The following is a 144,179-nucleotide window of genomic DNA, read 5'->3' as shown; positions in this document are numbered from 1 at the left end:
CGGGTGAACTGACCCAAGAACCAACGTGTCGAAAATAGAGAAATAAATAATAAAAAAAAAAACAAAGCAAGCATTACCTTGCTGCTAAAAAAAAAACCAGGGTTCCATGCTCAAGCAAGGCTGGTCACGTCGTGACCAAGCCCAGATCGTTGCTGCAATACCAGTCCCAGCACGTGGGGACTTGATTGAGCCCAAACACCACTAAAAGAAACATCCAAAAGAAAATAAAAGAATGTTGATGGCCGATATGCACCAACCGGCGTCCCAGCATTCCAAGATAATGCCAAACGGAATGGGGGTGGGCTGGACAAGCCCAGCTCGGTCCAGCACACCCGAAGAAATTGCTATAGCTATGAACCCACCATGAATACAGCTGGAAAGAAAAACGTAACAACCTCTTCTTCTTTTTTTGAGAAGGAAGACCACAACAAGCATAGAAGGTGATTAAAACTGAAATGAAATCGAGAGGAAGAACAAAGCAAAGATTGTAAATGCATGCTACAAAATGATAATGTACATCCATGGTGATTCAAGATAGCAACTACAAATCTTGGAGCTAATCCACCGTATGGACTTGCATGCAAAGCCCCACCGGCTTCCTTTTCATACGAAATCGTAAACAAGAAGGGTGAATCTTCACCTTAGCTAGTGGAAGAAGAGGAAGGTGATGTTGCAGCTACACGTTAAGAGGTTCCCACGGTTGGAGAGGGGAAACAAGTGAGAGGGAAAGAGAGAGAGAGAGAGTCTTTGGAAAAAAAATCGCCCAACAAGAGAGAGAAAGGGGCCCGTTTTTTTCTAAGAGTTTTTATAGGATGTTCTCTAGGTTGGATGGCTAGGATTTACCCCTCCAAGATGGAGGGCTGGGGTGCTCCACGCCCCCCCATAGCCAATGCATGTCAAGCTTTTTAAACTTTTTAGAAAGACTTACAAAAATACCATTTTGAAAATCCATTAATGTTTTGAAAATTTTCAAGGGCTGCCCAAGGCTAGCCGCTCCTTAGGCCCAACCGGTTTTGGGTATTTTAAAACTTTTAGTTTTGTTTCAAAATTGCCATGGGGCGCCAGCCCCATGCTCTCTTTTTTGAAAAGACACCCCTCATGATGGGCTTTGGGCTCCATCATGAGGTTTTTGAAAAGATACATGGCCAATAGAGGCCCTCTTTTTTTTTCTTTTTCTTTTTTTTAAAACCATGCAACCTTCTTGCAAAAATGCCACCCATCTGGTCAACCATGGCTATGGATGTCCACTGATAGGGTCGCCCATGGGTCTTGGATCCACTAAGTGTTCTGGGTCAAAACCCAAAACCCGGCAAAATGTAGGTCATAAGAAAACATATTTTTACTGAAACAAAGTAATAATTTAATCCCAACAAGTCATTTCATTCTCTTAATAACCTTAATTAATGTAGAATGGTCGAAGCCTCTTAAGGAAATCACCACTCGTTCGTTAAAATTAAGCATTCTAAGATTCGGGTCCAAACTTAAGTCAATACTTGTAATTCACATGCACTGACAAGGTTTCCTCGTTGTTCGAGTCTAAATTTCGGGGTGTATTACCACCACCCTATTTCAAACTTATCCTAAAGGATTCAGATGTTGATCCATTCTAGATTTCCCAAAATTGCTTTATCTATATAATATTACGTGATTTACCCAGTTCTCAAAATAAGCAAATCCTCAAAAATTGCCAAGACATAAAAAATCATTGATTTCCATATAATTACACCATAATCATCAAAATTAGAATCATGGATCTTACATCCTCCCCTCCTAAAAAAAGGATTTCATCCGCAAAATCTCTCTTAGGAGGTTACAAAAAGTTCTGGATAAGTCTCCCTCATGCTCGCTTCTGGTTCCCATGTGCATTCTTCGATGCCATGGTGCTGCCACCGTACTTTGACTAACGGAATAGTCTTGGTACATAAGACTTGATCTCGTCGTTCAATAATCTCTATGGGCCTTTCTGTCAAGGTCAGATCTTCCTGCACGTCCACATCTTCGTAACAAATGACATGTGATGGGTCAGGAATATACTTCCTGAGCATCGATACGTGGAAAACACTATGAATGTGGGCATATTGTGGGGGCAACTTGACACAATATGTCACTTCACCAATCCTCGCCATGATCTTAAACGGTCCAATATACCTCGGACTCAACTTCCCTTTCTTTCCAAATCGAAACACGCTCTTCGTCGGCGAAACTCTGACAAAAACCATGTCTCCAACATCAAAAGACAATTCGCGACGTCTCTTATCGGCGTAACTCTTCTGCCTATCTTGCGCTGCCTTCAATCGTTCACGAATCTTCTGCACTTGCTGCGTGTAGTGCTGAAGAACAATCGGCGCTTCGCTTGCTGTATCACTAATGTCGTCCCAAAAAGATGGCGATCGACAAGGTCTACCATACAATGCTTCGTACGGGGCCATCCCAATACTAGCGTGGTAACTGTTGTTATACGCAAACTCTACCAAACATAGGTGTGAATCCCATTCACCTCTCCAATCAAGCATACAAGCTCGCAACATATCTTCCAATGTTTGGATCGTCCGCTCAGACTGCCCATTTGTCTGAGGATGAAAGGCTATACTAAACTTCAATCTCGTCCCTAGAGCAGATTGCAACTGACCCCACAGTCGCGAAGTAAATTGGGGATCACGATCAGAAATGATAGATCTCGGCACACCATGCAACCGAACGATCTCTCTAACGTACAAATCGGCCAGGCTCTCAAGCGACTGGCTGATTCTGATCGGCAAGAAGTGGGCAGACTTGGTGAGTCTGTCCACAACTACCCAAATCGCATCGTGTTTACGCCTAGACAGTGGTAAACCTACCACGAAATCCATCGTGACATCCTCCCATTTCCATTGAGGAATCTCAATCTTCTGCAAGGTACCACCTGGACGCTGATGTTCAGCTTTGACTTGCTGACAAGTCAAACACTTTGCAACGTAAGCCGCTGTCTCTCGTTTCATACCTTGCCACCAATACTTCCGTTGTAAGTCCTTGAACATCTCCGTTCCTCCCGGATGAATCGTGTACTTTGACATATGAGCTTCGTCAAGAATATCTCTCTTCAGCTCAGGGTCGCCAGGTACCCAAAGATGATCTTTCATACGAATGCTGCCATCTTCAGACACTCTAAAAGAAGAATCTGCTTGCTCTGTCAAGGCTAGGAACTTGGTGTACTGACCGTCAAGCTTTTGAGCTTCTACTATCCTTGGCATAAACTCGGATCGAATGGTTAGACCAAACAACCTGATCGAACCACCACCAACAGAAAAAGGTTTCCAGGCTATAAAGTCTTCAATAAGCTTCTGGCTCCACGCCAGACTAGCCAGAACACTACTCGATTTGCGACTAAGTGCATCCGCCAAGACGTTTGCCTTCCCAGGGTGGTAAGACAACGTGAAATCGTAGTCTTTGATAAACTCAAGCCATCGTCGCTGCCTCATATTCAGCTCCTTCTGAGAGAACAAATACTTGAGGCTCTTGTGGTCTGAAAAGACCTCAAACGATTCCCCATACAGATGATGTCGCCATGATTTCAAAGCGAACACAACTGCTGCCAATTCTTGATCGTGCGTCGAATAATTCCGCTCGTGAGTCTTCAACTGTCTGGAAGCATAGGCAATCACTCGTCCATGCTGCATAAGCACGCAACCTAAACCGGTGCCAGAGGCGTCTCTGTATACCACAAAGCCACCTCTGCCAGAGGGTAAAGCCAACACCGGCGAGGTCGTCAACTTTGTCTTTAGGATCCGGAAACTGTCCTCACAGGCACTGCTCCACACGTAGTCAAAGGTAATGCGATCCTCGAAAAGTCTTGGATAAAACGTCGATAATAACTGGCCAATCCAAGGAAACTACGGATTTCAAACACATTCTGAGGCTGCTTCCAGCCCAAAACTGCTTCGACTTTCGCTGGATCGACTGATACTCCCTCTTTCGATATCACGTGGCCAAGAAACATGACACACTCGAGCCAAAACTCACACTTAGAGAACTTGGCGAACAACTGATGCTCACAGAGAGTACTTAAAACAATTCGTAAATGCTCTCGATGTTGCTCCGGACTTTCCAAATAGACTAAGATGTCGTCGATAAATACTATCACGAACGAGTCTACAAATGGACGAAAGATCCGGTTCATCAAATCCATGAACGCTGCTGGAGCATTTGTGAGGCCAAAAGGCATCACCACGAACTCATACAACCCATAATGCGTCCTGAAAGTCGTCTTTACAATGTCATCCTCTCAGATACAAAGCTGATGGTAGCCTGATCTGAGATCAATCTTCGAGAAAACCTTCGCTTTCTGCAACTGATCGAAGAGATCTTCGATCCTGGGCAACGGGTACTTGTTCTTAATTATCGCTTGGTTGAGCATCCGATAATCGATGCACAACCTCAGGGATCCATCCTTCTTCCGTACAAACAGCACTCATGCTCCCCATGGTGAAGCACTAGGTCGAATAAAACCCTGATCGAGAAGTTCTTCCAACTGACGCTTCAACTCTTCCAGTTTCGCTGGGGCCATACGATATGGTGCCTTGGAAATTGGTGTCGTTTCAGGCATCAACTCGATACCAAATTCGATCTCTCGCCTCGGTGGTAACCCAGGTAGTTCCTCCGGAAAGACATCAGCAAATTCTCGGACCACGTCCAAGTCGTAGATCAGAACCATCTCAGGTTCCACGGGGGAAATACTGACTAAGAAAGCAGTACCCCCATTCCGTAGATACTTTTGAGCCTTAAAAGAAGAAATCATGCGGCTCTCGCGTAGAGATTGAGGGAGCTTGATCTCCAGAACAGGACGATCAGGCTGAGAAAGAACGATCTTGCCTTCTCGACAAAAGACTTGAGCATGGTACTTGAAAAGCCAATCCATGCCCAAAATCACGTCATACTCTGTCATATCTAGCAGGATAACGTCAGCTGACAGGTTTTGTCCTGCCACTAACACCACGATGTTCGGGATATATGAGTCACAAAAAGACTGCTCTCCAGTTGGAGTGCGAACCTCCAATGGATAATTCAAAGACTCGACAGACAAAGGCAAGGTACGAGCAAATCTAGCTGCTATAAATGAATGAGTAGCTCCACAATCAAACAAAGTAAATGCTTCATGTCCGGCTACCGAGATTGTACCTTGGACCAACTCTGCTTTGGCTACTTGGTCAACCGTCGCCGCGTATGCTCGTCCGGCAATGACTTTCTGGTTTGTTGGCTTCGGTGGGTACGGCGGCTGCTACTGCATAGCAGTCTGTCGCTGTTGCGTCGGCTGTGAAGTGCTTGGCGTATTCCTGCGCTGGTCGTCCGCTTGTTTCTTTTTGCAATCCCGGATATAGTGACCCATCTTTCCGCAATATAGACATCCGCCTGTGTCCCGTGGGCACGACCGCCCCGGACGATCTGTGGTACACTTCGGACAACTGGCCGCGGTAAGCTGCTTCTGCTACGGCTGTTGAAGTTGCTGGTACTGGGGTCTACGGTTCTGATACTGGATCTGGCGGCTGTTACTATTGTTGTTGTTGCGCTGCTTCTTCGACTGAGGACGAAACTTCCCTCCACTCTGGTTCTTCTGAAAATGCCTCTTCCTTGGCCAACTCCCATGGCCATAATTCTGCTGCTGCTGACGCTGTGCGGGAGTCTTCTACGATTCGCTCCAGTCAAGCTCAAGCAAGGAGGCCGTCTCTAAAGCCTCATCGACCGTCATAGGTGCATGGGTGTACACCTTCGTTCGTAGTACCGGCTTCAACCCTCGAGCAAATTTACGAGCTTGCTCCTTCTCTGTCGTGTATAAGTTCAGACAAAACCTCTCCAGGCTGTGACAACGTGTAACGTATTCAGAGAGAGAAGAACTACCCTGCTGGAGGTCAAGAAACTCCTGCATTTTCCGGCTCCTCTCGTGAGCTGGAAAGTAAGCGGTGTTGAACACTTCCATGAACTGGTCCCACTCTACAGGCTGGTTATCGAATTTTATCTCCCAGGTGGTCGCCCACCACCTTTCTACGTCCTTTCTGAGACAATAGGTCCCAAAATCCACCTTCCGATCATCACCAACTTGTAACACACGAAAGATGCGCTCTATTTCTCTGATCCAATCTTCGGCTGCTTCTGGCGACGATTTCCCATCAAATGAGGGAGGGTTCAAGCTCATAAATTGCTTATATGGGATTGCGGTAACAGGCGTCTGGGTAGGTGTTCCCTGGCCCTGAGCGGCCTGCTGAAGGTGCTCGCCCATGTTCTTCATGGTCTCCGCCTGTCGACCCACAACCTCTGTAAGGTTGTTCAGAGTCTCCATAAGGTCATCACATCTGGCGTGCCATGTCATCTAAATGTGCAAAAGTCTATGCGTAAGCAACCAACAAAACACAAGGATGGAAAATTTCCTATTTTATTAATAAGAGGTTGCAACATTACAGAAGTACCCTTCATCAGGATAGGGTTAAACAAGCGCTACCAACAACTTACGCACGTCAAAACCAAAACAAAACAACATATCGCAATCTCATGACTTGCTAGTGTAGAAGTCCCTGTAGATCTTCCGACTACCATAGCGCCTTGGCCTAACACGTGGAGGAGAAACAACATTCCTCAGCGGCGTGTCTGAGATCTCCTGGACTTCCTCCAGAATCGGCGGCACGTACTCCGAAGAAACCACATAGGGGTACGACTCAGGAGAATACTGGGGAGAATCGATCGCTCTGCGCATTTCTCCGTCCTGGCTATCCACTTCCACAACCAATGGTCCAGAGACCGAAGATACATCTTCGATGTCTTTCGCATTGCTCATCCAAAGTTCATCCCTCTGCTTTGTCTGGCATTCCTCTATGACATGCCCACAAAGACTACAGTAGGGGCACTCAGCCAATTCACGGGGACAGATCTGCCCCGCGTGATCTTCCAAACACCTGGCACATGGAGGTGCCAACATATGCACATTACGTGTCAAATATCGCACAGCTCCACTCAGGGCCTCTTCGCCTCGAGTCAGGTTTTGGAGAGCCTCCAAAATCTTGTCGTAAGTCGGGTTCGTCGACATCTAACATACCAGCAGAACCACAACACAAACTATCTAAAAAGCGGGAAATAGAGAAATGAAAGAAACTTAACTTATACTTACAGTGCGATGGATGATGCACGATGAAGCTCTGAACGCACACTTGAACTCTGCTATGATACCAAAAGTTGTGGCGCCCCAAACCTTGACCTTGGAAAAACCTTTCAATTTTCAGTGAAATTTTTTTTTTTGAAGAGTTCAAGGGTTTAAGTAGAGAATCAGCGGAAAGCAATTGTGCGGAAAGCGACAAAGCCACAAGTCTGGGCGGCCGCCACAGATCGGTGCAACAAGTGAAAACAGTGTAACCAACGGAGTGTACAAAAAGTGTAGTTGTAAGTTAAAAAGGGAAAACATCCCAACGGTCCAAAGAGTTTACAGAGTGTAAATACAAAAGTACAAAACAGGTAATACATCCCAATAAATAACCAAAACCCCAAAAAAAGAGACCACCAAGTACAGGAACTGCAGGTCAAGTGTGTGGGTCCCCCGAGCCTCCACCGTGTGTCATCGCATCCGCACTATACCTGTTCGTCACCTACATCCCCATAAAACAGGGTCAGTTCTCTTGCGAGGTGGTGAAGAAGCAACCACAAGCAGATATATGATCAACTCACAAGGAACTGAAAGTAAGCTAACAAGTGGTAAGTGTAAAGTGACAAGTACTAGTCAACTACTAAGTAACACCAAAGAAACAGCAGAGCAAGTACTCACGCAGTAACTAACTGTAACCAGTGCCGTGTAAGTAAGGTAACCAAGTAACAGCTGAAACAAGTAAAGTAACTGAAGTAGCATCTACAAAACACGAAAAGTAGCAACTACAGTATGTCAGCTGATTGGTTAGTCTTTAAGTTCTTCTAATTACTCCTTCGGGTACGCGAAGGAACCTCACATTCTGTGAGACATGCACCTGGCGTCTGTTATTCAACTTATGGTGTGGTAACCGGGGAAGCTACAGACTGAGTCAACCATATGCGAGCAGCACACAGCTAGGAGAAAACACTCGCATAGGCAAAGGATTGCAATCCGTACTACTGCAGTAGTGAGGCCTTAAGAAGGTACCTCGACCTCCCTGACTCTGAGTGACTGGAGGCCAAAGGAACGCTACAGTTCCTATCAAAACATGTGTCGTAGTAACGACGAGTCACTCAGGGTTGTACCATCCACCCTCTCCCAAGGTGAACCATTTTGTGAATGGGGCGAAGCAGGTTTATCCTTCTTAAGGCTCAAGTTCAATCATACCTCACAACGAGGAATCTGCCTCGTGGTCCCCGTGGGGTACGCAAAACGAGGACTTGGCCTGCCCATCCATGTGCTCAGCCTCACACGACCAACGGAGCACACTGCTCGTGAAAACAGTCAAAGCACCATATTATCTCATTTTCTGTTTAGGGTATAACACACAAGAGTCCACTCCACACAAGGGCCACTGCCCGAAGACTCTAACTGAGCCCACAATGAATCATTTCAACATTCATACCCTATGGTGTTCAATTTATATCTTTTTTTATCTCATGAGGTAAGTGCACCTAATGCACTTCCCAATGCCTCAAGCTAGGTACCTCCTTAGGGTACGCACTACTCAATAACAGTGTCAGGATGTGCTAAGTGCAAAGTGAAGGAATATCACAAGTTTTTATCTTTTGCACAAATATAAACAACAGAGGCATCACATGCTATTAAACTGCACTATATTACATACTTCAGTGTTATGATTACATTCATCTACATTTTCATATTCAAGTGTTTGAAATCGAATTTAACCAATCATCCTATCTAATGAGAATAACATTGGTTTCCCCCAAGGTGAAGTGTCGCTCTTGTACGGAAGATGAAACGGTGATCCAAAGGACCATTACACGTGTTTCAATGCACTTACATGCTTATGGTGAAAATTAGGATATTCCCATCTTATGGAAACAACATTAGCTATTTCCATGGTATGGAGAGCCGCGCCTGCGGTCCCGAAATAAACCGTTTGTCAAAAAGAACGTTAGATTAACATTAATTGACTCAAAGTGGAACATTATCATAAGAAATATTTGAACGGAACACAAGAGTGTCGCATGTCCATTCGGACATACCGAAACAATTATTTAAGTGTTGTTAACCAACATGTCTGCATATACATACATACATTCACATTACAAAGATACTCAAGGTTTCACATACCTATACTTATATACACGTAAGTATATACACATTCGCACTTATATATATATATATATATATATATATACATCAAACTCGGTGCAACCCAAAGCATGTACACTATGCCAAAGCTTAACCGAAGTGTGAAGAAGGTGTAGGCTAACTAAATCCGACATTGGGTCTACTATGGTTCAACTTGAAATGGAGACAAGCTGGTTTTGAGTGAAAAGTGTTTGACAGCCAGAATAGTTGGATTTCGGGTTTGCCAGGGTACCAACGGGAAGTTTACACACTTGCGGTCAAGGAAAGAGAGTTTCAGTCCCGAATAATGATCTGGCCTTTCCGGGCCTAACTGACATGCATACCGACATGGTCGGGTCCGATCCATAGTTCGGGCCAGATCGACCAATGGCTTTGGTTGGGCAAAATCCAACCCCGACAAGGGTCAATGTCTATTCTATTGAAAAGAGGCACTAAGGCTGATCAAGGGGAGGTCTAGTCCATAGGACCAAACGACTACTAAGACAGGGCAGGGTCTGAACTTCTCAGTTCAGACCTGAGCCCAAAGTGGCTCGGCCGAAAAGGGAAACTCGGGGTGCCCAACACCTAGTAGCTGGCACACTGCTCCAACCTGGGTGAGCCTCAACTAACCCTGGATGCCAAGAGGTTTAGGTCTGAAATCTCGATTCAGACCTGCACCCCCCCCAAGGCTAACCGAAAGCCATGGGTGCACACCCAATCCCAGCCAAGAGGGTAACTCGGGCTGGGCACAAGCTTGCACCCAACCGAAACAAGATGGACTGTAGTGCTGGTCTGAACCCATGGTTCAGACCGGCAACAGTCCAAGACAAAGAAAAAAGAAAATGATACAACAGAACTTACCTCCAAAAAAAGAAAAAGCTCATCGAGGGCTTGTGCTGGGCGCGCAGACTACCCGCATGGCGTCCAGCTCCAGCTAGGGCGAAACTGGATGGCCAAGTGGTCTGGTCCACTGGACCAAGTCGGATGCTCTTCCCAACAGCATGAGCAAGAGCTCAAAAGGGGCGGTCGAGCAGCCAACCCAAAGGTGTATGGCATCGAACGACCGGTTTCCCCTGGTCGGTCGGAACACTCGCTGCCCTAGTGCGCCAACCGGGTGAACCGATCCAAGAACCAACGTGTCGAAAATAAAGAAATAAATAAAAAAAAAAAAAACAAAGCAAGCATTAGCTTGCTGCTAAAAAAAACCAGGGTTCCACGCTCAAGCAAGGCTGGTCACGTCGTGACCCAAGCCCAGATCGTTGTTGCAATACCAGTCCCAGCGCGTGGGGACTGGATTGAGCCCAAACACCACTAAAAGAAACATCCAAAAGAAAATAAAAGAATGTTTATGGCCGAAATGCACCAACCGGCGTCCCAGCATTCCGAGATCATGCCAAACGGAATGGGGGTGGGCTGGACAAGCCCAGCTCGGTCCAGCACACCCGAAGAAATTGCTATAGCTATGAACCCACCATGAATACAGCGGGAAAGAAAAACGTAACAACCTCTTTTTTTTTTGTTAAGAAGGAAGACCACAACAAGCATAGAAGGTGATTAAAACTGAAATGAAATCGAGAGGAAGAACAAAGCAAAGATTGTAAATGCATGCTACAAAATGATAATGTAAATCCATGGTGATTCAAGATAGAAACTACAAATCTTGGAGCTAATTCACCGTATGGACTTGCATGCAAAGATGCAAAGCCCCACCGGCTTCCTTTTCATACGAAATCGTAAACAAGAAGAGTGAATCTTCACCTTAGCTAGTGGAAGAAGAGGAAGGTGATGTTGCAGCTACACGTTAAGAGGTTCCCACGGTTGGAGAGGGGAAACAAGTGAGAGGGAAAGAGAGAGAGAGAGAGAGAGAGAGTCTTTGGAAAAAAAATCGCCCAACAAGAGAGAGAGAGGGGCTCGTTTTTTTCTAAGAGTTTTTATAGGATGTTCTCTAGGTTGGATGGCTTGGATTTACCCCTCCAATATGGAGGGCTGGGGTGCTCGACGCCCCCCCATAGCCAATGCATGTCAAGCTGTTTAAACTTTTTAGAAAGACTTACAAAAATACCATTTTGAAAAGCCATTAATGTTTTGAAAAATTTCAAGGGCTGCCCAAGGCTAGCCGCTCCTTAGGCCCAACCGGTTTTGGGTATTTTAAAACTTTTAGTTTTGTTTCAAAATTGCCATGGGGCGCCAGCCCCATGCTCTCTTTTTTGAAAAGATGCCCCTCATGATGGGCTTTGGGCTCCATCATGAGCTTTTTGAAAAGATACATGGCCAATAAAGGCCCTCTTTTTTTTTTTTTTTTAAACCATGCAACCTTCTTGCAAAAACGCCACCCAGCTGGTCCACCCTTGACCAGCTGGTCAACCATGGCTATGGATGTCCACTGATAGGGTCGCCCATGGTTCTTGGATCCACTAAGTGTTCTGGGTCAAAACCCAAAACCCGCCAAAATGTAGGTCATAAGAAAACGCACTTTTACTGAAACAAAGTAATAATTTAATCCCAACAAGTCATTTCATTCTCTAAATAACCTTAATTAATGTAGAATGGTCGAAGCCTCTTAAGGAAATCACCACTCATTCATTAAAATTAAGCGTTCTAAGATTCGGGTCCAAACTTAAGTCAATACTCGTAATTCACATGCACTGACAAGGTTTCCTCGTTGTTCGGGTCTAAATTTTGGAGTGTATCACCACCACCCTATTCCAAACTTATCCTAAAGGATTCAGGTGTTGATCAGTTCTAGATTTCCCAAAAATGCTTTATCTACATAATATTACGCGATTTACCCAGTTCTCAAAATAAGCAAATCCTCAAAAATTGTCAAGACATAAAAATTCATTGATTTCCATATAATTACACCATAATCATCAAAATTAGAATCGTGGATCTTACAGTTCAAGTTCTAATTTATTTTCTGTACTATTAACAATTTTTGCTTGTCTTTTGTACTTCAGCGACAAAGGCCTAAGACACCTGCGGTATAACCCAAAATAGTGTAGGGTTGCTACTGGCGTTGTTATCTTTGAAGCAGTGGATAAATCAGAGTTCAAATTGCTGATATCATGAAATTTAGATAATTAAATTACAGGTGACGCCAACCTGCTCGTTTTGGTAAGGTGAATCCCATGAAAAGACCTCCATTGATTACTGCAGGCACAGTTTTGTCTAGCCTTGCAGTGGACTGCCCTATTGGAAAGGCTGCTTGATATACCTCTGACCATGGTGTTGCCCTGACAATGTCCTGGGCATTGACAGATAAAGCAGAATTCACTAAAGAAATGGGTCTTTTTTTTTTCTACAATCTTGGTATGTCTCATGTTGTTCAGAATCATGGGTTCAGGATGTTGTTTTCATTTTTTTGTAATCTGGTAGTATGTCATTCCAGCTATCCTATTGGATCTAGTTTCAGCATTATTGCCAAATCACAGTCAGGTGGCCATCTTATTCATCTCATTACAGCACACCCCCTTTTTTCCCTGGAGTGATAACCATTTTTGAGTTTTGAGCTTGAAGGACTCCGTGCGTACCAATGTTGTGATTATGTATTCTGGTGTTAAATGTTTTCCTCCATTCGTTGGATGTATGCATTATCCTATTCGTTTATCTTGTCTCTGCATTACCTTGATTTTATACATTATGTATTATCTCAGTTCATTTTGCATTCCAGTTTGTTTTCTTGATCTTTTTTTTTTTTGGTTGGTTCATGTAACCTACATAGTGATTGAACTGTCCGAGAGCCTGCAGAAAAGGAGAGCTTCACTCAATGATTTTAACTGGTTCAAAGTTATGTTGGCAAAGATCCAGAACTATTGCTGCCATGCATGTTGCAACTATTGTATCCTTCTTCATAGGACCGGACCGATATGGAGGCATTTCCATGAGACTGTTACCATTACTTCACAGCAGAAATCTGTTGAATAGCTCCTTGCAACAGGCTCGTTAGACCTGCTGCTGAAATTCAGGCACCAACCTCAAAGGAATGTTGACACTTTAAAGAGCCAACTGGATTCAGGGTTGCATCTCAAACAATAGAGGGTCATGTTCGTAAGTTTGACAAACTTGAATGCTTTCACAACTCGTAAATCCCTTCACAGTCTCTTGCATCTATACCCCTGTACAGCATTGTATCCATAGCAGGTTCGTACCATCTTCACTTGTCTATCACAACATTGTTCTGCCCCATTTCACCTTATGTTGCAGATACAATGTCATTATCCTCTTAACTGCACCTTTGTACATCATTTCTCTTTGTATCTACGTGTAATTCATTATATGTCATTCCTTAGGTTGAATTCTGTACTTGATTGGTTGAGTATGTCAAACATCCTCATAATGTATGCCATTCATTTTTTAGTGTATTGTTGTGCAAATATATGTCATATCACCCAAGTTTTCATGGTGAAGTACAGTGTATGTACATTGTATATTACATTTTCTCATCACATTGTCATGCAAACACACAGTATGTCACTTAAAGACTCACACAACGTGTTGCTGTATATTTTCACAATATACCAATTGAGATTTATATCCTGCCATTTGCATATCGCATACTTTGGCACCTCACCCTATATGAACATTCAGTATGGCTAAGCATTGACACCTCATTTCTCATGCATCTTTGCTCCAGCTATGTATTTATATATCATTATGAAGATACATTATCTATTTAGCATATGTATGTCACTTAGGACGTGTATATACACTTTCAGTTGTTATGAAGGTGCATTTTCACAATATAGTACAAGCATGTTATTTAAGCTATACATGTATAACTGTCAGTTGTTATAAGTATGTCATTTAGGATATACCTGTGTATTCTTCGTTTAACATGAACATAGCATTTAGGCATGTGCATATGCATATCATCATTCAGCATTTCGTAAGTATCCCACATATTCCCCCCCTTCATTAGCATATGCACAATTAGCTTTGCCATAACATTTTCCATTTCTCTATATATTTTGTATCTTCGTCTTATGATAATTCAGTTTTTGCATGGAAAATACAGAAAATACGGGTTTCTTTCATAAATTAGGAATTTTGATCCAAGTTTGTAAATAAATTAGATGTTAATAAGAATTTCACATTTATAGCTTAGATTAGAATGTATGAGCATGCGTATTTTCTAGAAATACTTGTTTTATACCATTTTATTCCAAAAATGCACAAATGGGAACACAAATGGCACGTGTACCATTTTATAAAAAGTGATTAAATCCTAAAAAGTGGCACGTGCACCATTTTATAAAAAGTGATTTATATCAATGGCCATAGTCAGGATGTGAACAAAACTTAGGGTTTTCATCTTTTATGGAATAACACTGAATCCACACTGGATTTCCTTTCAAAAAATCATTATATTTCTAAATATTCTCTTCTTTTATCAGAGTTTAACTTAAAATTCACTCAAAACGTATATCAATGGCCATAGTCAGAATATACTGAGAGTTAATTTCATTTTAAACTCTATAAAAGCACAAAAATAATTTTTATTCTTCACTTGAATTTAAATATGATTACTATATAATACATTCAATGACCATAGTCAGGAATGTATTATATCCTCAATCTTATTTTTATTCACTTAAAGAATGAAATATGCTTTTCAAATCTAATTTCAAAATCATTCAGCATTTAGGATAGAATCGCATCATATTTTCGAAATTCTTTTCAAAATCCAAGTGATCTTGAATATCTTCCTTCAATTTCTATTTCAATTTATCAATTCTATCTCATTTTTGAAATCTGATTTGAAAGTCCAATTTGACTTTGAAATTTCAAATTCATTTTATATTCAAAACTTCGATTAAATTCAAAGTTCAATTTAAACTTTGAAATTCTTGATTCATCTTCTAAATCCAAATTCAAAGACCAATTTGACTTTGAAATTCATTTGTATATTCAAAATTCAATTTCTAATTCTAATCAAATTTCAATTTTCAAATCAACTTTGAAATTCCAAGTTCATTTTCAAGATTCAAATTCAAATTCAAATTTAATTCAATATCTCAAATTTAATTTCAAAGTTCAATTTAACTTTGAAACCTCAGATTCATCTTCTGATTTCAAATTCAAAATTATTCTTTATCTTCAAAATGCTTCTCAAATCAAAATCAAGGTTTTGAGATTAACTCTAAATCTCAAAATTTGACTCTTCCTAAACTTTAAATTCCATCTGGGTTTTTAAAACCTAGACCCATCTTCAAAAGTCCCATTTGGACTTTCAAAAACCAAATCCAAAGTTAGAACCCAAATCCCAACTTGGATCCAGATTTCCAAATGCAATCTCCACTTTTGGATCTCAGACTTCAGATCTAAATTTCATTCCAGATTTCGGATCCAATTTCATCTTGGATCTCAGACTGCAGATCCAAATTACATCTTGGATTCCAGATCTTGGATCCAATTCCATTTAGGATCCAGAATTCAACTTCATCTGGGATCTCAGATTTGAGATCTAATTCCCATTTCGGATTCTAGATCCAGAATTCAACTTCATCATGGATCTCAGACTTCATATCCAAATTCCATTTAGGATTCTAGATCCAGAATTCAACTTCATCTCGGATCTCAGACTTCAGATCCAAATTCCATTTAGGATTCCAGATTTCGAATCCAACTCCATCTTGGATCCCAGACTTCGGATTCAAATCCAATTCTACTCCCAATGCCAGATTTCAAATCCAAGTCTATCTTGGTTTCTAAATTCCAAAAACCAAATTCCATTTCTCATTATCCCATCTTGATCTCTTAAAACCCAATTTTATTTTTCAAACTCACTTTGGATTTCTCAAATCTCATTCTGATTTCAAAAATATAGAATTCAATTCCATTTCAAATATTCATTTCCTCTCCTAAATCCAGGTTCAAAATTTAAAATTCAAAGTCTATTTCTTTTTTCTTTATCTCAGCTTTAAATCATTCTTTTCAGGTTCAAAATTTATTTTTCCAACTCTGATTATTTCAAAGACTTAGAACTTCAAAACATCTTTTCAGATCTATCTCAAGTTCTAAGTTAGATTCAACTATTCAGAAATCATTTCTTCATTCCATCATCACATTTTCACTTGGAAAGTCTCAAATTTCCAATACATCCTTTTCAAAAGAGCATACATCCTTGCATTACTCAAGCATGATTCTTTGTGCATTTAAACTTAGAATAAATTCTTAGATAATCTTTTAGCAAAGCAAAAAGGCATAAATTCGACCCTTGGTTCGATTACCCCTGGTAAAGGCGCCAGGAACGGTCGAACCTCATACCGACGAGCGAATCCCGTCACCCAATTTTCCCGCAAATATTTCAAAACAGAGGCGAGTAATTTTTCTAAATATTTTCAAAATTAAGGTCAAGTGAGACCCCGCAAAAGAGTTCCTCTCTCTTCTTCCTTTTCTCATTCTCTCTTTTTTTCTATCTTTCATTCCCCTTCAAAAAGGGAATAGAGGTTTGAAAGGCGAAGAGAAAGGAAAAGAAGAACGAGAGGAAAAATTTTGCGATGATCACAGTTTTGGCCACCGTGATGGGACTTGTCTTTGTCCGTTTGAATCTATGTCTTTTGCTTTGCTTTGATATTATCTAAGTCTTTATTCTTCAAATGTAGCTTCATTTTTCATGTGAACCTTAGGAGCCTAGACTCTGTCCTAGCTGACATAATGCATATAGGATCTAAGTATGGTTTGGTAGGACCATATTGAGGAGATTATTCCATGTTCACATTAGACATAGGTCTGAAATACAAATCTCCTCAATTCTAGGGATTGAATGTAAATAATGTATGCAAGTGTATGCTTCTCTTCATTTAAATTCTATCTATTTTAGGACTTGCATTAGAGCTTTCTGGCTTTATTGTATGTTGAACATGTTTTCGAAAACATCCCTACCTATATTGTCTCGGTCTTCACGTTGCTGGGCTGTCTCACTGAACCATAGTTCGGGAGAGAGCCTCACAACTGGACCAATTATTTGGGTTCGCGCCCCCCTACCACGTACCTAAGGGCCATAGTCCGAGGTATATCAGTAAGTGCTCAAGGATGTTGGGAATCCATTACCTTAGAACCGGAGAAATATTTTTATGCCACGTACTTCAAGCTTCGGCTCGAGTATATCGGCATACCTTGATGGGAATCAGATGATTTAAATCTTAGAGTTAGGATTAAGGTCCTATCAGCCATTTCAAAATATTGCATTTAGAGTCAACTTTAGGGAGTGTTGTTTGTACATCCTTGTTTATACATCTGTGATTATGTGATATTTTATATCTTCCTTATATTTTCCAAAACCCTGGGTATATATTCTTCAAAAAAATTCTCTTTGTTTTAAAAACCCAGGTGTATTTTCCTTTTCTTCTTTTGATCTCTTCAGATTCTTCTGATCCTGCCTGCAAATTTTTTAAGTTTTAAATCTTTGCCATTTATTCTCAAATTCATTTTCCCTCCTATTTTTTTTCAATGTATCTTCTGATTCTATTTTTCTTGATTATCCTTTCATAAATAAAATCTCTTTCCGTCAAGAGATATCCTTTTCAAATAGCATTTTCCTTTGTGTTTTAGTTGATTACTCTCCCTCATAAGAATAACCATGCAATTGTCATAAAATTCCATGGCGACTCAATCCTTGGTAATGGGATATCATTTTGTCGACCTAACTCCTTTTGTCGAAATTTCTTTCAAAATTCTTTATTCTAAATATCTCATTTTTGAAGTTCTCCTATTTTTCTCAAATAACATTCTTCAAATATTATTCTTCCTTCCCAGTTATACTGGGGCATTTTTTTAATACACAGATATATAAATTCATATTTCAAAAATCTGTTTGCAGGCAGGATCAGACAAACTCATTTTTTTTCAAATCTTATAAATTTTCAGTTAATCTTGTTTTCTTTATTAGTTTCATTCATTTTATTCATATTTTTATCAAGTTTACATCAATTTTATCAAATTTTACCAAAGTTTATCAATTTTTCCTCAAATTTCATTAAATTTTATCAACTCTATACCCTTTCAGGTTAAGGGATAAACCTGATGCCTCTTTTCAATGAGGTATTTCTTATTCTTTTTCCCGCTCAGGTTAAGGAATAAACCTGACCCTCGTTGTCCGAGGTGTTCCCATTCAGGATAAGCAATAATCTTGAAACCTCTCATAGGAGCAATAATGCTACCTATGAGAATTCTTTTTGCAACATAAGTTTCATCAATCTTTATTGATTTTCTAAAATTTATATCAATTTCTTAAAATCTATTCTTTTTCCCATTCAGGATAAGGGATAATCCTGAGACCTCTCACAGAAGCAACAAGGCTACCTGTGAGAATTCTTTTCGAAAATAAAATTTTCATAAATTTATTCAATTTTTCTCCACTTTTATAAATTTTATTCTTTTCCCCTTTTCAGGTTAGGGGATAAACCTGAACCTCGACATTCGAGGTATTCTCTTTCCCATTCAGGATAAGGGATAATCCTGAGATCACTCAAAGGAGCAACAATGCCACTTGTGAGAATTATTTTTACAAAATAAGTCAATTTCCTCAAAATTTTCTCCATTTTTGTCAACAAGGCTATCTCCTTCTATCTTCTCAAATTTTATTCTTTCTTTTCCCCATTCAGGATAAGAGGTTAATCCTGAAAATTGGACCGCATATAGCTAACTGTGCGGGTCCATCTAAATCATAAATCATAAATTTTGTCATATACCTTCTAAATTCAAGTCTCAGGTTATCTCTTCACAAAATCTTTTCCCCTTTCAGGTTAAGGGATAAACCTGGATCATTTTTTTTAAATTCTCATCAAATGACTATTCTATTTCCCCTTCAGGTTAAGGGATAAACCTGAATCATTTTTCTAAATTTTCATCAAATGGCTATTCTATGTCACCTTCAGGTTAAGGGATAAATCTGAATCATTTTTTTCTAAATTCTCATCAAATGACTATTCTATTTCTCCTTCAGGATATAGGATAATTCTGAAACTCCGACAATCATTCCTGCTTCGATCTCTAAATATCTTAAGAATGGCAATCTCCTTCCCATCTCTCAGTTGAAAAATCCAGCGCTCGTACTGGTACATTTTTCAAAAATTAAAGGTCTCAGTTTTCACTGGTCGTTAAATCAAAGGTTCCAACTTCCGTTGGTCGTTAAATGAAAGGTCCCAGTTTTCACTGGTCGTTAAATCAAAGGTTCTGGCTCCTTCGTTGGTCGTTAAATGAAAGGTCTCAATTTTCACTGGTCGTTAAATCAAAGGTTTCAGCTCCTTTATTGGTCGTCAAATGACAGGTTCCAGTTTGTCACTAGTCGTTAAATGAAAGGTCTCACTTTTCACTGTTCATTAAATCAAAAGTTCCAACTTTCGTTGGTCGTTAAATGAAAGGTTCCCGTTTGCCACTGGTCGTTAAATGAAAGGTCCTAGTTTTCACTGGTCATTAAATCAAAGGTTCCGGCTCCTTCGCTGGTCATTAAATGAAAGGTCCCAGTTTTCAATTGTCCTTAAATCAAAAGTTCTAACTTTCGTTGGTCGTTAAATGAAAGGTTTCAGTTTGCCACTGGTCGTTAAATGAAAGGTCTCAGTTTTCACTGGTCATTTTATCAAATGTTCCAGCTCCTTCGCTGGTCGTTAAATGAAAGGTCCCAGTTTTCACTGGTCATTAAATCAAAAGTTCCAACTTTCGTTGGTCGTTAAATCAAAGGTTCCAGCTCCTTTGTTGGTCGTTAAATGAAAGGTCACAGTTTTCACTGGTCGTTAAATCAAAGGTTCCAGCTCTTTCGCTGGTCGTTAAACGAAAGGTCCCAGTTTCCACTGGTCGTTAAATCAAAGGCTCCAGCTCCTTTGCTGGTCGTTAAAAAAAAGGTCTCAGATCTCACTGGTCGTTAAATTAAAGGTTCTAGCTCCTTCGTTGGTCGTTAAATGAAAGGTCCTAGATTTCACTGGTCATTAAATCAAAGGTTCCAGCTTCTTCGCTGGTCGTTAAATGAAAGGTCCCAGTTTTCACTAGTCATTAAATCAAAGGTTTCAGCTCCTTCGGTGGTCGTTAAATAAAAGGTTCCAACACCTTCGCTGGTCGTTAAATGAAAGGTCCCAATTTTCACTGATAGTTAAATCAAAGGTTCCAGCTCCTTCGTTGGTCGTTAAATAAAAGGTCCCAGTTTTCACTGGTCGTTAAATCAAAAGTCTCAGCTCCTTCGCTGGTCGTTAAATGAAAGGTCCCAGTTTTCACTGGTCGTTAAATCAAAGGTTCTGGCTCCTTCACTGGTCGTTAAATGAAAGGTCCCAGTTTTCACTGGTCATTAAGTCAAAGGTTCCAGCTCCTTCGTTGGTCGTTAAATGAAAGGTCCCAGTTTTCACTGGTCATTAAATCAAAAGTTCCAACTTCCGTTGGTCGTTAAATCAAAGGTTCCAGCTCCTTCGTTGGTCGTTAAATGAAAGGTCCCAGTTTTCACTGGTCGTTAAATAAAAGGTTTCAGCTCCTTCGCTGGTCGTTAAATGAAAGGTCCCTGTTTTCACTGGTCGTTAAATCGAAGGTTCCGGCTCCTTCGCTGGTCGTTAAATGAAAGGTCTCAGTTTTCACTGGTTGTTAAATCAAAAGTCCCAGCTCCTTCGCTGGTCGTTAAATGAAAGGTCCCAGTTTTCACTGGTCCTTAAATCAAAGGTTCTGGCTCCTTCACTGGTCATAAAATGAAAGATCCCTGTTTTCACTGGTCATTATATCAAAGGTTCCAGCTCCTTCGCTGGTTGTTAAATGAAAGGTCCCAGATTTCACTGGTCATTAAATCAAAAGTTCCAACTTTCGTTGGTCGTTAAATGAAAGGTCTCAACTTTCACTGGTCGTTAAATCAAAGGTTCCAGCTCTATCGCTGGTCGTTAAATGAAAGGTCCCAGTTTTCACTGATAGTTAAATGAAAGGTTCCAGCTCCTTCGCTGGTCGTTAAATCAAAGGTTCCAGCTCCTTCGTTGGTCGTTAAATGAAAGGTCCCAGTTTTCACTAGTCGTTAAATCAAAGGTTCTAGCTCTTTTGCTGGTCGTTAAAGAAAAGGTCCCAGTTTTCACTGATCATTAAATCAAAGGTTTCAGCTCCTTCGTTGGTCGTTAAATGAAAGGTCCCAGTTTTCACTGGTCGTTAAATGAAAGGTTCTGGCTCCTTCGTTCGTCGTTAAATGAAAGGTCTCAGTTTTCACTGGTCCTTAAATCAAAGGTTCCAGCTCCTTCGCTGGTCGTTAAATCAAAGGTTCCAGCTCCTACGCTGGTCGTCAAATGATAGGTTCCAGTTTGTCACTGGTCGTTAAATGAAAGGTCCCAGTTGTCACTGGTGATTAAATCAAAAGTTCCAACTTCCGTTGGTCGTTAAATGAAAGGTTCCAGTTGGCCACATGTCGTTAAATGAAAGGTCCCAGTTTTCACTGGTCATTAAATCAAAAGTTCTAACTTTCGTTGGTCGTTAAATGAAAGGTTCCAGTTTGCCACCGGTCGTTAAATGAAAGGTCCCAGTTTTCACTGGTCATTATATCAAATGTTTCACCTCCTTCATTGGTCGTTAAATGAAAGGTCCCAGTTTTCACTAGTCATTAAATCAAAAGTTCCAACTTTCGTTGGTCATTAAATCAAAGGTTTCAGCTCCTTCGCTGGTCGTTAAATGAAAGGTCCCAGTTTTCACTGGTCGTTAAATCAAAGGTTCCAGCTCTTTTGTTGGTCGTTAAATCAAAAGTTTCAACTCCTATGCTGGTCGTTACATGAAAGATCCCAGTTCTCACTTGTCGTTAAATTAAAGGTTCTAGCTCCTTCGCTGGTCCTTAAATGAAAGGTCCTAGTTTTCACTGGTCGTTAAATCAAATGTTCCATCTCCTTCGCTGGTCGTTAAATGAAAGGTCCCAGTTTTCACTGGTCATTAAATCAAAGGTTTCAGATCCTTCGCAGGTCGTTAAATGAAAGGTTTCAGTTTTCACTGGTCATTAAATCAAAGGTTCCAGCTCCTTCGCTAGTCGTTAAATGAAAGGTCCCAGTTTTCACTAGTTGTTAAATCAAAGGTTTTGGCTCCTTCAGTGGTCATTAAATGAAAGGTTCCAGTCTTCACTGGTCGTTAAATCAAAAGTCCCAGCTCTTTCGTTGGTCATTAAATCAAAGGTTCTGGCTCCTTCACTGGTCGTTAAATGAAAGGTCTCAGTTTTCACTGGTCATTAAGTCAAAAGTTTCAGCTCCTTCGCTGGTCGTTAAATGAAAGGTCCCAGTTTTCACTGGTCATTAAATCAAAAGTTCCAACTTCCGTTGGTCGTTAAATCAAAGGTTCCAACTCCTTCACTGGTGGTTAAATGAAAGGTCCCAGTTTTCACTAGTCGTTAAATCAAAGGTTTCAGCTCTTTCGCTGGTCGTTAAATGAAAGGTCCCAGTTTTCACTGGTCGTTAAATCAAAGGTGTCGGCTCCTTCGCTGGTTGTTAAATGAAAGGTCTCAGTTTTCATTGGTCATTAAATCAAAAGTCCCAGCTCCTTTGCTGGTCGTTAAATAAAAGGTCCCAGTTTTCACTGGTCGTTAAATCAAAGGTTCTGGCTCCTTCATTGGTCGTTAAATGAAAGGTCCCAGTTTTCATTTATCAATAAATCAAAGGTTCCAGCTCCTTCGTTGGTCATTAAATGAAAGGTCCCAGTTTTCACTGGTTATTAAATCAAAGGTTCCAGCTCTTTCGTTGGTCGTTAAATGAAAGGTCCCAGTTTTCACTTGTCGTTAAATCAAAGGTTTCGGCTCCTTCATTGGTCGTTAAATGAAAGGTCCCAGTTTTCATTGGTCGTTAAATCAAAAGTCCCAGCTCCTTCGCTGGTAGATAAATGAAAGGTCCCAGTTTTCACTAGTCGTTAAATCAAAGGTTCCGGCTTCTTCACTGGTCATTAAATGAAAGGTCTTAGTTTTCACTGGTCATTAAGTTAAAGGATCCAGCTCCTTCGCTGGTCGTTAAATGAAAGGACCCATATTTCACTGGTCATTAAATCAAAAGTTCTAACTTCCGTTGGTTGTTAAGTCAAAGGTTCCAGCTCCTTCGTTGGTCGTTAAATGAAAGGTTCTAGTTTTCACTGGTCGTTAATTCAAAGGTTTCAGCTCCTTCGCTGGTCGTTAAATGAAAGGTCTCAGTTTTCACTGGTCGTTAAATCAAAGGTTCTGGCTCCTTCGCTGGTCGTCAAATGAAAGGTCTCAGTTGTCACTGGTTGTTAAATCAAAAGTCCCAGCTCCTTCGTTTGTCGTTAAATGAAAGGTCCCAGTTTTCACTGGTCCTTAAATCAAAGGTTCTGGATCCTTCACTGGTCGTAAAATGAAAGGCCTCAGTTTTCACTGGTCATTAAATCAAAGGTTTCAGCTCCTTCGTTGGTTGTTAAATGAAAGGTCCCAGATTTCACTGGTCATTAAATCAAAAGTTCCAACTTCCGTTGGTCGTTAAATGAAAGGTCTCAGCTTTCACTGGTCGTTAAATCAAAGGTTCCAGCTCTTTCGCTGGTCGTTAAATGAAAGGTCCCAGTTTTCACTGATAGTTAAATCAAAGGTTCCAGCTCCTTCGTTGGTCATTAAATGAAAGGTCCCAGTTTTCACTGGTCGTTAAATCAAAGGTTCCAACTCCTTCACTGGTCGTTAAATGAAAGGTCCCAGTTTTCACTGCTCGTTAAATCAAAGGTTCTAGCTCTTTTGCTGGTCGTTAAATAAAAGGTCCCAGTTTTCACTGGTCGTTAAATCAAAGGTTCCAGCTCTTTCGTTGGTCGTTAAATGAAAGGTCCCTGTTTTCACTGGTCGTTAAATCAAAGGTTTCAACTTCCGTTGGTCGTTAAATGAAAGGTCCCAGTTTTCACTGGTCATTAAATCAAAGGTTCTGGCTCCTTCGTTCGTCATTAAATGAAAGGTCTCAGTTTTCACTGGTCGTTAAATCAAAGGTTCCAGCTCCTTCGCTGGTCGTTAAATCAAAGGTTCCAGCTCCTTCGCTGGTCGTCAAATGATAGGTTCTAGTTTGTCACTGGTCGTTAAATGAAAGGTCCTAGTTTTCACTGGTCATTAAATCAAAAGTTCCAACTTCCATTGGTCGTTAAATGAAAGGTTCCAGTTGGCCACAGGTCGTTAAATGAAAGGTCCCAGTTTTCACTGGTCATTAAATCAAAAGTTCTAACTTTCGTTGGTCGTTAAATGAAAGGTTCCAATTTGCCACTGGTCGTTAAATGAAAGGTCCCAGTTTTCACTGGTCGTTAAATGAAAGATCTCAGTTCTCACTTGTCGTTAATTTAAAGGTTCTAGCACCTTCGCTGGTCCTTAAATGAAAGGTCCTAGTTTTCAGTGGTCGTTAAATCAAATGTTCCAGCTCCTTCGTTGGTCGTTAAATGAAAGGTCCCAGTTTTCACTGGTCATTAAATCAAAGGTTTCAGATCCTTCGCAGGTCGTTAAATGAAAGGTTTCAGTTTTCACTGGTCATTAAATCAAAGGTTCCAGCTCCTTCGCTGGTCGTTAAATGAAAGGTCCCAGTTTTCACTAGTCATTAAATCAAAGGTTTGGGCTCCTTCATTGGTCATTAAATGAAAGGTTCCAGTTTTCACTGGTCGTTAAATCAAAAGTCCCAGCTCCTTCGTTGGCCGTTAAATCAAAGGTCTCAGTTTTCACTGGTCGTTAAATCAAAGGTTCTGGCTCCTTCACTGGTCGATAAATGAAAGGTCTCAGTTTTCACTGGTCATTAAGTCAAAAGTTTCAGCTCCTTCGCTTTTCGTTAAATGAAAGGTCCCAGTTTTCACTGGTCATTAAATCAAAAGTTCCAACTTCTGTTGGTCGTTAAATCAAAGGTTCCAACTCGTTCGCTGGTGGTTAAATGAAAGGTCCCGGTTTTCACTAGTCGTTAAATCAAAGGTTTCAGCTCTTCCGCTGGTCGTTAAATGAAAGGTCCCAGTTTTCGCTGGTCGTTAAATGAAAGGTCCCAGTTTTCACTGGTCGTTAAATCAAAGGTTCCGGCTCCTTCGCTCGTTGTTAAATGAAAGGTCTCAGTTTTCATTGGTCGTTAAATCAAAAGTCCCAGCTCCTTCGCTGGTCGTTAAATAAAAGGTCCCAGTTTTCACTGGTCGTTAAATCAAAGGTTCTGGCTCCTTCATTGGTCGTTAAATGAAAGGTCCCAGTTTTCATTCATCATTAAATCAAAGGTTCCAGCTCCTTCATTGGTCGTTAAATGAAAGGTCCCAGTTTTCACTGGTTATTAAATCAAAGGTTCCAGCTCTTTCGTTGGTCGTTAAATGAAAGGTCCCAGTTTTCACTTGTCGTTAAATCAAAGGTTTCGGCTCCTTTATTGGTCGTTAAATTTAAGGTCCCAGTTTTCATTGGTCGTTAAATCAAAAGTCCCAGCTCCTTCCCTGGTAGTTAAATGAAAGGTCCCAGTTTTCACTAGTCGTTAAATCAAAGGTTCCGGCTTTTCACTGGTCATTAAATGAAAGGTCTCAGTTTTCACTGGTCATTAAGTTAAAGGTTCCAGCTCCCTCGTTGGTCGTTAAATGAAAGGACCCAGATTTCACTGGTCATTAAATCAAAAGTTCTAACTTCCGTTGGTTGTTAAATCAAAGGTTCCAGCTCCTTCGTTGGTCGTTAAATGAAAGGTTCCAGTTTTCACTGGTCGTTAATTCAAAGGTTTCAGCTCCTTCGCTGGTCGTTAAATGAAAGGTCCCAGTTTTCACTGGTCGTTAAATCAAAGGTTTCGTCTCCTTCGCTAGTCGTTAAATGAAAGGTCTCAGTTGTCACTGGTTGTTAAATCAAAAGTCCCAGCTCCTTCGTTGGTCGTTAAATGAAAGGTCCGAGTTTTCACTGGTCCTTAAATCAAAGGTTCTGGATCCTTCACTGGTCGTAAAATGAAAGGCCCCAGTTTTCACTGGTCATTAAATCAAAGGTTTCAGCTCCTTCGTTGGTTGTTAAATGAAAGGTCCAAGATTTCACTGGTCATTAAATCAAAAGTTCCAACTTCCTTTGGTCGTTAAATGAAAGGTCTCAGCTTTCACTGGTCGTTAAATCAAAGGTTCCAGCTCTTTCGCTGGTCGTTAAATGAAAGGTCCCAGTTTTCACTGATAGTTAAATCAAAGGTTCTAGCTCCTTCACTGGTCATTAAATGAAAGGTCCCAGTTTTCACTGGTCGTTAAATCAAAGGTTCCAGCTCCTTCGTTGGTCGTTAAATGAAAGGTCCCAGTTTTCACTGGTCGTTAAATCAAAGGTTCTAGCTCTTTTGCTGGTCGTTAAATGAAAGGTCCCAGTTTTCACTGGTCGTTAAATCAAAGGTTCCAGCTGAAATTCCACTAGAGGGGGGGTGAATAGTGAAATACGATGCAGATCGATAAGATGAAAAAATAAGGCAATAAGGCACAACACAATAAACACAAGATTTATACTGGTTCGGCCGAGTTACTGACCTACATCCAGTCCCCAAGTAAAACACTTGAGCCTTCCACTATAACATCCGAGTCACCGGATAAATAGTACAACACCCTCTTCCTCAGAGGTCTACTTCTCTCAACAGAGAAGGGAAACACCCTCTTCCTCAGAGGTCTACTTCTCTCAACAGAGAAGGAAAAACACCCTCTTCCACAGAGGTCTACTTCTCTCAACAGAGAAGGGATACAGCAGAGATCAGAAAGTTACAACACTTTCCTATAGAACCTTCAGAATGGTATGCAGATTATGAATGCACGTATGAAGATTCTCAGAATGATCTTTTTCTTTTCTTACACACTCCTGTATTTTTCTGAGAGCTTTTCTTGACTTTTTCTCTTTCTTTTTCTCTTCCTTTTTCTAAGCTCTTTTCTCAGAGTGTCAAGCAGAAATTTTTCTCGTTGAAAGCTTGCTTGTATTTTCACACTGTTCTGTTTTTATATATAGTCTTTAGAAAACTAGTCGTTGTCTTTTTGAAATGATTGTCCTTTTGGGATATGAGAAGTCAGGTCATTTCAAAAACAACTTAGTGTGAAAAGATAAGTGTACTATATTGCTTTTTCAAAAAGTCTTCTTTCCATACGAAGCATTTTTGGAGTACACTATTCATTGGTGTATGTTAAAATGAGTTATTCGTTGTATTAGGTCTTTTCTCATAATAAATGTTCTGTAGTATTTTTGAACGTTGAAGTGTAGTTTATCATGTAGTTTTGTCTTTATTCTAATTAATGATTTGAGGTACATAAGTACTTCTTTACTTTAAATGAGTGTAAGTACAATAAATGCTTTGAGATATTTATTTGTACATAGTCATGTCAAGAGTTTTCTTTATGTTGTGTTTTTCAAAGTCTACAGAGAGAATGAAGACTTTAAACAAGTCGACATTCTTGAGAAGGATATCAACAAGGATTTCTTACAGGAGGTATTTAATGCTATACAAAGAGAATGATGTCTTCAAGTAGGTCGACATTCTATGGTTTTGTAAAAAGGTAACTAGAGTCTTTTCAAAACATATTATATTTGTATTTTATGTTTATGAGTAAGTCGACATTCTATGGGTTTGTAAAAAAGTAACTTAAGTCTTTTCAACATATATTATATTGGTATTTAATGTTTATGAGTAAGTCGATATTCTTGAGTGTGGGTTTTATTTATAAATAAATAGTCATTTCTCAAATGCTTTTTGAGGTGGCATTTAATGCTTAAAGAAATAAATGGTCATTTCTTATTTTAATAAAATAATATTTATTTTCTCAAATCGTCAATTCTAAAATGAATGGTTGTGAAGTACACTAAATGCTTGAGTAATACTTATATTACAAATAGTCATTTCTCAAATAAATGCTTGTGTATTATCTTTTTATAATTTGTCTTTTCTTACATAAATGTTTATGTATTATGAACCAATACATCTTTTCACATTTTGTCTTTTCTTACATAAATGCTTATGTATTATGAACCAAAATTTCTTACGTAAATGTTTGTATATTATGAATTAATTCATTTTGTCTTTTTCTTTCATATTTGAAATCATTAGCTTTTATATTTTTTCAAGTTGTCTTTTTCATAAATGCATGTTAGAAGGTACAAATAATGCTTTTGAAATCATGAGATATTATATCTTGTCAAAATGTCTTTTTCATAAATGCTTGTAAGAAAGTACAATTAATGCTTTTGAAATCATGAGCTATTATATCTTGTCAAAATGTCTTTTTCATAAATGCTTGTAGGAAGTATAATGATTTGTTTCAAAAAGGTGTTTTTGAAATGCTACAATATACATAACGTATCCTTTTATGAAAGCTTAACTTTTTGTAAATAAATGGCTTGTATGATTTCAAAGCATATAGTATAATATGAAATATGCATGCTTCTGAAGGTTCTGTTACATATGACTCTAAAGAAGAAAAAAGTCTTCATCTTGAGGAAGCCGATCTTCTTGGATAATATTTATGAATGTATGGCCCATCAAGCTTTTTCTTCAAAGTAGTATGATTGCATCAAATAGTTGCACTTGATCAAGTTGTCTTCACTCTTCTTAAGTGAAATAACCTTGCATCAAATACTCGTTAAATACATAGCACATCATATCCAGTCATAATATAACATATTCAGTTTCACATATGAAAGCATATCATATTTATCATATCTCATGAAAGCATATCATGTATTTATCATGTATCATATATATGCATCATGAAAGCATATCATATTTATCATGTATCATCAAAACCTAGTTTCTCAACACCAGCTCTTTCGTTGGTCGTTAAATGAAAGGTCCCTGTTTTCACTGGTCGTTAAATCAAAGGTTTCAACTTCTGTTGGTCGTTAAATGAAAGGTCCCAGTTTTCACTGGTCATTAAATCAAAGGTTCTGGCTCCTTCGTTCGTCATTAAATGAAAGGTCTCAGTTTTCACTGGTCGTTAAATCAAAGGTTCCAGCTCCTTCGCTGGTCGTTAAATCAAAGGTTCCAGCTTCTTCGTTGGTCGTCAAATGATAGGTTCCAGTTTGTCACTGGTCGTTAAATGAAAGGTCCCAGTTTTCAGTGGTCATTAAATCAAAAGTTCCAACTTCCGTTGGTCGTTAAATGAAAGGTTCCAGTTTGCCACTGGTCGTTAAATGAAAGGTCCCAGTTTTCACTGGTCATTAAATTAAAGGTTCTGGCTCCATCGTTGGTCATTAAATACAAGGTCCCAATTTTCACTTGTCATTAAATCAAAAGTTCTAACTTTCGTTGGTCGTTAAATGAAAGGTTCCAGTTTGCCACTGGTCGTTAAATGAAAGGTCCCAGTTTTCACTGGTCATTATATCAAATGTTGTAGTTCCTTCGCTGGTCGTTAAATGAAAGTTCCCAGTTTTCACTGGTCATTAAATTAAAAGTTCCAACTTCCGTTGGTCGTTAAATCAAAGGTTCCAACTCCTTCGCTGGTCGTTAAATGAAAGGTCCCAATTTTCATTGGTCGTTAAATGAAAGGTTTCAGCTCTTTCACTGGTCGTTAAATGAAAGGTCCCAGTTTCCACTGGTCGTTAAATCAAAGGTTCCAGCTCCTTTGCTGATTGTTGAATGAAAGGTCCTAGTTCTCACTGGTCGTTAAATCAAAGGTTCTAGCTCCTTCGCTGGTCGTTAAATGAAAGGTTCTAGTTTTCACTGGTCGTTAAATCAAATGTTCCAGCTCCTTTGCTGGTCGTTAAATGAAAGGTCCCAGTTTTCACTGGTCATTAAATCAAAGGTTTCAGCTCCTTCGTAGGTCGTTAAATGAAAGGTCCCAGTTTTCAGTGGTCATTAAATCAAAGGTTTCAGCTCCTTCGCTGGTCGTTAAATGAAAGGTCCAAGTTTTCACTAGTCGTTAGATCAAAGGTTTCGGCTCCTTCATTGGTCATTAAATGGAAGGTCCCAGTTTTCACTGGTCGTTAAATCAAAAGTCCCAGCTCCTTCGTTGGTCGTTAAATGAAATGTCCCAGTTTTCACTGGTCGTTAAATGGAAGGTCTCAGTTTTCACTGGTCATTAAGTTAAAGGTTCCAGCTCCTTCGCTGGTCGTTAAATGAAAGGTCCCAGTTTTCACTAGTCATTAAATCAAAAGTTCCAACTTCCGTTGGTCGTTAAATCAAAGGTTTAAGCTCCTTCGCTGGTTGTTAAATGAAAGGTCTCAGTTTTCATTGGTCGTTAAATCAAAAGTCCCAGCTCCTTCGTTGGTCGTTAAATGGAAGGTCTCAGTTTTCACTGGTCATTAAATCAAGAGTGTGGCTGCTTCATTGGTCGTTAAATGAAAGGTCCCAGTTTTCACTGGTCATTAAATCAAAGGTTCCAACTCTTTCGCTGGTTGTTAAATGAAAGGTCCCAATTTTCACTGGTCATTAAATTAAAAGTTCCAACTTCCATTGGTCGTTAAATGAAAGGTCTCAACTTTAACTAGTCGTTAAATCAAAGGTTCCAGATCTTTCGCTAGTCGTTAAATGAAAGGTCCCAGTTTTCACTGATAGTTAAATCAAAGGTTCGAGCTCCTTCGCTGGTCGTTAAATGAAAGGTCCCAGTTTTCACTGGTCGTTAAATCAAAGGTTTCAGCTCCTTCGCTGGTCGTTAAATGAAAGGTCCCAGTTTTCACTAGTCGTTAAATCAAAGGTTTCAGCTCTTTCGCTGGTCGTTAAATGAAATGTCCCAGTTCTCACTGGTCGTTAAATCAAAGATTCCAGCTCCTTCGTTTGTCGTTAAATGAAAGGTCCCAGTTTTCACTGGTCGTTAAATCAAAGGTTCCAACTTTCGCTGGTCATTAAATGAAAGGTCTTAGTTTCCATTGGTCGTTAAATCAAAGGTTCCAGCTCCTTCGCTGGTCGTTAAATCAAAAGGTTCCAATCTTCACTGATCGTTAAAAAAAAACTCCCAGCTCCTTCACTGGCTTTTAAATAAAATGTCTCAGTCTTACTGGTCAAAATTTCCAAAATCAAAGATTCAGCTCAAGGTCTCATCAAAATCTATATTGATTATTATTTCATTAAGAAATTCTCGAAAACTTTGCCAATTTGATTGAAGACATTTGTTGATCCCAACATTTTATTGCATAAAAGAAATAACCTCAGATTACCTCTAGTACTCTTGCCAAAAAGGTGAAACTTTTTGCGAAAAGAGCATAAAATTCAAATATTTTCCCTGTTGATCGACCAAAAGGATGTAAGAAATATCCTAGGTATGATTAGGAAAAGAAATATTCAGTGATGTTGAAAAGTCAAAAGCGAATTGATATTGATCATGGCTATGGCGTATGTTTAAAGATGGCTATTTGTTAATTAGGCAGTAGAAATATCTTAAGCTATAAAAGAATCCACTTACTCCATGTCTTCTCAACCATTTAAGTTGCAAACAAATATCTGCAAAAGGGATCTCTCAACTATCGTCAAGATGAAGACGAATATGCGAGCTAGACCTCTGGGGCCAAAGAAGATTTGGATCATCTCCGAGATGAAAGAGTTTATGACGGATCCTTCCAGGGAAAGTTCAGATCACTGTTTAGATGAAGACGGATGTGATGAACCTACCGACAAACCCTAAAAGATATTTGATTTCTTCTATCATCTAAAGACCTTTTGAGCCAATATCTGTTGAATAGCTCCTTGCAACAGGCTCGTTAGACCTGCTGCTGAAATTCAGGCACCAACCTCAAAGGAATGTTGACACTATAAAGAGCCAACTGGATTCAAGGCTGCATCTCAGACAATAGAGGGTCTTGTTTGTAAGTTTGACAAACTTGAATGCTTTCACAACTCGTAAATCCCTTCACAGTCTCTTGCATCTATACCCCTGTACAACATTGTATCCATAGCAGGTTCGTACCATCTTCACTTGTCTATCACAACACTGTTCTGCCCCATTTCACCTTATGTTGCAGATACAATGTCATTATCCTCTTAACTGCACCTCTGTACATCATTTCTCTTTGTATCTACGTGTAATCCATTATATGTCATTCCTTAGGTTGAATTCTGTACTTGATTGGTTGAGTATGTCAAACATCCTCATAATGTATGCCATTCATTTTTTAGTGTATTGTTTTGCAAATATATGTCATATCACCCAAGTTTTCATGGTGAAGTACAGTGTATGTACATTGTATATTACATTTTCTCATCACATTGTCATGCAAACACACAGTATGTCACTTAAAGACTCACACAACGTGTTGTTGTATATTTTCACAATATATCAATTGAGATTTATATCCTGCCATTTGCATATCACATACTTTGGCACCTCACCCTATATGAACATTCAGTATGGCTAAGCATTGACACCTCATTTCTCATGCATCTTTGCTCCAGCTATGTATTTATATATCATTATGAAGATACATTATCTATTTAGCATATGTATGTCACTTAGGACGTGTATATACACTTCCAGTTGTTATGAAGGTGCATTTTCACAATATAGTACAAGCATGTTATTTAAGCTATACATGTATAACTGCAAGTTGTTATAAGTATGTCGTTTAGGATATACCTGTGTATTCTTCGTTTAACATGAACATAGCATTTAGGCATGTGCATATGCATATCATCATTCAGCATTTCATAAGTATTCCACATATTCCCCCCTTCATTAGCATATGCACAATTAGCTTTGCCATAACATTTTCCATTTCTCTATATATTTTGTATCTCCATCTTATGATAATTCAGTTTTTGCAGGGAAAATACAGAAAATACAGGTTTATTTCATAAATTAGGAATTTTGATCCAAGTTTGTAAATAAATTAGATGTTAATAAGAATTTCACATTTATAGCTTAGATTAGAATGCATGAGCATGCGTATTTTCTAGAAATACTTGTTTTATACCATTTTATTCCAAAAATGCACAAATGGGAACACGAATGGCACGTGCATCATTTTATAAAAGGTGATTAAATCCTAAGTTGATGATTTATATCAATGGCCATAGTCAGGATGTGAACAAAACTTAAGGTTTTCATCTTTTATGGAATAACACTGGATCCACACTGGATTTCCTTTCAAAAAATCATTATATTTCTAAATATTCTCTTCTTTTATCAGAGTTTAACTTAAAATTCACTCAAAATGTATATCAATGGCCATAGTCAGGATATACTGAGAGTTAATTTCATTTTAAACTCTATAAAAGCACAAAAATATATTTTATTCTTCACTTGAATTTAAATATGATTACTATATAATACATTCAATGACCATAGTCAGGAATGTATTATATCCTCAATCTTATTTTCATTCACTTAAAGAATGAAATATGCTTTTCAAATCTAATTTCAAAATCATTCAGCATTTAGGATAGAATCGCATCATATTTTCAAAATTCTTTTCAAAATCCAAGTGATCTTGAATATCTTCCTTCAATTTCTATTTCAATTTATCAGTTCTATCTCATTTTTGAAATCCGATTTCAAAGTCCAATTTGACTTTGAAATTTCAAATTCATTTTATATTCAAAACTTCGATCAAATTCAAAGTTCAATTTAAACTTTGAAATTCTTGATTCATCTTCTAAATCCAAATTCAAAGACCAATTTGACTTTGAAATTCATTTGTATATTCAAAATTCAATTTCTAATTCTAATCAAATTTCAATTTTCAAATCAACTTTGAAATTCCAAGTTCATTTTTAAGATTCAAATTCAAATTCAAATTCAATTCAATATCTCAAATTCAATTTCAAAGTTCAATTTAACTTTGAAACCTCTTATTCATCTTCTGATTTCAAATTCAAAATTATTCTTTACCTTCAAAATGCTTCTCAAATCAAAATCAAGGTTTTGAGATTAATTCTAAATCTCAAAATTTGACTCTTCCTAAATTTTAAATTCAATCTGGGTTTTTAAAACCCAGACCCATCTTCAAGAGTCCCATTTGGACTTTCAAAAACCAAATCCAAAGTTAGAACCCAAATCCCAACTTGAATCCAGATTTCCAAATGCAATCTCCACTTTTGGATCTCAGACTTTAGATTTAAATTCCATTCCAGATTTCGGATCCAATTTCATCTTGGATCTCAGAGTGCAGATCCAAATTACATCTTGGATTCCAGATCTTGAATCCAATTCCATTTATGATCCAGAATTCAACTTCATCTGGGATCTCAAATTTCAGATCCAATTCTCATTTAGGATTCTAGATCCAGAATTCAACTTCATCTTGGATCTCAAACTTCATATCCAAATTCCATTTAGGATTCTAGATCTAGAATTCAACTTCATCTTGGATCTCAGACTTCAGATCCAAATTTCCTTTAGGATTCCAGATTTTGAATTCAACTCCATCTTGAATCTCAGACTTCAGATCCAAATTCCATTTCAGATTTCGGATCCAACTCTATCTTGGATCTCAGACTTCGGATTCAAATCCAATTCTACTCCCAATGCCAGATTTCAAATCCAAGTCTATCTTGGTTTCTAAATTCCAAAAACCAAATTCCATTTCTCATTATCCCATCTTGATCTCTTAAAACCCAATTTTATTTTTCAAACTCACTTTGGATTTCTCAAATCTCATTCTGATTTCAAAAATATAGATTCAATTCCATTTCAAATATTCATTTCCTCTCCTAAATCCAGGTTCAAAATTTAAAATTCAAAGTCCATTTCTGACTTTCAAACTTCATTTCTTTTTTCTTTATCTCAGCTTCAAATCATTCTTTTCAGGTTCAAAATTTATTTTTCCAACTCTGATTATTTCAAAGACTTAGAACTTCAAAACATCTTTTCAGATCTATCTCAAGTTCTAAGTTAGATTCAACTATTCAGAAATCATTTCTTCATTCCATCATCACATTTTCACTTGGAAAGTCTCAGATTTCCAATACATCCTTTTCAAAAGAGCATACATCCTTGCATTACACAAGCATGATTCTTTGTGCATTTAGACTTAGAATAAATTCTTAGATAATCTTTTAGCAAAACAAAAAGGCATAAATTCGACCCTTGGTAAAGGCGCTAGGAACGGTCGAACCTCGTACCGACGAGCGAATCCCGTCTCCCAATTTTCCCGCAAATATTTCAAAATGGAGGCAAGTAATTTTTCTAAATATTTTCAAAATTAAGGTTAAGTGAGACCCCGCAAAAGAGTTCCTCTCGCTTCTTCCTTTTCTCATTCTCTCTTCTTTTATATCTTTAATTCTCCTTCAAAAAGGGAATAGAGGTTGGAAAGGCAAAAAGAAAGGAAAAGAAGAACGAGAGGAAAAATTTTGCGATGATCACAGGGTGCTATGTTGGAGAAATTGTAGGTGATGGAAGTGGTGATATATTGTATTATTGAGTGGTGAACAGGTGGGTGATAGTGAGGTAAGTATATTTGCTGACCAAGTGCAGGAATACATAACAGGGTGCTATGCTGAAAGTGTAGTGATAGCATGGCATAGCAGTGAATATGGTGCTGTTGAATAATAGCTTTTGCAGGAAAGTATTGAATGTTTGTGGATGTTGTATTTGTTGTGTAGCAATGGATACATAATATATGAAGGTTGTGTGGTGTGTAATTGAGGGTCTTAACTGTGTTGTGAAGGGTTGTGTGTATGGGATGGAATGGATGCACAGATATACAACAAGTTGTAATGAGAAGATGAAAGTGCTAGTGTTGTGTAGTGCCCTGCACAAAGGATGCTATAAGTGTAATGTGGGGCTGAAGTGAATGTGATTACGAATGAATGCAATGTGCAAGCGCAACGAAAGACACAGAAAAGATAAACCATCCGATGAATAAAAAAAATTTGAAACACATTGTGTATGGATCACCATGATTAAAATATACAAATGTCAAATTGCTTAATATTGCCTCTCTTAGCTTGTTGAGATCAAATGGCCTAGATTCAATACACTTCAAGGTCCAATCTCTGGATACGTCATTTTGGTCAAAAGATTGACAGAGCTCTAACCCAACGGCATTTTCCTTGGGAACTTCTTTATAAATGCAAGAAGGGCTACTGGCTTTTATAAGGGATGAATCACCTGCAGCTTGCCAAACCCGGACTTCTGATATAACAGCCTGATATTCTTGTTTCTAAACGAGGTTGTCTAATGATCAAATGATTATCCCTTAACTGCAATCAAAGGACCATACACGTCACCTGAAATCATATTTTTCGGTTGGAGGGTGAAGAAATGAGATAGTGTGAAGTAGGGCGTTGTGAGTAATGAAAAAGCACAGTGCTGAAAAAAAAGAAATTAATGAGGAGATCTGATTTTAAACTAGTAGGGTAGTGCGTTTCACTGCATCACAGAGGAATATTGCCCCGCAAAATGTAAAATCTTGTGAAAGCATTGGTAGTTTATGGATTGAACCTGACTCAGTACATAAATCAAGTTTGATGTAATTAAAATCACCATACTAAGCCTGATGCAATCGATGGCTGTGTTCAATATGATATATCAAAGCAAATTACAGAACATCAATGCCATTGCTATGATGAGACAAGAGATTGATATATTTGATGACGCAAGAAAACAAGAATTCATATGCTAATAAAAGGATAGAATAAAAATTTTAGAAATGCTAATGACACAGAATATGCAAAAGGAAGAAGAAGATAAAAAAAAAACTAGTATAATGAAACCATCGAGAAAGAGAATAAATAAAGAGAACGAAACACAGAAAAGCTCAGATTGCAATTGCAAACGCAGAGTGAACTCGATGCAGGATGAAGCTGAAACATGGAATCAATGCAGATGACTTGATTTAAGATGAAATGCTTTACAGAAATTCTGCAGATTACTAGAGGAGATAAGGATGCTGGATCGAATCCTCTGCCATTGTAGATGTAGCACAGTGAATCAGATCTATGCAGATACTGAAATCACGACACCACCGATGACTCAATAAAGTGCAGGACTATTAATGTTGACCCAAATCAGATGCAAATGATGAAGATCATATGCACAACAGGAACAAGGACACTTGACTATGTTGTGCAGAGATATAAAGTCGTAGCATATAGATATTACAATGCTAAATCAATGAATCACAGATGCACTTCTAACACAGATCTAATATCAAAGCAATGTTTGAAGTAATGAACATGCTGGACAGTTGCAAGGTCAAAAGAAGAAAGAAAAAAAAAGAAAGAAAGAGAAAAAAATACTGGAATTGGATGATTCCATTCATGTTGCACACCTATGGGTTGACATTGTTGTAAGCAAATTGAAACCATAAAAAGTGCTTTGATGGGGCAGAGTGCAGTTAAAATGAATGAAAATAAAGTAAACAAAACGTACCCCTATGCCGCTAAAACCAGAAATCGAGTGCTAATAGGATAATCAGGAAAGGGATATAAGAAATTAGATTGAAAATATGGCAATCAAAGATGAATATAAACAATGAAAAGTGAGGTATGAACCAGAATTTGTAGTCCGCAGATTGAGGTACAATATTGAAAAGATGCAGATAATGCTTAAAATTAAAATAGAAATTAAGAAGGAAAATAAGACGGGAGTCAAGCAGATCAAACATGAAAATAGGATTTAAGCTAGAACAAAAATAAGAATAAGAAATTAACAGGGCGAAACAGACAAAGACACATAAAAATTGAAATAAATCGAAAGCAGGAACATAGATCAAAATTCAAAACAGACAAAGAAAACCAGAATCACAAATTTAAAACCACTTAGAACTAAAATCAAAACAAAACATGAGATAAAAAGAAATGCCAATTGGAACCGAGAATCAAAAGGGAAATCAAAATATAAACCGATTATTAAAAGGAAAATGGAAATTGGATATGAGAGAGAAATAGAAATACACAAGGAAGTATCAAATGGACACATATTCGGATTGTAGGAATAAAAAATTACCAACAAAACGGAAGAAGGAAAGAAAGAAAAAAAAACGAGGTGAAGTGTTGGAATGCAGGCATTCCATTGTTGTGGCATTACGCAGGACGACACTGCTATATATAGGTTGATCCTATGAATTACGCTCGAAATGAATAACCAAAGAAAGAAACGGACCAAGAAAATTGTAGATGGGGATTTTATTGAAAAGAGAAAGAGAAACGATTGCTTACGGTAGTTGTGAAGGTTCTGAAAGAAGAGGGAAGTTGAGTCTTCTTCTTCCTTTTGCGAAGCACTGCGAAAATCCGGGCAAGGGATGGGGCGATGCTCCTTCACTAGAACTGGAAGAGGATCGATCTTTTCCTGATGATTGGGGAAAATCAGAGGGAATAGGAAGACAAAGTGGAGAAAAAAAAGGGAGAAGAGGGAGAGGGTAACAAAGTGAATACGTGATGCCCCAACCCCTTCCTCTGTGCCTCTTTTATAGAGGGGAAAGGAAGGGTCTGGACGTGGAGGAAGTTGAAGATGAACGGAAGATCTGTGAGGAGGCAGATGGAGGGTTCGAGCGAGAGAGGGGAACTCTCTAGAAGGGGAAGGATCGAGAAACGGGGAGGCCGTTAAGCATCGAGGGTTGAAGATGAACGGGAGAGGAAGATCGGTTAGGGATCGATGGTGATCCGTGAAGGAAGAGGTCGATGGGGGGGGGTCCTCGATTGAGCGATGGCGATCGAGCGAGAGCGAGAGAGAAAGAGAGTTGGAAGAAGGAGACCACCTCATCGACCCTCTGAAACCGAAAATGGTTAGGGATCTTTTCTTAACACGTCCTCCAATTTTATTAAAATTTCTAAAATGAGGCTCTTTTATAAGGTCTTTCAAAAAGATAGATTTTAATAAAAAGGCGATTTTTAAAAGGTGGTTTTAAGAGCTTATTTTTTGTATTTTCTTTGCATTTTCTGATTTTTTTGTATTTTTGACATAAAGACTTTAAAACTAGGGGAAAATAAGAGATTTAAAACTATTTTTGGATTTTTGAGAAATATTTATAAAAGAAGGATTTTTTTAGAATTCGGGCTATTCTCTGAAAAAAAATTCTTCAAGAAAACGGGTTTGGATTCAAAATTTGAGAAATTTTTTGAGTTTTGAACCTCAAACCGAGAAATATAGAGCAGTGAATTCAAATGGATGCCGGATGGACTGTCCGAGCCATTCAAAACTATTTTTGGTATTTTTGTAATTTTAATTTGAAAGTTGGACAACGAGGCTCAGATTTGGATTTTGATATTGGATCCGGATCCGAAATTGAGTCAGATATATAAAATGAATTTGATTCCAGTTAATCCGAGGAATAAACTGAAATTTTGAGTTAAAATGACTCAATTATCCTCAGAAAATGAGGGCCAGGGGCAAAGAGGGAATATTTACAAGATTTTGAAAATTTTGGGGTGTTCACAGCTTTGCTTTTTGGAAAGCAAGTCCAGCAAGGGTGTGGGCCCACCTAGAGGATGTCCCACCCCCTAACTTTCTAATTAATTTATTTAATTAGTTATTAATTAATTTTCAAAAACCTTAAATCATTCCTATGAGGTTTTAAAATTCTAAATTAAGTTTAATTGCAAATCAAACCCAAATTTGAAATTCAAATTTGTTTAGAATTCAAATTCACCTACATTTCATTTGAATTTCATTTTTGTCCTAATTTATATGAATTATCCCTGAATTAAATTCAAGTTTTCATTTTGACTTTTAGTTAAAATTCCAATTCACTTGAGACTTATTTTTGAGTTAGTAAACATAAGAAATTCTAATCTAAATGCACATTTGGGTATCTAAAAATTCACAATTGACATGAAACTTCATTATTTATTAAAATAACTGTCAAAAAAATTTGGGTATTACACTTGGACCTTTCCGGGAACTCTTCTCTGATACCAAACTGTAAGACCCTCCTTAAAATTGCATGAAAAATTGATCCATTTTTTTCTTTTAAATAGACCATACAACAAAAAATCAAATATTTATTTCTTTTAAATATTTTCTTAACTCTTTTTGCAAATATTTTCTATCACTAAGAAAAAACAAACATTTTTATAAAAAAATTCATTTCATTCATGTATTCATCACTAATTACAAAATTCAGGGGGTGAACTAACACTGAGTTTCACATAATTATATTCAATTATATTTCTCATAAAATCCCAAAATACAGAGCACTCCTAGTGAGAGAAGGGTCCATTATCTAGATCCAAAGATACTCCAGTTATGCACACTAGTCGCCGCCAAGCCCGCCTACTCATGGGTGCTTGAAAAAGAGAAAATAAATAGGGGTGAGATAAGCCACATACCTCAGTAAGTAACATGACCATCCACTATTGTGTTGAGAAACTATATTTTGATGACACACAATATGATATACTGTCATATTTTATTTAATATGATATGATAATATGCCTTCATGAATAATGTTATATTATGACTGGATATGATTTGTCATATATTTAACGAGTATTTGATGCAAGGTTAATTCACCCAAAAAGGATGGAGACCTCCTGCTCAAGTACAACCTTGTTGCAATCATACTCTCTGAAGAAAAAGCTTGATGGGCCATTCATTCTTAAAGATCATCCAAAGAGATCGGCTACTTTAAGATGAAGTTTTTTTTCTTCTTTAGAGTCATATGTAACAGAACCTTCAGAAGCATGCATATTGCATATTACATGCTTTTATCATACAAGTCACTCATTCACAAAAGCTATGTTTCATAAAAGTATACGACATTTTCAAAAAGCACCTTTTTGAAATCTAATCATTGTACCTTCTTACAAACTTTTATGAAAAAGGTATTTTGACAAGATATAATAGCTCATGATTTCAAAAGCATTAATTGTACCTTTTATCATGTATAAGACAACTTGAAAAGAAATAAAAAGTAATGATTTCAAGTATGTAAGGAAAAGACAAACATAAAAAACCGCTAGTTGAACTAAACAAAGAAAACTAATATTATTATAATATGTTTAGAAAAGACTTTAGTTACTTTATACAACTCAAGAAAGTCGACTTACTTAAAGTTATCATTCTTTCTGTAAAATATTAAATACCACCTCAAAACTTTTTAGAAATGACTATCTTAACACCACTCAAGAATGTTGACTTGCTTAAAGTCTTCATTCTCTCTGTAGACATTAAATAGCACATCATAAAGTATTTTTTAGATATGACTATTTACAAAATAAAGAACTCAAAGAATTTATTGTACTTACACCCATTTAAGTAAAGAAGTGACGATTTTTAAATAAAATACTAAAGTACTACAAATCATTAATTTGAATAAAGACAAAACTACATGATGGTTTACAATCCAACGTTCAATGTACTACAAATCATTTATTATGAAAATAGACTTTTTAAATAAAATATATCATACCTAAAATACTACAACGAATAGTGTACCCCAAATACTACACTTATAGAAAGAAGACTTTTTCGAAAAATACATAAAGTTGTGTTTGAAATGACTTGACATCTCACATCTCAAAAAGACAATCATTTCAAAAAAGGCAACGACTGTTTTTTGAAGGCTATATAAACACAAACAAAATAGTTCTTCAAATAAGGACATATGAGCTTACAACGAGAAAAAATCCTATTCGATATTTGAAAGAGAGCCTAGAAAAAGAAAGAGAAAAAAAAAGTCAAGAATAGCTCTTTGACAGAGAGCATCTTTTGAGTGAAAATAACAAAACATTCTGAGAATCCTTCATTGGTGCATTCATATCATTATGAAGGTTCTATAGGAAGTATTGTAACTTTCTGTTAATCACTGTATTCCTTCTTTGTTGAAAGAAGTAGACCTCTGTGAAAGAGGGTGTTGTCCTTCTCTGTTGAGAGAAGAAGAGCTTTGTGTAAGAGGGTGTTCCCCTTCTCTGTTGAGAGAAGAAGACCTCTGTGGAAGAGGGTGTTCCCCTTCTCTGTTGAGAGAAGAAGACCTCTGAGGAAGAGGGTGTTGTACTATTTATCTGGTAACTCGGATGTTATAGTGAAAAGCTCAAGTGTTTTGCTTGGGGACTGGATGTAGGTCAGTGACTCGACCGAACCAGTATAAATCTTGTGTTTTATGTGTTGTGCCTTATTGCATTTATTTTTTAATTTATCGATCTATTTCATATTTCACTATTCACCCCCCCTCTAGTGGAATTTCATTTGGTATCAGAGCAGGTTTGCTGGTTTCGACATAACAAGTCTTTCAGCACTTATGTCATCAACCTCTTATGCTCGTGATATTGAAGATCAACACGCATCTCATCCTCCTTTCTTCAACGACTCCAACTATGGATACTGAAAATACAAAATGGCTATATTTCTCAAGTCCATAGATTTTGCTGTATGGAAAATTGTTGAACATCCATACACATCTCCATCCTCAGACTATAGCTTATGGTCTGATGAAGAAAAGAAGATGGTCAATCTAAATGCAAAGGCTATGAATGCTTTATATTGTGCCATTGATCTAAATGAATTCAACAGAATATCTATTTGTGAATCTGCTTATGATATTTGGCATTCTCTAGAGGTCATTCATGAAGGAACCAACAAAGTGAAAGAAGCCAAAATCTCATCTCTAGTCTGAAAATATGAGTTGTTCAAAATGAACAAAGATGAACCCATCACAGAGATGTTTACAAGATTCACCAACATCACCAACGACCTGAAATCTCTTGGAGAAACCTATTCTCAGACAGATAAGGTGAAAAAAAATCTTGAGATCTCTCACAACTGATTGGGAGAAAAAGACTAAAGCAATTGAAGAAGCTCAAGATTTATCGAAGCTTACCCTGGATGACTTAATAGGCAATCTTATGGCCTATGAAGTCCATATGAAGGAAAGAAGGGAAGAGGAACAACCTACAAAGAAAACTCTAGCCTTCCCAGCTCTTTCTGAGAATGAGGACTCAGAAAAAAAATCTGAAATTGTGCTACTCACCAGAAAATTTTAGCACTTCATGAGAAAGAACCGGCTTTCAAATAAGCACAAGGAAAGAAAAGACTCTAAGGAAGATTCTATGTACTATCAGTGTAATAAGCCAGGTCACATGAAACGTGACTGTCCTCTTCTAAAAAGAAAATCCAAAACCGAGGAACCAAAGAAAAGGTTCTTCAAGAAAAAGGCTCTGCATGCTCAATGGGATGATTCAGAACCATCCACAAGTGAAGAGTCAAGTGATGATGAAGCTGAAACTGCCAACATGTGCTTCATGGCAGAAAGCTCTGTAACTGAATCTCTCAATTTTTCTTTCGAAGAACTTCAAAATGCTTTTCAAGAACTTTTTGAAAAATCAAGAAAAACGATTCTCAAAAATAAAAATTTGAAATCTGAAAATCTAGAGCTTTCTTAGAAAAATGAAAAACTCAGTATTGAAAATTCTGAGTTAAAAAGAAAAAATTGTATGATTACCTCTGAAATCTCTTCTACTAGCTCCAAGACTATAAATCTTCAAGTAGAAATTTCAGAATTAAAAAGTAAATCTAAAAACCTTATGAAAACGGTTTTCAAGTTTACTAAAGGGAAAGAGAACCTAGATAAACTCCTATCCTCTCAACAGTTCTCTTTTTACAAGAATGGTATTGGTTATTCTCACATGAATAAACCTTCTTGTATAAATAAAAAGACTGTTTTCATCAAAGGTTCTGTTAAACCTAAGCAGGAGCATTACAACTTTCATACTTTATACTCCTCTAAAATTATAGACAAACTCAAATCAAAATGGATATGGGTTCCTAAGTCTAACAAAAAGGGACCCGATTGGGTACCACAAAGAATTTTTACTTAATATTTTGCAGGCTCTAAAGAAGAAGAACAGATCGATACTAGACAGTGGATGTTCAAAACATATGACATGACATACAAATCTTTTTGTTGTTCTTTATCATAGAGAAGGAGGAACTGTCACCTTTGGAGATAACAACAAAGGCTTGATAATTGGTATTGGTAATATTGGTAATATCGATAAATCTCTTATCAAAGATGTTTTCTTTGTTAAAGGCTTAAAACATAACCTCTTAAGTATAAGTCAAATGTGTGACACAGGTTATAATGATAGCTTTAAACATGATGCATGCCTTATAGCAGACACCAATGAAAATATCATTTTAAAAGGTATAAGAAGAAATAATATACATGAACTATACCTATAAAACATTACTGAACATTGTCTTATAGCTAATAATGACACTCAAAATTTATGGCACATGAGAATGGGTCATGTCAACTCAAAATACATGTCTAAATTAGCTAAAAACAATTTAGTACGTGGGTTACCTAAAATGACATTTAAAAAATATTATTTTTGTGATGCATGTCAACTAGGAAAATTGTCAAAATCAACTTTCAAATCAAAAAATATTGTTTTAAGTAAAAGACCTTTAGAGCTTCTCCACCTGGATCTTTTTGGTCCTTCTAGAGTAGCTAGTCTTAATCATAATAAATATGCTTTTGTCATTGTAGATGATTACTCAAGATTTACTTGGGTAATATTTTTGAAAAACAAAAGTGATACGTTTTGTGAATTTGAAATTTTATGTAAAAAGTTACAAAATGAAAAATCTTGTTCTATTATAAAAATTTGTAGTGACCATGGAGGAAAATTTGATAATGATCTTTTTGTAAATTTTTGTAACTTGCATGGTATTTCCCATAACTTTGCCTTTCCTAGAGCTGCACCTCGAAATGGTGTAGCAGAAAGAAAGAATAGAACCCTTCAGGAATCTGCTAGAACTATGCTCCAACATAATAAACTTGCTAAAAATATTTGGGCAGAAGTTGTTAATACTGCATGCTATATATCAAATAGAGTTCTTATTAGGCCCTTATTAAATAAAACTCCTTATGAATTGCTCTATGACAGAACTCCAAGGATAGACTACTTTAAAGTCTTTGGGTGTAAATGCTTTATCCTTAACACAAAAGATAGCCTTGATAAATTTGATGCTAAATCTATTGAAGGCATATTCTTAGGATATTCAAGTCATAATAAAGCATACAGAGTATTTAATAAGAGTTCAAATACTATTGAAGAATCTATGCATGTCAGTTTTTGTGAATCTATTGATCAATCTTTTCATAAGCAGACTAACGATGATGATGTTGAAAGTACAGATTTATTCTTAGACAACACAGCTAAACTCAATGAAGATGATCTTCAAAGAACAATTGCCGAAATCAGAGATCATCCTCAAAAGTAGATTTTGAGAGACCTGACCAAGGGGGTTCAAACTAGAGCTCAGTTGGAAAGGATTGCAAACATGAAATTCATTTCTCAACTTGAACCAAAGAAGATTGATGAAGCCATCATCGATGAGTTCTGGATGCTAGCCATGACTGAAGAACTAAATCAATTCCAAAGAAACAATGTTTGGGATCTTGTTCCTACACCAAAAGATCATCAGATCATTGGGACAAGATGGATCTTCAGAAACAAGCTAGATGAAACAGGTAATGTTATAAGAAACAAGGCAAGACTAGTAGCTCAAGGATACAACCAGAAGGAAGGTATTGATTTTGATGAAACATTTGCTCCTGTTGCTAGACTTTAATCTATTAGAATGCTTTTAGCATATGCAAGCTATATGGATTTCAAACTATATCAAATGGATGTTAAAAGTGCATTTCTAAATGGTTTTATAAATGAAGAATTATATGTAAAACAACCTTCAGGCTTTGAAAATGAACAATTTTCAGTTCATGTTTTCAAACTAAAATATGTCTTATATGGATTAAAACAAGCACCTCGTGCTTGGTATGACAGACTTAAAACCTTTTTATTGAAAACTGGTTTTTCTGTAGGCAAAGCAGATTCTACTCTATTTGTGAAAATAGTGAATAATCATACCCTAATCGTTCAAATTTATGTGGACGATATCATCTTTGGATCTACTAACAACACTCTCTGTGAAGATTTTTCTAAGTCCATGCAGAAAGAATTTGAAATGAGTATAATGGGAGAACTCACCTACTTTCTTGGAGTGTATATTAAGCAAACCAAGGATGGAGTCTTCATCAACTAATCTAAATATGCTCATGAACTTCTAAAGAGGTTTATCATGAACTCAACTGCTTCAAAAACTACTCCTATGAGCACAACAACTGTATTGGACAAAGATGAAGATGGTAAGGTTGTAGATACAAAGTTACACAGAGGTATGATAGGATCACTACTTTATTTAACTGCTAGCCGTCCAGATATCATGTGCAGTGTTTGCTTGTGTGCTAGATTTCAGTCAAATCCAAAAGAATCATATCTTAAAGCTGTAAAAAGAATAATGAGATACCTGAAAGATACAGTTGATTTTAGGTTATTTTATTCAAAATCATCTACATTTGATTTAATCTCATACAATGATGCTGACTTTGCTGAAAGTAAATCTGACAGAAAAAGCACAAGTGAAACATGTCATATGCTAGGGCACTCACTAGTTTCATGGTTCAGTAAGAAACAAAACTGTGTATCATTATCAACTACTGAAGTTGAATACATAGCTGCTAGCCTAGCATGTACACAGGTCATCTCGATGAAACAAACTTTGAAAGATTTTGGTTTGAAATTCGAAAATACAACTATTTTATGCGATAACACAAGTGCTATAAATTTATCAAAAAATCCTATTTTACACTCTCAAACTAAACACATTCAAATTAGACACCACTTTCTAAGAGAACAAGTCCTAAACAATATAATCAAACTGGAATTTATACCCACTAATAAACAATTAGCAGACATTTTCACTAAACCTTTAAAAAATGAAGACTTTATAAGAATTAGGAGAGAATTAGGGATATGTAAATTAAGTGATTTATAAAATCAATTCATATAACTATTTAAAATTTAGAAAGTTTAGTATACTCGAGTTCACCTTTACAAAATATTAAAATATAATCTATATGTGACAAAATTTGTCTTAACCAAAGAATAACAAGTAAAAACGATAAAACCACTTTATGTGAAATCCTGTTTTACAAATTTGTGTCATAATCGAGTGTTTGTTTTTCTTACTATTTTTTATTTTGTCATCATTCCATTCACCACCTTTTTCAAAGTTAAGGTCTTTCATATTTCACGTACAGTTTTACTATTTAATGCTTTATGTCATCTTTTATATCATATCTCAAGTACAATCTACTTTTTGTCCTATCATCTTTCACACTTTTTTATGAAAAATTATTATAAGGACTCATTCTCGACAACTTGTCCTTCATTTTTTTTAATTATTATATGTTCTTCTCATTAGTACTATTAGTACCATCTTTTTCTCTCTCTATCATACGAATTGAGCCTCCATTCTTGACTTTGACTCCTTTACACATTTTAATTAATTTTCAAAACTATGGACTCCCTCCAATCGAGTTTCTCTACAAACATCAATTCATGTCAATCATGACATTGCTTTATGTCACTCATCTCATATCAAGCATCAAGTTTTTTGTCCTTTTTTATCTCACCCTAAATTCGTATAGAACATCATCCTTTCTTTATGTCTATTCTCACTCCTTCCACGCATATCCGTAAAAATACTTCTTATATAAGAAATCATTACTCCTCACTCATGTATTTCTTTTGTCTTCTTCTAAATTCATATTTCACGAATTTAGAATATTTTCTCATAAAGTAAACGATCATTTAAAGTTGCTTGTTTTATTAGGCCATTATTCATCTCACATGATATGGCTCTATAATACTCCTACACCTTCTTTTCACGAATTGCCTTTACTCATTACAACATCCCGTGGATATCTTCAAAATCTATCAAAGAACACTCCTCTTTAGGCTTACTCTTTCATCCCATCTTATTCACCTTTTTTTTACTACTTCCAATAAAACACTCCATACTCAAGTTGTGTCTCACATCACAACATCGACAGACTCTCACACTATAAAATTTCCTAAGTAGAAAAATAATGTTTAAAATTATTCTATCAACACTATCCTCCAAATAATGATTTGATCTATCATTCACATGAGCTTTAAGTTACAACTCACGTATTCCCTTTTCAACTAAAATCTAAAATTCAAATGTCACTCACTTTTTATCATAATTATTTTCTTCTTTCTATTTAATAGATTGATTCATCCCTCACCAATTTACTCAAAAATCTCTATCATTCTTCAAGCCTTTACCCTCTCCAAGCCCTTATTTTCTTTCAAAAAGCTTTCATTCTCTCAAACCCTTTGGAAATGACCTCCTCTTCATGATCATCCGACATCAACATGATTGAAGCTTCGGATTTGAGATGTCCAGATCTCATTCACACATATCATTTCATTAGCTCCATGCCCATCCAAACCGGCAAGTTAGTTCATCTTGAAGCTTTTCCATCATTCGATCTACAAACTTCACTTTCAGAATTTATTTATGTCCTAGCCTCTCCCCAATCAATGACCATTTATCCACATCTCATCAAAGTTTTCTACACAAATCTTTCAGTCGATCACTACCACTTCACTATCACTTCCATGGTTCATGGAAAAGTCATCTCTTTCAACATTTTTCAGTTAGGCAGCATTCTAAATATTTCTTCCTACGGCATTGAACTCCCTAACATAGTTCCTATCGACCAAACTGTGTTTAAGAAAATCCTCCTCTCCACTCGCTCAACCCATCTTCTGTGGCACATAAGCAACTTGAAACCTCATGCCCTGTTGTTGTCACAGATCCTTTCCTCAAATGTAGTCCCTAAGTCGCCTTCTAAGGGATTTATTGCCAATGAAATCTCACTCCTTCTCTATGCAATCTTCTGTGCCTTTCCAATAAACTGGTCCAGTATCATCTTTAATAACATGATTAACTTTCGCTCTTTTCGCTCTCTTCCTTTCGTGTACCTCATCACCCTTATCCTTCAATACTTCTAAATACCTCTTGAAACCGATGTCGTCTACTACTCCAACTGCACTTTTGATGACTCCTCCCTCCCTGTAGAAGAGTCCCCTTAACTCAACTCTGACGACGAAGGCCCTCAAGATGCAGATCCAGCAGCAACTTCTGAACTCGACATCTTCTCAGCAATTGTCGATGTACAGAACACTCAGGATCTCCTTCTGAAGAGTTAAGCATCTCTGCATCAAGCCTTCGAATCTTTGAAAATCGGCCAAGATGCATTGCTTCGGAAGTTTCACCCCTCATCCGGCTCAGAATAAACTGTTTTATTTATTGGTCTGTAATAACTTTTATACTCTGATCCCCTCCTTTTTGTCCATGACAAAGGGGGACAAAAACCTGTCTCCAATATTAGAGAAAAATACTCTGATATTTTCTACATTTTTTATGCATTTTTTATTATATTATTATTACTATGCATAATGGCTTTTTTGACAAGGGGAGCATATTTTGTCATCATCAAAAAGGGGGAGAATCTTGAGAAACTATATTTTGATGACACACAATATGATACACTGTCATATTTTATTTAATATGATATGATAATATGCCTTCATGAATAATGTTATATTATGACTAGATATGATTTGTCATGTATTTAATGAGTATTTGATGCAAGGTTAATTCACCCAAAAAGGATGGACACCTCCTGCTCAAGTACAACCTTGGTGCAATCATACTCTTTGAAGAAAAAGCTTGATGGGTCATTCATTCTTAAAGATCATCTAAAGAGATCGGCTACTTCAAGATGACAATTTTTTTCTTCTTTAGAGTCATATGTAACAAAACTTTCAGAAGCATGCATATCGCATATTACATGCTTTTATCATACAAGTCACTCATTCACAAAAGCTATGTTTCATAAAAGTATACAACATTTTCAAAAAGCACCTTTTTGAAATCTAATCATTGTACCTTCTTACAAACTTTTATGAAAAAGGTATTTTGACAAGATATAATAGCTCATGATTTCAAAAGCATTAATTGTACCTTCTATCATGTATAAGACAACTTGAAAAGAAATAAAAAGTAATGATTTCAAGTATGTAAGGAAAAGATAAACATAAAAATCCGCTAGTTGAACTAAACAAAGAAAACTAATATTATTATAATATGTTTAGAAAAGACTTTAGTTACTTTAGTTACTTTATACAACTCAAGAAAGTCGACTTACTTAAAGTTATCATTCTTTTTGTAAAACATTAAATACCACCTCAAAACTTTTTAGAAATGACTATCTTAACCCCACTCAAGAATGTTGACTTGCTTAAAGTCTTCATTCTCTCTGTAGACATTAAATAGCACATCATAAAGTATTTTTTAGATATGACTATTTACAAAATAAAGAACTCAAAGAATTTATTGTACTTACACCCATTTAAGTAAAGAAGTGACGATTTCTAAATAAAATACTAAAGTACTACAAATCATTAATTTGAATAAAGACAAAACTACATGATGGTTTATAATCCAACGTTCAATGTACTACAAATCATTTATTATGAAAATAGACTTTTTACATAAAATATATCATACCTAAAATACTACAACGAATAGTGTACCTCAAATACTACACTTATAGAAAGAAGACTTTTTCGAAAAATACATAAAGTTGTGTTTGAAATGACTTGACATCTCACATCCCAAAAAGACAATCATTTCAAAAAAGGCAACGACTGTTTTTTGAAGGCTATATAAACACAAACAAAATAGTTCTTCAAATAAGGACATATGAGCTTACAACGAGAAAAAATCCTATTCGATATTTGAAAGAGAGCCTAGAAAAAGAAAGAGAAAAAAAAAAGTCAAGAATAGCTCTTTGACAGAGAGCATCTTTTGAGTGAAAATAACAAAACATTCTGAGAATCCTTCATTGGTGCATTCATATCATTATGAAGGTTCTATAGGAAGTATTGTAACTTTCTGTTAATCACTGTATTCCTTCTTTGTTGAAAGAAGTAGACCTCTGTGAAAGAGGGTGTTGTCCTTCTCTGTTGAGAGAAGAAGAGCTTTGTGTAAGAGGGTGTTCCCCTTCTCTGTTGAGAGAAGAAGACCTCTGTGGAAGAGGGTGTTCCCCTTCTCTGTTGAGAGAAGAAGACCTCTGAGGAAGAGGGTGTTGTACTATTTATCTGGTAACTCGGATGTTATAGTGAAAAGCTCAAGTGTTTTGCTTGGGGACTGGATGTAGGTCAGTGACTCGACCGAACCAGTATAAATCTTGTGTTTTATGTGTTGTGCCTTATTGCATTTATTTTTTAATTTATCGATCTATTTCATATTTCACTATTCACCCCCCCTCTAGTGGAATTTCATTTGGTATCAGAGCAGGTTTGCTGGTTTCGACATAACAAGTCTTTCAGCACTTATGTCATCAACCTCTTATGCTCGTGATATTGAAGATCAACACGCATCTCATCCTCCTTTCTTCAACGACTCCAACTATGGATACTGAAAATACAAAATGGCTATATTTCTCAAGTCCATAGATTTTGCTGTATGGAAAATTGTTGAACATCCATACACATCTCCATCCTCAGACTATAGCTTATGGTCTGATGAAGAAAAGAAGATGGTCAATCTAAATGCAAAGGCTATGAATGCTTTATATTGTGCCATTGATCTAAATGAATTCAACAGAATATCTATTTGTGAATCTGCTTATGATATTTGGCATTCTCTAGAGGTCATTCATGAAGGAACCAACAAAGTGAAAGAAGCCAAAATCTCATCTCTAGTCTGAAAATATGAGTTGTTCAAAATGAACAAAGATGAACCCATCACAGAGATGTTTACAAGATTCACCAACATCACCAACGACCTGAAATCTCTTGGAGAAACCTATTCCCAGACAGATAAGGTGAAAAAAAATCTTGAGATCTCTCACAACTGATTGGGAGAAAAAGACTACAGCAATTAAAGAAGCTCAAGATTTATCGAAGCTTACCCTGGATGACTTAATAGGCAATCTTATGGCCTATGAAGTCCATATGAAGGAAAGAAGGGAAGAGGAACAACCTACAAAGAAAACTCTAGCCTTCCCAGCTCTTTCTGAGAATGAGGACTCAGAAAAAAAATCTGAAATTGTGCTACTCACCAGAAAATTTCAGCACTTCATGAGAAAGAACCGGCTTTCAAATAAGCACAAGGAAAGAAAAGACTCTAAGGAAGATTCTATGTACTATCAGTGTAATAAGCCAGGTCACATGAGACGTGACTGTTCTCTTCTAAAAAGAAAATCCAAAACCGAGGAACCAAAGAAAAGGTTCTTCAAGAAAAAGGCTCTGCATGCTCAATGGGATGATTCAGAACCATCCACAAGTGAAGAGTCAAGTGATGATGAAGCTGAAACTGCCAACATGTGCTTCATGGCAGAAAGCTCTGTAACTGAATCTCTCGATTTTTCTTTCGAAGAACTTCAAAATGCTTTTCAAGAACTTTTTGAAAAATCAAGAAAAACGATTCTCAAAAATAAAAATTTGAAATCTGAAAATCTAGAGCTTTCTTAGAAAAATGAAAAACTCAGTATTAAAAATTCTGAGTTAAAAAGAAAAAATTGTATGATTACCTCTGAAATCTCTTCTACTAGCTCCAAGACTATAAATCTTCAAGTAGAAATTTCAGAATTAAAAAGTAAATCTAAAAACCTTATGAAAACGGTTTTCAAGTTTACTAAAGGGAAAGAGAACCTAGATAAACTCCTATCCTCTCAACAGTTCTCTTTTTACAAGAATGGTATTGGTTATTCTCACATGAATAAACCTTCTTGTATAAATAAAAAGACTGTTTTCATCAAAGGTTCTGTTAAACCTAAGCAGGAGCATTACAACTTTCATACTTTATACTCCTCTAAAATTATAGACAAACTCAAATCAAAATGGATATGGGTTCCTAAGTCTAACAAAAAGGGACCCGATTGGGTACCACAAAGAATTTTTACTTAATATTTTGCAGGCTCTAAAGAAGAAGAACAGATCGATACTAGACAGTGGATGTTCAAAACATATGACATGACATACAGATCTTTTTGTTGTTCTTTATCATAGAGAACAACAAAAAGATCTGTAACTGAATCTCTCGATTTTTCTTTCGAAGAACTTCAAAATGTTTTTCAAGAACTTTTTGAAAAATCAAGAAATACGATTCTCAAAAATAAAAATTTAAAATCTGAAAATCCAGAGCTTTCTCAGAAAAATGAAAAACTCAGTATTGAAAATTCTGAGTTAAAAAGAAAAAATTGTATGATTACCTCTGAAATCTCTTCTACTAGCTCCAAGACTATAAATCTTCAAGTAGAAATTTCAGAATTAAAAAGTAAAACTGAAAACCTTATGAAAACGGTTTTCAAGTTTACTAAAGGAAAAGAGAACCTAGATAAACTCCTATCCTCTCAACAGTTCTCTTTTTACAAGAATGGTATTGGTTATTCTCACATGAATAAACCTTCTTGTATAAATAAAAAGACTGTTTTCATCAAAGGTTCTGTTAAACCTAAGCAAGAGCATTACAACTTTCATACTTTATACTCCTCTAAAATTATAGACAAACTCAATTCAAAATGGATATGGGTTCCTAAGTCTAACAAAAAGGGACCCGATTGGGTACCACAAAGAATTTTTACTTAATATTTTGCAGGCTCTAAAGAAGAAGAACAGATGGATACTAGACAGTGGATGTTCAAAACATATGACATGACATCCGGATCTTTTTGTTGTTCTTTATCATAAAGAAGGAGGAACTGTCACCTTTGGATATAACAACAAAGGCTTGATAATTGGTATTGGTAATATCGATAAACCTCTTATCAAAGATGTTTTCTTTGTTAAAGGCTTAAAACATAACCTCTTAAGTATAAGTCAAATGTGTGACACAGGTTATAATGATAGCTTTAAACATGATGCATGCCTTATAGCAGACACCAATGAAAATATCATTTTAAAAGGTATAAGAAGAAATAATATACATGAACTATACCTAGAAAACATTATTGAACATTGTCTTATAGCTAATAATGACACTCAAAATTTATGGCACATGAGAATGGGTCATGTCAACTCAAAATACATGTCTAAATTAGCTAAAAACAATTTAGTACGTGGGTTACCTAAAATGACATTTAAAAAATATTATTTTTGTGATGCATGTCAACTACGAAAATTGTCAAAATCAACTTTCAAATCAAAAAATATTGTTTTAAGTAAAAGACCTTTAGAGCTTCTCCACCTGGATCTTTTTGGTCCTTCTAGAGTAGCTAGTCTTAATCATAATAAATATGCTTTTGTCATTGTAGATGATTACTCAAGATTTACTTGGGTAATATTTTTGAAAAACAAAAGTGATACGTTTTGTGAATTTGAAATTTTATGTAAAAAGTTACAAAATGAAAAATCTTGTTCTATTATAAAAATTTGTAGTGACCATGGAGGAAAATTTGATAATGATCTTTTTGTAAATTTTTGTAACTTGCATGGTATTTCTCATAACTTTGCCTTTCCTAGAGCTGCACCTCAAAATGGTGTAGTAGAAAGAAAGAATAGAACCCTTCAGGAATCTGCTAGAACTATGCTCCAACATAATAAACTTGCTAAATATTTTTTGGCAGAAGCTGTTAATACTGCATGCTATATATCAAATAGAGTTCTTATTAGGCCCTTATTAAATAAAACTCCTTATGAATTGTTCTATGACAGAACTCCAAGGATAGACTACTGTAAAGTCTTTGGGTGTAAATGCTTTATCCTTAACACAAAAGATAGCCTTGATAAATTTGATGCTAAATCTGTTGAAGGCATATTCTTAGGATATTCAAGTCATAATAAAGCATACAGAGTATTTAATAAGAGTTCAAATACTATTCAAGAATCTATGCATGTCAATTTTTGTGAATCTATTGATCAATCTGTTCATAAGCAGACTAACGATGATGATGTTGAAAGTACAGATTTATTCTTAGACAACACAGCTAAACCCAATGAAGATGATCTTCAAAGAACATTTGCCGAAATCAGAGATCATCCTCAAAAGTAGATTTCGGGAGACCTGACCAAGGGGCTTCAAACTAGAGCTCAGTTGGAACGGATTGCAAACATGGCATTCATTTCTCAACTTGAACCAAAGAAGATTGATGAAGCCATCATCGATGAGTTCTGGATGCTAGCCATGACTGAAGAACTAAATCAATTCCAAAGAAACAATGTTTGGGGTCTTGTTCCTAGAACAAAAGATCATCAGATCATTGGGACAAGGTGGATCTTCAGAAACAAGCTAGATGAAACAGGTAATGTTATAAGAAACAATACTGGACAAGTAGCTCAAGGATACAACCAGGAGGAAGGTATTGATTTTGATGAAACATTTGCTCCTGTTGCTAGACTTTAATCTATTAGAATGCTTTTAGCATATGCAAGCTATATGGATTTCAAACTATATCAAATGGATGTTAAAAATGCATTTCTAAATGGTTTTATAAATGAAGAATTATATGTAAAACAACCTTCAGGCTTTGAAAATGAACAATTTCCACATCATGTTTTCAAACTAAAACATGTCTTATATGGATTAAAACAAGCACCTCGTGCTTGGTATGACAGACTTAAAACCTTTTTATTAAAAACTGGTTTTTCTGTAGGCAAAGCAGATTCTACTCTATTTGTGAAAATAGTGAATAATCATACCCTAATCGTTCAAATTTATGTGGACGATATCATCTTTGGATCTACTAACAACACTCTCTGTGAAGATTTTTCTAAGTCCATGCAGAAAGAATTCGAAATGAGTATAATGGGAGAACTCATCTACTTTCTTGGACTGTATATTAAGCAAACCAAGGATGGAGTCTTCATCAACCAATCTAAATATGCTCATGAACTTCTAAAGAGGTTTATCATGAACTCAACTGCTTCAAAAACTACTCCTATGAGCACAACAACTGTATTGGACAAAGATGAAGATGGTAAGGTTGTAGATACAAAGTTACACAGAGGTATGATAGGATCACTACTTTATTTAACTGCTAGCCGTCCAGATATCATGTGCAGTATTTGCTTGTGTGCTAGATTTCAGTCAAATCCAAAAGAATCATATCTTAAAGCTGTAAAAAGAATAATGAGATACCTGAAAGATACAGTTGATTTTAGGTTATTTTATTCAAAATCATCTACATTTGATTTAATCTCATACAATGATGCTGACTTTGCTGAAAGTAAATCTGACAGAAAAAGCACAAGTGAAACATGTCATATGCTAGGGCACTCACTAGTTTCATGGTTCAGTAAGAAACAAAACTGTGTATCATTATCAACTACTGAAGTTGAATACATAGCTGCTAGCCTAGCATGTACACAGGTCATCTCGATGAAACAAACTTTGAAAGATTTTGGTTTGAAATTCGAAAATACAACTATTTTATGTGATAACACAAAACTATAAATTTATCAAAAAATCCTATTTTACACTCTCGAACTAAACACATTCAAATTAGACACCACTTTCTAAGAGAACAAGTCCTAAACAATATAATCAAACTGGAATTTATACCCACTAATAAACAATTAGCAGACATTTTCACTAAACCTTTAAAAAATGAAGACTTTATAAGAATTAGGAGAGAATTAGGGATATGTAAATTAAGTGATTTATAAAATCAATTTATATGACTAATTAAAATTTAGAAAGTTTAGTATACTCGAGTTCACCTTTACAAAATATTAAAATATAATCTATATGTGACAAAATTTGTCTTAACCAAAGAATAACAAGTAAAAACGATAAAACCACTTTATGTGAAATCCTGTTTTACAATTTTGTCTCATAATCGAGTGTTTGTTTTTCTTACTATTTTTTATTTTGTCATCATTCCATTCACCACCTTTTTCAAAGTTAAGGTCTTTCATATTTCACGTACAGTTTTACTATTTAATGCTTTATGTCATCTTTTATATCATATCTCAAGTACAATCTACTTTTTGTCATATCATCTTTCACACTTTTTTATGAAAATTTATTATAAGGACTCATTCTCGACAACTTGTCCTTCATTTTTTTTAATTATTATATGTTCTTCTCATTAGTACTATTAGTACCATCTTTTTCTCTCTCTATCATACGAATTGAGCCTCCATTCTTGACTTTGACTCCTTTACACATTTTAATTAATTTTCAAAACTATGGACTCCCTCCAATCGAGTTTCTCTACAAACATCAATTCATGTCAATCATGACATTGCTTTATGTCACTCATCTCATATCAAGCATCAAGTTTTTTGTCCTTTTTTATCTCACCCTAAATTCGTATAGAACATCATCCTTTCTTTATGTCTATTCTCACTCCTTCTACGCATATCTGTAAAAATACTCCTTATATAAGAAATCATTACTCCTCACTCATGTATTTCTTTTGTCTTCTTCTAAATTCATATTTCACGAATTTAGAATATTTTCTCATAAAGTAAATGATCATTTAAAGTTGTTTGTTTTATTAGGCCATTATTCATCTCACATGATATGGCTCTATAATACTCCTACACCTTCTTTTCACGAATTGCCTTTACTCATTACAACATCCCGTGGATATCTTCAAAATCTATCAAAGAACACTCCTCTTTAGGCTTACTCTTTCATCCCATCTTATTCACCTTTTTTTTACTACTTCCAATAAAACACTCCATACTCAAGTTGTGTCTCACATCACAACATCGACAGACACTCACACTATAAAATTTCCTAAGTAGAAAAATAATGTTTAAAATTATTCTATCAACACTATCCTCCAAATAATGATTTGATCTATCATTCACATGAGCTTTAAGTTACAACTCATGTATTCCCTTTTCAACTAAAATCTAAAATTCAAATGTCACTCACTTTTTATCATAATTATTTTCTTCTTTCTATTTAATAGATTGATTCATCCCTCACCAATTTACTCGAAAATCTCTATCATCCTTCAAGCCTTTACCCTCTCCAAGCCCTTATTTTCTTTCAAAAAGCTTTCATTCTCTCAAACCCTTTGGAAATGACCTCCTCTTCATGATCATCCGACATCAACATGATTGAAGCTTCGGATTTGAGATGTCCAGATCTCATTCACACATATCATTTCATTAGCTCCATGCCCATCCAAACCGGCAAGTTAGTTCATCTTGAAGCTTTTCCATCATTCGATCTACAAACTTCACTTTCAGAATTTATTTATGTCCTAGCCTCTCCCCAATCAATGACCATTTATCCACATCTCATCAAAGTTCTCTACACAAATCTTTCAGTCGATCACTACCACTCCACTATCACTTCCATGGTTCATGGAAAAGTCATATCTTTCAACATTTTTCAGTTAGGCAGCATTCTAAATATTTCTTCCTACGGCATTGAACTCCCTAACATAGTTCCTATCGACCAAACTGTGTTTAAGAAAATCCTCCTCTCCACTCGCTCAACCCATCTTCTGTGGCACATAAGCAACTTGAAACCTCATGCCCTGTTGTTGTCACAGATCCTTTCCTCAAATGTAGTCCCTAAGTCGCCTTCTAAGGTATTTATTGCCAATGAAATCTCACTCCTTCTCTATGCAATCTTCTGTGCCTTTCCAATAAACTGGTCCAGTATCATCTTTAATAACATGATTAACTTTCGCTCTTTTCGCTCTCTTCCTTTCGTGTACCTCATCACCCTTATCCTTCAATACTTCTAAATACCTCTTGAAACCGATGTCGTCTACTACTCCAACTGCACTTTTGATGACTCCTCCCTCCCTGTAGAAGAGTCCCCTCAACTCAACTCTGACGACGAAGGCCCTCAAGATGCAGATCCAGCAGGAACTTCTGAACTCGACATCTTCTCAGCAATTGTCGATGTACAGAACACTCAGGATCTCCTTCTGAAGAGTTAAGCATCTCTGCATCAAGCCTTCGAATCTTTGAAAATCGGCCAAGATGCATTGCTTCGGAAGTTTCACCCCTCATCCGGCTCAGAATAAACTGTTTTATTTATTGGTCTGTAATAACTTTTATACTCTGATCCCCTCCTTTTTGTCCATGACAAAGGGGGACAAAAACCTGTCTCCAATATTAGAGAAAAATACTCTGATATTTTCTACATTTTTTATGCATTTTTTATTATATTATTATTACTATGCATAATGGCTTTTTTGACAAGGGGAGCATATTTTGTCATCATCAAAAAGGGGGAGAATCTTGAGAAACTATATTTTGATGACACACAATATGATACACTGTCATATTTTATTTAATATGATATGATAATATGCCTTCATGAATAATGTTATATTATGACTAGATATGATTTGTCATGTATTTAATGAGTATTTGATGCAAGGTTAATTCACCCAAAAAGGATGGACACCTCCTGCTCAAGTACAATTTTGGTGCAATCATACTCTTTGAAGAAAAAGCTTGATGGGTCATTCATTCTTAAAGATCATCTAAAGAGATCGGCTACTTCAAGATGAAGATTTTTTTCTTCTTTAGAGTCATATGTAACAAAACCTTCAGAAGCATGCATATTGCATATTACGTGCTTTTATCATACAAGTCACTCATTCACAAAAGCTATGTTTCATAAAAGTATACAACATTTTCAAAAAGCACCTTTTTGAAATCTAATCATTGTACCTTCTTATAAACTTTTATGAAAAAGGTATTTTGACAAGATATAATAGCTCATGATTTCAAAAGCATTAATTGTACCTTCTATCCTTCAGAAGCATGCATATTGCATATTACATGCTTTTATCATACAAGCCACTCATTCACAAAAGCTATGTTTCATAAAAGTATACAACATTTTCAAAAAGCACCTTTTTGAAATCTAATCATTGTACCTTCTTACAAACTTTTATGAAAAAGGTATTTTGACAAGATATAATAGCTCATGATTTCAAAAGCATTAATTGTACCTTCTATCATGTATAAGACAATTTGAAAAGAAATAAAAAGTAATGATTTCAAGTATGTAAGGAAAAGACAAACATAAAAATCCGCTAGTTGAACAAAACAAAGAAAACTAATATTATTATAATATGTTTAGAAAAGACTTTAGTTACTTTAGTTACTTTATACAACTCAAGAAAGTCGACTTACTTAAAGTTATCATTCTTTCTGTAAAACATTAAATACCACCTCAAAACTTTTTAGAAATGACTATCTTAACCCCACTCAAAAATGTTGACTTGCTTAAAGTTTTCATTCTCTCTGTAGACATTAAATAGCACATCATAAAGTATTTTTTAGATATGACTATTTACAAAATAAAGAACTCAAAGAATTTATTGTACTTACACCCATTTAAGTTAAGAAGTGACGATTTCTAAATAAAATACTATAGTACTACAAATCATTAATTTGAATAAAGACAAAACTACATGATGGTTTACAATCTAACGTTCAATGTACTACAAATCATTTATTATGAAAATAGACTTTTTACATAAAATATATCATACCTAAAATACTACAACGAATAGTGTACCTCAAATACTACACTTATAGAAAGAAGACTTTTTCAAAAAATACATAAAGTTGTATTTGAAATGACTTGACATCTCACATCCCAAAAAGACAATCATTTCAAAAAAGGCAACGACTGTTTTTTTGAAGGCTATATAAACACAAATTAAATAGTTCTTCAAATAAGGACATATGAGCTTACAACGAGAAAAAATCCTATTCGAGATTTGAAAGAGAGCCTAGAAAAAGAAAGAGAAAAAAAAAAGTCAAGAATAGCTCTTTGACAAAGAGCATCTTCTGAGTGAAAATAACAGAACATTCTGAGAATCCTTCATTCGTGCATTCATATCATTCTGAAGGTTCTATAAAAAGTATTGTAACTTTCTGTTAATCACCATATTACTTCTTTGTTGAAAGAAGTAGACCTCTGTGAAAGAGGGTGTTGTCCTTCTCTGTTGAGAGAAGAAGACCTTTGTGTAAGAGGGTGTTCCCCTTCTCTGTTGAGAGAAGAAGACATTTGTGGAAGAGGGTGTTCCCCTTCTCTGTTGAGAGAAGAAGACCTCTGAGGAAGAGGGTGTTGTACTATTTATCTGGTAACTCGGATGTTATAGTGAAAAGCTCAAGTGTTTTGCTTGGGGACTGGATGTAGGTCAGTGACTCGACCGAACCAGTATAAATCTTGTGTTTTATGTGTTGTGCCTTATTGCATTTATTTTTTAATTTATCGATCTATTTCATATTTCACTATTCACCCCCCCTCTAGTGGAATTTCATTTGGTATCAGAGCAGGTTTGCTGGTTTCGACATAACAAGTCTTTCAGCACTTATGGCATCAACCTCTTATGCTCGTGATATTGAATGTCAACACGCATCTCATCCTCCTTTCTTCAACGACTCCAACTATGGATACTGAAAATACAAAATGGCTATATTTCTCAAGTCCATAGATTTTGCTGTATGGAAAATTGTTGAACATCCATACACATCTCCATCCTCAGACTATAGCTTATGGTCTGATGAAGAAAAGAAGATGGCCAATCTAAATGCAAAGGCTATGAATGCTTTATATTGTGCCATTGATCAAAATGAATTCAACAGAATATCTATTTGTGAATCTGCTTATGATATTTGGCATTCTCGAGAGGTCATTCATGAAGGAACCAACAAAGTGAAAGAAGCCAAAATCTCATCTCTAGTCTGATAATATGAGTTGTTCAAAATGAACAAAGATGAACCCATCACAGAGATGTTTAAAAGATTCACCAACATCACCAACGACCTGAAATCTGTTGGAGAAACCTATTCCCAGACAGATAAGGTGAAAAAAAATCTAGAGATCTCTCACAACTGATTGGGAGAAAAAGACTACAGCAATTGAAGAAGCTCAAGATTTATCGAAGCTTACCCTGGATGACTTAATAGGCAATCTTATGGCCTATGAAGTCCATATGAAGGAAAGAATGGACGAGGAACAACCTACAAAGAAAACTCTAGCCTTCCCAGCTCTTTCTGAGAATGAGGACTCAGAAAAAAAATCTAAAATTGTGCTACTCACCAGAAAATTTCAGCACTTCATGAGAAAGAACCGGCTTTCAAATAAGCACAAGGAAAGAAAAGACTCTAAGGAAGATTCTATGTACTATCACTGTAATAAGCCAGGTCACATGAGACGTGACTGTCCTCTTCTAAAAAGAAAATCCAAAACCAAGGAACCAAAGAAAAGGTTCTTCAAGAAAAAGGCTCTGCATGCTCAATGGGATGATTCAGAACCATCCACAAGTGAAGAGTCAAGTGATGATGAAGCTGAAACTGCCAACATGTGCTTCATGGCAGAAAGCTCTGTAACTGAATCTCTCGATTTTTCTTTCGAAGAACTTCAAAATGCTTTTCAAGAACTTTTTGAAAAATCAAGAAAAACGATTCTCAAAAATAAAAATTTGAAATCTGAAAATCTAGAGCTTTCTTAGAAAAATGAAAAACTCAGTATTGAAAATTCTGAGTTAAAAAGAAAAAATTATATGATTACCTCTCAAATCTCTTCTACTAGCTTCAAGACTATAAATGTTCAAGTAGAAATTTCAGAATTAAAAAGTAAAACTGAAAACCTTATGAAAACGGTTTTCAAGTTTACTAAAGGGAAAGAGAACCTAGATAAACTCCGATCCTCTCAAGAGTTCTCTTTTTACAAGAATGGTATTGGTTATTCTCACATGAATAAACCTTCTTGTATAAATAAAAAGACTATTTTCATCAAAGGTTCTGTTAAACCTAAGCAGGAGCATTACAACTTTCATACTTTATACTCCTCTAAAATTATAGACAAACTCAAATCAAAATGGATATGGGTTCCTAAGTCTAACAAAAAGGGACCCGATTGGGTACCATAAAGAATTTTTACTTAATATTTTGCAGGCTCTAAAGAAGAAGAACAAATGGATACTAGACAATGGATGTTCAAAACATATGACATGACATCCAGATCTTTTTGTTGTTCTTTATCATAAAGAAGGAGGAACTGTCACCTTTGGAGATAACAACAAAGGCTTGATAATTGGTATTGGTAATATTGGTAATATCGATAAACCTCTTATCAAAGATGTTTTCTTTGTTAAAGGCTTAAAACATAACCTCTTAAGTATAAGTCAAATGTGTGACACAGGTTATAAAGTTAGCTTTAAACATGATGCATGCCTTATAGCAGACACCAATGAAAATATAATTTTAAAAGGTATAAGAAGAAATAATATACATGAACTATACCTAGAAAACATTACTGAACATTGTCTTATAGCTAATAATGGCACTCAAAATTTATGGCACATGAGAATGGGTCATGTCAACTCAAAATACATGTCTAAATTAGCTAAAAATAATTTAGTACGTGGGTTACCTAAAATGACATTTAAAAAATATTATTTTTGTGATGCATGTCAACTACGAAAATTGTCAAAATCAACTTTCACATCAAAAAATATTGTTTTAAGTAAAAGACCTTTAGAGCTTCTCCATCTGGATCTTTTTGGTCCTTCTAGAGTAGCTAGTCTTAATCATAATAAATATGCTTTTGTCATTGTAGATGATTACTCAAGATTTACTTGGGTAATATTTTTGAAAAACAAAAGTGATACGTTTTGTGAATTTGAAATTTTATGTAAAAAGTTACAAAATGAAAAATCTTGTTCTATTATAAAAATTTGTAGTGACCATAGAGGAAAATTTGATAATGATCTTTTTGTAAATTTTTGTAACTTGCATGGTATTTCTCATAACTTTGCCTTTCCTAGAGCTGCACCTCAAAATGGTGTAGTAGAAAGAAAGAATAGAACCCTTTAGGAATCTGCTAGAACTATGCTCCAACATAATAAACTTGCTAAATATTTTTGGGTAGAACCTGTTAATATTGCATGCTATATATCAAATAGAGTAATTATTAGGCCCTTATTAAATAAAACTCCTTATGAATTGTTCTATGACAGAACTCCAAGGATAGACTACTTTAAAGTCTTTGGGTGTAAATGCTTTATCCTTAACACAAAAGATAGCCTTGATAAATTTGATGCTAAATCTGTTGAAGGCATATTCTTAGGATATTCAAGTCATAATAAAGCATACAGAGTATTTAATAAGTGTTCAAATACTATTGAAGAATCTATGCATGTCAGTTTTTGTGAATCTATTGATCAATCTGTTCATAAGCAGACTAACGATGATGATGTTGAAAGTACAAATTTATTCTTAGACAACACAGCTAAACCCAATAAAGATGATCTTCAAAGAACATTTGCCGAAATCAGAGATCATCCTCAAAAGTAGATTTTGGGAGACCTGACCAAGGGGGTTCTTACTAGAGCTCAGTTGGAACGGATTGCAAACATGGAATTCATTTCTCAACTTGAACCAAAGAAGATTGATGAAGTCATCATCGATGAGTTCTGGATGCTAGCCATGATTGAAGAACTAAATCAATTCCAAAGAAACAATGTTTGGGGTCTTGTTCCTAGACCAAAAGATCATCAGATCATTGGGACAAGGTGGATCTTCAGAAACAAGCTAGATGAAACAGGTAATGTTATAAGAAACAATACTGGACAAGTAGCTCAAGGATACAACCAGGAGGAAGGTATTGATTTTGATGAAACATTTGCTCCTGTTGCTAGACTTTAATCTATTAGAATGCTTTTAGCATATGCAAGCTATATGGATTTCAAACTATATCAAATGGATGTTAAAAATGCATTTCTAAATGGTTTTATAAATGAAGAATTATATGTAAAACAACCTCCAGGCTTTGAAAATGAACAATTTCCAAATCATGTTTTCAAACTAAAACATGTCTTATATGGATTAAAACAAGCACCTCGTGCTTGGTATGACAGACTTAAAACCTTTTTATTAAAAACTGGTTTTTCTATAGGCAAAGCAGATTCTACTCTATTTGTGAAAATAGTGAATAATCATACCCTAATCGTTCAAATTTATATGGACGATATCATCTTTGGATCTACTAACAACACTCTCTGTGAAGATTTTTCTAAGTCCATGCAGAAAGAATTCGAAATGAGTATAATGGGAGAACTCACCTACTTTCTTGGAGTGTATATTAAGCAAACCAAGGATTGAGTCTTCATCAACCAATCTAAATATGCTCATGAACTTCTAAAGAGGTTTATCATGAACTCAACTGCTTCAAAAACTACTCCTATGAGCACAACAACTGTATTGGACAAAGATGAAGATGGTAAGGTTGTAGATACAAAGTTACACAGAGGTATGATAGGATCACTACTTTATTTAACTGCTAGCCGTCCAGATATCATGTGCAGTGTTTGCTTGTGTGCTAGATTTCAGTCAAATCCAAAAGAATTATATCTTAAAGTTGTAAAAAGAATAATGAGATACCTGAAAGATACAGTTGATTTTAGGTTATTTTATTCAAAATCATCTACATTTGATTTAAGCTCATATAATGATGCTGACTTTGCTGAAAGTAAATCTGACAGAAAAAGCACAAGTGAAACATGTCATATGCTAGGGCACTCACTAGTTTCATGGTTCATTAAGAAACAAAACTGTGTATCATTATCAACTACTGAAGTTGAATACATAGCTGCTAGCCTAGCATGTACACAGGTCATCTCGATGAAACAAACTTTGAAAGATTTTGGTTTGAAATTCGAAAATACAACTATTTTATGTGATAACACAAGTGCTATAAATTTATCAAAAAATCCTATTTTACACTCTCAAACTAAACACATTCAAATTAGACACCACTTTCTAAGAGAACAAGTCCTAAACAATATAATCAAACTGAAATTTATACCCACTAATAAACAATTAGCAGACATTTTCACTAAACCTTTAAAAAATGAAGACTTTATAAGAATTAGGAGAGAATTAGGGATATGTAAATTAAGTGATTTATAAAATCAATTCATATGACTATTTAAAATTTAGAAAGTTTAGTATACTCGAGTTCACCTTTACAAAATATTAAAATATAATCTATATGTGACAAAATTTGTCTTAACCAAAGAATAACAAGTAAAAACGATAAAACCACTTTATGTGAAATCCTGTTTTACAAATTTGTGACATATACGAGTGTTTTTTTTCTTACTATTTTTTATTTTGTCATCATTCCATTCACCACCTTTTTCAAAGTTAAGGTCTTTCATATTTCACGTACAGTTTTACTATTTAATGCTTTATGTCATCTTTTATATCATATCTCAAGTACAATCTACTTTTTGTCCTATCATCTTTCACACTTTTTTATGAAAAATTATTATAAGGACTCATTCTCGACAACTTGTCCTTCATTTTTTTTAATTATTATATGTTCTTCTCATTAGTACTATTAGTACCATCTTTTTCTCTCTCTATCATACGAATTGAGCCTCCATTCTTGACTTTGACTCCTTTACACATTTTAATTAATTTTCAAAACTATGGACTCCCTCCAATCGAGTTTCTCTACAAACATCAATTCATGTCAATCATGACATTGCTTTATGTCACTCATCTCATATCAAGCATCAAGTTTTTTGTCCTTTTTTATCTCACCCTAAATTCGTATAGAACATCATCCTTTCTTTATGTCTATTCTCACTCCTTCCACGCATATCCGTAAAAATACTTCTTATATAAGAAATCATTACTCCTCACTCATGTATTTCTTTTGTCTTCTTCTAAATTCATATTTCACGAATTTAGAATATTTTCTCATAAAGGAAACGATCATTTTAAGTTGTTTGTTTTATTAGGCCATTATTCATCTCACATGATATGGCTCTATAATACTCCTACACCTTCTTTTCATGAATTGCCTTTACTCATTACAACATCCCGTGGATATCTTCAAAATCTATCAAAGAACACTCCTCTTTAGGCTTACTCTTTCATCCCATCTTATTCACCTTTTTTTTACTACTTCCAATAAAACACTCCATACTCAAGTTGTGTCTCACATCACAACATCGACAGACTCTCACACTATAAAATTTCCTAAGTAGAAAAATAATGTTTAAAATTATTCTATCAACACTATCCTCCAAATAATGATTTGATCTATCATTCACATGAGCTTTAAGTTACAACTCACGTATTCCCTTTTCAACTAAAATCTAAAATTCAAATGTCACTCACTTTTTATCATAATTATTTTCTTCTTTCTATTTAATAGATTGATTCATCCCTCACCAATTTACTCGAAAATCTCTATCATCCTTCAAGCCTTTACCCTCTCCAAGCCCTTATTTTCTTTCAAAAAGCTTTCATTCTCTCAAACCCTTTGGAAATGACCTCCTCTTCATGATCATCCGACATCAACATGATTGAAGCTTCGGATTTGAGATGTCCAGATCTCATTCACACATATCATTTCATTAGCTCCATGCCCATCCAAACCGGCAAGTTAGTTCATCTTGAAGCTTTTCCATCATTCGATCTACAAACTTCACTTTCAGAATTTATTTATGTCCTAGCCTCTCCCCAATCAATGACCATTTATCCACATCTCATCAAAGTTTTCTACACAAATCTTTCAGTCGATCACTACCACTCCACTATCACTTCCATGGTTCATGGAAAAGTCATCTCTTTCAACATTTTTCAGTTAGGCTGTATTCTAAATATTTCTTCATACGGCATTGAACTCCCTAACATAGTTCCTATCGACCAAACTGTGTTTAAGAAAATCCTCCTCTCCACTCGCTCAACCCATCTTCTGTGGCACATAAGCAACTTGAAACCTCATGCTCTGTTGTTGTCACAGATCCTTTCCTCAAATGTAGTCCCTAAGTCGCCTTCTAAGGGATTTATTGCTAATGAAATCTCACTCCTTCTCTATGTAATCTTCTGTGCCTTTCCAATAAACTGGTCCAGTATCATCTTTAATAACATGATTAACTTTCGCTCTTTTCGCTCTCTTCCTTTCGGGTACCTCATCACCCTTATCCTTCAATACTTCTAAATACCTCTTGAAACCGATGTCGTCTACTACTCCCACTGCACTTTTGATGACTCCTCCCTCTTTGAGGAAGAGTCCCCTCAAGTAAACTCTGACAACGAAGGCCCTCAAGATGCATATCCAGCAGCAACTTCTGAACTCGACATCTTCTCAGCAATTGTTGATGTACAGAACACTCAGGATCTCCTTCTGAAGAGTTAAGCATCTCTGCATCAAGCCTTCGAATCTCTGAAAATCGGCCAAGATGCATTGCTTCGGAAGTTTCACCCCTCATCCGGCTCAGAATAAACTGTTTTATTTATTGGCCTGTAATAACTTTTATACTCTGATCCCCTCCTTTTTGTCCATGACAAAGGGGGAGAAAAACCTGTCTCCAATATTGGAGAAAAATACTCTGACATTTTCTACATTTTTTATGCATTTTTTATGATATTATTATTACTATGCATAATGGCTTTTTTGACAAGGGGAGCATATTTTGTCATCATCAAAAAGGGGGAGAATCTTGAGAAACTATATTCTGATGACACACAATATGATACACTGTCATATTTTATTTAATATGATATGATAATATGCCTTCATGAATAATGTTATATTATGACTAGATATGATTTGTCATGTATTTAATGAGTATTTGATGCAAGGTTAATTCACCCAAAAAGGATGGACACCTCATGCTCAAGTACAACCTTGGTGCAATCATACTCTTTGAAGAAAAAGCTTGATGGGTCATTCATTCTTAAAGATCATCTAAAGAGATCGGCTACTTCAAGATGAAGATTTTTTTCTTCTTTAGAGTCATATGTAACAAAACCTTCTGAAGCATGCATATTGCATATTACATGCTTTTATCATACAAACCACTCATTCACAAAAGCTATGTTTCATAAAAGTATACAACATTTTCAAAAAGCACCTTTTTGAAATCTAATCATTGTACCTTCTTACAAACTTTTATGAAAAAGGTATTTTGACAAGATATAATAGCTCATGATTTCAAAAGCATTAATTGTACCTTCTATCATGTATAAGACAACTTGAAAAGAAATAAAAAGTAATGATTTCAAGTATGTAAGGAAAAGACAAACATAAAAATCCGCTAGTTGAACTAAACAAAGAAAACTAAGATTATTCTAATATGTTTAGAAAAGACTTTAGTTACTTTATACAACTCAAGAAAGTCGACTTACTTAAAGTTATCATTCTTTCTGTAAAACATTAAATACCACCTCAAAACTTTTTAGAAATGACTATCTTAACCCCACTCAAGAATGTTGACTGGCTTAAAGTCTTCATTCTCTCTGTAGACATTAAATAGCACATCATAAAGTATTTTTTAGATATGACTATTTACAAAATAAAGAACTCAAAGAATTTATTGTACTTACACCCATTTAAGTAAAGAAGTGACGATTTCTAAATAAAATACTAAAGTACTACAAATCATTAATTTGAATAAAGACAAAACTACATGATGGTTTACAATCCAACGTTCAATGTAATACAAATCATTTATTATGAAAATAGACTTTTTACATAAAATATATCATACCTAAAATACTACAACGAATAGTGTACCTCAAATACTACACTTATAGAAAGAAGACTTTTTCGAAAAATACATAAAGTTGTGTTTGAAATGACTTGACATCTCACATCCCAAAAATACAATCATTTCAAAAAAGGCAACGACTATTTTTTGAAGGCTATATAAATACAAACAAAATAGTTCTTCAAATAAGGACATATGAGCTTATAACGAGAAAAAATTCTATTCGATATTTGAAAGAGAGCCTAGAAAAAGAAAGAGAAAAAAAAAGTCAAGAATAGCTCTTTGACAGAGAGCATCTTCTGAGTGAAAATAACAGAACATTCTGAGAATCCTTCATTGGTGCATTCATATCATTATGAAGGTTCTATAGGAAGTATTGTAACTTTCTGTTAATCACTGTATTCCTTCTTTGTTGAAAGAAGTAGACCTCTGTGAAAGAGGGTGTTGTCCTTCTCTGTTGAGAGAAGAAGACCTCTGTGGAAGAGGGTGTTCTCCTTCTCTGTTAAGAGAATAAGACCTCTGTGGAAGAGGGTGTTCCCCTTCTCTGTTGAGAGAAGAAGACCTCTGAGGAAGAGGGTGTTGTACTATTTATCCGGTAACTCGGATGTTATAGTGAAAAGCTCAAGTGTTTTGCTTGGGGACTGGATGTAGGTCAGTGACTCGACCGAACCAGTATAAATCATGTGTTTTATGTGTTGTGCCTTATTGCCTTTATTTTTTGATTTATCGATCTATTTCATATTTCACTATTCACCCCCCCCTCTAGTGGAATTTCATATTACAATGCAATAGCAAACACAGATAGGTCACTAGGCCAAACTAGACTCTAGTTAAGTCCATGGCTAACAAGTCTCAAATTCAGACTCGATAGGATTTGACTCGACAAGACCTCTAAGTCGAGAGGTCAAACAAACAACTAAACATAACCTAAATGCATGCATGTAAAATTCTTTTCTTTTATTTAGGTTCATCTGTTGCTCTCTACAAATGCACGTTGTAATTTTTTTTATATCTCAATTTCATTATTATCTCTATGAGGGCACTACTGCCTCGAGTCGCTATAGGCTTGTCAGTCAATATGGGGATATGCATTCAAGAGTGATTTAATATTTTATTTTAAACCCCATAAGAACATGGTTCGCCAACACCAAGGTACAGAAATCATTCCTGAAGGAGTTCCTTGTCTTGGAAAAGAGTCATAGTACACTATCGTTAGAGTACGTAGTTGAACCTCCACAACAAAAGAAGTACTCATCCTCTAAGCCATCGTGGTTGGAGACTGGTCTACCCTCATGACCAAAGTGGGGCTCACAAAAGTGACACGCCATTGCTAGCTGAAAACGTGTTCATTGGCAACTCAGCACAATCTTACGAGGTTGGTGCAAACTCGCTCTCAAGGCGAGTAAAGAGTGACTCAAGGTGACAAGTTATCTCATCTTTCAAGGCGTAACCAAAATATGTGTATCTTGTTTATTTTAATTTTTGATTCATTATCAAATTCTTAATTTCTCAAAGTACCCTTTAGGTTCTCATGGCCTTGCCAAATAAGTCACACTAAAATTTATTTTCAAAATAAGAATTCATTTTCTAGAAATAGTGCAAACATCTCATTGTACTCTAAATGAGTTGTTACTACGCCTAACCAATAAACTCTTACTTGAGAAAATCATTTCTCAAGGTCCGCACATAAAAAATAAAAAAAATTAGGGATATTCATAAATCCAAAATTTATAAATCTCAAACCTCATACACGACCCCCAGAGCCCATGTATAAGTTAAATGTTCTGTCTTCTTTATTTTATAATTTTTTTTTTAGGTTTAATTCATTGTTCAAGGCTTTAGAACAACTAAAAATAAAGTTTTTGGTTTTCTATCTTTCTTTCTCTTCTTTTTTTTCAAAAGCCCTAAGGGTTGTATGCACGCTCATCTCTAAATTTACTTATTTGTATTCAGATAGATTATTCGAAGCATACCCAATTTTTTTCCAAGCTAATAAGATATAAATATATATATACACATGAGCAATATGGGAATCCAAGCATGCAAAAATATTCATTTCAAGTACAAACATGATAGAATTATTCACCCATGGCAAAAATTTATTTTTATCCACACGTATGGCACAAAAGCAAGAATTCTCTTTTTTTTTTAAATAAATATGTCTGACCATGCAGCCTTGTTGTATTTTGACTTAGCAGCTTGCCAATTATGCAAGTGGGGTCAACACGAAAGTGTAGACAATTTTGTTACCTTTGTATCGAGCTAAAATTTGGAATTTTTGGACTATTAGTTGTCGAGTTATGGCTCAGACCAAAAAATTGGTTGTGGACCTAGGTTTTGTCCTACTTGGGATATACCAGTTAGAGACAATCATGAATGGAGCTTAAATTGATTGTTTTTGCTGATGAATAGAACAAAAAAATTGTAGATATACTTGTTAGTTGTCTAACGAAACAAAAATCAGAATTTTTTGAGTCTGGACGACCCAGAGATTGACTAAACAGTGAGCTAGACTCATACAGACCAGGACAGTCACTCGAGTGGTTGTCCTCTCTGTTCTGAGATATTCTCAACAGGGATAATACTAAAATTTGGAAAATGGTAAAACACGAAAGTCTTATATATAGTTGTTAGCTATTCAATTATGATCGTTGCAAAACAATTTCTTTGTCCTTTTTTTTAAAGAAAAGAGAAAACTCTCGCAAGGTCTCACTTGACCTTTGGAAAAAGATTTTGAAAGATTACTCACTGCATTTTTTAAATTTGTGGAAAAATAGGGAGATAGGACTCACTCGTCGGTACGAGGTTCAACCGTTTCTAGTGCCTTTACCAGGGGTAATCGAACCAAGGATCGAATTTATGCCTTTGACTTGCTTAAATTTGTCTAAGAAATTATTCTAAGTCCTAAATGAACAGAGAATCATGCTTGTGCTATGATTTTAAACTTAAAAATATGTATGCTTTTGAAAGAATTTCAAAAATCTGAATTTTCCAAGTGATTTTGAAATGGATTTGAAAATATCCTTTAGGAAATTATTTTGAAGTTTAAAAATTGAATTTGAATTGGAAAATCAGAACTGAAATGAATTTGAGTTTGAATTGAAAATTTGAAGTTTGAACTCGAAATTAGAGTTTGAAAGTTGGATTTTATTCTGAAATGGCATTTGAAATGGAGATCAAAGTTTGAATTTGAGAAATGTAATTGAAAATTGAAATTGAATTTAAGAGTTAAAATTGGATTTCAAAATTTGAAATTTCAATTGTTTGAAATTGAATATTGAGATCAGAATTGAACTTAGAAATCGAATTTAGAATTTGGAACTTTTACAATGAATTTGAAAATCAAAGTTATAATTGAAATTTGGAAATTAAGATTAAACTTTGGATTTAGAAATTGAAAAATTGAAATCTTGAAATTGAAAATGTAATTGAATTTCAAAATTATTTTAAAAATTAAAATTTGAAATTGCTTTTGGAAATGAAATTGGAAATTCAAAATGAAATTCAAATTTTAGTTTGGTGTTAAAATTGAGAATTTAAATGAAATTCAAAATTAAGAACTGATATGGAAAATTTAAATTGATATTTAAAAATAAAATGAAAGAAAATGAAATTTGGAATTTGAAAGAAATAGAAAATTGAATTTGATACTTGAAATTAAAATGAAATTTAAAATCGAAATTTGGAATTCGAAAAGACAAAGTTAGAAATAAAAATTGGAAATTGGAAATTAAAAATAAATATTTGAAACAGGATTTGAGATTGAATAAAATCAAAAATGAAAATTTAAAATTAACTTTGAATTTGGAAATGAAAATCAAAATTGACTTTGAATTTTTAAATGAAAATTATTTTTTGAAAATCATTTCGAAAATCACTTGAAAATTTGAAAATGACTTGAAATAATTTGAAAAAATGATGCAATTCTATCTTAAATGAAGAATATACTTTTTCTTTGAAAAATCATTTGAATTTTAAAGATAAATTTCACGCTTTATAGAATTAAAAATAAGATTAATTTTCATATATTCATTACTAGGGCGACAAATATACTTTAAATTAATCTTTATTTAAAATTCTAATAAAGAAAAGGATTTTGTTCCTTTATAAAATTAAAACAAAATTATTTTTTAACATATTCATGACTAGGGCCACAAATACATTTTGAATAAATTTTTATTTTAATTTAAAAAGAGGAAGAAAAGAGAATGATTTATGAAAGAAATGAAGATTTTTTAAAATGACCTAAAAGTGTAGGTCAAAATTTTATTTAATAAAGAATAATAACTCTAAGTATTGTTCATATTCTGACTAGGGTCATAAATACGAACTTTATTTAGTTTTATTCATTCATTATTAAATGGTGCATGTGTGATTCATGTTTTCCATATTGTATTAAAAATAAAAGATAAAAATACAATAATTAATTATGAAAAAATAATCTATATGCTCATTCATTATAAACAAAATATAAAATAAAAATTCTTATTAATATAATTATTAAAATACTTGGTTCAATTTACAATATTTGAAAGAAAGTATTGCAAAATGAATGAACAAGTTAAAAATGTAGGCATTTATGGATTTCCTTTCATTATTGAAAAATTGAAGAAAATCCAAAGTTAGCCTTTTATGCCCCGAAAAATAAAGGAAAAATCAAAATAAAATGTAAATGATGCATGGCTTTTATCAAAGCATTTCAAAAGTATGTTTTGGTGTTTTATATTTTCAAAATTGGGGTTTAAAACATATAAATCTATTTTAAAACTTGAATTCAAAATGAATTTAACCTTAAAATTGAGGTTTTAATGAAAATACATTAAAAATGATCGAAATAAAAAGCAAATAAACTCTAAAATTTATTTAAAATAAAGTTAAGGCATTCTAAGTTGGTAAAAGATGTTTTTAATTCATAAAATACGTGAATTGTATTTGAGAATTCAATTTAAAGTTGATACAATGCCCAAATTAACTCTATTTTAATAAAAAAAGATATCTTTTGTGAAATCGGCTTTAGAAAATGAAATGAATAAATGGTCAAACAAACATAGAAATTTATAAAATTTTATATGATTAAACTAGACTTAAAACTAAATAAAACTTTTTTTATGGATTTTGCTTTTGGAAATGAAATTAGAAATTCAAAATGAAATTCAAATTTTAGTTTGGTGTTAAAATTGAGAATTTAAATGAAATTCAAAATTAAGAACTGATATGGAAAATTTAAATTGATATTTAAAAATAAAATGAAAGAAAATGAAATTTGGAATTTGAAAGAAATAGAAAATTGAATTTGATACTTGAAATTAAAATGAAATTTAAAATCGAAATTTGGAATTCGAAAAGACAAAGTTAGAAATAAAAATTGGAAATTGGAAATTAAAAATAAATATTTGAAACAGGATTTGAGATTGAATAAAATCAAAAATGAAAATTTAAAATTAACTTTGAATTTGGAAATGAAAATCAAAATTGACTTTGAATTTTTAAATGAAAATTATTTTTTGAAAATCATTTCGAAAATCACTTGAAAATTTGAAAATGACTTGAAATAATTTGAAAAAATGATGCAATTCTATCTTAAATGAAGAATATACTTTTTCTTTGAAAAATCATTTGAATTTTAAAGATAAATTTCATGCTTTATAGAATTAAAAATAAGATTAATTTTCATATATTCATTACTAGGGCGACAAATATACTTTAAATTAATCTTTATTTAAAATTCTAATAAAGAAAAGGATTTTGTTCCTTTATAAAATTAAAACAAAATTATTTTTTAACATATTCATGACTAGGGCCACAAATACATTTTGAATTAATTTTTTATTTAATTTAAAAAGAGGAAGAAAAGAGAATGATTTATGAAAGAAATGAAGATTTTTTAAAATGACCTAAAAGTGTAGGTTAAAATTTTATTTAATAAAGAATAATAACTCTAAGTATTGTTCATATTCTGACTAGGGTCGTAAATACGAACTTTATTTAGTTTTATTCATTCATTATTAAATGGTGCATGTGTGATTCATGTTTTCCATATTGTATTAAAAATAAAAGACAAAAATACAATAATTAATTATGAAAAAATAATCTATATGCTCATTCATTATAAACAAAATATAAAATAAAAATTCTTATTAATATAATTATTAAAATACTTGGTTCAATTTACAATATTTGAAAGAAAGTATTGCAAAATGAATGAACAAGTTAAAAATGTAGGCATTTATGGATTTCCTTTCATTATTGAAAAATTAAAGAAAATCCAAAGTTAGCCTTTTATGCCCCAAAAAATAAAGGAAAAATCAAAATAAAATGTAAATGATGCATGGCTTTTATCAAAGCATTTCAAAAGTATGTTTTGGTGTTTTATATTTTCAAAATTGGGGTTTAAAACATATAAATCTATTTTAAAACTTGAATTCAAAATGAATTTAACCTTAAAATTGAGGTTTTAATGAAAATACATTAAAAATGATCGAAATAAAAAGCAAATAAACTCTAAAATTTATTTAAAATAAAGTTAAGGCATTCTAAGTTGGTAAAAGATGTTTTTAATTCATAAAATACGTGAATTGTATTTGAGAATTCAATTTAAAGTTGATACAATGCCCAAATTAACTCTATTTTAATAAAAAAAGATATCTTTTGTGAAATCGGCTTTAGAAAATGAAATGAATAAATGGTCAAACAAACATAGAAATTTATAAAATTTTATATGATTAAACTAGACTTAAAACTAAATAAAACTTTTTTTATGGATTTTGAAAATGATATTTCATTAGAGAAGACACATCTAAACAAGTTGAAATAAAATGTAAGAAATGCTTAATGAGGTAAAATGATAGTGTTCCAATTTTTTATTTGAACAGATATGAAAACTTTATAGAAATTATTGAACATTTATGGAGATAAACTAGACATGCAAAGGAGAATTATTCAATTTACATATCTAAAAAATGATCTTCCATTAAGGAGATCCAATCTGATCAAGTTGGCCAAAAATTTGTAAAAGCCTTTTAAAGAAAAATCAATAGGGTTCTGGTTTTTTATCAGAATGATAGATGAAACGTTGATGAAAGTTTATAAAAATTGGAATGCATAAATTAAACATTCTAAGGAGAAAACTCTACTTCACATATCTAAAAAATGATCTCCCATTAGGGAGATATGAATGCAACAAGTTGATTTTGGGCCTGAGCAATGCCTGAAATTGTAAACAGGCAGAGTTCTGACTTAAAATGCAAAGAAAATATAAATACTCCATATAAATAGATGAAACTTTACTAAGATTAACTAGACATTCAGGTGAAGAAAAACCCATTTACATATTTAAAAAAGACATTTCATCAGGGAGATATGATTCTGACAAAATGGACTAAAAACCAGACCCTAAAAGTAATAATGTATAATAGGGTTGCAGTTTAAGGCCAAAACAGGTTTGAAAACACCATAGAAATTGATGAAAATTATCATGAAAAAACTAGATTCAATACTGGAGACTTTTCTTTTTACAGATTTGAAAGATCATCTTTGGTTAGGGAGGAATCACTCCAACAAGTTTATCTAATTTCAGGGAAAATTCTGACGACCTAAAATAATAGGGTCCAAATACCGATTTTTAAAAGGGGTCAAATCAACTCATAATGATCTGATTTTTGGTGGAGATCCCGAAAAGACATGCATGAAGATGCAGTAAAAAAAATAGATCAAAATAACATCTAATTAGATGCGAAATGATGAGATAAAAAATGGATCTAATTTATGCCTTTGACTTGCCTAAATTTGTCTAAGAAATTATTCTAAGTCCTAAATGCACATAGAATCATGCTTGTGCTATGATTTTGAACTTCAAAATATGTATGCTTTTGAAAGGATTTCAGAAATATGAATTTTTTAAGTGATTTTGAAATGGATTTGAAAATATCCTTTACGAAATTATTCTAAAGTTAAAAAATTGAATTTGAATTGGAAAATCGGAACTGAAATGAATTTGAATTTGAATTGAAAATTTAAAGTTTGAAATTGAAGTTGAAATCAAAATTAGAGTTTGAAAGTTGGATTTTATTCTGAAATGGCATTTAAAATGGAGATCAAAGTTTGAATTTGAGAAATGTAATTGAAAATTGAAATTGAATTTTAGAGTTAAAATTGGATTTCAAAATTTGAAATTTGAATTGTTTGAAACTGAATATTGAGATTAAAATTGATTTTTGAAATCAGAATTGAACTATGAAATCGAATTCAAAATTTGGAACTTTTAAAATGAATTTGAAAATCAAAGTTATAATTGAAATTTGGAAATTAAGATTGAACTTTGGATTTATAAATTAAAGAATTGGAATCTTGGAATTGAAAATGTAATTGAATTTAAAAATTAATTTAAAAATTAAAATTTGAAATTGATTTTGGAAAAGAAATTGGAAATTCAAAATAAAACACAAATTTTAGTTTGGAGTTAAAATTGAGAATTTAAATGAAATTCAAAGTTAAGAATTGATATGGAAAATTTTAAATTGATATTTAAAAAATAAATTCAAAATTTGGAATTTGAAAGAAATAGAAAATTGAAGTTGATACTTGAAATTAAAATGAAATTTAAAATCGAAATTTGGAATTCGAAAAGGGAAAGTTAGAAATAAAAATTGGAAATTGGAAATTAAAAATAAATATTTGAAATAGGATTTGAGATTGAATAAAATCGAAAATGAAAATTTAAAATTAACTTTGAATTTATAAATGAAAATAAAAAATGACTTTGAATTAAATGAAAATTGTTTTTTGAAAATCATTTCAAAAATCACTTGAAAATTTGAAAATGACTTGAAATAATTTGAAAAAATGATGCAATTCTATCTTAAATGAAGAATATACTTTTTCTTTGAAAAATCATTTGAATTTTAAAGAGAAATTTCATGCTTTATAGAATTAAAAATAAGATTAATTTCCATATATTCGTTACTAGGGCCACAAATATACTTTAAATTAATCTTTATTGAAAATTCTAATAAAGAAAATGATTTTGTTCCTTTATACAATTAAAACAAAATTAATTTTTAACATATTCATGACTAGGGCCACAAATACATTTTGAATTAAATTTTCTTTTAATTCAAATAAAGGAAGAAATGGGAATGATTTATGAAAGAAATGATGATTTTCGAAAATGACCTAAAAGTGTAGGTCCAAATTTTATTTAATAAAGAATAATAACTCTAAGTATTGTTCATATTTTGACTAGGGTCATAAATATGAACTTTACTTAGTTTTATTCATTCATTGTTAAATGGTGCATGTGTCATTCGTGTTTTCCATAGTGTATTAAAAAAACAATACAAAAATACAACAATTAATTATGAGAAATTAATCTATATGCTCAGTCATTCTAAACTAAGCATAAAATGAAAATTCTTATTAATGTAATTATTAAAACACTTGAATCAATTTACAATAATTGAAAGAAAAAAAAATAAAATCCTGCAAAATGAACAAACAAGTTAAAAATGTAGACATTTATGGATTTTCTTTCAATATTGAAAAATTGAAGAAAATCCAAAGTTAGCCTTTTATGCCCCGAAAAATAAAGGAAAAATCAAAATAAAATGTAAATGATGTATGGCATTTGCAAAACAATGTCAAAAGTATGTTTTGGAGTTTTATATTTTCGAAATTGGGGTTTAAAACTTGAATTCAAAATGAATTTAACCTTGAAATTGAGGTTTTAATGAAAATACATTAAAAATGATCGAAACAAAAAGCAAATAAACTCTAAAATTTGTTTAAAATAAAGTTAAGGCATTCTAAGTTGGTAAAAGATGTTTTAAATTCATAAAATACATAAATTGTATTTGAAAATTGGATTTAAAGTTGTTAAAATGCCCAAATTAACTCCATTTTAATAAAAAAAGATATCTTTTGTGAAATCGGCTTTGGAAAATGAAATGAATGAATAGTCAAATGACCATAGAAATTTATAAAATTTTATATGGTTGAACTGGACTTAAAATTAAAGAAAACTCTTTTTACGTATTTCAAATATGAGTTTTCATTAGAGAGGACACATCTAAACAAGTTAAAATAAAATGTAAGAAATGCTTAATGAGGTAAAATGATAGTGTTCCAATTTTGTATTCGAATCAGATATGAAAACTTTATAAAAATTATTGAACATTTATGAAGATAAACTAGACATGTAAAAGAGAAATATTCAATTTACAGATCTAAAAAATGATCTCTCATTAAAGAGATCCAGTCTGATCAAGTTGGTCAAAAATCTGTAAAAGCCTGTGAAAGAAAAATCAATAGGGTTCTGGTTTTTTATCCGAATGATAGATGAAACATTGATGAAAGTTTATGAAAATTATAATGCATAAACTAGACATTTTAAAAAAAAGACTCCTTTTCACATATCTAAAAAATGATCTCCCATTAGAGAGATATGAATGCAACAAGTTGATTTTGGGCCTGAGCATTGCTTGAAATTGCAAACAGGCAGAGTTCTGACTTAAAATGCTAAAGAAATATAAATACTTTATATAAATGAATGAAACTTTACTGACATTAACTTGACATTCAGATGAATAAAAACTCGTTTACATATCTAAAAAATAATCGTCCATCAGAGAGATATGACTTTGACAAAATGGACTAAAAACCAGACCCTAAAAGTGAAAATGTATAATAGGGTTGTGGTTTTAGGCCAAAACATGTATGAAAACACCATAGAAATTAATGAAAGTTATCATGAAGAAACTAGATTCAATGCTGGAGACATTTTTTTTTACAGATTTGAAAGATCATCTCTGGTTACGGAAGAATCACTCCAACAAGTTGATCTGATTTCAGGAAAAATTTTGATGACCTAAAATAATATGGTCCAAATCCCGATTTTTAAAAGGGGTCAACCCAACTCATATTGATCTGATTTTTGATGGAGATGTTGAAAACATATGCATAAAGATACAGTAAAAAAAATCAGATCAAAATAACATCTAATTAGATGCGAATTGATGAGATAAAAAATGGATCAGATTTGAAAATATCATCCCATCATATATGAATAAAATAGAATCTCATAAATGAATTGATCAAATGATTAAAAGTGAGATCTATCATTCTAGATCATAGATGATAATAAAAATGATGCAAAAATAGAATTAAACTATCTAAAATTAAAATTGAAAGCATTGGGACATAAATTAAAATTGATTTTGCCCATAGAATATAGAATTTGATTTATTGAAGATCAAATCCCAATTCTAAATGGCTAGAATGAAAATGCACAAAGTAAATAACAAATTGAATGGATCAAAACATAAAAATGGAAATTAACATAGAATTAAGATAGAACTACATTGCTAATACATGATATTTAAAAAGAAAATGCAAGAAAGAAGAGAAGAAAGGGGGCAGGGGGGGGCAATTTTGAGAAATTGAAAGAAAAATAAAAAGAAAAAGAGAAAATTAGAAGAGGAGAGAGAGAGAGACTACCTTGGGCTGGAGGATTTCTTCCTTCTTCTTCACTTCCAGCCACCAAGGGAGGAGCCAAAGAGGAGGAGGAATGCTTGAGAGAGAGAGAGGAGAAGAGATGAGAAAGTGAGAATTTTTTTATTATTAAATGGTGGATGTGTCATTCGTGTTTTCCAAAGTGTATTAAAAACAAAAGACAAAACTACAATAATTAATTATGAGAAATTAATCTATATGCTCATTTATTCTAAAGTAAATATAAAATGAAAATTCTTATTAATGGAATTATTAAAACACTTGAATCAATTTACAATAATTGAAATAAAAAGAAAGAAAATCCTGCAAAATGAACAAACAAGTTAGAAATGTAGGCATTTATGAATTTTCTTTCATTATTGAAAAATTGAAGAAAATCCGAAGTTAGCCTTTTATGCCCCAAAAAATAAAGGAAAAATCAAAATAAAATGTAAATGATGCATGGCCTTTGCAAAAGCATTTCAAAAGTATGTTTTGGAGTTTTATATTTTCAAAATTGGGGTTTAAAACATATAAATCCATTTTAAAACTTGAGTTCAAAATGAATTTAACCTTGAAAATGAGGTTTTAATTAAAATACATTAAAAATGATCGAAATAAAAAGCAAATAAACTCTAAATTTTGTTTAAAATAAAGTTAAGGCATTATAAGTTGGTAAAAAATGTTTTCAATTCATAAAATATATGAATTGTATTTGAGAATTGAATTTAAAGTTGTTAAAATGCCCAAATTAAATCTATTTTAATAAAAAAAGATATCTTTTGTGAAATTGGCTTTAGAAAATGAAATGAATGAATGGTCAAAAATGACCATAGAAATTTATTAAATTTTATTTGGTTAAACTAGACTTAAAATTAAAGAAAAACCTTTTTACAGATTTTGAAAATGAGTTTTCATTAGCGAGGACACATCTAAAGAAGTTGAAATAAAATGTAAGAAATGCTTAATGAGGTAAAATGATAGTATTTTGTTTTTTTATTTGAATCAGATATGAAAACTTTATAGAAATTATTAAACATTTATGAAGATAAACTAGACATTCAAAGGACAAATACTCAATTTACAGATCTAAAAAATGATTTTCTGTAAAGGAGATCTAATCTGATCAAGTTGGCCAAAAATCTGTAAAAGTCTGTGAAAGAAAAATCAATAGGGTTCTGGTTTTTTATCCAAATGATAGATGAAACGTTGATGAAAGTTTATGAAAATTAGAATGCATAAACTAGACATTCTAAGGAGAAAACTCATTTTCATATATCTAAAAAATGATCTCCCAATAGGGAGATATGAATGCAACAAGCTGATTTTGGGCCTGAGCAATGCCTAAAATTGCAAACAGGAAGGATTATGGCTTAAAATGCCAAAGAAATATAAATACTCCATATAAATGGTTGAAACTTTACTGAGATTAACTAGACATTCAGGTGAAGAAAAACCCATTTTTATATTTAAAAAATGACCTTTCATCAGGGAGATATGACTCTGACAAAATGGATTCAAAATCAGACCCTAAATGAGATAATGTAAAATAGGGTTGCGGTTTTTGGCCAAAATAAGTATGAAAACACTATAGAAATTGATGAAAATTATCATGAAGAAACTAGATTTAATGTTGGAGACTTTTCTTTTTACAGATTTGAAATATCATCTTTGGTTAGGGAGGAATCACTCTAACAAGTTGATCTAATTTCAGGGAAAATTCTGGCGACCTAAAATAATAGGGTCCAAATCCCGATTTTTAAAAGGGGTTAAATCAACTCATAATGATCTGATTTTTGGTGGAGATCCCGAAAAATACATGCATGAAGATGCAGTAAAAAAAAACATATCAAAATAACATCTAATTAGATGCCAATTGATGAGATAAAAAATGGATCGAATTTATGCCTTTGACTTGCCTAAATTTGTCTAAAAAATTATTCTAAGTCCTAAATGCATATAGAATCATGCTTGTGCTATGATTTTGAACTTAAAAATATGTATGCTTTTGAAAGGATTTCAGAAATTTGAATTTTCCAAATGATTTTGAAATGGATTTGAAAATAACCTTTAGGAAATGTATCTGAAGTTTAAAAATTGAATTTGAATTGGAAAATCGGAACTGAAATGAATTTGAGTTTGAATTGAAAATTTGAAGTTTGAAATCGAAATTAGAGTTTGAAAGTTGGATTTTATTCTGAAATGGCACTTGAAATGGAGATCAAAGTTTGAATTTGAGAAATGTAATTGAAAATTGAAATTGAATTTAAGAGTTAAAATTGGATTTCAAAATTTAAATTTTGAATTGTTTGAAATTGAATATTGAGATTAGAAATGATTTTTGAAATCAGAATTGAACTTAGAAATCAAATTTAGAATTTGGAACTTTTAAAATGAATTTGAAAATCAAAGTTATAAATGAAATTTGGAAATTAAGATTGAACTTTGGATTTAGAAGTTGACGAATTAAAATCTTGGAATGGAAAATGTAATTGAATTTGAAAATTAATTTGAAAATTAAAATTTGAAATTGATTTTGGAAATAAAATTGGAAAATTAAAATGAAATTCAAATTTTAAATGAAATTCAAAATTAAGAATTGATATAGAAACTTTAAAATTGATATTTAAAAATAAAATAAAAAAATGAAATTCAAAATTAGGAATTTGAAAGAAATAGAAAATTGAATTTGATACTTGAAATTAAAATGAAATTTAAAATCGAAATTTGGAATTCGACAAGGGAAAGTTAGAAATAAAAATTGGAAATTGGAAATTGGAAATTGGAAATTGGAAATTGGAAATTAGAAATTAAAAATAAATATTTGAAATAGGATTTGAGATTGAATAAAATCAAAAATGAAAATTTAAAATTAACTTTGAATTTGTAAATGAAAATAAAAAATGACTTTAAATTTTTAAATTAAAAATGTTTTTTGAAAATCATTTCAAAAATCACTTGAAAATTTGAAAATGACTTGAAATAATTTGAAAAAATGATGTAATTCTATCTTAAATGAAGAATATACTTTTTCTTTGAAAAGTCATTTGAATTTTAAAGAGAAATTTCATACTTTATAGAATTAAAAATAAGATTAATTTCCATATATTTATGACTAGGGCCACAAATATACTTTAAATTAATCTTTATTTAAAATTCTAATAAAAAAAATGATTTTGTTCCTTTATAGAATTAAAACAAAATTAATTTTTAACATATTCATGACTAGGGCCACAAATACATTTTGAATTAAATTTTCTTTTAATTCAAATAAAGGAAGAAATGGGAATGATTTATGAAAGAAATGATGATTTTCGAAAATGACCTAAAAGTGTAGGTCCAAATTTTATTTAATAAAGAATAATAACTCTAAGTATTGTTCATATTCTGACTAGGGTCATAAATATGAACTTTACTTAGTTTTATTCATTCATTGTTAAATGGTGCATGTGTCATTTGTGTTTTCCATAGTGTATTAAAAATAAAAGATAAAAATACAATAATTAATTATGAGAAATTAATCTATATGCTCATTCATTCTAAACTAAGCATAAAATAAAAATTCTTATTAATGTAATTATTAAACACTTGAATCAATTTACAATAATTGAAAGAAAAAAAAGAAAATCCTACAAAATGAACAAACAAGTTAGAAATGTAGGCATTTATGGATTTTCTTTCATTATTGAAAAATTGAAGAAAATTCAAAGTTAGCCTTTTATGCCCCAAAAAATAAAGGAAAAATCAAAATAAAATGTAAATGATGCATGGCCTTTGCAAAAGCATTTCAAAAGTATGTTTTGGAGTTTTATATTTTCGAAATTGGGGTTTAAAACATATAAATCCATTTTAAACCTTGAATTCAAAATGAATTTAACCTTGAAATTGAGGTTTTAATGAAAATGCATTAAAATGATCGAAATAAAAAGCAAATAAACTCTAAAATTTATTTAAAATAAAGTTAAGGAATTCTAAGTTGGTAAAAGATGTTTTCAATTCATAAAATACATGAATTGTATTTGAAAATTGAATTTAAAGTTGTTAAAATGCCTAAATTAACTCTATTTTAATAAAAAAAGATATCTTTTATGAAATCGGCTTTAAAAAATGAAATGAATGAATAGTTAAATAACTATAGAAATTTATAAAATTTTATATAGTTGAACTAGACTTAAAATTAATGAAAACACTTTTTACAGATTTTGAAAATGAGTTTTCATTTGAGACGACACATCTAAACAAGTTGAAATAAAATGTAACAAAAGCATAATGATGTCAAGTGATAGTGTTCTGATTTTTTTATTCGAATCAGATATGAAAACTTTATATAAATTTTTGAACATTTATGGAGATACACTAAACATGCAAAGAAGAGATATTCAATTTACAGATCTAAAAAACGATCTCCCATTAAGGAGATCCAATCTGATCAAGTTGGCCAAAAATCTGAAAAGCCTGTGAAAGAAAAATCAATAGGGTTCTGGTTTTTTATCCGAATGATAGATGCAACGTTGATGAAAGTTTATGAAAATCATAATGCATAAACTAGACATTCTAAGGAGAAAAATCTTTTTCACATATCTAAAAAATGATCTCCCATTAGGGAGATATGAATGCAACAAGTTGATTTTGGGCCTGAGCATTGCCTGAAATTGCAAACTGGCAGGATTCTAGCTTAAAATGCAAAAGAAATATAAATACTTCATATAAATAGATGAAACTTTAGTGACAATAACTAGACATTTAGGTGAAGAAAAACTTGTTTACATATTTGAAAAATGACCTTTTATCCAAGAGATATGACTCTGACAAAATGGACTAAAAACCAGACCCCAAAAGTGATAATGTATAATAGGGTTGCGGTTTTAGGACAAAACAAGTATGAAAACACCATAAAAATTGATGAAAAATATCATGAAAAAACTAGATTCAATACTGGAGACTTTTCTTTTTACAGATTTGAAATATCATCTCTGGTTAGGGAGGAATCACTCCAACAAGTTGAACTAATTTTAGAGAAAATTCTGATGACCTAAAATAATAGGGTCCAAATCCCGATTTTTAAAAGGGGTCAACTCAACTTATACTGATCTGATTTTTGGTGGAGATCCTGAAAATATATGCATGAAAATGCAGTAAAAAAAAAATCAAATGAAAATAACATCTAATTAGATACGAATTGATGAGATAAAAAATGGATCGAATTTATGCCTTTGACTTGCCTAAATTTGTCTAAGAAATTATTCTAAGTCCTAAATGCACATAGAATCATGCTTGTGTTATGATTTTGAACTTAAAAATATGTATGCTTTTGAAAGGATTTCAGAAATCTGAATTTTCTAAGTGATTTTGAAATGGATTTGAAAATATCCTTTAGAAATGATTCTGAAGTTTAAAATTTGAATTTGAATTGGAAAATCAGAACAGAAATGAATTTGAGTTTGAATTAAAAATTTGAAGTTTAAAATCAAAATTAGAGTTTGAAAGTTGGATTTTATTCTGAAATGGCATTTGAAATCGAGATCAAAGTTTGAATTTGAGAAATGTAATTGAAAATTGAAATTGAATTTAAGAGTTAAAATTGGATTTCAAAATTTGAAATTTGAATTGTTTGAAATTGAATATTGAGATTAGAATTGATTTTTGAAATCAGAATTGAACTTAGAAATCGAATTTAGAATTTGGAATTTTTAAAATGAATTTGAAAATCAAAGTTATAATTGAAATTTAGAAATTAAGATTGAACTTTGGATTTAGAAATTGAAGAATTGAAATCCTGGAATTAAAAATGTAATTGAATTTGAAAGTTAATTTGAAAATTAAAATTTGAAATTGATTTTGGAAAGGAAATTGGAATTTCAAAATGAAATTCAAATTTTAGATTGGAGTTAAAATTGAAAATTTAAATGAAATTCAAAATTAAGAATTGATATGGAAAATTTAAAATTGATATTTAAAAATGAAATGAAAAAAATGAAATTCAAAATTTGGAATTTGAATGAAATAAAAAATTGAATTTGATACTTGAAATTAAAATGAAATTTAAAATTGAAATTTGGAATTCGAAAAGGGAAAGTTAGAAATAAAAATTGGAAATTGGAAATTAAAAATAAATATTTGAAATAGGATTTGAGATTGAATAAAATCAAAAATGAAAATTTAAAATTAACGTTGAATTTGTAAATGAAAATAAAAAATGACTTTGAATTTTTAAATAAAAATTGCTTTTTGAAAATCATTTCCAAAATCACTTGAAAATTTGAAAATGACTTGAAATAATTTGAAAAAATGATTCAAATCAATCTTTAATGAAGAATATACTTTTTCTTTGAAAAACCATTTGATTTTTAAAGAGGAATTTCATGCTTTATAGAATTAAAAATCAGATCAAATTCCATATATTCATGACTAGGGCCACAAATATACTTTAAATTAATTTTTATTTAAAATTCTAATAAAGAAAAGGTTTTGTTCCTTTATAGAATTAAAACAAAATTAAATTTTAACATATTCATGACTAGGGCCACAAATACATTTTGAATTAATTTTTATTTTAATTCAAATAAAGGAAGAAAAGAGAATGATTTATGAAAAAATGATGATTTTCGAAAATGACCTAAAAGTGTAGTTCAAAATTTTATTTAATAAAGGATAATAACTCTAAGTATTGTTCATATTCTGACTAGGGTCGTAAATATGAACATTACTTAGTTTTATTCATTCATTATTAAATGGTGCATGTGTCATTCGTGTTTTCCATAGTGTATTTAAAATAAAAGACAAAAATACAACAATTAATTATGAGAAATTAATCTATATGCTCATTCATTCTAAACTAAGTATAAAATGAAAATTCTTATTAATGTAATTATTAAAACACTTGAATCAATTTACAATAATTGAAAGAAAAAGAAAGAAAAACCTGCAAAATGAATAAACAAGTTAGAAATTTAGGCATTTATGGATTTTCTTTCACTATTGAAAAATTAAAGAAAATCCAAAGTTAGCCTTTTATGCCCCAAAAAATAAAGGAAAAGTCAAAATAAAATGTAAATGATGCATGGCCTTTGCAAAAGCATTTCAAAAGTATGTTTTGGAGTTTTATACTTTCAAAATTGGGGTTTAAAACATATAAATCCAATTTAAAACTTGAATTCAAAATGAATTTAACCTTAAAATTGAGGTTTTAATGAAAATACATTAAAAATGATCGAAATAAAAAGCAAATAAACTCTAAAATTTGTTTAAAATAAAGTTAAGGCATTCTAAGTTGGTAAAAGATGTTTTAAATTCATAAAATACATGAATTCTGTTTGTGAATTGAATTTAAGGTTGTTAAAATGCCAAATTAACTCTATTTTAATAAAAAAAGATATCTTTTGTGAAATCAGCTTTGGAAAATAAAATGAATGAATGCTAAAAAATGACCATTGAAAGATGTTTTGAAAAAAAATTTCCAAGTTATTCTGAGATGAACTTGGTAAGGGAGTGAAGAACTGTTTGAATCTAACTTAGAACTTGAGATAGATCAGAGAAATTTCTAAGTTTTTTTTGAAGAAAATCAGAGTTGAGAAAATAAATAAGAAAAAATGACTTGAAGCTTTGAAATGAAAGGAAATGAAGTTTCAAAGTCAGAAATGGGCTTTGAATTTTAGTTTTTGAATTTAGAAAAGGAAATGAATACTTGAGATGGAATTGAATTTGGATTTTAAGTTTGGAATGGATCTGAGATAATCAAATGGTAATTTAAGAATAGAAATGGATTTAGGGAGTTCAGATGAGATCTGAAAATGGAATTGGATTTGAAATCTAGAATTAGGAATGGAGTTGGATCTAAAGATGGATTTAAGATCTAAGATCTAAGATCCGAGATAAAATTGGGTTCTGGATCCTAAGATGGATTTGGATCAGAAGTCTAAGATCCAACATGTGATTGAATTCTGGATCCTAAAATGGAACTGGATCTGAAGTCTAAGATCCAAAGTGAAATTGGAGTCTGGATCCTAAAATGGATTTGGATCTGAAGTCTGAGATCCAATATAGAATTGGGTTCTGGATCCTAAGAGGGATTTGGATCTTGAAGTCTGAGATCCAAATGTAGAATTGGGTTCTGGATCCTAAGATGGATTTGGATCTGATGTCTGAGATCCAATGTAGAGTTGGACTCTGGATCCTAACATGGATTTGGATCTGCATTCTGAGATCCAAAAAGTGGAATTGGACTCTAGATCCTAAAGAGGAATTGGATCTGAAGGCTGAGATCCAATATGAGTGTTGAATCATGGATCCTAAAAGTGGATTTGGAGTTAAATACAGAAGGTAAATGAAGAGTTTCCAAATTTGAATAAAATGAATTTCCAAGTCAAATTGGACTTTGAATTTGGGACTTGAATTCGATTTTTAGAAGGTGAATCAAGGACCTCAAAGTTAAATTGAACTTTGAGTTGGATTGGAGTTAGAGTTTCAAAGTCAAATTGAACCTTGAAATCTGATTTTGAATATAAAATGAATTTTGAAATCTTAAAGTTTAAATTGGACTTTGAGAAAGAAATGAAATAGAATTTGAAAAATTGAAAGGATGAAAGGATGAATCGGATTTGATAAGGATTGAAGATAGATTTGAAGAAAGATATTTACTTGGAGTTTTGAAAAATGAATTTTTGAAAATATGATGTAATTCTATCCTAAATGATGAATGAATTTAAATTTTTGAATTTAGATTTTGAAAAGCTATTCCATTCTTTAAATGAATTAAAATAAGATTGAAGATATAATACATCCTTGACTATGGTCATTGAATGTATTATATAATAATCTGTATTTAAATTCAGATAAAGAATGAAACACATTTGGTGCTTTTATAGAATTTTAAGATGAAATTAACTCTCAATATACCCTCACTATGGCCATTGGTATATGTTTTGAGTCAATTTTAAGTTAAATTCTGATAAAAGAAGAAAATATTTAGGGAAAAGATGATGAATTTTGAAAACGGATCTAGTGTGGATCCAGTGTTATTTTATAAAAGATAAAAACACTAAGTCTTGTTTACATCCTGACTATGGCCATTGATGTAAATCATCAACTTAGGATTTATTACCTCTTACGAAGTGGTGCACGTGACATTCGTGTTTCACCATTGTGAGATTTTGGAAAATGAAGGTAAAAAGCATGAAAAGAGGCAATTTTATGATATTTACAATGCTCATTCATTCTATCTAAAGCTGGAAAGGTAAATTTTCATTAAGCTCTAACTATTACAATACACCAAAATTGAATTTACAACTCCTAATGATGGTATATTCCACACATTTCCTGCAAAACACTTGGTTAGTATGGAAAATAGAAGAGAAATGGTATATATCACATGGATTTCAGAAATGCAAGCGATAAGATACTCATATACCTACCTTGTGCTTAAAACAATATGGATAATCTAAGATATGGAAGGATAGCCAAATGTGTTATATATATATATATATATATATATATATATATATATATATATATATGTATATATACATATATACACATATATATGTATATATATATATATATATATATGTATATACATATATATGTAACAAGGATATAAAGTAGGTGAATGGCAGATGCATATATAGTGATGGCATAGATGATGGAAGGACTGTAGTAAGAGGCTTGGCGACATACCATGATGATGGAGATATGAAAATGTTAAATGAATGGTGCTGTTATAAGGTAATCAATGAATGCTAGGTTTCTGCTGTAGAGAAATGCAGGGATACTGCTAATGAACAACTTATGGTGGTTATAACATACATAGGATTCGCAGCAGGTAAAGGAAGTGAAGAAGGGCTGTTGGACTGTGATAATGCACGAAGCAGGAAAATGTGGTGGATGGAGAAGATGACAGGTGTGCACAGATGGAATGGTGATGAATGAGGGAGATATAACCATAGGTGTTAGTGTTGGAAAGGTAACCCCAACAGATGGAGCAAGATGCAATGAGTGTGTATTGCTGCAAATGCAGCAAGAGGTACTGTTGGCATATTGGTGTAGAGGGTGCTGGAGCTGTAATGCACAGCCAATAGGTGGGCATTGTTCTACTACAATGGGTATCACCTTGCTGTAAGTGGATCATAACATAGATGGGGCTGTGGCAGGTGGGGCAGGCTAATGGTCTTAACTACTACAGAATACACGGCAGGGCATGGGGGGGTCTACTAATGAAAACACAGTCTTTACAGAAAACAGATGTTATGAATTTGCAGGAACATGTAGTAAATAACAAAATGTTAACAAAACAGGATATAGAATCAAACAGGCAAATTGAATTTTAAGGAGAAATCACTACTACACCGGGCATTGGAAAGAAGAGCATCTACTGATTGCCAATTGATTCTCGACCCTAGTCAATAACCAAACAACAATCATGGCATGATGGTACGCATGAACAGGCAAAAAAAAAAATGATTACTGCATTTCACAAAAGAAAGTGAATCACATCTGAATCAACCCTAACAGCAAGGTCTCCCATATGTGAACCATGACCTCAGCACTCTTCTGACTGCTCCACAATTTGAGAGGCTCCTGTATCTCTAGTGATAACCTCTCTCAATAATAGCTATTCCAGCTATTTAATAAATGTAGTCATATGTGATGGTTCAGATCTTAAGTAGAGAAGCCGCCCGGCTTCTGACAATTCGACAGCTATATAGAAAGCTAATTCTCCACGAGTTACAGCCAAATATTTGACTATTATATTAAAAAAAAAATATGGACAGCAAAACAGAAAAAGAAGGATGTCATAAGTGTACCAAGAACAACTCACGCAATGAAGTGTAGCAGCCATTTGATAAAATCTGTAGATGATGAATATGCAGGGTCCATCAATCTTAATGATGTCTTGCGCTGCCATGATGAGGAGGAAGGCTGTGGAAGTGGGAATGATGCATGTGGTAAAAAAAAAAGGAATGCTACAACAATGACAATGTGAAAACGCAGCTGTAGGGGAATGAAGAAGGTGCAATGTGACAGCAAGTAACAGTGCAGGGATGGATGAAAATCAATTGATTGCACAAACATCATAACAGAAATTTCAACATCGGGTGATTTCATCGATGGATCGAAATTGATTTCATAAGGAACTGATGGTGCGATCTAGGATGAACCAGAGTAACAGATCTCTTGGTGAGGCCCTTCTGGTTTCTCTGTACAGTGATGATGAATAGTAGTTATACTTTGGGGGTTACTTTCACAGCTTGATCCACCAGCATGGGGAAATAAACTACCTTGGGATCGACCTCAGGCTTGATGTAATACATTTTATTTCTAACACTAAGGATTTTGTACTAACCTGCTGGCTTTGAATGGCGGTAGCACAATTTTATCAATTCAGCATTTCCTCAATTATAACACAACCAATTCAACCACTTTATAATAGGCCTCTTTTGCTAGGATCATAGGTCACTTGCTGAGCATTTTCCACGTACAGCTGGATGGTGGAACCGATATGCTGGGCCAAACCCATAACGTAGATATAGGAGTGTTGCATCAACGAATGGGAGTTGCAGTACTATTTACCTTTCTTAGCACATACAGAACTCAACCCACACAAGAGATCAGTGTTTTCACACTCATTAGTCACAGAAGATACAATGTGGGGATAAATGTAGGATAAAAAGAAAATATACACAGGGTAAATCTGATGTTGTGAATGGTTGAGATACAATGAAGTAAACAAGAGAAAAGAGAATATGATCAAAGTAAACCAAGTGCACCGAACAAAGTAATCAATATGCAATTAAAATGATGATCGGATGCTATCAAGGTGAGAGACCGATCATGAACAAATAATCAGAAGAAGATTACACGAAAATATGGAAATCTAATATCAACAGGGAAGTGAAATTTAAACAAGGAAACAGTCAAAAGGAAAGTAAACTGAAAAGAAAAGAAAAGAAAAAAACAAAATAAATATATGGACACAAGATGAAAACACATCATCCACTTGATGATGAAATTCACGATGGAAATCAATGCTTAATCAAATAAAGAAAGAAGGAAAAGGTAAGAAAGAAAAGAAAAAAAAAAGAAAAAAAATATTGATAATAAGGAAAAGAAGAAAATGAAACCAGTAAAATGCTCTGTTAACCCCCTTTTTTTTTTGTCAAACTTAGCAAGATCCCGTTAATGGCCTTCAACTCTGATCCTGGCATCCAGACGGGCTCGTCAAAGGATGCAAAATGGATGACGAAAATGTTTCCACGCATTTGATTACTGGGATTTGTTTGGTCGACAATGAAATGACCAAACACCAGGAATTACTATGCTTCAAAACAAAGAAAATGGGAATCGAAAGCCAAACAGAGGCAAAAATCAAGCAATGAAAGCAAAGAGCAAGACAAACAAGAGTTATAACCGAATAGAAATCATGATCAGACTGAAATAATTAAGGAACAAGAAATCGAACATGAATCAGCAATCAGATTAAAACATAAATAAAATAAAATAGGAAAACCAGAGAGATTCAAAAGTAAATTGTAAAAGGGAGAAGAAAGAAAGAAAAAAAAAAAAACATGTCGGAATGGAGACATTCCTATTAATTTTGCACGTATATGGGCTGATCTTGCTATAGGCAAGTCATCCCTAACTAGGTGCTTGGATGAAAAGAATGGAAGAAATCAGAAACAACAAAGGAAATGATAGAAGAGTAAGGGAGCTTACCGTAGCCGGCTTCAATTTAGAGAAAGAGGGTTCAACTCCTATCGGTTGCTACAGGATGAGGTCGACCTCCTTCTTCAATCGATTAAAAAGAAAAGAACAGATGAAAGAGGAAAAGGATGATTGTCAGAGAGAAGGCAAATGGCGAGGTATGAGATGGAAAAAAATGGATGCCCCATCGGGGAGATGCGCCTCCTGTTTTATAACAGGAGGCCGTTAGGTTTCTTTTAAAGGAGGTCCCACTTAATTCAATTTTTTTCAAAAAACTGGCCCTTCATCTTTTCAAAATTTCAAAACAGAGGTTCCCTCGCCCTCTTTTTCAAAAGGGGTGTTTAAGGCTAATTTTTTTTTCTCGATTTTCTTTTCTATTTTTGAAATTTTTAATTCTTTTCCTTTGCATATATATATATATATATATATATATATATATATATATATATATATATATATATATATATATATATATATATATATATATATATATATATATATATATATATATATTTTATGTTTTTGATATAAAATTTTGAAAACTAAAGGATTTCCTTCATTTGGCAAAAATTTAAAAATATCTATCAAAGAAGTGTTCTATGAGAATTTGGGTTTATCTTTTGGGGAGATCTCTTCAGAAAATGAGTTTGAACTCGAGTTTCGAGAAAATATTTGAGTTTTGAAAACTCATATCGAGAAATACAACATGATGGATCCAAACGGATGTCGAATGGACTATCCGAGCTATTTAAAGGCTATTTTTGGTATTTTCTATAATTTTAATTTAAAATTTGAACAATGAGACTCAGATTTGGATCTGGACAATGAATCCAGATCCGAAATCAATTTAAACATATAAAATGAATTTAATTTCAGTAAAATTTGAGAAATGAACTGGAAATTAGATTTGAAGTGACTCATTTGCTCAAAGATGGATTTAGGGGCAAGAAGGGAATATTTAAAAGAATTTGAAAAATTTGGGGTGTTCACAATTGCAAAACACCGATCCTGCAAATTCCCTGCTGGTTGTCCTGCATAGGCCCATCTTCAATTGTAAACTGCACCTTAGAGCTCAAGATTCTGGGCTTTTGAGAATTTGAAATATCAATGGGGCAATATATTTTCAGTTGAAAATTTTATTGTTTAGGGTAATCTAATAGCTACTTGGTAATGTTTCCAGTACTTAAGCTGTGATGATTATATTTTCCTCATCTGTCATATATATATACATATATATCTATATGTCACTATTATTTATCATTATCACATTAGTGTCTCCATCATATGATATCCATTAGTTACACTATATCTACTTTTTCATCTGTCATGGTCACTCAAGCATCCTATCAACTCCCTTATGCCCATTTCAACAACCATCTACTTGCCAATTTTGTGGTCACTATACCCATCATATTTATACTGTATATTACTAAACTAATGGCAGGTTCATATCATCAATTCACCTGTAGCTTCATCCAACAGTTTCACTCCCTTAGCAACCCCATTTCAATCAGCCTTCACTACATCTGTGCATCTCTGCTTGCTGTCACAAGCCTGCTATCCACTTATATGTCAATACCATCACTTATCACCCAATATCAACAAGTAATCTTATCACATCAGCACCTCACCCCTCACCTGGTGCACATTTACTGCAACTACCACTCATCACTGTATCTATAACATCCCTCCATAGTAGCGCACACCTCAACTTTACTTGCTGCGACATTCCAGCCTATTGCCACCACCGCCTACCCTTGCATCTTTCACTGTAGCATCCACCATCCAGCTTCTTCCCTGCATGTACCTTGCGTAAAAGGCTAATCCCTTTTATAAATTTCCTGCACTTGTTGTCATTCCTTCCTCTTCAACCTGTCTATTTATTGACTTCCATCTATATATGTGTGTGTGTGTGTTCTCTCAGGTAGATTTTCATTAGCTTAGGGTTAGCATGTATATATTTTCAATAGTAAATCATATTTTTCATTTAATTTAGCATATTACATATAATCCCACTTAGTTCTTAGATATATGCATGTTGGCTTTCAATGTGATATTCCTTTCCTATTGTTTTGTCGCAAAATTTTTCCCGTCTTCCCTTCCTTGCGGAAGAGAGAGGGAAACGCTTTCGTGATTCAAACTTGACCGGATTTTGGAAATGGTTTTTGAAATACTCGCCTTCGTTTTGAAAATCGCGGGAAAATCCATGGGATGGGGCTCGACCTGTCGGTACGAGGTTCGACCGTTCCTGCCGCCTTTAACAGGGGTAATCGAACCAAGGACCAAAATTGTGCTTAACTTAGTGAAATTATCGAAATTGTGTTCTATCCTAAATGCACATAGAATTCAGGCATGTGCTATGAGATTTGGTAAAATATAAGTTGGAAAACTATGATGTATGCTTAGAAAGTATTTGGAGTTGAAAAGCATTTCTCAGGAAAATATGGAAATCAATCTCTCAGAAAAACTCAGATGAAAAAGGTTTGAAAATCTCGGGAAAATTTATAAAGACTTAGAAAATCTTGAAGAGACGAGAATCTTACGAAAATCTTGAGAAAGTTTAGATGAGAATCTCAGGAAAATCTTGAGAGAGTTTATAAAGACTTAGAAAATCTTGAAGAAATGAGGATCTCGAGAAAATTGCAAGAAATTGCAGGCAGGATAAAAAATGCAGCTGGAAATTCGAGATCCAGTAGAACGGGAGAATGAAAAATCACCTGGAGTTTTGAAAGAAATTGGATATTTGGGAAAATCTTCCAGGGTTTGAGAAAATAAAGGGAAAAGATGAGAATATGAGTATTTGAAAATATTTTAGGAAAAATATAGGAAAATAGAGGTAATATAAGAATAATCACATCCTGCACAAACATTTATGCACATACAGCACTCCCTAAAAGGCTGACACTAGATGCATCATTTTGAAAAACATCTGTAGGACCTTAATCTTAACTCTAGGTTCAGATCATCTTTGTTCAATCCAGTTACGCCGATATACCTGAATCGAAATTCGAGGTACGTGGCATATAATTTCAACTCCGGTTCTAAGGTAAGGTTTTCCAACATCCTTGAGCGCCTACCGATATACTTCGGACTGTGGCCCACGGTACGTGGTAGGGGGGTGTTAACCCAAATAATTGGCCCAGTTGTGAGGCTCTGTCCCGAACTAGGGTTCTGGAAGAGAGCCCAGCAACGTGAAGACCGGGTAATGATAGGTAATTGGGGTTTTAAAAAAAATGATCACATGCAAGAAATAGATGGCTCTAAATCCTAGAGAGATAGACTTTTGAAAGTCTTTGGATAACCATACATTGTTTGCATTCAGATCCTAAATTGAGGAGAATTGTATTTAGACCTAAGTCTATGTGAGCATGAAAATATCTCCTCAATCTGGTCCTACCAAACCATGCCTAAGCTATATGCAGTCAATGTCAGCTAGGTCAGAATCTAGGCTCCTAGGTTCGCATGATATCAAAAGTAAAGAGCTGACATGTTGTGAACACAATTTTGATAATTGAACTAAGTAAAACATAATTTTAATCAGACAAGGACAGGTCCCATCACGGTCGCCAAACCTGTTTTGTCGCAAAATTTTTCCCGTCTTCCCTTCCTTGTGGAAGAGAGAGGGAAACGCTTTCGCGATTCAAACTTGACCGGATTTTGGAAATGGTTTTTGAAATACTCGCCTCCATTTTGAAAATCGCGGGAAAATCCATGGGATGGGGCTCGACCTGTCGGTACGAGGTTCGGCCGTTCCTGCCGCCTTTAACAGGGGTAATCGAACCAAGGACCAAAATTGTGCTTAACTTAGTGAAATTATCGAAATTGTGTTCTATCCTAAATGCACATAGAATTCAGGCATGTGCTATGAGATTTGGTAAAATATAAGTTGGAAAACTATGATGTATGCTTAGAAAGTATTTGGAGTTGAAAAGCATTTCTCAGGAAAATATGGAAATCAATCTCTCAGAAAAACTAAGACGAAGAAGGTTTGAAAAACTCGGGAAAATTTATAAAGACTTAGAAAATCTTGAAGAGACGAGAATCTTACGAAAATCTTGAGAAAGTTTAGATGAGAATCTCAGGAAAATCTTGAGAGTTTATAAAGACTTAGAAAATCTTGAAGAAGTGAGGATCTCGAGAAAATCTTGAGAAAGTTTATAAGGACTTGGAAAATCATGAAGAAGTGAGAATCTCGAGAAAATCTTGAGAAATTTTATAAAGATCTGGAAAATCATGAAGAAATGAGAATCTCAGGAAAATCTTGAGGAAATTTATCAGCTTTGAAAAATTATGAAGAAATGGGAATCTCAGGAAAATTTTGAGAGAGCTTAGAAAGACTTGGAAAACCATGAGGAAATAAGAATCTCAGGAAACCTGTAGGAATTCTTGAGAAAACATGAACTTTTGAAAAGGAAAGCATTTGTTGGGACAACTCGGACTTTGAGAATTTTCTTAAGAAAATGATAGAAAATTTTGTAGGAAAAATTCATTGGAGAAGGAAATTCAAAACTTAGGAAATTGAATTCCTGAGAATCTTGTCTTTTGAAATGTTGAAAATCAACTTGGATTCTTGAGAAAATGAGAAATTCCTTTGAAAAGAATCTTAAGGAAATAACTTTTTAAGGAAAATCACAGGAAAACATTTGATTTGGGAAATTAAACTCCGAATATCATCATAGTTTCTTGAGAAAATCGATTCCATGAAGTGAAAATCTTTTGAGAAAATCATGAAAAAAACAAATGATGCAGATGATGTGAATGAATGAATGCACTTTTGAAAAGATTTCTGAAAAATTTATTGGAAAAATGTGGGTTAAACCAAAGTAAATCCTTCATATATTCTGACTGTGGCCATGAATATATTCAGGGTTTATTTGAGTTAATTCACAATATGTTGAAAACATTGGAAATATGAGGTGCATTTTCAAGATAGCCTAAGAGTGTAGGCTCAATGTGACTGGTAGAGAGATGATGGATCTGGGTCTCGTCCATATTCCGACTAGGGCCGTAAATATGGACTCCACCGAGTTCATCAACTCTCTAAGAGTTGGTGCACGTGCCATTCGTGTTCATCCACGGTGAATTTGGAAAATTGAGATATATGCATCATATAATCAGGATATTACTGAAATCAAACTATATGAGATGCGGCCTAATCTAAGCAGTAAAAGTAAATCTTATTCCAAGGTGAACATTGGATTGTTACATTGCATAACATAAAGTAAAAGAAAATTGAAATGGAGCCAAGGAATCAGCATCTTCTAGATTTTCCTGCAAAAAGAGAGTTAGTACCAGATAACCGAGGGAATGGGTATATATATATAATATACAACAAAAATATACAAGTAAATATAGAAATACTTGAATTTATGATGAATGATATATGATAATGAAGATATATTTATAAAAGTAAGAGAAAAGAGAAATATATGTAATAACAAATACACATTAAGGGATATATATATCTATAAGTATATATACATGTATATATATATATATAGACATATATATACATATATACGCATCCATATAGATAGATATACAATAGATATACATATACATAGATATATATACATATAATGAGAAAATATACATGTATAATGAAAATTCCATATAATAGGTAAAACCAGAAAATACAGGTATATACAGTTTCTGTAGGGGATTTTACACAGTCATATTTCCCAAATTACAAGGTAATTTTCAATGAAAATGGGAATGGAGCTTCCCTATACATCCATAATGAAGCACATCAAAGATGGTTGGGAGATCATGATTGGATATAGAGATATCCGTTCATGAACATGGCCAAATATCAAGACTGCACACTTGCAGCAGGAAATGAATATGTGCAGGAAATGGGTTGTGGAAGCATCATGGGCTATTTCAAGGATATCATGAAAAGGATATGAAAAACTTGGTGAAAAAATGAAGATATTGTGGAAAATGATGAAACAATATGTATAAGTGGTGCTGCAAATGGGGTGATATAGCAAACAAGAATTTAGCACTAAGCTAAGCAAAATTTCATAAAACCAAGGGTGCCAGCCATAGCTTCATAAAACAGAAATTGTAGCATCTAATGATGAAGTTCCAAAATAACTTCATAAAACAGGAATTTGAACATTAAGCTCATGAATCAAATGATGAAGTTCCAGCCATAACTTCATAAAACAAGAATTTATCATCAATCTCATGAATCAAAATGATGATATTCCAGCCCATATCTTCATAACAATAGAAATTGTAGCATCAAATGATGAAGTCCCAGCCATACTTCATAAAACAGAAATTTGAACATTAAGCTCATGAATCAAATGATGAAGTTCCAGCCCATAGCTTCATAAAACAGAATTTTGAACATCAAGCTCATAAATCAAATGATGCTATTACAGCCCATAGCTTCATAAAACAGAATTTTGAGCATCAAGCTCATAAATCAAATGATGAAATTACAGCCCATAGCTTCATAAAACAAAATTTTGAGCATCAAGCTCATAAATCAAATGATGAAATTACAGCCCATAGCTTCATAAAACAGAATTTTGAGCATCAAGCTCATAAATCAAATGATGAAATTCCAGCCATAACTTCATAAAAACAGAATTTGTAGCATCAAATGATGAAGTCCCAGCCCATAGCTTCATAAAAGAGAAATTTACCCTCAAGCTAAGCAAAATTTCATGAATCAAATGATGAAGTTTCAGCCATAACTTCATAAAACAGAAATTTACCCTCAAGCTAAGCAAAATTTCATGAATCAAATGATGAAGTTTCAACCATAACTTCATAAAACAGAAATTTACCCTCAAGCTAAGCAAAATTTCATGAATCAAATGATGAAGTTTTTGCTATTTGTGGACTGCAAACGGGCTTCCTGCTGCAAGTGGAGGTGCTCTTGCGATAAATCAGGGTGATCTTACAGCAGTTCCAGCATCTCTTAGCTCAACAGAGGTTAATAAGGAGCTTCCTTCAATGGTGGGTCAGGCCTTCAGAGGGAAAAAGAAGAACTACACGCCCCTTTGATAGTTCGGTGTATATTCTGCTGGGGGAATTTGAAGAAGAGGCAGCAACACGCTGGGTTTTCCTGCTGTGGCTGTACTGAAGAAAAGGAAGACTTGATTGGAGATGGTCCTGCGGCTGGGCTGAATGAAACATCAATAGCAGCTGGCTGAAGGTGTTTGGTGGCTGGGCTGGAGGCAAAGTGGAGGATGGGTAGCAGCTGGCTGGAGGTGTTTGGTGGTGGAAGATTTGCAGATGTGGCTGAAGAAAGATCGGATCTCCTGCTGGTTGGGGGTTGAAGTAGATGAAAACGTTGGGCTGAAGATGGAGGTCCGGCAGTTGGCTTGAAGGAAAGAGGGCTGAAGGAAAATGGGTATGGTATGAAGGAAAGGGGCAATGTCCTGCGACTTCTGGAACTCTTCCATCCGGATGTTCAAGACAAAATCTTCAATGGGGCACCCTCCATCACCGAGAAATCCAGAAATTCCTGCAATAAGAAAGAGAAAAACCCCAAATCAAGCTCTCCTCCCTTTTCAGTCGGCTACCTCCCCCTTTCTTAAAGAATTTTGAATCTCCTTTCAAAAAGAAAACGCAGCCCCTATTCATGAGGTTCCGTTACCTCATTTTTGAAATTTTTTTGAAATAGCCGTTTCAAGAGGGGCGCATTCCCTTTTTTTCAAAAATTTGATTTCATTTCCCTAAGTTTTAGGCAAAATAAAATTTTTTCTTTAGGGAAATTCGGCTGTGCCATTTAAGGCTTCCTCCTTCTTAAAATTTTTTTTTTTATTAAAACAAATAAATAAAAAGGAAATAAATGAGAGACTTTTATGGAAATGCCACCTCAATCCACTTTTAAAATCCTTTTTGAAAATAAAGCTTTATTTTGTTTTGTAAAATCTTTTATTTTCAATTGGGGTGCCACATGTGTGTGGGCCCACTAGCTAAAAAAAATAAATAAATACATAACTGAATAAATAAATAAACATTGAGAAATGAAGAAAAATTTGCGAATTGGTATGAACTCCGGGTGGGTCCCGCTTGAGAATAAGATACTTACCTGAGAGTCTGAGTATGATGCTAGTTCAAAGGCGGGTCCCGCTCCATTTATTTGAAGATACGAAATAAAACATTATTTGTTTTTAAGAATTTGGAAAAATTGGTTTTTCAGAGCAAAATATGGATAAAGTAAATGTAAAAATTTTGTAAGGAGATTTAAAATCTTTTGCAAAAAGTTTTGAGATAAAATCTTTAAAATCAATATCCAAATATCTAGATTGTTTTCTTGAGGAAAATTTTTGTAATTCAAAGTCCTGGGGGTAACATGGGAAAATTTGGTAATTTTGAATACCCTGGGTTTTTTAAAAATCAATTTGAAAAAGTTTGAAAAATCAAATCTGGATGGACAATTTTGAAAATCAGGAGTTCTGGATCTCAAAATGACATGCTATGTAGTGAAATGATGCAATGCTATGCACAGACATGTTCTATGAAATGTCACTCTGAGCTTGAACTTGGAAATTCTAACTTTTTTGTCCAGAAAGATGATTTTGAAATTTTGCAAATTGAAGATGTCTCTGAACCTAAATATGGAAATTTTGAGGCTCAAGAATGAAATTTTGGACTTTCTGCAAGGTTTAATCTCAGAAAATGACCATTTTTCCCTTCATTGCTTCCGGAGAACTGAAATGTGCCGATTGAGGGCAATGTCAGGGAGGTGAGTGAAAATTTGGGGTGTTTACAGATGCCCCTCTTTGCTATTAAGCCGGCTTATGGCCGAGCTTAGTGGCAAAGAAAACACACCAAATTTGGGCTATCTAAAAATGCCCCAGTTAGAAGTATCTGACTGGGTATGAAGAAATTAGCCTGAGGAATATGGTAGATATAAAATGGTGAAATGAAGAGTAAAGACTCACTTTGTGAGAGTGAAATTCAGGTTTTTGCCCTTGACCTAGATGGGACAGAAATACCTCGTATGAAACGAAGCTCAGGTTTTAACCCTTGACCTGATTGGGGAATGGAATATCTCATCGAAATGAGACTCAGGTTTGTACCCTTAACCTGATCGGGCGGAAAATGGAATACCTCTTTGAATGAGGCTCAGGTTTATACCCTTATCCTGATCGGGTGGAAAATGGAATACCTCTTTGAATGAGGCTCAGGTTTATACCCTTATCCTGATCGGGTGGAAAATGGAATACCTCTTTGAATGAGGCTCAGGTTTATACCCTTATCCTGATCGGGTGGAAAATGGAATATTGGAAGGTGAATAAGACAACTTTTTCTTGAAGATGAACAAGGCGACAGAAATGAAATTGTAAGAGACCATTTTGAAAAATGATCAAGACAATCCGGTGAACTTTTCATCATTGTGAAATATGAATAAGGTAAGGAGTAAGACGACTCTTTCGACAACTCGAAAGATGGATATGGCAATCTTTTGATGAGAATAAGGTAACTCTTTCGGCAACGCGAAAGACAGACAAGGCAAACTCTTTCAGAGAAGAGTAAGGCAACTCTTTTGACAACGCAAAAGATGAATAAGGCAAATTTTCCAACGAAGAATAAGGCAACTCTTTCGGCAATGCGAAAGATGAATGAGAGCGATCCAAAGGAACAAGGCGATTCTTTCGTCAACACGAAAGATGTCAAAGGCAATCCAAAGGAATAAGGCGATTCTTTCGACAACGCGAAAGATGATAAAGGTGATCCAAAGGAACAAGGCGATTCTTTCAACAACGCGAAAGATGACAAAGGTAATCCAAAGGAATAAGGCGATTCTTTCGACAACGCGAAAGATGACAAAGGTAATCCAAAGGATTAAGGCGATTCTTTCGACAACACGAAAGATAACAAAGGTAATCCAAAGGAATAAGGCAATTCTTTCGACAACGCGAAAGATGACAAAGGTAATCCCAAGGAATAAGGCGATTCTTTCGACAACGCGAAAGATGATAAAGGTGATCCAAAGGAACAAGGCGATTCTTTCGACAACGCGAAAGATGAAAAAGGTAATCGAAAGGAATAAGGCGATTCTTTCGACAACGCGAAAGATGACAAAGGTAATCCAAAGGATTAAGGCGATTCTTTCGACAACACGAAAGATGACAAAGGTAATCCAAAGGAATAAGGCGATTCTTTCGACAACGCGAAAGATGACAAAGGTAATCCAAAGGAATAAGGCAATTCTTTCGACAACGCGAAAGATGATAAAGGTAATTCAAAAGGAATAAGGCGAGTCTTTCGATAACGCGAAAGATGGCAAAGGTAATCCAAAGGAATAAGGCAATTCTTTTGACAACACGAAAGATGGCAAAGGTAATCCAAAGGAGTAAGGCGATTCTTTCGACAATGCGAAAGATGGTAAAAGGCAATCCAAAGGAATAAGGCGATTCTTTCGACAACACGAAAGATGACAAAGGTAATCCAAAGGAATAAGGCGATTCTTTCGATAACGCGAAAGATGACAAAGGTAATCCAAAGGAATAAGGCAATTCTTTCGACAACGCGAAAGATGGCAAAGGTAATCCAAAGGAGTAAGGCGATTCTTTCGACAATGCGAAAGATGGTAAAGGTAATCTAAAGGAATAAGACAATTCTTTCGACAACGCGAAAGATGGTAAAAGGCAATCCAAAGGAATAAGGCGATTCTATCGACAACGCGAAAGATGACAAAGGTAATCCAAAGGATTAAGGCGATTCTTTCGACAACACGAAAGATGACAAAGGTAATCCAAAGGAATAAGGCGATTCTTTCGATAACGCGAAAGATGACAAAAGGCAATCCAAAGGAATAAGGCAATTCTTTCGACAACGCGAAAGATGATAAAAGGCTATCCTTTCGGAGATAAGGTTAATCTTTCAACAACGTGAAAGATGACAAAGGAAACTCTCTCGAAGGGGTCAAGATGCATCAATATGGACATCAAGCTCTCACTTAACGTCAGGATAACTAGAAAATATTGTCAAAATGTTAAAAATTTTGTTGATTCAAAGTAATTGAAAATGATGCACATTGTTGCAAAGATATTCCTTCTTTTCTACCTGAAGCATTACCTCCAAATGAGATTCACTTCGTAGAATCAAGATTTAGCATCCAAATTGGTTGCGATTGACCTTCTTCAAGGAGGTTATTAATTTCCTTGATATGAACAAGAAAGAGAATTTGATATTATGAAAGCAACTGATGAAAGAGTATTGATAATAGAATTGCACAAATTTAAAGAAATTCTTGGCAAATTTTGGCAGTTTGATATCCTGGGAGTTTCTCTCATGATAATCTTTCTGCACTCTTTTGGCTCTCTTGGGTTTTTGCTACATTCTCCTTCATTTTGGAGATGTTCTGACTTTTTCTCTCTTTCTTTTTCCTCTCTTGCTCTCTTTTGGGAAGGGTACGTCACAAACTCCTTCATCTTGAAGATGTTTCGATCCTTCTTTGACGATATTGGCTCATGGGTCAGAGATTTTTTTGGATGATAGCTAAAATTAAATATCTTTTAGGGATTGTCGAGAGGTTCCTCGCATCTGCCTTCATCTCAACAGTGCTTTGGATTTTCCCTGGAAGGACCCGTCACAAACTCCGTCATCTTGGAGATGTTTCGAATCTTCTTTGGCCCCAGGGGTCTACTCGCTTAATTCGCCTTCATCTTGACGACAAGTGAGAGATTCCTTTTGCGGATACTTAATTGCAGCTTAGGTGATTATGAGGAGACAGGGTTTTGATGAATACTCTCTTTTTCTAGCGCTCAGGATATTTTCACTGCCTCGTCTTTTCAAGAATAGTCTTTAAAGATGTGCCATTGACTGCGATCAATATCAATCATTTATGGCTTTGCAATAACACTGAATCTTCTTTGCTGGCCATATCGAGGACTTATCCTTCATCCTTTTGGTTGGCCAATAGAAAGAATTTGGATTTTGAATCCTTCTTCACAAAAGCTTTGCCTTTTTGGAAGTAAACTGAGGTAAAAATTTTGTGCAATAAAATTCTGAAATCAACAAGTAAATGATTTGACAAATTGACAAAGTTTTCTTGAAATCCTAGCTGAAAAAGAGCATTTGAAGTCCAATTTAACGCATCCATGACAAAAATTATCCTCTCATTTCCCCAAAGGAGGTGACTATCAGTTCACTGGGAACAATATCAGTTCAATTGAGAACGACCATCGGTTCATTGAGAACAATATTGGTTCAATTAAGGACAATCATCGGTTCACTGGGAACAATATCAATTTAATTAAGAATGACCATCGCTGAGAATAATATTAGTTCAATGAAGAACGACCATCGGTTCATTTGGAACACTATCAGTTCAATGAAGAACGACTATCAGTTCACTTGGAACACTATCAGTTCGATGAAGAACGACTATCAGTTTGCTTGGAACCCTATTAGTTCAATAAAGAACGACTATCAGTTCACTTGGAACACTATCAGTTCAATGAAGAACGACTATCAGTTCGCTTGGAACACTATCAGTTCAATGAAAAACGACTATCAGTTCGCTTGGAACACTATCAATTCAATGAAGAACGACTATCAGTTCGCTTGAAACACTATCAGTTCAATGAAGAACGACTATCAGTTCGCTTGAAACACTAACAGTTCAATAAAGAACGACTATCAGTTCGCTTGGAACACTATCAGTTTAATGAAGAACGACTATCAGTTCGCTTGGAACACTATCAGTTCAATGAAGAACGACTAGCAGTTCGCTTGGAACACTATCAGTTCAATGAAGAACGACTATCAGTTCGCTTGGAACACTATCAGTTTAATGAAGAACGACTATCAGTTCACTTGGGAACACTATCAGTTCGATGAAGAACGACTATCAGTTCGCTTGGAACACTATCAGTTCGATGAAGAACGACTATCAGTTCGCTTGGGAACGCTATCAGTTCAATGAAGAACGACTATCAGTTCACTTGGAACACTATCAGTTCGATGAAGAACGACTATCAGTTCGCTTGGAACACTATCAGTTCGATGAAGAACGACTATCAGTTCGCTTGGGAACGCTATCAGTTCAATGAAGAACGACTATCAGTTCACATGGAACACTATCAGTTCAATGAAGAACGACTATCAGTTCACTTGGGAACACTATCAGTTCAATAAAGAACGAGGATCATTATAGAGAGTTGGATTACTTTTATGAACGGTTTCAGGATTATCCCCTTATCCTGAATGGGGAATGGAAATTGGATGACTTGGCGGTCGAAATTGAGAATTTTGGTAATTTAAAAATTGGAAATTGGATGACCCGGAGGTCGAAATTGAAGAATTGTGGAAAATGATTCAGGTTTATCCCTTAACCTGAAGGGGAATGTTGATGTAAATTTAATGCAAATGAATATGATTAAATACAAATTGATGCAATTGAATGCAGAATTAATGCAAATGAGTGCATATATATGCAAAATGAGAGATTGGTTTATCCTGCCTGCATACAGGATGTTTTGAGGTAAAGATAAATTTTCAAAAAAATGCCCCAGTGTGACTGGGGAGGAAAATTTTGAATAAAAAAGGATAATTGACAAGCTTCTTGACTAATAGACATTCTCAAGATCATTCCTCACAAGAGAGACATTTTGAAAAGGAAGAAGAAGCAAATAAGATGGCACCAAGCTATTGAAAAATTCGATGACTTTATTGATGCTTTAAAATCAAGGAAGGAGAATGGGATTACATTATTCTTTTTAAAAAAGCAAGATGAAAAATGGGAAATTGTTGGCATTGTCATCTTCTGGAATGATTGTGGAAAAAGCTTAGTCAGGATGACTAGTCCTCTTTTCCATCTTCAACGAGGAGCTTCTTGTCAATGCAGTCTTGAACAATGTTCTTAAGGACGAAGCAGTTTTCTGTATCATGCCCTACTGCTCGATGAAATTTGCAAAACTGTTCTTTGAATCTGCCCATAATTGCTGGAGGATCACTGGCTTTAGGCAACCAAACAAGGTCTTTCTCAAGCATATACTCGAGTATACTCTCGAGTGTCTGATCCAGAGGGGTGAATTCTCGATCAGTTCTCCAGTCCTTGCGCTTTGATTTTTCCTAATCTTTCTTTTGATGCTGAGGGTTGGATTGGAGAGGTTTATCACTGTTGATGTCCTTCTCTTTTTTCCTTTTTATTCTCTCCAAACTGTTGCCATGATCATTCTTGTTGCCTTTGCTATTATTGAAAGATTTGGCCGCAAAAGTGAAGTGAGCCTTCTTTTTGGCATCTTGACTGTTTCTTGCAATGGTAAGGCCTTCATAGACTCCATTCTCTACTCCCATTTCGAGCCATTCAGCTCGTTCAATGAGTTCAACGAAAGACTTGGAGGGTGAGGTAGAGATTAATCATCTCAGAGGTTGCGAAAAATTGTTGAGAATTAAGGATAAAGCATGCCTTTCTGATATAGGATCCCTCATTTTGTTGCAGGTCTCTCTCCATCTGCGAATGAAGTTCCTTGCTTTTTCATTTTCATTTTGCCTTAGATTGCAGAGATGGCTCAATGTTGTGAGCGCTTCAGTATTGAACAAAAATCGCTCAATGAATAGATTGACCACCTTATCAAATTCTCGCAGCTTGATTGGATTGATATGCTCGGAGTACCACTTGGCGGCAGTGCCTTCTAAGCTACGAGGAAAACAGAGAAATAGGGCTCTATTGTCTCTCTTGAATTTGGAGCATTCGGCGAAGAACATGGCGAGATGGGCTTTGGGATCACCAGAACCATCGAACTTGATGAACTTGCGAGGCAGATTTTCCAGTTCTTCATCTCCTTCTAATCCATCATAAAAATCTTCGCTAGTGAAGACTTTCTTGCCCTTGTCGCGAGCTTGCAGGTCTTTAACCACTTTGGCCATTTCCCTGAACTGTGTCTGCAAGAGCTCTTCTGCAACTTGATCTTTTGATTTGCGACTCTTCCTTTGTTCTTGGCCCCATTTCTGAAATGTCGGAGGCACCTCATACTCTTCATCGGTGTCTTCCTCTGATTCTGATTCATCTGAAATTTCCTCTGGCTGAATTTGCTTCTTGGAGTTCTTCTTATCCTTGTACCCGTGGAACTTCTCTCTGAATGGATTCTTCTCTGCACTGGTCCCAGCCTGTTCACTCATCATTTTGGTTATCATTTTCTGGAACATGGCATACATCTGTGGGTCTATGCCATCCTCCTCTTGTTGTTGATCTTGATTCACGGGATGATCCATTTCACCTTCTGAGGCTGAGGAGTGCTGTGATGATGTGGTTCTTCTTCCTGACCTTGTTCGAACCATCAAATATTGAGAATGCTCTCTGCAGGATGAAGTCTTGATTAGACTCTGAGGAAATTTTGGATTAGGAAAAAAATGATATGGTAGACAATTGGAAGAATATCCCATTACTCGGGATGGAGTCGCCGCTGAAATCAGGACAATTGTGTTGTCATTCTTTGTAAGAGAAATAACAACGGAAAATGTGCCTTGTTACCTAGGCGAGGTCGTTAACCACGAGGAAAAACACCATTTTTTTTTTAAGGAAAGAGATATCTTTTGGAAAACAATCCGCAAACGGATTTAGAATAAGGAGAAGGCAAGTGGGTAAACAATTTCCATTGCAATAGTCAAGGTATGCACGAGGAAAATAAGGTGAATAATTTTACAAATAGACAAAAGAATTGAAAATCCAATGAGAGAAAAAAAATTGCAGGCAGGATAAAAAATGCAGCTGGAAATTCGAGATCCAGTAGAACGGGAGAATGAAAAATCACCTGGAGTTTTGAAAGAAATTGGATATTTGGGAAAATCTTCCAGGGTTTGAGAAAATAAAGGGAAAAGATGAGAATATGAGTATTTGAAAATATTTTAGGAAAAATATAGGAAAATAGAGGTAATATAAGAATAATCACATCCTGCACAAACATTTATGCACATACAGCACTCCCTAAAAGGCTGACACTAGATGCATCATTTTGAAAAACATCTGTAGGACCTTAATCTTAACTCTAGGTTCAGATCATCTTTGTTCAATCCAGTTACGCCGATATACCTGAATCGAAATTCGAGGTACGTGGCATATAATTTCAACTCCGGTTCTAAGGTAAGGTTTTCCAACATCCTTGAGCGCCTACCGATATACTTCGGACTGTGGCCCACGGTACGTGGTAGGGGGGTGTTAACCCAAATAATTGGCCCAGTTGTGAGGCTCTGTCCCGAACTAGGGTTCTGGAAGAGAGCCCAGCAACGTGAAGACCGGGTAATGATAGGTAATTGGGGTTTTAAAAAAAATGATCACATGCAAGAAATAGATGGCTCTAAATCCTAGAGAGATAGACTTTTGAAAGTCTTTGGATAACCATACATTGTTTGCATTCAGATCCTAAATTGAGGAGAATTGTATTTAGACCTAAGTCTATGTGAGCATGAAAATATCTCCTCAATCTGGTCCTACCAAACCATGCCTAAGCTATATGCAGTCAATGTCAGCTAGGTCAGAATCTAGGCTCCTAGGTTCGCATGATATCAAAAGTAAAGAGCTGACATGTTGTGAACACAATTTTGATAATTGAACTAAGTAAAACATAATTTTAATCAGACAAGGACAGGTCCCATCACGGTCGCCAAACCTGTTTTGTCGCAAAATTTTTCCCGTCTTCCCTTCCTTGTGGAAGAGAGAGGGAAACGCTTTCGCGATTCAAACTTGACCGGATTTTGGAAATGGTTTTTGAAATACTCGCCTCCATTTTGAAAATCGCGGGAAAATCCATGGGATGGGGCTCGACCTGTCGGTACGAGGTTCGGCCGTTCCTGCCGCCTTTAACAGGGGTAATCGAACCAAGGACCAAAATTGTGCTTAACTTAGTGAAATTATCGAAATTGTGTTCTATCCTAAATGCACATAGAATTCAGGCATGTGCTATGAGATTTGGTAAAATATAAGTTGGAAAACTATGATGTATGCTTAGAAAGTATTTGGAGTTGAAAAGCATTTCTCAGGAAAATATGGAAATCAATCTCTCAGAAAAACTAAGACGAAGAAGGTTTGAAAAACTCGGGAAAATTTATAAAGACTTAGAAAATCTTGAAGAGACGAGAATCTTACGAAAATCTTGAGAAAGTTTAGATGAGAATCTCAGGAAAATCTTGAGAGTTTATAAAGACTTAGAAAATCTTGAAGAAGTGAGGATCTCGAGAAAATCTTGAGAAAGTTTATAAGGACTTGGAAAATCATGAAGAAGTGAGAATCTCGAGAAAATCTTGAGAAATTTTATAAAGATCTGGAAAATCATGAAGAAATGAGAATCTCAGGAAAATCTTGAGGAAATTTATCAGCTTTGAAAAATTATGAAGAAATGGGAATCTCAGGAAAATTTTGAGAGAGCTTAGAAAGACTTGGAAAACCATGAGGAAATAAGAATCTCAGGAAACCTGTAGGAATTCTTGAGAAAACATGAACTTTTGAAAAGGAAAGCATTTGTTGGGACAACTCGGACTTTGAGAATTTTCTTAAGAAAATGATAGAAAATTTTGTAGGAAAAATTCATTGGAGAAGGAAATTCAAAACTTAGGAAATTGAATTCCTGAGAATCTTGTCTTTTGAAATGTTGAAAATCAACTTGGATTCTTGAGAAAATGAGAAATTCCTTTGAAAAGAATCTTAAGGAAATAACTTTTTAAGGAAAATCACAGGAAAACATTTGATTTGGGAAATCCAACTCCAAATATCATCATAGTTTCTTGAGAAAATCGATTCCATGAAGTGAAAATCTTTTGAGAAAATCATGAGAAAAACAAATGATGCAGATGATGTGAATGAATGAATGCACTTTTGAAAAGATTTCTGAAAATTTTATTGGAAAAATATGGGTTAAACCAAAGTAAATCCTTCATATATTCTGACTGTGGCCATGAATATATTCAGGGTTTATTTGAGTTAATTCACAATATGTTGAAAACATTGGAAATATGAGGTGCATTTTCAAGATAGCCTAAGAGTGTAGGCTCAATGTGACTGGTAGAGAGATGATGGATCTGGGTCTCGTCCATATTCCGACTAGGGCCGTAAATATGGACTCCACCGAGTTCATCAACTCTCTAAGAGTTGGTGCACGTGCCATTCGTGTTCATCCACGGTGAATTTGGAAAATTGAGATATATGCATCATATAATCAGGATATTACTGAAATCAAACTATATGAGATGCGGCCTAATCTAAGCAGTAAAAGTAAATCTTATTCCAAGGTGAACATTGGATTGTTACATTGCATAACATAAAGTAAAAGAAAATTGAAATGGAGCCAAGGAATCAGCATCTTCTAGATTTTCCTGCAAAAAGAGAGTTAGTACCAGATAACCGAGGGAATGGGTATATATATATAATATACAACAAAAATATACAAGTAAATATAGAAATACTTGAATTTATGATGAATGATATATGATAATGAAGATATATTTATAAAAGTAAGAGAAAAGAGAAATATATGTAATAACAAATACACATTAAGGGATATATATATCTATAAGTATATATACATGTATATATATATATAGACATATATATACATATATACGCATCCATATAGATAGATATACGATAGATATACATATACATAGATACATATATATACATATAATGAGAAAATATACATGTATAATGGAAATTCCATATAATGGGTAAAACCAGAAAATACAGGTATATACAGTTTCTGTAGGGGATTTTACACAGTCATATTTCCCAAATTACAAGGTAATTTTCAATGAAAATGGGAATGAAGCTTCCCTATATATCCATAATGAAGCACACCAAAGATGGTTGGGAGATCATGATTGGATATAGAGATATCCGTTCATGAATATGGCCAAATATCAAGACTGCACACTTGCAGTAGGAAATGAATATGTGCGGGAAATGGGTTGTGGAAGCATCATGGGCTATTTCAAGGATATCATGAAAAGGATATGAAAAACTTGGTGAAAAGGTGAAGATATTGTGGAAAATGATGAAACAATATGTATAAGTGGTGCTGCAAATGGGGTGATATAGCAAACAAGAATTTAGCACTACGCTAAGCAAAATTTCATAAAACCAAGGGTGATGTTCCAGCCATAGCTTCATAAAACAGAAATTGTAGCATCAAATGATGAAGTTCCAAAATAACTTCATAAAACAGGAATTTGAACATTAAGCTCATGAATCAAATGATGAAGTTCCAGCCATAACTTCATAAAACAAGAATTTATCATCAATCTCATGAATCAAAATGATGATATTCCAGCCCATATCTTCATAACAATAGAAATTGTAGCATCAAATGATGAAGTCCCAGCCATACTTCATAAAACAGAAATTTGAACATTAAGCTCATGAATCAAATGATGAAGTTCCAGCCCATAGCTTCATAAAACAGAATTTTGAACATCAAGCTCATAAATCAAATGATGCTATTACAGCCCATAGCTTCATAAAACAGAATTTTGAGCATCAAGCTCATAAATCAAATGATGAAACTACAGCCCATAGCTTCATAAAACAAAATTTTGAGCATCAAGCTCATAAATCAAATGATGAAATTACAGCCCATAGCTTCATAAAACAGAATTTTGAGCATCAAGCTCATAAATCAAATGATGAAATTCCAGCCATAACTTCATAAAAACAGAATTTGTAGCATCAAATGATGAAGTCCCAGCCCATAGCTTCATAAAAGAGAAATTTACCCTCAAGCTAAGCAAAATTTCATGAATCAAATGATGAAGTTTCAGCCATAACTTCATAAAACAGAAATTTACCCTCAAGCTAAGCAAAATTTCATGAATCAAATGATGAAGTTTCAACCATAACTTCATAAAACAGAAATTTACCCTCAAGCTAAGCAAAATTTCATGAATCAAATGATGAAGTTTTTGCTATTTGTGGACTGCAAACGGGCTTCCTGCTGCAAGTGGAGGTGCTCTTGCGATAAATCAGGGTGATCTTACAGCAGTTCCAGCATCTCTTAGCTCAACAGAGGTTAATAAGGAGCTTCCTTCAATGGTGGGTCAGGCCTTCAGAGGGAAAAAGAAGAACTACACGCCCCTTTGATAGTTCGGTGTATATTCTGCTGAGGGAATTTGAAGAAGAGGCAGCAACACGCTGGGTTTTCCTGCTGTGGCTGTACTGAAGAAAAGGAAGACTTGATTGGAGATGGTCCTGCGGCTGGGCTGAATGAAACATCAATAGCAGCTGGCTGAAGGTGTTTGGTGGCTGGGCTGGAGGCAAAGTGGAGGATGGGTAGCAGCCGGCTGGAGGTGTTTGGTGGTGGAAGATTTGCAGATGTGGCTGAAGAAAGATCGGATCTCCTGCTGGTTGGGGGTTAAAGTAGATGAAAACGTTGGGCTGAAGATGGAGGTCCGGCAGTTGGCTTGAAGGAAAGAGGGCTGAAGGAAAATGGGTATGGTATGAAGGAAAGGGGCAATGTCCTGCGACTTCTGGAACTCTTCCATCCGGATGTTCAAGACAAAATCTTCAATGGGGCACCCTCCATCACCGAGAAATCCAGAAATTCCTACAATAAGAAAGAGAAAAACCCCAAATCAAGCTCTCCTCCCCTTTCAATCGGCTACCTCCCCCTTTCTTAAAGAATTTTGAATCTCCTTTCAAAAAGAAAACGCAGCCCCTATTCATGAGGTTCCGTTACCTCATTTTTGAAAATTTTTTGAAATAGCCGTTTCAAGAGGGGCGCATTCCCTTTTTTTCAAAAATTTGATTTCATTTCCCTAAGTTTTAGGCAAAATTAAATTTTTTCTTTAGGGAAATTCGGCTGTGCCATTTAAGGCTGCCTCCTTCTTAAATTTTTTTTTTATTAAAACAAATAAATAAAAAGGAAATAAATGAGAGACTTTTATGGAAATGCCACCTCAATCCACTTTTAAAATCCTTTTTTAAAATAAAGCTTTATTTTGTTTTGTAAAATCTTTTATTTTCAATTGGGGTGCCACATGTGTGTGGGCCCACTAGCTAAAAAAAATAAATAAATACATAACTGAATAAATAAATAAACATTGAGAAATGAAGAAAAATTTTCTAATTGGTATGAACTTCGGGTGGGTCCCGCTTGAGAATAAGATACTTACCTGAGAGTCTGAGTATGATGCTAGTTCAAAGGCGGGTCTCGCTCCATTTATTTGAAGATACGAAATAAAACATTATTTGTTTTTAAGAATTTGGAAAAATTGGTTTTTCAGAGCAAAATATGGATAAAGTAAATGTAAAAATTTTGTAAGGAGATTTAAAATCTTTTGCAAAAAGTTTTGAGATAAAATCTTTAAAATCAATATCCAAATATCCAGATTGTTTTCTTGAGGAAATTTTTTGTAATTCAAAGTCCTGGGGGTAACATGGGAAAATTTGGTAATTTTGAATACCCAGGGTTTTTTAAAAATCAATTTGAAAAAGTTTGAAAAATCAAATCTGGATAGACAATTTTGAAAATCAGGAGTTCTGGATCTCAAAATGACATGCTATGCAGTGAAATGATGCAATGCTATGCACAGACATGTTCTATGAAATGTCACTCTGAGCTTGAACTTGGAAATTCTAACTTTTTGTCCAGAAAGATGATTTTGAAATTTTGCAAATTGAAGATGTCTCTGAACCTAAATATGGAAATTTTGAGGCTCAAGAATGAAATTCTGGACTTTCTGCAAGGTTTAATCTCAGAAAATGACCATTTTGCCCTTCATTGCTTCCGGAGAACTGAAATGTGCCGATTGAGGGCAATGTCAGGGAGGTGAGTGAAAATTTGGGGTGTTTACACCTATGTTATTTGTACTAACTCTATCTTTTGCAGGAAACATATGGAAAATGTTATCTCCTCTCTTAGCTTAGAAGTTGTAATTCTAAATTCCATTTCAATAATGTAATAGATAGATTATAAATGAGAATTTACATTTCAGGAATAGAATAGAATGTATGAGCATGCATATTTTCTAGAATTACTTGTTTTCACATCATTTTCTTTTTTTTTCAAAATCTCACATTGGTGAAACACGAATGGCACGTGCACCATTTCATAAGAGGTAAATTAATCCTAAGTTGATGATTCATATCAATGGCCATAGTCAGGGTGTGGACAAAACTTAGTATTTTTATCTTTTACGAAATAACACTGGATCCGCACTGGATCCGTTTTCAAAATTCATCATATTTTCCTTAAATATCTTCTTCTTTTATCAGAATTTAACTTAAAATTAATTCAAAATACATACCAATGGCCATAGTCAGGGTATATTAAGAATTAATTTCATTTTAAATTCTATAAAAGCACCAAATGTATTTTATTCTTCACCTGAATTTAAATATAGATTATTATATAATACATTCAATCACCATAGTCAGGGATGTATTATATCTTCAATCTTATTTTAATTCATTTCAAGAATAAGATAGCTTTTCAAAATCCAATTTCAAAAATTTAAATTCATTCATCATTTAGGGTAGAACTACATCATATTTTTAAAATTCCTTTTTCAAAACTCCAAGTGATATTAATACCTTCTTCAATCAATCTTCAATTCTTGTAAAATCCTATTCATCTTCTCATTTTCAATTCTATTTTATCTTCAAATCTCAAAGTTCAAGTTAAAATTTCAAATTCATTTTACATTCAAAAATTTCCAAATTAGATTTCAAAGTTCAATTTAACTTTGAAATTCCAAATTCATTTTATAATTCAAAACTCCAATCACATTCAAAGTTCAATTTAACTTTGAAATTCTTGACTCCAAATTCAAGCTTCAAATTCAAAGTCCAATTTTGACTTTGAAATTCATTTGTATATTCAAAATTCAATTCTCAAATCAATTTTGGAAATTCCAAAATCCAAAGTTAGATCCTAAATCCAACTTGGATCCATATTTCCAAGTACAAATCTCCACTTTTTGGATCTCAGACTTCAGATCCAAATTCACTTAGGATCCAGACTCCAATTTCACTTTGGATCTCAAATTCAGATCCAAAATCCTTATAGGATCCTGAATCCAATTTCACCTTGGATCTCAGACTTCAGATCCAAATCCATCTTAGGATCCAGAACCCAATTCTACATTTGGATCTCAGACTTTAGATCCACTCCATTTTTAGTATCCAGAACTCAAATCCATCTTGGATTCCAAATCTCGGATCCTATTCTGCTTAGGATCCGGAATCCAAATCCAATTCCAAATTCTAGACTTCAATTCCATTTTTCGGATCTAATCTGAATTTCGTAAGTCCATTTCTATTTTAAATACCATTTGATTTTCTCAGATCCATTCTAAAATTCAAATTCAATATCACTTTCAGATTTCATCTTCTTCTCCTAAATCCATGATTAAATTCAAAGTCCATTTCTGACTTTGAAACTTCATTTCCTTTCATTTTGAAGCTTTAAATCATTCTTTCTCCAAAATCGAGATTTATTCTTCCAACTCTGATTTACTTCAAAAACTTAGAACTTCTCTGATCTATCTCAAGTTCTAAAGTTAAGATTCAAACATTTCTTCATCCCATTACCAAGTTCATCTCAGAATACTTGGAAATTTCCAAATCAATTTTCGAAAAGAGCATACATCCTTGCATTGCACAAGCATGACTCTTTGTGCATTTAGATCTTTAGGATAAATTCTTAGATTATATTTAGGCAAAGCAAAAGGCATAAATTCGATCCTTGGTTCGATTACCCCTGGTAAAGGCGCCAGGAACGGTCGAACCTCGTACCGACGAGCGAATCCCGTCTTTCCATTTTTCCCGCAAATATTTTCAAAACGGAGGTGAGTTATTTTCTAAATATTTTTTTTTCAAATCTAGGTCAAGTGAGACCGCGCAAAATAGTCCTTCTTCTCTCTTTCTTTCTTTCTTTTCTCTTCTCTCTTTCTTTTTCTGTCTTTTATTCTTCTCCCTTCAAAAAGGAGAAAAATAGAGGTTAGAAAAGGAAAAGAGAAGGAAGAGAGAGAAACCAACAAGAGAATAGGAAAAATTTTGCGATGATCACACTATCTCAAAGTTCTAAGTTAGATTTTACCATTCAGAAATCAAATTCTTCACTCCATCATCAAGCTTATCTCAAAAAACTTGGAGATTTCCAAATCATTTTTTCAAAAGAAGCATACATCTTTGCATTGCACAAGCATGATTCTTTGTGCATCTTTTAGACTTAGAATAAATTCTTAGATAATATTTAGGCAAAACAAAAGACATAAATTCGATCATTGGTTCGATTACCCCTGATAAAGGCACCAAGAATGGTCGAACCTCGTACCGATGAGCGAATCCCGTCTCTCCATTTTTCCCGCAAATATTTCAAAACGGAGGCGAGTTAAATTTCTAAATATTTTTCAAATTAAGGTCAAGTGAAACCCCGCAAAAGAATTCCTCTCTCTTCTCTTTCTTTTCTTTTCTCTTCTCTCTTCTTTTTCTGTCTTTTTATTTTTCTCCCTTCAAAAAGGAGGAAAATAGGGGTTAGAAAAGGAAGAGAGAGAAACCACAAGAGAGGAAAAATTTTGCGATGATCACACTGACATGCGTTGGATCGCACGTTGCTCCTTTCTTGGCATTTCTGATGGAAATTTACCAGTTTCAATAAAGTTTTTGATGTCTTGATACCAAGGCTTCTCTTTCTGAGTGTCTTGGTTCACTTGCTCAGCTGGAATGAAGGCAGGTTGATCAAGTCTGCCAATCTCAAAGGAACGACAGGATTCACTGTCTTTGAACGACAAAATGGAGCCCAGACAAGCCAAACCATCGGCTATATGGTTATATTCCCTCTTGACATGATTGAGCTGAAATTCTTCAAAGTCGCCTATGAGAGCTAAGGCAATCTTCTGATAGGGGATCAACTTTGAATCTTTGACTTGCCATTCAGCGTTAACTTGACTGACAACAAGTAGTGAGTCACCGAAGGCATGTACTCTCTTGATATTAAAATTCTGCAGAATCTTGAGGCCTTGTATTAGAGCTTCATACTCGGCCATGTTGTGAGTACATTGAAAGTTGGGTTTGAGAGAATAAGGGGTCATCTCCTTTTCGGGAGTGATTAATAAGATCCCAATCCCTATACCAGACATGTTTCTAGCTCCATCATAGAAAAGGGTCCAAACTGGAGATTCTTGAACATTGCAAATTCGATCGTCAGGAAAATCATCTTCCGCTTTGATCTCTTCTGTCAATGGGAAATCTGCCAACTGTTCTGCGATGGACTGACCCTTGACTGACTTCTGAGAAACATACTCCAAGTCGTATTGCATCAGAAGGACTTGCCATTTTGCGATCCGTCCAGTAAAGAAAGGCTGCTCAAGGATGTACTTGAGGGGATTGAGTCTTGACAAAATTTTGATTTCTGAGGCCAAGAGATAATGTCTCAGCTTCTAACACATCCATACTAAGGCTAGACATGTCTTTTCCATCTGAGAGTATCTTTTCTCATAGTCGATGAAAGTCTTGCTTATGTAGTAGATGACATGCTCTATCCAGCTACCTTCCTCATACTGCGCAAAAAATCCACCACAAGCATTCTGGTTGACAGAAATATACAAGAGAAGTGACTTTCTCAGTTCTGGTGGCTTCAGAACAGACGAATTGAGGAGATACTGCTTGATGCGCTCAAATGAGAGTTGACATTCTGGTCCCACTCAAATTTCACTTCTTTTCTCAGTAAGTGATTGAAGGGCTCGCATCTCATAGCCAAATTGGAGATAAAGCGCCGAATCGACTGAATGCGACCTTGAAGGCTTCGTAGTTCTCTAAGATTGGTGGGAGACGACATATCAATGATTGTCTTCGCCTTAGCAGAATCCACCTCTATGCCTTTCTTGCTGATTATATAGCCAAGCAGCTTGCCTGACTCTACCCCGAAGACACATTTCTGCGGATTGAGCCTCAACTTGTAGAGGATGAGTCTTTCAAAGACCTGGCCGAGAGCATCGAGATGATCCTCTCCTTCTTTGGATTTGACCAAGATGTCGTCCACATAAGCATCCATGTTCTTGTGCATCTGGTCATGGAAAATAACTGTCATCGCTATCTGATAGGTTGCCGCACCATTTTTGAGTCCAAACGGCATGATTGTATAGCAAAATGTCCCCCAAGGCGTGGTAAAAGAAGTTTTGGATTGGTCACGAGCGGCCAATTTGATTTGGTTGTAGCCTGAGTATCCATCCATGAAGAAAAACATGGCGTGGCCTGCCCTGCTATCGATCAACAGATCGATGTTGGGGAGTGGATAATCATCCTTTGGGGTAGCCTTGTTCAGATCCCTGAAATCGATACAAATTCGGACTTTGCCATTCTTTTTGGGAACTGCTGCGATGTTCACCAACCAATCTGGATAGTCAATAGTCCGGATGAATCATGCCTTTAGCAATTCCTCAAGTCCTTCTTTAACTTGTGGTGCCACGCGGGGATCCATTTTCCTTCATTTCTGTTTGATTGGCTTGCAATCTGGTTTCAGCATAAGACAATGCTCGACTAACTTTGGATCTAAGCCTGACATATCCTCATAAGTCCAAGCAAAGACTTCTTGGTACCATTTGAGGAAATGGATGAGCCTTTCCTTCTCATCTAAACCTAAGCTGGAACCAATTTTGAGGATCTTTGGGTCATCTTCTGAACCGATATTGATATCCTCTGTTGGATCTTGAACCAACGGTGATGGTTTATCCGGCTTTTGAATACTGCAATTCTTGAATGGCTGAGTCAAACTCTGCTAACTCTTCAATCTGCCCTGTTATCTTGCTGACTTCTGCCCTTGCCTTTGCCTTGCAGATTCTGGCCGGTTTGGAATTACTTTAAGAAAAAATAGAATTGATAACGAGCTTTCTAAGCAATTTAGGAGCCATGATTCTGGCAATCCTGAAAAAAGCGTAAAGAAGGTTTTGAGAAAAAGGTAAGAGATTCAAAAATAGCCTTTTGTACAACAAAAGAGAATGATGACATAGATAAAGATATAAGCAAAGAATCGTGTACGCCAAGATGAGAATAGGAAATCAAAATTTCATTGATTGAATAACTTTGATATTTACAGATGATTGTTGATGAAGAAAGGAAAAACTGGGGTGGACTTGCCCCTACAAGATGACAGGAAAGCAGGAGAAGAAAACAAAAAATTAAGGCATTGTCTTCACTCTGCCCCTTTGATGAAGATGGTGCTTCTACCTGACGACTGACCTGTGAAACCTAAGCCTGTACCCTCAACATGTCGAGCGGGGATGATTGACTCTATTATGCCATCTTCGTTTTTACCCAGACCCCTGAAGGGTTGATAGTCGTGCTTCATCAGTAAATCAAACCCCTTCTTGGTTTTTGAGAACTGAGGAAAAAGAGGATGATCCTTGAAAGAAGCGCAATTGAGGCATCCTCCAATCTTATAGAAGTGAGGTCCCTGCCACTGGATAACTGCGGTGACATTCTCTATTGGCTGGACTTCTTTCAGCTTCAGCATGTCCAAACTTTCACTCAAATTAATCTCATCGACCTCTCGAATGCTTGGGATGTCGGCAGTGAAAGTAGGACGGGGGATCATCGGCTGCAGGAGTCTTTTATCTGGATCTTCTCCCAAAACTGTGGTAATCATACCCCCTTTCGACCACTTGATGCACTGGTGAAGGGTAGAAGGAACAACATTGGCGTTATGAATCCAGGTGCATCCTAACAGAAGGTTGTATGTGGGTGGTACATTTACCACGTGGAATAACACAATGTGTACTGAATAGTTGATGAAAATTTTGAGAAAAATCTTCCCTCTGGCTGTCTGCCCGTGGTTGTCAAAACCATAGATCGTGATTGGATCTGAGGTATATTCTTCTTCTTTGAGGCCCAAGGCCCTGGCTGTCATCTCGGGACAGATATTGAGGTTGCTGCCTCCATCAACAAGCACATGTGGGACAGTCATGCCCCTGGTTCGCACCACTATATAGATAGCGTTGTGAAATGATTGAGGCTTTGGCAGATCCTCATCCAAAAATGTTATTGGTGCATTCGTCATGGTCTGGTTGATGATCTGAGCCATATCTTGCGGAGTGGTGCTAGGTTTGACCTTGGTCTTCCGCAACAGATCTTCTAGCACTTGCTGATGTTCTGGTGAAGCATGGGTCATATAAAAAATGGAGATGTTCGATAACGTCGTGATTGGTTTCTGAACTGATCACGAAGTCTCACCCTTCTTTGAAGCTGCTCTGATGAAGCGCTTCGGAATCCAAGGGATTGGTTTGGCAATTTCTGTCGGCACCGTTGTTGGCTCCTTTACAAACTTTTTGTTACTAACAAATGGAGTAATATCCACCCTCTTGGTGGAAGACTGTGCTTGGCATAGGACCTGATGTTGATCCTGAATGTCCTGATTAGAACATGGCCGAATGCTGTTCTGGAAAAAAACTTCCTGCTCTGAAATCACTGAAGCAGAATGTTTTGGGAAAGGCTTGGACAAAATCTCGGGCTGTTTTTCGTCCTCATCCTCGATCAACAGGTTTTTGTCGATACAGTCTTGGATGATGTTCTTGAGGACAAAACAATGTTTCGTGTCATGTCCGACAGTCTGGTGGAACTTGCAGAAGTTATCCGTCCATTTTTCCATAGCAACTGGAGGATCCGCCACCTTGGGGAGTTTTATCATCCCTTTTGATAACATATATTCTAGGATGTCTTCGCAGGACTATTCTAGAGCTATGAATTCCCGATCATAACTCCATCCCTCATGTTTTGGTTTTTCTTGCTGTTTCGCTTCAGGTTGATGTACTGGTTGGACGGGTTGCGACTTAACAAATTTCCTTTTCTGGGCTGCAGAGTTCATTCTTTCGGACCTGGAGTGTCCTGAATTATTGTTGCGGTTTTTCTTGTTCTTCTTGCTGCCAGAACTGCTGCTGTGGCCTGAGAAATTTGTAGAATAAGCAACGTGTGCTTTCTTCTTCTGCTCAGGATTCCCTCGGACGAATAGGTAACCTTCATATTGGCCATTGTCCAGTCCTGTCTCGAGCCACTTGGCTCTCTCAATCAGCTTGATAAACGACTTTGCTGGGGACTTGGAAATGAGATTCCTCAGAGGCTGAGCAAAGTTGTTCAAAATAATTTGTAGGGCATGCTCCTCTGGGATGGGAACCTTCATTTTGTTACAGGTGCTCCTCCACTTGTGGATGAATTCGCCAGCTCTCTCATTCTCATTTTGTTTCAAATTGTACAGATGGTTGAGAGTTGGTGAGGCCTCAATGTTGAACATGAAGCGCTCGATGAACATGTTCACGACTTTATCGAACTCTCGTAGTTCGATAGGGTTGATGTGGTTCGCATACCACCTGGCCGTTGTACCCTCTAGGTTGAGAGGAAAACAGATGGACAAAGTTGTGTTTTCTTTCCTGAAATGACCGCATTCCACGTAGAATGTAGCCAAATGAGCCTTGGGATTGCCTGTTCTATCAAACTTGAGGAATTTTTGAGGGAGATTTTGCAGATTATCATCCCCGTCTAGGCCGTTATAGAAATCTTCACCAGAATAGGTCTGCTTGCCTTTGCTCTTGGCCTGAATGTCCTTAATTGCCCGAGTCATTTCTCTCATTTGCTCGTGCATCGGATCCTCAACTGGAATGGGTTTGTTCATAGATTCAGGCTCTGCAGTAATCTTCATGAACTGCCGCGGAGGATTCTGACTATAAACAAACTGTTCTTCCTCTTCTGATTCTTCTTCGGCTGATTCTGATTCCTCGGAAGTGGTGTCAGGTTAGACCCTTTTTCTGACGATCCGGATCTGCTTTTTCACAACCTTCTTTTTTAATTTGCTTTTCAAAACAACCTTCTTCAGACTGGCCTCAGTTTGCTCTGACATCATTCTGGCCATCATCCTCTGAAACAGACTGTACATGGAGGTGTCAATATCATCGCCTTTGCTCGGACCTTGTCCTCTAACTGACTTGGGAGAGTCCATTGCTTCGTTCTCACTGTCACTGTGTTGAGAGGCGGTCTCTTTTCCAGTTCTTGTCTGAACCATTCTGACAATGCCAATGCTTTCTGCAGAATAAGGGAATTGTTAGAGCACGGCTGAACTTTTTGAAACACAACTTTTTGAGAAAAGTCGAGAACGGAGGAATTGATAGACGATTAAACAGGTTATCCCATCACCAGGGATCGGGTCACTACAAAATTTGTGATAATTGCGTTACCATTTTTGCGATAACGGAAAATGCGCCTTGTTACCTAGGCGAGGTCGTCCATCATGATAAGAGATGTTCGAAGAAAAAAATAGGAGGAATGTCCCATCACTAGGGATGAGGTCATCACGAGAATTGTGACCATTTATGATATAAAAATAAAATTTGGCCCAAAAAGCTTTTTAACAGAACAAAAGTTGATATTTATTGATGACAAATTCAAAGACAAAGAGAAGGTGGGCAGATAGTTTGCCACCATTCTCGATACTCAGAAGATACATTGGGTCCAGGAAATACAGACAAAGGAATGAAGGAGTCCCAAGTGTATTTGGTTACATGGTATGCCCCAGACCACTGATCCGACTGCAGATCGAATTCTGGCATGTGGCCCGCTGGGAAGCAAATGTTGGCGCGAACCTGCTGCTGCGAGAATTATCTGAGACACCTCTCTCGCTGATAGTCAACACAAAAGAAGGGACCAAGCAATCTGTAGTGTTTGCTACGAGCATAAGTGTAGCGAGGAACTGATTCTTGTCTGTCAAAGTAATCCCAAAGGATCTCTTCTGGATGCAGACTCTCGATCGAAGCTCAGTATTGAATAGCAGACTTCGGCTTCTTGCTGTTGAACCTGAAGGAACTGGCTTTTGATGGAACATGTCGAAGGAACCAAGACTGCAAGGCATAAGTGCATCCTTTCACCATAATGTTCTCCCCAAGGGAGAAAAGAGCTAAGCCTCGGTAGAGAAAGGCTAGAGCTGCCATGGACACTGAAAGTTGACGGGTCTGCTTGCTTCCCCATCTTCGAAAGAGTTGGGCGACTCTGACATCAATGAAATTCTGACTGTCCTGGAAGAATGCTAATCCCACTGTGCATAGGACCATGGCATGCTGGATTCTTTCTTTCGCTGCTCGGAACAAGGTGTCAACTTCCTCGTAGGCTCCATACTTGCGATAGAGTCCGATGAACTGACTTCCGTTGATCTTAGTGAGAGGCCAAGATCTGCTCCCGATTGCTCTGACTAATGCTTCTCGAATGTCTATCCCCTTGACATTGATCAGGAATTGCTGCTCGACCGGATCATCTGGCTGACCAGCTAGCTCTGGCAATCCCATGATGTCACTGAATTTGTCCATCAGCAGAGTCATCTCTCCCCATGAAAACCAAAATGTGCAGGTACGTGGGTTCCACCGTTCTTCCATAGCCTGAATCAGATTGTCGTTGGTGGTTCACTTTCCCACTGCTGATGCCATCTCCAATCCATAATCATCTAAGTGGTCTGGGAACATACGCGAGAAGGTGGCAAACCAAGAATAATACCACCGAGAAAAGAAGGAATGAGACTGGATAACCCGATAATCCGGGGTTCCATCCCTTATTTGATAGAAGACATGATCTCTGGGAAAGACATCATCAAGGGAATCAGACGCCATCAGAATGATACTCTGACAAAAAGAATGAGGAGAATCAGATAAAATGCAGGACTTACGGATGGACTCTTTAAGAAGTGAAGAATAGATGCAAATCTTAGAAATTTCGAAAGATTTGAGGAAGTTCGAAAGAATTTTCCAGGGTTTTTAAAGAAAATTTTGATCTTAAAAGAGAAAAAAAAAGGAAAAATATACACCTGGGGTTTTTGAAAATAAGGAGAAAATTTGAATAATATACCCAGGATTTTGAAAAAGATTTGATATATATAGGAGAATACAGGGAAACATTGCACAATCATAGCTGCATAAACAAGGATGCACACACAACACTCCCTAAAAGACTGACTCTAAATGCAATATTTGAAATGGCTTGTAGGACCTTAATCCTAACTCTATGGTTCAGATCATGATCATCTGATTCCAATCAAGGTACGTGGCATAAAAATATTTATTCGGTTCTAAGGTAAAGGCTTCTCAACATCCTTGAGTGCCTACGGATATACCTCGGACTATGGCCATTAGGTACGCGGTAGGGGGGCGCGAACCCAAATAAGTGGTCCAGTTGTGAGGCTCTCTCCCAAACTATGGTTCAGTGAGATAGCCCAGCAACGTGAAGACCAGGACATATTGTAAGACCCGCAATTTTTCAGAAAATATCTGAATAAAATTCATGAGGCATTTACCGGTAAAAATAGCATTTCTTCTCAGAAAGCGAAACGAATCAATTCCTGCGAGCCAGTTATACTTAGGATATTCGTCGAATCGCGAATATATGCTCAAACACTCTGGAAGCCATAACTTCCTACCTGAATGAAATCAAAGGATTCCTGCGAGCCAACTTTCTTAGTTACGTCAATACGAAGGGAATGGCGTACTTAGAATTTTTCGGAAAAAAATCGCCGGAAACCCGAAATTCTTGCGGGACCCACGGAAATATTGGTGGGACCCACAGAAATATTCCTCAGAAAATATCTTGTGGAACCCACAAAAATATCCCATGGAATATCCAAGTGGGCCCCACACCAAGGAACCTCTTGGCATTAAAAAGAAGCCAAGGGCAAATGGGTAAAGGGGAAACTTGGGGCCCAAGTTTCATTTCCTATAAATAAAGGCCCTCCTCTTTAGAAAAAATTGTCCCCCCCCTTTCTAGCCTCTTCTTTCTCTCTCCTACTTCCTAAAACCTCCCCTACCTAGCCCAGTAGGTCTGAGCCTACCTGACTTGGCCTGAGCCTGCCTGATCTGGTCTTAGCCTGCCTGACCTGGTCCTAACCCACTTGACTTAGGTCTGAACTACTTGACTAAGTCCAAACCCAGTTGACTTGGCTTGAACCTAGTTAGGGTTGAAGTCAAAGTCAAAGTCCTTTTTGGTCCAGATCCCGGTTTGGATTTCTGAACCCAGACTTAGCCTACTTGAGCTGAGTTCGAACCTGCTAAACCCAGTTGACTTGGATTGAACCCTGTTTGGTTCAAACCACTTAGGTTGAGTAGCTTGACCTACTCTACCTCTTTCTCAACTAAGTCAGCTTCATCTGACTTAGTCTGACCTCTCGAAGGAAGGCTCAAAGCCAAAGAAGCAACCCGGAGCCGTTTCTTCCGCGATTTGAAGTAAGTTCGCTTCATTAAACCATCTCTCTCAAGTATTTGATTGTTTGTATATAGCATATACTTTCTGAAGTAGTATCTTACTTTAGTTCTTGGTTGAGCCCTCTAGGACACTTCGGTGTTCACGCGCTCGCCTCGTAACTATCGTCGGATATATATGTTCGAATACGCAGTATATGCGTTCTTCAAAATAGTATCTCACCCTAGTTCTTGGTTGAGCCCTCTAGGACACTTCGGTGTTCACTCGCTCGCCTCGTAACTATCGTTGGATACAGATCTAGGTGTATATCTGCTGATACTGCCAATGCGTCTTATATCGCACAGGCCATGTAATTTACCTTTGCCGTCGCGTCGTATGATGCCAAGGCTCCCTGCTTTCTGTACTTTCGATTACTGCACTTCCGATTATGCATTTACTTACGCCGTCGCGTCGAACGATGCCAAGGCTTCTGCTTTCTGCAATGTATTTACTTACGCCGTCGCGTCAAACGATGCCAAGGCTCCTGTTTTGTTATATATGTAGAATATTTCGTTCAGTTACACACCCTGAACAATAGTATATGCATTTCCTTTACGCCGCCGCTGTATAAAGCACAGGCTTCTGCTTATATTACATATATGGCGCGTAAGTGAGCGTTCAAACGGAGATCAACTCCAAAATCGCCCATGCGATTCCCTTACCGCTCCTCGTACAAGATTCTGCTTGACGAATGAAGCCCCTATTGGAAAGGCTTCGCCTTTTGGCAAAATGCTCTTTACGTAAAGACTAAATCAATTACGTATGGCCTGGCTATGGCCCAAGGTTCCGGTAACCTTGATGGATGCAAAGTACGCACAACGGTGCGCATCCATTTCCCGAGTTAAGCGTAGCGATTTCCCACCAAAAAGGGGAGATGCCGCTGAAATGGATAAAAGAAAACGCACGCTTTCTCCGTTAAAGAGAGGAAGTGCTGCTAAAATTCCTGAAGGGCTAAGAATAGCTCAGAAAGAACGTAGCAGAAGTGCTACCCAGTTATGGAACGCCTTCTACGATGTAGAAAGGTTCGTCACACCACTGCCGGTAGAGCAGAGAAGGTGTTGACAGAATGGTTGGCAGAAGAGCTGTCAAAACCAGTTAAGTGGCACAATGATGTCCTTTGTTGGAACGATGTCAGAATGACTCGTCTCCCTGACACCTGCAAGGGCATCATACTTGTAAGAGCCGTTGCGCCAAAGTAGTGGTAGCGCCTTGACAAGGTCCTGAGCTCGTTGCGTAAAAATACGCCGAGTAGCCGATCCGTAGAGATCGAGTCATGTGTCAAGCATAAAGGCTTGAGCTAGACATCCATTCGTGACTCTGAGGAAGTCAAGGCTAAGTCGTAGAGACTTAAGAGGTTATTCTAACTCACAGCCCTGAAGAGGCTTATGCGAAGTCATGACGACTTGCGTGGATGTTCAACTCATAGCCCTGATGAGGCTTTTGCGATATACGTTAAGTCATGGAGGCTTGAGCGTCGTATTACGAACTGCGACCCTGAGTGGTCTATGCATTTACTTGAGTTGAATAGATAGGTGTTTGCCTACTTACCAGACCATCAGTGGTTCTGACCCCGTTTAATGGGGATTTCAGGTATTGAACCTGCGTGGCGATATGCGGAGCAAGGCGGCATCGAGTTCCAGGGTTTCTCTAGACAGAGTTGTACTGCTTCCTTTTTATTGAACCTACACTGCTTTTTCTAAGCAGTAGTGTTGTAATAAACATGTGGTTTTAGATAAAATGGAACACTTTGGTGGTCAATGAGTTGCTTGGCCACATACCTGCAACGTGCTCGGAGTTTTCTAAAACTGACGACTCATTATCGTCTGATTCCGCTGCTAAAAGCTTTTGTAAGTTCCGCTGCAAAGAAAAAAAAAAGAAATTCATGAAAATTTTTAACTTAGCTTTGTTTTGGAAATCCGGGGCGTTACAGAATTGGTATCAGAGCAAGAGTCTGAGAAACCTGGTTCGAGATCCGTCTTGTCCACCATATCGCACTGTAAGTATATTTTGTACTTCTTGTTCTGATCTGGGTGCATCTTTGTATAGATGGCAACTCACGACTCCCGAGGATACTGCTATCGTTGCAGGATCATGCACGATGAGTGGGTATGCCCACATGAAGTCCAAGACTGCCAGTATTGTGGCGAAGAAGGGCATTCTGTCAACGAATGCCAAATGAAGCATACCGCCGATATGGGTCGGCGGGGATCGCTTGGTCTTAGGGATGAGACCTCGCATGTTAGTGGGCCACATTACTCCAGTAGAAGGAGTAGCCGTACTCCAGCAACTTCTGATGAACTACTGTCTCTGGTAGGATTTGACTTGAACTTCCTTGAGGGATTTGGTCAATCGCAAGGCTATCAACAGGCATCATGTACGCCTAGCTTGCACAGTTGGGATGAGGGATGCAACAACTCCTTCTATAATCTCATTATGATTTCAGATTCCTCGAATCAAAGTACTATTATATGGGGGAACAGAGCGGCTACACCAACGCCGAGTCTGAATGGCCAGGAAGAGGGATACAACCTATATCATCCCGTTATGGTCTCGGATTCTCCGAGCCATGATGCCACTTAATGGGCAAGTGGACCGGCATCACTGATCTATCCACAAGAGTCGTTTGAGAGTGCGGAAGTGCCGCCCAAGCCAAAGCTAGTTGTGCCTGCACCAAGGCAATGTGGAAGTAAACGATACTTCGGGTTGTTTGGGTCAAGAAAGAAATCCAGTTCCTAGAAGAGACTGGTAGTGTTTTAGAGTCAATAGACTCATGTACCTAGTTTCTCAACACCTGAAAGTCTGCCAGTGCGGCATGACATTTTGTTTAAGGCGATGCTTGTGTAAACGTGATGTATATTAAGTAAATAAAACTTTGCTTCGATATATACATTGTGAAACTAAAACACGTTGTTTGTATGTGGTAGATAAATGGCTCCTACGACGAGGAGAACCATACCAAGCGAGGAGTCCCATACTCAAGGATTTCTGCTGGAAACACTCAACAATTTGGTTACTGCCATTCGAGAAACAAGGCCAGAACCAGTCGCACCTCGAAGCGAAAACCTTGGTGGAATAACCTATGAAAAATTCCTCAAGCTTGATCCACCAGTCTTCGCCGGTAGAGCCGATCCTGAACTGGCAGAAAGTTGGGTCGAAGAGACCGAACGTGCCTTCCTGGTGCTGGGAGTACCAGAAGAAAAGAAGACCAACTTTGGCACGTACAGGCTGAAAGACAACGCACGGAAGTGGTGGGATACCACTAAGATTATCCAGTTCTCGGAAGTTGAAGTCATTCCTTGGACTGACTTCCGGAGAGCTTTCATGGATAATTACTTTCCATTACACTCCAGAAACAAGAAGAAGATGGAGTTTCTGGAATTGGAGCAGGGTGGCATGAATCTGATTGACTATACCACCAAATTTCAAAATCTTGAACGGTACTGCTCCCGGTTATTTGAGACCGACCAAGAAAGGGCCGACAAGTACATCAATGGACTGCGAGAAGGGCTAAGGTCACGGGTTATCACCAGCATGCCCCAAACATTTCAAACGGCTGTGGCAGCAGCTTCAAAAATACAAGTGGATTGGGAGCGATCAAAAGTGATCATAGCAAAAAGGCCCATAGTTGATGGTGGGAGCAAGAAGAGAATGTTTCCAAGTGGCCAGGGTTCACGACAACCCTTTCAGAAGAAAAGGTTCCAAGGTGGGAACAACACTCAACAAGTTGTAAGGCCAAGGCAGAACATGGCTCCAAACAACCTGCAGTCCAACCCAAACTGCCCAAAATGCCATGTTAATCACGCAAAAGGACCATGTCCACGTGACACAGGTGGATGCTTCTACTGTAGCAAAATGGGCCACATTGCAAGACAGTGCAGGAAGAAGCTTGCTGATGAGCAAAGGAGGAATGCCGGATCTGCCGGACCCTCTCAACAAGTACCATAACGAACACTAGTCCAACGACCCCCACCTAGAGTAGAACAAAGGCCTGCTGCAGGTCGTGTATACGCTGTAACGACTGAACAAGTCGAAACCGGTGACCTCATTGAAGGCACCGTACCTGTTAATGGACATGCAGCTTACGTCTTGTTTGATTGTGGTGCTACTCATACGTTTATCTCCGACGATTTCACCGAACAACTCCACGCCTCGGTGCAACCGATTGATAAAATGATCGAAGTATATAACCCGTTGGGTTCACGCACCAAATGTATCCGGTGTGTGAAAAATTTGGATATTGAGATAGCAGGGCAACACTTGCCTACTGACGCCATCCTGATCGATATGATACAGTACGATGTCATTCTGGGAATGAATTGGTTGGCTAAGAATAATGCCAAGATTCTGTGCCGCGAGGGCAAAGTGATTCTATCTCGACTCGGATTACCTAAGATGGAATACCGGCTATCCAAACCAGTTCCACAAAAAAGGCTCATATCAGCACTTAAGGTACAAAAATACCTTAGGAAGGGTTGTGTGGCCTTCCTGTTGAGTCTCTCGGTGGAAAAATCCAACGACCAACCCCTTGAGAGTTTGGAAGTAGTGCGGGAGTTTCTCGATCTGTTTCCTGAGGAATTGCCAGGACTTCCGCCACTTCGTGAGGTTGAATTTGGAATTCAATCCTTACCTGGAACAGCGCCGATATCCAAAGCCCCTTATCGTATGGCACCAGCTGAACTCAGTGAGTTGAAATGTCAGTTGGAAGAACTGATGGAACAAGGGTTCATCCGACCAAGTATGTCACCATGGGGAGCCCCAGTACTATTTGTAAAGAAGAAGGATGGATCCCTTCGGTTATGCATCGATTATCGGATGCTTAACCAGGCAACCATTAAAAATAAGTACCCGTTGCCTCGGATTGAGGACTTATTCGATCAGCTCAGAACAGCGAGAGTGTTCTCCAAGATCGACCTCAGGTCTGGATACCATCAGCTCAGAGTTAAGGAGGAGGATATACCTAAGACTGCCTTCAGAACGAGATATGGCCATTATGAGTTCGTAGTAATGCCCTTCGGACTTACTAATGCGCCTGCTGTCTTTATGGACCTGATGAACCGAGTGTTCAAGCCATACTTAGACACTTTTGTCATCGTTTTCATTGATGACATTCTCGTGTATTCAGAGAATGAGGAACAACACAAGGAGCACTTGAGAATCGTCTTGAAAACCCTTCAAGATAATCAGTTATATGCCAAGTTTTCAAAATGTGAATTCTGGCTAGACAAAGTAATGTTCCTTGGCCATGTGATCTCAAAAGATGGAATCGCAGTAGATCCTGCGAAGGTCGAAGCTGTGATAGACTGGAAGCAGCCAGAAAATATCACTGAGGTCCGCAGCTTCCTTGGACTTGCCGGATATTATCGGAAGTTCATACAGGACTTCTCCCGAATCGCCGTACCAATGACGAAATTACTGAAAAAGGGAGTCAAGTTTGAATGGACTGACCAGTGTAAGGAATGCTTTGAGGTTCTCAAACAGAGGCTTACCACTGCCCCTGTCCTTACCTTACCTTCTGGTCAGGGAGGCTTCGTTGCTTATACCGATGCCTCGGGAACAGGTCTGGGTTGTGTATTGATGCAGCATGGCAAAGTAATCGCCTATGCATCCCGTTAGTTAAGAATTCATGAGAAAAACTATCCAACCCACGATCTTGAGCTTGCCGCGGTAGTGTTCGCGCTTAAAATCTGGCGACACTACCTATATGGAGAGAAATTCGAGGTCATGTCGGACCATAAAAGCCTAAAATACCTCTTTTCTCAAAAAGAACTCAATATGCGGCAACGACGATGGCTGGAATTCCTCAAAGACTATGAATTCACGCTTTCCTATCACCCTGGAAAAGCGAATGTTGTAGCAGATGCCCTTAGTCGCAAGACTGTTGGCACTCTGGCCAGCCTCACCAGACAATGGAAGCTGATGGAGGATTTTGTCAGTTGGAAGCCATTCTTGGCTGACCCAGGAAAGATTCGATTGTCATGCCTGACAATCCATATCGAGATCCTCGATCGCATTGTAGCCGAACAGTTCAAGGACCCCCAGTACTTGGAATTAAAAGCTCGTGCTGCAAAAGATGACACTTTCTTCCATTTAAAAGAGGATGGAGGAATATGGATGGAAGAAAGAATTTGGGTTCCAAATAACCCTGAGCTAAGACAGGAAGTACTCCAGGAGGCTCATAACAGCAAGTACACCATTCACCCTGGAGGTACAAAAATGTTTCGGGACTTACAGAGAAAGTACTGGTGGAGGGGTATGAAACGTGATGTGGCTACATTTGTCTCAAGGTGTTTAATCTGCCAGCAAGTAAAAATCGAGCATCAACGACCTGGTGGAAAAATGCAACGGATCGAGATTCCAGAATGGAAATGGGAGGGCATTACGATGGATTTCATCGTTGGACTGCCTCGGTCCAAGAGACAACATGACTCAATATGGGTGATCGTAGACAGACTCACCAAGTCTGCTCACTTCCTGCCAATCAACACTCGATACTCAACTGAATGATTGGCGGAGATCTACATTCGGGAAATCGTTAGACTCCATGGAGTGCCGATTTCAATCATATCCGATCGTGACCCGAAGTTCACCTCTCACTTTTGGGAGCAGCTTCAGAGAGCCCTGGGGACGAAACTCAAGTTCAGTACAGCATTCCATCCCCAAACAGATGGGCAATCAGAACGAACCATACAGACTCTCGAAGATATGCTAAGAGCCTGTATGCTAGAATAGAAAGGTGATTGGGATTCCCACCTAGCGTTGGCTGAATTTGCTTATAATAATAGCCACCACGCTAGCATTGGGATGGCACCGTATGAAGCCTTGTACGGGCGACCCTGTCGATCACCAATCCATTGGGGTGAAGTGGGTGAGCGAACGTTGGACTCGCCCATAGTGTTGCAGCATTATACTGAGCAGGTCCACATGATCAGGAAGAAGCTACTGACTGCTCAGAGTCGACAGAAGAGCTACGCTGATCAGCGGCGTAGGGAACTCACTTTTGTGGTTGGAGATAAGGTTTTTATCAAGGTCTCCCCAACCAAGAGTGTGTTTCGTTTCGGAAAGAAGGGGAAGCTCAGCCCCAGATTCGTTGGTCCCTTCGAGGTTTTGAGTCGGATAGGAGAGACCGCCTATAGAGTAGCATTGCCACCGCAGTATACACAGATACACAATGTATTTCACGTGTCAATGCTTAGAAAATACGTTCACGACCCTTCCTACGTCATCCAACATGAAGATATTGACATCCAGGAGGATATGACGATGGAAGAAAGGCCAGTAGAGATCATGGACCGACGGGAGCAAGTGCTAAGGACAAAGGTCATTCCACTTGTCAAAGTGAGATGGCAACATCACGGAGTTGATGATTGCACTTGGGAGCCCGAATCGGATATGGGGGATAAATATCCTGAACTGTTCACCTTGTACTCTTAGCTGAATTTCGTGGACGAAATTCCTTTAAGGGGGAAATGATGTAAGACCCGCAATTTTTCAGAAAATATCTGAATAAAATTCATGAGGCATTTACCGGTAAAAATAGCATTTCTTCTCAGAATGCGAAACGAATCAATTCCTGCGAGCCAGTTATACTTAGGATATTCGTCGAATCGCGAATATATGCTCAAACACTCTGGAAGCCATAACTTCCTACCTGAATGAAATCAAAGGATTCCTGCGAGCCAACTTTCTTAGTTACGTCAATACGAAGGGAATGGCGTACTCAGAATTTTTCGGAAAAAAATCGCCGAAAAACCGAAATTCTTGCGGGACCCACGGAAATATTGGTGGGACCCACAGAAATATTCCTCAGAAAATATCTGGTGGGACCCACAAAAATATCCCATGGAATATCCAAGTGGGCCCCACACCAAGGAACCTCTTGGCATTAAAAAGAAGCCAAGGGCAAATGGGTAAAGGGGAAACTTGGGGCCCAAGTTTCATTTCCTATAAATAAAGGCCCTCCCCTTTAGAAAAAATCGTCCCCCCTTTCTAGCCTCTTCTTTCTCTCTCCTACTTCCTAAAACCTCCCCTACCTAGCCCAGTAGGTCTGAGCCTACCTGACTTGGCCTGAGCCTGCCTGATCTGGTCTTAGCCTGCCTGACCTGGTCCTAACCCACTTGACTTAGGTCTGAACCTACTTGACTAAGTCCAAACCCAGTTGACTTGGCTTGAACCTAGTTAGGGTTGAAGTCAAAGTCAAAGTCCTTTTTGGTCCAGATCCCGGTTTGGATTTCTGAACCCAGACTTAGCCTACTTGAGCTGAGTTCGAACCTGCTGAACCCTAGTTGACTTGGATCGAACCCTGTTTGGTTCAAACCACTTAGGTTGAGTAGCTTGACCTACTCTACCTCTTTCTCAACTAAGTCAGCTTCATCTGACTTAGTCTGACCTCTCGAAGGAAGGCTCAAAGCCAAAGAAGCAACCCGGAGCCGTTTCTTCCGCGATTTGAAGTAAGTTCGCTTCATTAAACCATCTCTCTCAAGTATTTGATTGTTTGTATATAGCATATACTTTCTGAAGTAGTATCTTACTTTAGTTCTTGGTTGAGCCCTCTAGGACACTTCGGTGTTCACGCGCTCGCCTCGTAACTATCGTCGGATATATATGTTCGAATATGCAGTATATGCGTTCTTCAAAATAGTATCTCACCCTAGTTCTTGGTTGAGCCCTCTAGGACACTTCGGTGTTCACTCGCTCGCCTCGTAACTATCGTTGGATACAGATCTAGGTGTATATCTGCTGATACTGCCGACGCGTCTTATATCGCACAGGCCATGTAATTTACCTTTGCCGTCGCGTCGTATGATGCCAAGGCTCCCTGCTTTCTGTACTTTCGATTACTGCACTTCCGATTATGCATTTACTTACGCCGTCACGTTGAACGATGCCAAGGCTCCTGCTTTCTGCAATGTATTTACTTACGCCGTCGCGTCGAACGATGCCAAGGCTCCTGTTTTGTTATATATGTAGAATATTTCGTTCAGTTACACACCCTGAACAATAGTATATGCATTTCCTTTACGCCGCCGCTGTATAAAGCACAGGCTTCTGCTTATATTACATATATGGCGCGTAAGTGAGCGTTCAAACGGAGATCAACTCCAAAATCGCCCATGCGATTCCCTTACCGCTCCTCGTACAAGATTCTGCTTGACGAATGAAGCCCCTATTGGAAAGGCTTCGCCTTTTGGCAAAATGCTCTTTACGTAAAGACTAAATCAATTACGTATGGCCTGGCTATGGCCCAAGGTTCCGGTAACCTTGATGGATGCAAAGTACGCACAACGGTGCGCATCCATTTCCCGAGTTAAGCGTAGCGATTTCCCACCAAAAAGGGGAGATGCCGCTGAAATGGATAAAAGAAAACGCACGCTTTCTCCGTTAAAGAGAGGAAGTGCTGCTAAAATTCCTGAAGGGCTAAGAATAGCTCAGAAAGAACGTAGCAGAAGTGCTACCCAGTTATGGAACGCCTTCTACGATGTAGAAAGGTTCGTCACACCACTGCCGGTAGAGCAGAGAAGGTGTTGACAGAATGGTTGGCAGAAGAGCTGCCAAAACCAGTTAAGTGGCACAATGATGTCCTTTGTTGGAACGATGTCAGAATGACTCGTCTCCCTGACACCTGCAAGGGCATCATACTTGTAAGAGCCGTTGCGCCAAAGTAGTGGTAGCGCCTTGACAAGGTCCTGAGCTCGTTGCGTAAAAATACGCCGAGTAGCCGATCCGTAGATATCGAGTCATGTGCATGCTCATTGAGAATTATCAGACAACCAGACTCGTAAGGGCCACTGAGCCGGAGTGAGTTGTTTCCACCGAAAGAGGTGAAGTGCTCGTCAAGGCCGAAGTGCCGAGAGCAGAGTTAAGCATGCATATGAATAAAACCTTTGTTCCACGATGAAAACCGTGTGGTTGATTGGGGTCGGGTACATACTTCTCAAAGGCTGCCCTATAGGCATGCAATGTTCGTCAAGTAATTGTAAGACCGGCAGGCCCCTTTCAGAATTTCTCACCGAGGAAGACGGTGATGGCGCAGCCTTGAGTGACATATATTTCACCTGAACCTGATAGAGTTCATTGATGGCCTTCGTCACTCAGAGGTATGGAGGTCGTGGTTATCCTTAAATATCTAAGGATTGAACCCAACTACTGCAGTAGCAGAATGCATTCGGATACCTAGTAAGGATCTCTTCCGGTATGCTGTACCGTCCTACTAGGGGGATGGGGTCAACAGGCCTCTGGGGTATCTAAAATACATAGAATAATCAACCCCCAGATCGTCGCGTTGTCGCCCAGATATGAGTCCCCTAAGCCCAGGGGGAGGTGCAATTATCGAAACAAAGCATTAGCTTAGGTACAGCGCTACTTTGAATGTATGAGTGGATGACGTTGTTGAGTCAGTCCTGCATAACCTTTGTGAAGGTGTCATGGTCGGTATACTACTGGACCGATTGGGAAAGAACCCCATTGATATCCGTACGACTAAGTGAAGCTCGAAGAGCTGTCCTTAGATTCGTAGGATACGGATGTGCCAAGCATAAAGGCTTGAGCTAGACATCCATTCGTGACTCTGAGGAAGTCAAGGCTAAGTCGTAGAGACTTAAGAGGTTATTCTAACTCACAGCCCTGAAGAGGCTTATGCGAAGTCATGACGACTTGCGTGGATGTTCAACTCATAGCCCTGATGAGGCTTTTGCGATATACGTTAAGTCATGGAGGCTTGAGCGTCGTATTACGAACTGCGACCCTGAGTGGTCTATGCATTTACTTGAGTTGAATAGATAGGTGTTTGCCTACTTACAAGACCATCAGTGGTTCTGACCCCGTTTAATGGGGATTTCAGGTGTTGAACCTGCGTGGCGATATGCGGAGCAAGTCGGGATCGAGTTCCAGGGTTTCTCTAGACAGAGTTGTACTGCTTCCTTTTTATTGAACCTACACTGCTTTTTCTAAGCAGTAGTGTTGTAATAAACATGTGGTTTTAGATAAAATGGAACACTTTGGTGGTCAATGAGTTGCTTGGCCACATACCTGCAACGTGCTCGGAGTTTTCTAAAACTGACGACTCATTATCGTCTGATTCCGCTGCTAAAAGCTTTTGTAAGTTCCGCTGCAAAGAAAAAAAAAAGAAATTCATGAAAAATTTTAACTTAGCTTTGTTTTGGAAATCCGAGGCGTTACACATATATAGGTAGGGATGTTTTAAAAAACATGTAAAACATGCAAAATAAAACCAGAAAGCTCTAATGCAAGTCCTAAAGAGATAGAATTTAAATGAAGAGAAGCATACACTTGCATACATTGTCTGCATTCAATCCCTAGAATTGAGGAGAGTTGTATTTCAGACCTAAGTCTAATATGAACATGGAATAATCTCCTAAATATGGTCCTACCAAACCATGCTTAAATCCTATATGCAATGATGTCAGCTTAGGACAGAGTCTAGGCTCCTAAGGTTTGCATGGAAAATGAAGCTGACATTTGTTAGAATAAAGACTTAGACAATATTAAAGTAAAGCAAAAGGCAAAAATTTGATCGAATAGAGACGAGTCCCATCACGGTCGCCAAAATTGTGATCATGCAAAATTTTTCCTCTCGTTCCTCTTTTCCTTTCTCTTCACCTTTCTAACCTCTATTCCCCTTTTAGAGGGGAATAAAAGATAAAAAAGAAGAGAGAATGAGAAAAGGAGAGAAGAGAGAGGAACTCTTTTGCAAGGCCTCATCTGACCAAAATTTTGAAAATGTTTTAAAATTACTCGCCTCCGTTTTGAAAATTTGTGGGAAAATGGAGAGACGGGATTCACTCGTCGGTACGAGATTCGATCATTTCTGGCGCCTTTACCAGGGGTAATCGAACCAAGGATCAAATTTATGCCTTTTTTCTTTGCTAAGATATCATCTAAGAATTCATCCTAAGTCTAAAATGCACAAAGAATCATGCTTGTGTGAATGCAAAGATGTATGCTCTTTTGAGAAAATGATTTGGAAATTTCCAAGTGTTTCTGAGATAAACTTGATAATGGAGTGAAGAAGTGATTCAAAGGATTGAATTTGATTTTAGATTTTTGAATCCAACTCAGAATTTGAAATAGATCTGGAAGAAGAGACTTGAATTTCCAAGTCTTGGAATGATCAGGATTTGGAAAGATAAGGCTGCGGATGAAGAGAAAAAGGATTTTAGAATTGGAATTTTGAAATAAGAATGATTTTCAAAGTCATAATGGACTTTGAATTGGGATCGATTTTCAAGAATCGATTTTGAATTCAATATCTAAACAGGAATTTGAATTGGAATCTAGACTTGAGAAATAAATTTGAAATTAGCTTTGAAAATTGGAACTGAAATTGGATTTGAGATTGAAATTTTGATCTGAATTTTAATATCTAAGATGGAAATTGATCTGAGATCTAAGATGGGGTTGGATTCGGATTCTGGAATTTTAAATGGGATTGGATCCGAAGTTTAAGATCCAAGATGAAGCTGAATTCTGGAGTCCTAAATGGAATTGGATCCGAAGTCTAAGATCCAAGATAAAGTTGAATTCTGGATCCTAAATGGAATTGGATCCGAAGTCTAAGATCCAAGATAAAGTTGAATTCTGGATCCTAAATGGAATTGGATCTGAAGCCTAAGATCCAAGATAAAGTTGAATTCTGGATCCTAAATGGAATTGGATCCGAAGTCTAAGATCCAAGATAAAGTTGAATTCTGGATCCTACAGGGAATCTAGATCTGAAGTCTGAGATCCAAAGATGAGGTTGAATTTCTAGAATCTTGAATGGAATTGGATCCAAAGTCTGAGATCCATGGTAAAGTTGGTTTTTGAAGATTTGAATCCAATATGGAATTGGACCTAAAATCTGAGATCCAAAATGAAATTGAATTCTGGAATCCTAAAATGGAATTGGATCTGAAGTTTGAGATCCAAAATGAAGTTGAATTCTGGATCCTAAATGGAATTGGATTAGAAGGTCTGGGATTTGGTTCTAAATCTAGAATTGGATTCTGAAAGTCCAAAATGGGACTTTTGAAGATGGATCTGAGTTTTGAAAACCCAATTGAATTTAAAACTTAGGAAAAATTGAATTTTGAGATTCAGAATCTCTCTCAAAACTTTGATTTTGTTTTGAGAATCAAGGCTCAATGGAAAATAAAGATGAATTTGATTTTAAAAGCATGAGTTTTTGAAATCAGAAGATGAATAAAAAATTTCAAAGTTAAATTGAACTCTGAAATTGAATTTGAGATATTGATTTAAATTCTAATCTTGAAAATGAATTTGGAATTACAAAGTTGATTTGAACTTTGAAAATTGACTTGAATTGGAAATTGAAGTTTGAATACAAAATGAATTTAAAATTTCAAAGTCAATTTGGACTTTGAAATCAAATCTTGAGTCTTGAAAACGAGATAGAATTGGATTTGAATCTATAAATAAGGATTTATTCAGGAAATGAAGAAGATACTCAAAATCACTTGGATTTTTTTTGAAAAAGAATTTTGAAAATATGATGCAATTCTATCCTATATGATGAATGGATTGAAGAATTTTAAAATTGGATTTGGAAAGCATATTTCATTTTTTAAATGAATTAAAATAAGAATTGAAGATATAATACATCCCTGACTATGGTCATTGAATGTATTATATATCAATCATATTTAAATTCAAGTGAAGAATAAAATATATTTTGGTGCTTTTATAGAGTTTAAAATAGAATTAACTCTCAATATATCCTGACTATGGCCATTGATATATATTTTGAGCTACTTTTAAATTAAACTCTAATAAAAGAAGAAAATATTTGAAAATATGATGATTTTTGAAGAGGATCCAGTGTTATTCCATAAAAGATGAAAATCCTAAGTTTTGTTCACATCCTGACTATGGCCATTGATGCAAATCTTCAACTTAAGATTTAATCACCTCCTATTAGAATAGTGTACGTGCCATTCGTATTCCCATTTGCGAAATTTTGAAAAATAATAGGTAAAATGAGATAAAATAAGTAATTTCTAAGGTATGTACATGCTCATACATTCTAATCTAGTACTGGAAATTAAAATTCTTATTGATATCTAAGTTATTACAACCTTTGAAATTGAGATAAAAATTCCTAATTTTAAGAAGGAAACTAACTTTCTTCAACTTTTTCTGCAAAATAGAATTAAGGCAAGACAAGGTGGCAAGATATGGAGGGTGAAATAAAAATAATAAAAAAAGGAAAAAAACAACACATATGAATCTATGGAAATGCAGTACTTGTACTTAATAATGAAATGGGTTTCATTTATATGCATGCAAGACTATGGTAAAAAAAAAATGCAGTGTGAGATTTGCCCAAGGACTGGGCTGTTACCAAGTAATGCGCATGGACTGTTGTGACAGCCCATGATGGTCCAACTGGGTGTTTTGAAAATTGTGGATGCTGAGATTTTAGAAGCATCTGCCTATTTTTCACCAAAAATAAACCTTTTACTGTAAAAAAACATTTCTTTCATGAATTTCCCTTTATTCTAGTTGATCCCAGCAGCATACTGAGATTTTTGTCTTCAATGTGGGCTATGCTGTGGATCATGACCGAGAACCAAATGGACTGGCTCTTTAGGCTCTGAAACTTGATTATCATTATGATTGATGAGGACAATTATTGCTTTTGACAATTTTATTCATCCATTGCTGAGCAAGACTGATTTCCTCCCAGTTCAAAGGCTGTTGATCTATCATTGACCCATTGGCAACCAAACCAATTTCCCACAGATCGACCCAAGGTAGCATAAGGCTCTATACGATTATCAGGGAAGTGTGTCAGTAACTCTAAAGCCTCTGTTGTGTATTACATCTGATTTTTGGAGGCTGTTCTAGTAAGATGATTAAAAAAAATTGGATGTTGAACCAAGGATTTTGCAACTGGCACAAAGACAACCTTCCATTTCCTTTTCAGCATTTTCCTTCTGCTTCAGCTTTTAAAGTAGGTAGTGGTAAAAAAAAAGGGGGGGAGGGGGTTTAGGTGTCAGATAAAATGTAGCAAGATGGAATATGGTGAGATGGATGTTGTGAGGTGGGTAAGTGGCTAAAAAAAAAAAGAAAAACGTTGACAACAAAGGGAGTTGTGGGGCTGATGTGCTGGTGTGGAAGTGATACTAAAAAAAACAGATGAATAGTACTATTTACAATAGCTAAAATGTGTATACAGTGGTGCCTAAGACACAACACAATGACATATAGTGGGATAGTGATAAAAAATGGAAGTCAATATATGTAAGCAGCATCAATCATATTTAAGAGATGCTCAAAACATTGGACACGGACATTCAATTTTACCATCATTTGTTGCTTCATACTAACATGTCGTGACATAGCCTGGTCAGAAGATGGAAAAGAAAAGAAACGAGGATCCTTTTGGGAACTCCTCACTCTAAGAAGACAAAATGCTTCCAACATCTGATGATATCTAATCTTTTACTGAAAATGCCATATCATTACGGTTTCCAGCTTTTATGACAAGGAAACGAAAAAAAAGAAAAAATAAATAAAAAATAAAACATTGAACCATATCAAAGGAGCATGTATTTGTGAACACCCCAAATTTTTCAAAATCTTTTAAATATTCCCTTCTTACCCCTAAATTCATTTTTTTTAAGCAAATGTGTCATTTTTAAATCTAAATTCCAGTTCATTTCTCAAGCTTTATTGAAATTAGATTCATTTTATATGTTTAAATTGATTTTGGATCTGGGTCCATTGTCCAGATCCAAATCTAAATCTCCTTGTTCAAATTTTAAATCAAAATTATAGAAAATACCAAAAATAGTTTTAAATAGCTCGAACAGTCCATCCGACATCTGTTTGGATCCATCAAATCATATTTCTTGATTCGAGTATCAAAACTCGAACATTTTCTCAAAACCTGGATCCAAACCCATTCTTTTGAAGAATTTTTTTTTGAAATGGTCTGAAATTCTCAGGAAGATACTTTTGTAAATATTCTTTTTAGAAAAATACAAAAAAAAAAATTAGGGTTTAGTCTTTATTTTCTCAGATTTTCATTCAAAAAATACAAAAAAATCAAAATACTCAGAAAAGAAGAAAAAATCAAAAATAAATAAAGGAAATTGCAAAAAATGGTCTTTGGAAACCCGTTTTAGAAAAATCTTTTTATAAAAGACCTCTTTTTGGAAAAAGTAAAACCCTTAAAATCGAGTTAGGGTTTCGGGGGGGAGACCCTCTCAAGTTCTCCCTCTCTGGCGGCTTCTCCTCTCCAAACAGCCGCACACCCCCATGTGCAAGCTCCTCCATCTCCCTCCATTTCCACCTGCCTTCTCCTACCAATACCGTTGATCTTCGACGAACCTCTCATTTTCTACCTTTCATCGCCAACTAAATTTGTCTCGAACCATCATCTTCTTCTTTAAAAAGGGAGCATACAGACGAAGCAAGGGACCGCTTCTTCACCCCAGCATCTTCTTCATCCATTATCGACCCCTCCATCTTCTTCTTCTTAATCCGTCTCCTACCTCTCCACCGATCATCTGTTCTTATTCTTCATACCTTCTTATTTCCTTGGATTTCCTCATTTTGATGGGAGCCGACGGATCTTCGCAGGAATCAACTACATCCAGAGAGAAAGAGCCTCCCTCTCTTTTCAATCCCTACAATAACCAGGTAAGTAACCTTTCCCTTTTTGATTCTTTTAGAAATCCCCTTTCCTCTTATGGTATCGCCTTGTTTTCTTTGGATTTTCATTTTCTTTCTCCTGTTTTCATTTCTTTATATAGCATAATGGTGGGATCGACCTGCCTGTAGCAGGATCGATCCACCTGTTGTTGCTACATCAATGGAGTAATCTGACTCCAATACTTGCTCTGTTCTTTCCTTTTAAAATTTCTTTATGTTAAGGTAATATTAATTGATTTAGCATTTTTTTCTTAGAATTTTTGTTGATATTATCAATTTCTCATTTCTTTACCCTATTTCGATTTTTTTTTTTTTAGTTTCCTATTTATTCTGACGATTCGTTTATACTCGAATTCCTGTTTTGATAAGGCCTGATGATCATTCTCTTCCTTTTGTTATAAACTCGTTAGTGTATCTTCATTATTTGTCGTCGTTATTGTTAACACATAGTTAAGTTTCTGGAATTGTTTCTCGTTCGTTTCATGACATTTTCATTTTCTTTTTGTTCTATTGGTTGTTATTCCTGTTTGACTTCTGTTTCAAATTTTATCTATAATCTCAATCTACTTGATTCTTGTTCGATCCCTGTTTCGGATCACATTTCGTTTCCTATTTTGGAATTAGTTCCTTCTTGCTCTTACTACTGCTTTGATTTAGCTTTGATTACTGGTTGATGATCTTTCATTTATTTCCTATTTATTTCCTTTACAACTTTATACCCCTTTATTATTCTCCAGCATACTGTGTAGATCACAAATCCTGTTTTAAAAATCATTTTATTTTCTTGTTACGTATTGTCTTGATCTTTCAGCCTTATACCCAAC

The sequence above is a fragment of the Nuphar pumila genome, chromosome 8 (assembly GCF_984573655.1).
Source record: "Nuphar pumila chromosome 8, dmNupPumi1.hap1.1, whole genome shotgun sequence".
Classification (NCBI taxonomy): Eukaryota; Viridiplantae; Streptophyta; class Magnoliopsida; order Nymphaeales; family Nymphaeaceae; genus Nuphar; species Nuphar pumila.
Note: the sequence above shows the minus strand (reverse complement) of the source record.